General features: G+C 44.2%; 6 protein-coding genes across 18 annotated transcripts; 3 read left to right on the top strand and 3 right to left on the bottom strand.

Moving 5' to 3' along the window:
• Positions 1–10,116: 10,116 nt before the first annotated feature.
• Positions 10,117–46,691, bottom strand: TULP3 (TUB like protein 3). 2 transcript variants are annotated; one of them, XM_053257702.1, is made up of 11 exons: positions 46,536–46,691; positions 41,523–41,574; positions 34,867–35,029; positions 29,066–29,242; positions 25,588–25,724; positions 23,393–23,593; positions 22,049–22,161; positions 20,975–21,089; positions 19,522–19,620; positions 17,841–18,012; positions 10,117–13,572 (listed from the first exon to the last, which is right to left on the bottom strand). In XM_053257702.1, exons 1-11 carry the CDS (start codon positions 46,577–46,579, stop codon positions 13,439–13,441), a joined length of 1,407 nt encoding a protein of 468 aa, XP_053113677.1. In that variant the 5' UTR covers positions 46,580–46,691; the 3' UTR covers positions 10,117–13,438. The 2 variants fall into 2 exon arrangements, with proteins under 2 accessions (XP_053113677.1, XP_053113678.1); XM_053257703.1 differs by having other exon boundaries at positions 23,393–23,590.
• A 2,907-nt stretch (positions 46,692–49,598) lies between these two features.
• Positions 49,599–58,429, bottom strand: RHNO1 (RAD9-HUS1-RAD1 interacting nuclear orphan 1). 4 transcript variants are annotated; one of them, XM_053256641.1, is made up of 3 exons: positions 58,158–58,429; positions 55,021–55,234; positions 49,599–50,907 (listed from the first exon to the last, which is right to left on the bottom strand). In XM_053256641.1, exons 2-3 carry the CDS (start codon positions 55,183–55,185, stop codon positions 50,272–50,274), a joined length of 801 nt encoding a protein of 266 aa, XP_053112616.1. In that variant the 5' UTR covers positions 55,186–55,234; positions 58,158–58,429; the 3' UTR covers positions 49,599–50,271. The 4 variants fall into 4 exon arrangements, with proteins under 4 accessions (XP_053112616.1, XP_053112613.1, XP_053112614.1 ...); XM_053256638.1 differs by having other exon boundaries at positions 55,021–55,278; positions 58,158–58,425; XM_053256639.1 differs by lacking the exon at positions 58,158–58,429 and adding an exon at positions 57,990–58,146 and having other exon boundaries at positions 55,021–55,278.
• On the top strand, positions 58,309–102,393 carry FOXM1 (forkhead box M1). Of its 6 annotated transcripts, XM_053256634.1 has the most exons (10): positions 58,309–58,551; positions 61,663–61,696; positions 69,793–70,375; positions 73,698–73,840; positions 76,350–76,550; positions 78,342–78,470; positions 82,939–82,983; positions 88,125–88,203; positions 97,439–97,608; positions 99,519–102,393. In XM_053256634.1, exons 3-10 carry the CDS (start codon positions 69,838–69,840, stop codon positions 100,587–100,589), a joined length of 2,376 nt encoding a protein of 791 aa, XP_053112609.1. In that variant the 5' UTR covers positions 58,309–58,551; positions 61,663–61,696; positions 69,793–69,837; the 3' UTR covers positions 100,590–102,393. The 6 variants fall into 6 exon arrangements, with proteins under 6 accessions (XP_053112609.1, XP_053112610.1, XP_053112606.1 ...); XM_053256635.1 differs by lacking the exon at positions 61,663–61,696; XM_053256631.1 differs by lacking the exons at positions 58,309–58,551; positions 61,663–61,696 and adding an exon at positions 65,876–65,906.
• LOC128327619 (uncharacterized) lies at positions 82,163–86,731 on the bottom strand. Of its 2 annotated transcripts, none has more exons than XM_053256642.1 (2): positions 85,648–86,731; positions 82,163–83,040 (listed from the first exon to the last, which is right to left on the bottom strand). In XM_053256642.1, the coding sequence occupies exons 1-2, from the start codon at positions 86,066–86,068 to the stop codon at positions 82,829–82,831; spliced, it is 633 nt and encodes a 210-aa protein (XP_053112617.1). In that variant the 5' UTR covers positions 86,069–86,731; the 3' UTR covers positions 82,163–82,828. The 2 variants fall into 2 exon arrangements, with proteins under 2 accessions (XP_053112617.1, XP_053112619.1); XM_053256644.1 differs by lacking the exon at positions 85,648–86,731 and adding an exon at positions 84,446–84,963.
• A 1,160-nt stretch (positions 102,394–103,553) lies between the features above and the next one.
• Positions 103,554–112,498, top strand: TEX52 (testis expressed 52). Its single transcript, XM_053256588.1, has 3 exons — positions 103,554–104,187; positions 108,780–109,321; positions 110,762–112,498. Exons 2-3 carry the CDS (start codon positions 108,804–108,806, stop codon positions 110,991–110,993), a joined length of 750 nt encoding a protein of 249 aa, XP_053112563.1. The 5' UTR covers positions 103,554–104,187; positions 108,780–108,803; the 3' UTR covers positions 110,994–112,498.
• A 2,276-nt stretch (positions 112,499–114,774) lies between these two features.
• On the top strand, positions 114,775–140,387 carry NRIP2 (nuclear receptor interacting protein 2). Of its 3 annotated transcripts, XM_053254648.1 has the most exons (6): positions 114,782–115,614; positions 120,857–121,036; positions 132,562–132,644; positions 134,283–134,407; positions 135,834–135,886; positions 137,888–140,387. In XM_053254648.1, exons 1-6 carry the CDS (start codon positions 115,384–115,386, stop codon positions 137,978–137,980), a joined length of 765 nt encoding a protein of 254 aa, XP_053110623.1. In that variant the 5' UTR covers positions 114,782–115,383; the 3' UTR covers positions 137,981–140,387. The 3 variants fall into 3 exon arrangements, with proteins under 3 accessions (XP_053110625.1, XP_053110623.1, XP_053110624.1); XM_053254650.1 differs by lacking the exon at positions 120,857–121,036 and having other exon boundaries at positions 114,775–115,614; XM_053254649.1 differs by lacking the exons at positions 114,782–115,614; positions 120,857–121,036 and adding an exon at positions 123,918–124,835.
• Positions 140,388–142,054: the final 1,667 nt, after the last annotated feature.

Below are 142,054 nucleotides of genomic sequence, written 5' to 3'. Positions count from 1 at the left end.
AGTTGTGATGTTGTGCAATGTCAGCAATTGTGCTGCCTGGCAACTCACCCTCCATGCACTCACACTCCTCCTTGGTCTTGGAGGCCCAACTGAAGATGAGGAAGTTGGAGATGCTGGCCCCAGCCATGATGCCACACGGTGTCCATGTGGGTGCATCCAGGCAAGAATCCACAAGGCGAGGTGTTGCCAACCTGTGAGACTCCAGAATGCAACTGCAGACTGCAAGTGAACTGAAACTCCCATCATCCCCAGCCACAATCAACTGAAGCTGGGGGTGATGGGAGTTGTAGTCTAGCAACATCTGGAGTCCCTCAGGTTGGGAACCCCTGCACTAGGCACCTGCTGGGTCAGCCTTTGAGCTTCATTGCAGGATGAAGGTTCCCCACCTCTCTCTTTCTCAACTGACTTAATGAAATGGGAAAGAAAGTTTACTCAGAATACTGAGTCCCATTAGCTCTGCCCAGCTGGTTGCCTGTAAGCTGCCCTTTGAGTCTATGAACATTCCACTCCATGGAGTTACATTGGGGCAGTTTGGGGTGAATTGCCCCATTTGGATTTTTTTCCTTCAGACGTTTGTGAAACCAACTGATCTGCTGGTAATTCTGAGTCCACCTTGCCCACAGGTGTTGTGTTACACCTCCATAAGGCACATTCCATCTCTTTCAGAAATAGATATGAGATGCAGCTACTGAAATGATATTTCTGTGCCCCAGAGGGCTAATCAAAGCTTGAGGGGCAATTTTAGATCAAGAAAAGGGCACTAGGGAAAAGATCCAAGAGTCATTGCCTTAGAGGCAAAGTGTGTTGTCAAGTCGGTGTTGACTCCTGGTGCCCACAGGGCCCTGTGGTTGTCTTTGGTAGAAAACAGGAGGAGTTTACCATTGCCTCCTCCCATGCAGTATGAGATTATGCCTTTCAACACCTTCCTATATCGCTGCTGCCCGATATAGATACCAGTGGGGATTCGAACCGGCAACCTCATGCTTGCTAGGCAAGTCATTTCCCATTAAGAAAGGGAAACTGCTGCCAGCCAGAGCTGAGTGATGCTGGGCGAGACAGAATGTTGGTGTGTCTGCCAATCTACTCTCTAGTTTGAAATCCCAATTGGGGGTGGAGTATAGATATAATTTGCTTAAACTGATTGTAAATAGGTGACTTTTCCTTCTGTTTTGGCACACATAGCACATGTGATGCTTCCATTGGAGGTCTCAATATGGCTAATACTCCACATAAAAAAGTATATGGCATGTGCACAGATGTGTCTTTTCTCATGCCACTGATAGCCTGCCCTTCCTTCAGAATGGCATACATGGTTCTGCCTCTCCACTTTTATTCCAACTTCAGTCCTGTGAGGTGGGTGAGGATGAGAGAGAGAGAGTATCTGGCCGAAGGTCACCCAGGGAGCGTTAAGGCCGAGTCGAGAAGGATTTGAACCTAGGTCTCCCCAGGTCTCATCCAATACTTGAACTACTCCACTGCTCGGACTCTCAGTTGTGTGAGGTATTGGCTGCAGGAGAACAAGGAGATGGAAATCCTGCTTTTCAGCAGGGAAACGGAGTCGTGGGTTGGCTACACATTCTCAAGATTGGCTGGCATAAACTTTTTTAAAAGTTGAATCTTGCTTCATCATAGGGGCCCCTGAAAACTGCTCTCACCTAAGTCCCAGCAAAAGCTAGAGAAGGAGGCCCCACTCGCTCCGGTTTGCCCTCAGCCCCACCCTGCGCCCGGGACGGCTCTGCTGCAAGCTCTGCACTGCTTTTCAGGGCTTCTCAAGGTCACCGTTGGGACCTTTTCTAGGTAGAGATGGCAGACTTCGTCCCTGCTGGGTCCCTGGATTCAAAGGCGGGAAGAAAGGCGTGAGGAGGAGGACCTCTGTTGCGCTCTGGCTCTCAAGGAAGACAGAGGCTGGGGAGCCAACCTCCTCCCCACTTTCAAGAGCTCCAGGACCTCTCTGGGGCCTGCCTTTGAGAGCCATGACTGCACAAACCCTTATAGGGTGTCCAAAGGGACACTAGTGAACAAAAAAGAGCCACCCCGCTCGCTAAAAACAGGAATCTATATTAATATAAATCCCAAATATAAATATATTGAGAGTCTGGAATCACAATCTATATAAGCCCTCTAAAAAAGATTGGTAATGCATGGTCATTAAAGTAATCCAAGTAAACAGTGTATACTGTAAATCCAAACAGGAGAGAGAGAGAGAGAGCGAGAGAGAGAGAGATATGAAAACCATTAACCAAGGACAGAGGCCACCACTGCCAGGACTCCTGCCGGAGCCAGAGGAGGAAGGGGGAGCCCACTGGGGCGAATCCTGGACTGCAAGAGATTCACGGGAGGTTGCCGCCACCACCCACTTTGGTTTGGAGTGGGGCAAACCCCTCTTTCCACAGAAGATTCCTGGGGGAGGTGAAAGGGTTTGGCACCAGCCTCCCCGCAAAGGCTGAGCAGTCCTAGGCCTCCAAAGGCAGACCCAGAATGGAGAGAGCAGCACATTCCAGTGACAAGGACTTGTTATGATCCGCGTTAAAGGAAAAGGCATGCAAGAAGAAGAACCATGGGCAGAGAGGGATCTGCCCTGAAGTTAGGCAACAACCCAGATCCCAGCAATGCAGAAGAGAAAAGTGCAAGTCCCTTGACGCCTCTAGCTGAACTGCTGCTCCCAACTGGCTGCCCCCTGGCTGCAGCCTTCCCATCTGCCCAGCAGCTCCCAGCCTGGGGCTTCCTCAGGGCCCTCCTAGGAGGGACAGACCGACCCAGCCCAGCAGGCTTCCTTCTCCAGGACTAGGTGGCTGAGCCCTTGTTCCCTTGGCGATGAACTCCCCAGGCTTTTTCCCTTTAGAGGAAAGGCGCACCCTCCCAGCAGTGGCTCTAGTGAGGTCTGGTCCTCCCCAGAAGCCTGACTCTCACTACAGTCACAAATACAGAGAGAAAGAGCTGGATGCATATAAAATAGGTGGGAAAGGGATGCTGAAACGGGAGCCCTCCTGAGCATCAAAAGAGATAGCAACTGTCTATATCAGACGAATGAAGGATTCTGTATCCCACGTAGATGTGGCGCAGCGCAAGGAGGCGCTCTGGCAATCCAGCGTCCTGGGCCAGATACATTTCGACCGACACCGTCTTCGTCAACTGGCGTTAAATCATGTGGTAAATCATGAGCCTTGTCTTCCCATTTCAAGATTCAGCTTTGAGTCTACTTCAAAACAGACCTAGGGCTGTGAAAATCCTCTCTCTCAGCCTGGAGGTGGCATATAGCCATCAAGGCCAGGCTAGGTCCATCTCCAACTTCCCTTGGGTGGGCAAGATAACTGAGAGGGTGGTGGGGAAGATACCGATTATCTAGATCCATTTCAAACTGGCTTTAGAACAGGCTGCAGGGTGGAGACAACCTTGGTCGGCCTGATGGATGATCTCGACCAGGCAATGGACAGAGGGCGTGTGACTCTGTTGGTTCTTTTGGACTTTCTTTTGGCAGCATTCGATACTATCAGCCAGGGTATCCTTCTGGATGGTCTGGGGGATTTGGGAATAAGTGGCACTGCTTTGCAGGGGTTCCGTTCCGATCTCTCCAGTAGATTCCAGATGGTGTCTCTTGGAGATAGATGCTCTCTGAAATGAGATCTATTATAGGGTGTCCCTCAGGGCTCCATCCTATCCCCAATGCTTTTTAACATCTATATGAGATCGCTGGTTGAGATCATCAGGAGATTTGGAGCAGAGTGTTATCAATATGCTGATGACACCCAAATCTATTTCTCCATGACATTATCATCAGGAAATGGCATACCCGCACTAAATGCCTGCCTACAGGCAGTAATGGACTGCATGAGGGATAATAAATTGAAGTTGAATCCAAGCAAGATGGAGGTACTCATGGTAAGGGATCCTACTTTGAGAGACATGATAGATCTTCCTGTTCTGGATGGGGTTACACGCCCCCTGAAGGATCAGGCACATAGCTTGAGAGTCCTTCATGAGCCAGGCCTCACTCTGGTTTCTCAGGTTGAGGCTATGGTGAACACTTTCTATCAATTTTGGTTGATATGACAGCTGCATCCATTCTTTAAAGATAGTGATCACAGAAATCTGGCACACTCTCTAGTAACCTCTAGGCTTGATTACTGCAATGCGCTCTGCATGGGGCTGCATTGTTATGTCGTTCAGAAATTTATTTTGGTTCAAAATGCAGTGGCTAGATTGGTCTCTGGGGTGGCTTGGAGAGAATATATTATGCCTGCTTTCAAGTAATGGCATTGGTCACCAATAGATTTCTGGGCCAAATTCAAAGTGATGGTGATTACCTTTCAAGCCCTAAATGGCTTATTACCGGGTTACCTAGGAGAGCGCCTTCTTCTGCATGACCCCCCACTGCAAATTGAGATCATCAAGCGAGGTCCATCTCCATATACCACCGGCTCGTCTGGGGGTGACTTGGGAGTAGACCTTCTCTGTAGTGGCTCCTAGGCTGTGGAATGTGCTCCCTACAGACATTTGTGGTTTAACATCTTTGCTAGCTTTAAAAAAAGCCCTTAAGACACATTTTTCCAGCCATGCTTTGAGTATATAGCACACACAGGGAGGCTTTTTCAAGACTTGGGCTATGGCAAAGTGTAAGGAGGCCTGATCAAAACTGGGACTATGGCAAAGTGTTATTTTTACATTTATAGCCTGCTCTTTCTCTGAAGACCTCAGAATGGTGTACATCAGGGATTCTCAACGTTGGGTCCCCAGATGTTATTGGACTTCAGCTCCCATAATCCCCAGCCCCAGTGGCCTTTGGTTGGGGATTATGGGAGTTGAAGTTCAATAATATCTGGGGACCCAACGTTGAGAATCCCTGGTGTACATCATGTTTCTCCTCACAACCATCCTGTGAAATAGGTTAGGCTGCAAGACTGAGTCAAAGTCACCCAGTGAGTTTCATGACTGAATGAAGATTTGAATTTAGGTCTCCCTCATTATAGTCCAGCACTCTATACACTTTGCCCCTGTCGTCATCCTAATTCAGATTAGCCTCCCCCATCTATTATTTACTTTGGGGGGCAAGTTCCCATCAATGCCATTATAAGCTCCCTGCCCAGGTAAATAGGACATGTGAGGTGATCTGGATTGGATCCACAGTGGGGACAAAGAACCCTCTGTCATAGTTCCAATCTGGGTCAAGACACACCCACCCACCATTGCAGAGTACATAAGAAAACTGAGACATGAAGGCTCACACCACTCCTTAAAATAACAGTAGTTGGAGGCTAAGTGAAGAAGCAATGAATTGGCCAGAAATATAGGCACTTCTTAGGAACAATCATGGTTTATATCCTAAGCTGTTTCATAAGCTTCTGTTTGTACCAAGTATAGTGAGTCTTTCTTGTGGATACCCTCTTCCCTCTGCAGTCCCATTATCCCCTAAAAATCTACTCCTAAGAGGGACCCTCCAGAACAGAATGACATGCAGCACACAAGGGACTGCAACAGGGAGAAGACTGATGAAAACCTGCCCTCTTCTGCCAACAGAAGTGTGCTTCATTTGCAGATCAGAAATCTGTGACCACTGTGCCCCCTGTGTGTTCTGTTTATCCTGAGTGTGATCTGAACATCCTGTGCAGCCCTCACGGAAAGATTCCTGGAGGGAGGAAAAACTGAACCCTTTCCAGTCTGTTTCAATCTCTGCAGGGCTACCTCCGCATCTATATCCCTGTGGAGAATGTTGACCAGTAAACCTTACTCAACTGATTACTCAAATGTGCATGCATAAAACAATGGTTCAGAAGGGGAAAGTGTATTTTGTTAGATGGAACATAGGAAACTGCCATATACTGAGTCAGACCATTGGTCTATCTAGTTCAGTATTGTCTTCACAGACTGGCAACGGCTTCTCCAAGGTTGCAGGCAAGAATCTCTCTCAGCCCTATCTTGGAAAAGTCAGGGAGGGGACTTGAAACCTTTTGCTCTTCCCAGTGCAGCTCCATCCCCTGTGGGAAATATCTTACAGTGCTCACACTTCTAGTCTCCCATTCAGATGCAACCAGGACAGAGCCTGCTTAGCTATGGGGACAAGTCATGCTTGCTACCACAAGACCAGTTCTCCTCTGATGATGTAAGCATGTATTATGACAGACCATGGCTGACATGGTAGAGCGAGCGAGCAGTAGGCCAGTGTAAGAAGAGCTGTAGGTCCTGTGTCCCTGTGGTGACAGTGCGCTGTGCAGCCAAGTGGGCACAGAGGAGTGAGGTTTCTCTCCCCTCTCCAAAAGCCCTCTACACTTTCATGAATATGTTCCTGAAGCTCACAGTCTTTTCCTGAAAGTCAACACAGGAAAGGGCTTTGAGGAAGGGGAGGTAAGTTGAAGTCACTGCCCTCTGTCCCTCCAAGTCCAATTGGCTGTGCAACTAGCTGTTGTCAAAGGGATGCTTAGAGGCACAGCCCTTCTTAAGCCAACCTACTGCTGCACATCATTTATTATTTTGCATTTTATATCTCACCCTCCAAGAAGCCCAGAGCGGTGTACTACATACTTAGGTTTCTCCTCACAACAACCCTGTGACGTAGGTTAGGCTGAGAGAGAAGTGACTGGCCCAGAGTCACCCAGCAAGTCTCATGGCTGAATGGGGATTTGAACTTGAGTCTCCCTGGCCCTAGTCTAGCACTCCAGCCACTACACCACGCTGGCTCCCATAATCTCATGTCAACCATAATCTCAGAAGACACATTTCTGCTTGTATGAGAGAGAAAGAATGTCACTTAAAACTATTGTGGTTTATGGCCAAAGCTTACTTACGTAACATTTAAGATGATGCTTGCCATCTTCATTTTTTGTAGTACTTGTTTTAATAAAATAATAAAATAAAAATCTGCAGCCTGGTTAGGCCTAATTTTTTTTTAGTAAAACCAAACTATATTAAATCAATTAATCAAATTAAATATTGCTGCTTTAGTTGTAAGCAAAGGGATTTTTATTATTGCAGGAGAGATTTTTGTGTTTAAACAACGGTGCTTCATCTATGTATCTTTGTGAAGATGGCAGTGTCGAGATTAGATATTAAAGAAAAAAGAGGTTTCTGATCTGTTATTATTTCAGTTTGCTCAGTTTCTGAGAACACTTCTTTGCATTTTTTAAACTATGTAGGTGTAATGAATGCCTTTGGTCACAGTGTGTTCCTGTTCACCCAAATAAAATGTAAGAGCAGCTGTCCTGTACAATGTAAAATTAGTACCATCTGAGCTGATTAATGTGTAACTCTTCCACCTTAGTTCCGGTTGTTTACTGCTGCATGAACTCAAACCACAATATAATTGTAAATGTATGACCAAGGGAAGAGCTACATATTCTTTTATTGCATTAGTGGTGGGCAGGTGAGCAGGGTGAATGCTGCAAAAAAGATCTACCACTATTTACAGAGAGCTTTACATTTTGTAGTAATTGTTTGAAGTCTATTAGTTGGGGTTGTTGTTGTTTTTGTAATATGAATCCATGGAGATCTAGAAGACAACATGAAAACCAGATTCCATTTTAGAAGCTTTCAAGAGGTTTCCACAATACTGATCACTCCATGTATTTTAGCCTACAAAGGACTTGGCAATTCCAATTTGTTGCAGTCCAAAAAACCAACAAAACTTGAGTTGATTGAACATCTGATGGCTGTCATACCTGGTTGGTGGGCAATATTTGATTTGGTGGGTCACTAGTTATGGAGAACTGTTTTTGAATAGCTGCTCACACATTACATTTTTAGGTGTCTGTCTAAAAAAGCAAATTCAATTTGGCAAGTATGTATTTGAAAACACGTGTATCATACTGGTTATAGATCTAGGACTGGATGCAGCTCTTCATTGAAGACAGGAAATCATCAGACTTAAGACACCATCAGTTCCTGGAAACTGTGGCTGACATCCTGGCTAATGAAGGAGGCAAACTTTGATGGAGTGCAGGGATACACTGGGAAGGAACCCATGCATAACTGCCCCTGTCCTCCTGCATGCACACTGTTACAGCAGAGCCCTTCACGTTTGGAGCACTCCCCACCCTCTGGAAGGGCTCTGCAAGATCAGAAATACATTGCTAACCCTCAATGGTAACATTTCCAATCTTGCAGAACCCTTCTGGAGCACAAGGAGAGCTCTGGCACAAGAGCATGCATGCAGGGGGGCTGAAGGAGTTGCACAAGGGCTCCCAGCACATCCCCACTTTGTGTCAAAGCATTAGTCAGGATGTCAGTCTGTGTCTTAAGTCACATCTTAATTTGGAACCTATTTTTACCATTAAAAACAATGTTAGCAATGGTGACAACCCTACACCCCCCCACCTCTGGTGTGTCAGTCATAGACATGCAGCAAAGGAAGAAGTTTACCGTGCTTAATGGCAAATTAATGAATCCATGCAACACAGAGATACAAAATCGTGTTTCCATCAGCTCTTGGATACTTTGCAGAGCACCATTATTGTCTGTACACTGCAATCTTTTATCCATTCATGCTCATAATATTGCAAGGTAGATGGGCACACTGCTAACAGAAGCCTCAACAAGGCCTTTTCTTTGCACACTAAATGGCAGTTGGTGTGGACCGTGAGACTGGATAATGCAGCTAAGCTGTCTTCTATTTAGCATAATGAACATATGACTTTTTTGATGGTCAGGTGTTTTTATTGGCCAAGGATGCTTTCACTTCTTCTTACTTCACAAGTTGCATAGGAATTTGTGAAGGAAGAGGAGTCTGTGATGCAGTCATATGGCCCCGCTTCTCTACAGGAGCCTCCCATGACTCAATCAACTGACCTACAGAAGCATCATGTAAGTAGTGGTTTGGATGGGATCTGGGAGCAGGGCAGGAGAAGAGCTATCGAAGGGGGGATTTCTGTATGACAACCATCTTGGGCTAGGGAGGAGTTCCAGTCCTGGGCTGGCAGCTGTTAAGACTTAATGAGGTAATCAGGCTCCATTATGAGCTCCCCTTTCTGGCAAACCAGGAGGTGGGGCTCGTAGCCAACTGAAGGGGTAAGCATTACAGGTAGTACATGTAGTACATAATCACAGTACAAAACAAGCCATGACAGAGCAAACATTCAAAATAAGAAAACTTCTGGGTGCCACTTTTAAAATATATAAATTTTATTGGGATACAAAAGATATAAATAAATGCCAAACAATATTGAACCAAGTATAGTGCAGGTCTCTGCAGCACAAACAGAAGCTTCCAAAGCAGCAAGAGAATTCCAGCCACTGGTCCGGGCTGATTTCACAGAGCAGCGCTTAAAGGCAAAAGCTGGTAGAGGAGGCATGAAAGTGCAACATGATACTATAGATTACAACAGCAGCCAAAGAGAAAGTGCTTATCCTGTGCATTGCTACTGCCAATTCAAATGGAAGTGTAAAATTCCACAGCAAGTTTGAAACCTGGCTGGCCAGCCCCAACATGCAAGGATTTATAGCAGTTTCCCCAACAGGTTAATTCAGACATTTTTTTTGTTTAAAGTCACATAAAGTCATGATTGTAGCCTAAATCCGTAGGCAATCTGCAGCATGATATACAGTAATGGCAAATCAATCTCTCTCATGCACACAAACACAGTCTGTCCACATCAATGGCCAGCCCAATCTACTTGCTGGTACAAACAGGGCTATTGGGCTCAACCCTCTATCTGAAAATTCTTCAAAAGTGACAATGAACATTACAAACTTGAATCAGTTTTATAACAGTTCATCTTTCAAGATGCCACCCCCCCCCGCACCGCCCCAGAATAATGAGAATTAGGGATGTGCACGAACCGGTTTGGAGGCCCTTTTTACGTGTCTCCGAACCAGTTCAAACCCTGGCCGCTCGAAGGTTTGATGGCCGGGGGGGGGATGGCTTTAAGGGCTGGGGTGGGTGTACTTACCCCACCCCCGCAGCGTTTCCCCTGCTGGCATGCGAGTCCCTAAAAGCCCGTCGGGGAAGCAGCGTACCTCTCTGCCACCCCGTGCCGATGTTTACCAGATGTAACCAGAAGTAGGAGCTGCGACTGCATGCGTTGCACACACGCACGCATCCAACGTGTGCATGCGACGCATACAGTCATAGCTCCTACTTCTGGTTACATCTGGTAAACACTGGCATGTGGCAGCAGGGAGGTACACTGCCACCCCGATGGGCTTTTAGGGACTCGCACACCGGCAGGGGAAATACAGTGGGAAGGGGGGTTAAGTGACCCCCCCCGCCTTAAAGCTACCCCCGCCACCGTCAAACCAGCCCCCACCAGTTCTGTGCACATCCCTAATGAGAATTACAGTTTGGCAAGGGTGTGGAGAATTGTTCCTGGCTCCACCTTCAGAACTACAGTTCCCAGAGTTTGCTGGAGAAAGAAAATGACTGTTAAACCATTTTAAGTGTAGATATGCCAAAGATTCAACTGGCTGAAAGCAAGTAGGAAGATCATTTATCTTTGAGACAGAAGACATTTCAGGTAACCCAAGAACCTTGTCAAGCTATATGCGAAATCAATTATCATATTCCAAAGTTGTTGATATTCTGTTAGGGACAGGGCCAAAAAAATACCAAACTCAAAATAAGAATAAGGTTCTTTGATGGCTGGCACAGCTGGAGAGAGAAGTGAAGGAAGTCTGTCCTCCATGAAAACAAAAATATCCTTCTGAACTAGCAAGAAGTGTTTTTGTTTTTAACTCTGTAGACCCTGGTTACACATTTTATAGACCAAAGAGGCACAGGGCAGTCAGCAAGGAATACAGCCAATGCAGCTCTGCCAAGTTTTCAGCTTTCGAGGATAAACCAAATATACATGAAGACACAAGGCAGGACCATAGTCCAGTGAGACAGTGAGAGGGAGGAACACACATATCCGTTCATCTTAGTTCCACACAAGCACACAATGGGAACATCTCATTGAAGGCAATTACAGCTCAACAGGCAGCATTTTCTGAGTGAGAAAACAGTCATTTAAAGCAAAATACAGGAATTATTTTTTATAATGAAGGAGGACATTTTTTATTTTGCCCATTAGAAGACATTGATAAAATTGCATTGCTTTGGAAAGAAATGGCAGGTGAATATTTGCTACTAGTGCTCAGGGATTTTGATTGCATTAAGAATCTTAACCAAACAGGTCTTGGATCTCAGTGGCTCTGTGGGCTGAGCATCTGCTTTGCTACAGTTCATTCTTCGGTGCACACCTTGTACAACTCCTCCTGGAGCATTCCCAGATGGAGCTTTTAGCTCGCATCTCCATCGGAATGGAGGGTGTGTGCATGCACGTATCGGCCAGATTTATCCGTAAGTCAGCACAACATATCAAAGGCCACTCCATACACAATTCAGGTTTTCCCCTGTGTATTGCAGCCTAGCCAGATTTATGTCTGGGGTAAAAAAAATCCACTTTTGTGTTGGAGTATCCGATATGCCCCAAACTTGCAGTAAACCCACAGTAATGCCTGCTGTCTGGAAAGGCTCCTGTAGATTACTATCAAGTGTTGAGGTCTGTGTTTCCAAAGATCATCAGCAGCTTAATAACTTTTGCTATCTTGAACTGCTCTTCTTCTGTTCCCAATTCTGAACTTTCATTGCTATCCAGGCATGATGGCATATTAATAGAAGTCCAGAATTTGGGCAGGGCGGGGTGGGGGAGAGCAGCTCCAGATAGCAAAAGTTATTCAGCTGTTTATGTCCTTTGAAAACACAGACCACAACACCTCACGGCAATCTACAGGAGGAGTTGTACAAGGGGCTCACTGAAGAGTGAACTGTAACTAAGCAGTTATTCAGCTCATGGAGTCACCGAGATGCAGAAAAGACCCCTTGGGTCAAGAAACCCCATTTCTTATTGGAACAGCTCATTTGCAGGCAGCCATGGACAACAAAGAATTAGTTTGCTTTAGTACTGGTATCAACTTCCTTTGCCAAACAAACATGCACTTTTTCTTCCATTTTTATTTTATTTTTCAAACAAAAAGCAGTATTAAAATTATTTCAAACCAGTACCTATCCCAAATACTTTTTGATGTCACATCAGCCACTGTGTTATGCATGATGTAAGAAGCAAGAAAGTGTCTTCCTTTTTGGAGCAAGTTCAAAAGAAACATTCATAGAGTCAGAACTGCAGAGCTGGAAGGGAACATGGAGGTCCTCCATTCCAGCCCCCTGCTCAGTGTAGCAATCTGCTACAGCATCCCTGACAGATGGCTGTCCAGCTTCCCTTATACATCTTCCATTCAAGACATAAGTCATAGGAACACAGGAAGCTGCCATATACTGAGTCAGACTATTGGTCCATCTAGCTCAGTATTGTCTTCACAGACTGGCAGCAGGTTCTCCAAGGTAGCAGGGAGGAATCTTTCTCAGCCCCATCTTGGAGAAGCCAAGGAGGGAACTTGAAACCTTCTGCTCTTCCCAGAGCAGCTCCATCCCCTAAGGGGAATATCTTACAGTGCTCACACTTCTAGTCTCCCATTCATATGCAACCAGAGCAGACCCTGCTTAGCTTTGGGGACACGCCATGCTTGCTACCACAAGACCAGCTCTTCTCTCCAAACCTTCCAAGTCCAAGAAGGTTGCATTTCACACAAGCAAAAATGGGCCAGGAACTGTTATTTTAAAAAATCTCTCAAAAGGAACACACATATTCAAAATTTTAGAAGAAAGAAGTTGTTCACTGAATGAAACAGAGAATCTTTTGTATGGCTTTTCAAAGTAGCATGGCAAGTCAGGGATCTCCCCTAACCCAGCCACATTCCAGTCACCTCTTTAATTTCCATGACTGCAGGAGGAGATGCACTGGCAGAGGTCACACATTAGATTTTCAAGCAGAGGAGACACACTGGTAAGGGTCACACTTAGAACTGTGTCCTCTTCAACCAGTGAAATTCTACTTCTCATTGGAGAACATAATCCTATAGTTAATACCTTTATCAGATACAGAGCAACAAGCAAGAACAGACACCCACCAACCTTGCTGAAAAATTGGACCAGAGTTGCAAGACATCTGAGACTTCTCTTGTCACAGAGGCACAGATTATCAGCAGAGCAAGTATCAAGGATGCAGCCAGCCAGACATCCGAGGCAAATGGGTAGAAAAGCTCCATTAATGTGAGCCCAGCAGCAGGGATTCTTAGTCACAGTGTTGTTCAGCTGCTCTGGGAGTAAGAACACTTGAGCCTTCTCTCCTAGACAGCCTCGCTCTCAGGATTCTTTGCATTTACAGTGATGAAATTGGCATCACATTCTTCCTTGTTCTCTTCCTGGAATGCACAGAGTTCTCCACCTTGGAATACAGCATTCTCTGTGGTCTCCTATATTGCCTTCAGGTCAATAACACCCTTCTGGGTAAGCACACAAATGTTTTAACTGCTAGTTTCTCATTCATATTTTGCTCTCTGGATTATCCTATACATTTTTTCCTCAGATGATAGCACAGGGGGAGGAACAGGCGGAGGTCTCGGAGCACCCTGTCTGTCATTCACATGCCAGTTTGCTATCAAAGCTGGAGAGCCCAATGGCAAAGGCCTGAAGCGCACACAGGGGGTAATTAAAGTCCAAAGTGAATACATCTTCTGCTACACGGCCAAACTGCATCACAATGTAGTCAGCTACAAAGAAGGAGAGGGGAAAAGAATCTAGCTGCATTATATAGACACAGTTAAGAATGGAAACACCAAAAACTAGAACCATCCAATTTATCCATGGCATGTATGTTAATCTATCACCTGTTGTCCTTTGCACACATCTTAGTTGGGATAGCAATTCTGTGTTGTTTTTTCTTGTTTACATTTTTCAGTCTCCATACACCCAGACCCTGAGGCCTCTTCCAACCAAAGGCCATTCTCTTGCATCTTCAGCGGCAGGCAGGCCCCATATTTCACTCTTTCCAAATCACTATTCCTAAATTGTTCAAGACCCAAAAGGTCGAGTGGGAGCTCAGTGGGAGCTCACCCCCCACCCCACCCGCCACCATTTAGTTCAGGGCTTTCAAGCATAAAACTGAACAATCTGATCAAGTCAGCAATACTCCATACAAATGACTAAAACATCTTAAAGGGCTAGGAAGCTGGTGGCCCACACTCTAAACCGCCCTGAGCCATTTCGGAAGGGCGGTATAAAAATCAATCAATCAATCAATCAATCAATCAAATAAATATAAATATAAAAATATAAAAATATAAAAATATAAAAATATAAAAATATAAAAATATAAAAATATAAAAATAAATATATATATATATATATATATATATATATATATATATTCTTAACAGGGCAAAGGGACTAGCATACCAAAGGCTGATACTACATGCCTTAGTGTGGCACAGCGCATGGAGACCTCATTGGATCTACTACCAACTCTGAAAAATCTGGGACGGAAGAGAAGGAATCACCATCCCTCCCCACTCCATTGTGGAAAGCTGACTCTGTCTGGCATGGATGGTCTACTCCACCTTCTCCTCATATGGTATTGAGAGTGCCAACTGCTGATGGATGTGCTGAAGGCCCTGCTGATGGATGTTGCTGTCCCCCTCCAAATTTAGGGGACCTGCCCATGTGGCCACCTGTGTGAGATCAAGAGTCTTATTGCCCAGTTAAGAAAGGGGAAGATGCCAGGGGAGAACTTTATCCCTCCAGAGCTTATAAACAACAACTTAGAGTGGTGGGCCACAGTCCTGGCCTCGCTCTTTATCTTTATTGATTCACATGGTCGTATCCCCAAGGATTGACAATCATAGTCCCAATATTCAAAAAGGGTATAAAAGATGACCCTGCTAGTTATAGGCCCATCAGTTCAACACAATCAGCAAGCTTTATGCAAGACATCTGCACTGGAAACTCAGGCACAGGCTAGGACAAAAAATCTTATCGCAGGAGCAAACCGGCTTTAGGGAGGGCAGATCAACGATCTGCCAATGCCTGGTTCTTCAGCACCTTATTGAAAAATATTCTACTAATAATACTACTTCTCTCTATGCAGCTTTCATAGACTTCAAGGCTGCATTTGACTCCATCTCCCGAATCAAATTATGGGGAAAGTTGGAATCCTCCCCAATCAACCACCGCTATCTGATTCGTATCCTTCATGCTGATATGACCCTCAAGGTAAGGTGCAACCCCCAAGGGCACCTTATGAACCCAGTCCCAACTCAGAAGAGTGTCAAACAGGGCTATATTCTGGACCCACTCCTTTTCAACTTTTACATCAATGACATGGTGAGCCAGCTAATCAACCCAGACTTTCATTCCCCCAAGCTGGCAGAAAGATGCATCTCCATTCTGCTGTATGCAGATGACAATACAATCCTATCCAGGACTCCCATAGGTCTTAGTAGAGCTCTGGCGGCTCTAGTGCAATACTGCAAGAATGACCTGCTTGAAATTACCAAAAAATGAAAGTTATGGCCTTTGCCAGAAGACCCAAGTCCCGCTCTTGGAGTATAGATAGTCATAACATCAAACAGGTCATATGCTTCAAATACTTGGGGGTGGTTTTACATGCCTCTGGCTCAAGAAAGGCCAACAGCAGCCACGTCACCCATTCTGCACAGAGGAGCTCCTCTGTCATTCTAAAATTTCTTTTGACTAAAGGTGGCCAATATATCCCTTCAGCGCTTAAACATTTTAAAGTCAAATCATTGGTCCAATTCCTCTATGGAACCCACTCACCACCACCACCCACCCAATTTTGCCCCACTGGAACAGGTGCAGTCCAGATTTCTAAGAGCGGCTCTCCAAGTGCTTCATTGTGTTTCAAACCTTGCAGCTGGAAACAAACATAAAGGTGGAGGCCAGAGCATGGATGCCCATCCTTAGTCTTTGGCTCAATTTATCCCTCAGCCCTTGGGGCCTGGCCCCAATGACCCTGGACAAATTACAATCCTCCTGGAAATGGGCCATCCGGACAGAAATGTCAGCCTTGGACTTCTCCCCCTTTTCTGCTTGCTATGGACTGTGACCAGGCAAAAACAGTTATTAAACAGAGGATAATGGACATAGGGCGCTAAACTGGTCAAGGCAGGGCCCCAAACTTCCTTTCCTCAGAAAGCCTAAAATACTCTGCCTCCCCTGATGCACATCTAGCACAGCTCAAAGTTCCAAACCACAGGAGGGCCTTCTTCCTCACCCAATGTTATGTCCTTCCCTCCACTGTTTTAGAAGGCAGAGGAGAGGTGGTCTTGTGGTAGCAAGCATGCCCCTGCTTAGCTAAGCAGGGTCTGCCCTAGTTGCAGTTGAATGGGAGACCACATGTGAGCACTGTAAGATATTCCCCTCAGGGGATGGAGCCGCTCTGGGAAGAGCAGAAGGTTTCATGTCCCCTCCCTGGCTTCTCCAAGATAGGGCTGAGAGAGATTCCTGCCTGCAACCTTGGAGAAGTCGCTGCCAGTCTGTGTAGACAATACTGAGCTAGACAGACCAATGGTCTGACTCGGCATATGGCAGCTTCCTATGTTCCTATAGACGGACTACAGTTGCAGAGAGGCTATGCCCCTGTGACACTGGAAAGATAGAAACCACAGAGCACGTTCTCCTCTACTGCCCCTTCTATAGAGAGAGTTGAACAAAGTTCATTCTACCACTTTGGTACTAAGGGTACTGAAGTACTAAGTACCCTAACCATCCAAGCCATTCCTACATCTTGATGCTGCTATTGGATAAAGATCTGACCCTCAGGTATAATGCTGCCAAGTTCTGCGTGACAGTGTGTAGTATATGCCAGACACTGACAGCCACCAGGCCTTGCCCTGAGGGCAGATCGTAGCTAGAGCCTCCATCATAGCTATGCACAAATTTCTAAAGAGGCAATGGCCTCAGCCTGATCTCAGCTCCATGTTTTTAGTCAATTTCTGCTTTTACCTCGTATTTTATAACATAGCAAATCTATGCATTTAATACTAATATTGCCTTTTATAACCAGCCTTCATTAACAGATTCTTTTCAGATTTCACTTATACCTTGCACTGGCAGACGTTTACAATTTTATGCAGTGTGTTGGTTTGATAGGTTTATAACTTGCTATTGCTTTAATAATATCCCTGGTTGCTTTGGTTTTATGCGGGCCTGTGACTGTAATAAAGATGATGGATTGCTTGACTGACTGAGTATTCCTAGACTTGGCAGGTAAAAGATCTGACAACATGGTTTGCTGGAAGTCTCCAGGGAGCAGGAGCTTGTCTAAGTCAAGAACCTTGGGGCTAGTCCCTTTACCATTCAGCCCCTGAGAGGGGATAGCAGTATGAGATACGAAAATGCTATTCTGAGGGCACAGTGAAATGTCAGTGAAAAAGGATCTCCTCAGCTTTATTTCTGTTAACCCTTGCACTGATCACTATTACTTGTCATAAGGCACCTTTCATGCCCCCTCTTTTCTTTTTGTAAAACCAGAGGTTTCATCCTGTACCTGGGGTCGTCAAGGATCACTGCCACCCAAAGAGAAGGCAGGTGGGACCTGAATGTGGCCTTTCCTACACTAAGTCACCCAGGTTGGGCCCCTTGGCTCCACCCACCCACCCTGAGCCTGAGGAACCGGCTGTCCTTGCCCTGTAACACCCAATATCAATCCCTCCCCAGCTCATAAAAATTAGTAGCGTGGAGAGTGGAAATTGCAAGCAAAATACAAGTTAGGCGGGGCCTAGGGATTCAGCAATTTAGGGTGGGTAGTGCTCGTGAAAAGATTTGGAAGCAAGATGTAGAAAGGTAGCTTATTGGAACGGAATGGCAACAGTGTTTTTATGAAGTTATCCACAGGTGCTGATAACTTCAGCAACTGGCCTCTTCCCTTTTAAAAACTGCATTTTTGGAGGTGCAAGCTCCATTCTCCAACCCATCCCAGCATTTGCTGGATAGAAAATTTAGTCCTACAACCCTCATTTACCGTCATTTTCATGGACAATCTGGAAATTCTTCACCGAGGCTTGAGTGACTCTCCCATGGAAGTTCAAAACGTACGACTGCGTATCATCATTCCATACTGGAGCCTTGTTGTGCAACTCAATCAGGTTCTCCAGGTTTTTATTTTGCCATGTTGACAGCAAACTCTCGTGCTCCTGTGCAACAGAATAAGCAGGAAGAAAAGAACGTCTTTTTTCTTTGTGGTGGTAATTCCAGCTCTCTCTAAATTACATCACTGTATCTCTGCAGCAAAACAAACAAAATTAACCCCACAGAGCTTCCAGTCGAGTGTGGTGGGGGTGATGAAATGGCTTGTCAAACTTTGTTTCCTCTCCTTTCTGACTTTAAGTACTTCAAAAAAAGAACAAACAAACAAACTTCTGCCCCCTCCACACTTCCCAGAAGCTTGCAAAACCCCCCAAAAACGTTAAAAAGAAGCTTGTTCTTGCAGAAAAAAAAGAACTTAAAAGGTATAAGGTGAAGGCACACACTTGCACTTCTTCATCACAACACCCCCTCCTAAATGTTGCAATGAAAATATTAATTGTTTTTAAAGCTAACACACATTCAGTAATGATGCGCAAGAATCAAAAGCAGGGATGCTGTTGTATAAAGTATATTGTGTACAACATTGTATGAGCGGTAATGCACTATGCAAAATCCTCTGCCATTATTACTAATATTAATAGTGCAATTAATTAATACTAATACTGTATTTAGTTTTTAGAGTTTTTTTAGTGGGTTTTTAGTGAGTTGATGGGAGGGGGGCGTATGGGTATATGTTTAGATTATTCTTGTTAGGTCCTGTAGTAGTGGTTGTAGATTCTTTTCAATCTCGTTGTTCTGCACAGGACAATGACAATAAAAATTTATCTATCTATCTATCTATTTATATACCACTTTTCAACAAAAGTTTCCAAAGTGGTTTACACAGAAAGACAAATTAATAACAAATAAGATGATTCCCTGTCCCCAAAAGCTTCATAATCTAAAAAGAAACATAAGGTAGACAACAACAGCCACTAGAGGGATACTGTGCTGGGCTTGAAGACAGCCAGTTGCTCTCTCCCTGCTACATATATGAGAATCACCACTTTGAAAGGCGCCTCTTTGCTTAGTTAGCAGGAGTTATCAATAGAGGAGAGCAAAGTGGAGTAAGGAATGGTTGGAGTATCAGAATGAAAACAGAGTGGAATTGAGGGAATCCACACATCCCTACAAGAGAAGGAGTTTAAATTTTAAAAGCATACTTATTAAACATTGACATAACATTGACCCAATTTCAGTATAGACCAATGGAAAGTGGTGGTGCAGGGAAGCCAAGTTGTAAGCAAGCACCATATGCAAAAACTGCAGAACATGCACCAAAAAGAGTAATCATGCTTACTGCCTATAGGGTGCAAATTTTAGGGTGGGCACCTTTTCAATGCCTTTTTAATTCATGCATGCATTTGTAACTGCACTAGTTATTCTCTTCGATTTAAGTTTTTTTTTTATCCTGCAATATATTCTACACATACACCTACACCCATTGCACTGGAATTTAGACTCTCTGAAACATAGTGTGAAAGACAGCATCACATTTACTTTGAAGCACTACTCAGATTATCACATCCCTTTTGATCTCTCACACCACTCCACATGTAACCTGATTTGAAACTTACATTTCGTGGCCTGATCGGAATTCGCTGGTGATTTACATCCATTCCTGGAATAACAACTGACATTTTCCTGGGTCCCTTGAATCCTAGCACATTGGTTTCCTTTTGAAAAAAGAAGCAGAAGTTGAAGAGAATAAGATTAACATTAAATATAGTACATTTACTGGATCAGAATGATACCTTACAAATGCTTTGGCCATTTTTTTAATGAAAAAGGTGTATCAACTCCAAAATTCTCACTAGAATGATTGAGGAAGACAAAACTTGTCAGACCTGTGGAGGTGAAGAAGCAGGCCTAGTCTCCAATGTAATGATGTGCCCAAATGCAACTCTTTACTTTCTCCTATATAGGTGTAAATGTACCTTAGCAAATCAAGCTGAACTTATGAGGAATGTTGAGTTTTTTGCAGACTTGATAATGGTAGAATGCTAAACATCAGAATGTGGCTGTGGCTGCATAATTTGGCTATCATCCAAATCAAGGAAGCAGGATAATACCATAACTTCATAGGATAACCCTATCATCACAAGTCCAAGACTTTGTATATTTTAATCTCTATGAATGATTAAAAACATCTACTTTGAGTAAGAACACACTTATTTTTAAGTGCAAGATTTTACTTAATTGCAAATATTTTGCTTCTCCTTGGGTAAAAAAGACATGGGGGAGTTATGTGTGTGTGGCAAGTTTGTGTGTATTCACTCTTTACCAATCTTAAGTGGGGGGGGGCGGGGGCGGGGAGTGCAAATACCTTTATACTACTACTTTTAGCCTGCATTGTGAATATGGCAAGATCCAATGGTTTGAAATTACAAAGAAGCAGATTCAGGCTAGATATAAGGTGGAATTTTCTAACTGTAAGATGTTGTTGCAGTTTTCTGCTCTAAGTAAGGGGTTGAACTAGAAGACTTCCTAGGAGCCTTCCAACACTAAATTCTATTATTCTATGACTAAGAAGAATCCCTATGGTAAAATGTAACTGGGCAGAATATAAGAAATCAGATTAAACCTGTCACTTGCCCATAATAAAAATAATCCTAAAACTGGACATCAGACATGGTATAAATGAATTCTAGGCTGGCAGGAACTGTAGCTCAATGTCAAAGCACCTACTTTTCTATACATTAAAGGTAAAGGGGGAGTGGGCTCTCTCTGCACTGAAATGAGGTCATCTAAGCAAGACTAAAACAGAGGCCGATTTAGGCTAGCCTCTATACATAAATACAAATGTTTACCAATAGCAGGAAGAACATTTTTCTCAGATCATCTATAGTATAAAGTTCATTTTACCAAGCCCATGTTTAAAGTCCAGTCAAGATCATTGCCCAAGGTAGCTGAGGTTATAAGAACTCTCACATATCCGAAGGCTCTCTGTTTTTCCTTCCTACAGTATGGATTGGCATGATATAAACATTTTCTATCCCATCCTTCTTCCCCCAACAGCAAGTCACTTACGTAACAAATAGCAGCCAGCTCCTGCCTGGTGTGGGCCTTTTCCACCAGTCCCTGTGCCTTGATTGGACTAACCCCATGATCGTAGACGGTAAATTTAGTTCCCATAAGATTTGATCTAGGATTAGGGAACACAAGTCACTTAAAAGGTTTCCTGTCTTGGAAACTCAGCTGAAAGAAACATTATTAACCCCATCACCCAAAACACCTGTTAGTATTTTGGCACCCTGGGCAACATAAATCCATGCCATGCCCCACCCCTTGTCCTCTTGCTGGATCCTGAGGTCCTTGGGTCTGAATACCTTTCTTCATCCACATGAACATATGGAATCAGGCAACTGATCCAGTTAGCACAAGAAGCAGATTAGGATTCCCCTAATCTGCTAATTTCATCACAGGAAAAAACTATAATAAATTCTACATCGCACAGGAAAAGCAAGAAGTATACAGCTCAAGAGAGTATGTGCTGAACTATGTAGTCATATGTTTAATATATTTAAAAGAAAAACAAAGATAAATTAATCTTAAAAAAAAGTGCCTGTATGTTTTTATTGTTATGCCCAACGCATTTCAGAAGACTCTTTCTTTGGGGCTATCTGGATGGTTCAGAAACTCTGCTGGAATCTTATGGCTATATTCTTAAGCATTCTATAATGTGTCTATGATGAAGGAGTCTTCTGAAGCATATTAGGCAAAACAAAAAATACACAGAGGCACTTGAATAAAGTATATTATTTTGGTTTTCCTTCTCCCATTATGTGCCCTGCTCCTGTTTGCTAGTGGTGTGGAAGCAAGACAAGAAACCTACCATGGCAGGCTCCCAGCTCTTCTTATTTAAGGGCAAGTACATCACTGAATACATGGGGAGAAGCCATAGCTCAGAGGATCTCTTTTGCACAGAGAAGTTCCCAGGTTCAATCCCCAGCCTCTTCAGTCAAAAAAGATCTTATATAGCAGGATGGGGAAGGCCTCTGCCTCAGACTGTAAAGCACAACTGCCAGTGGGAATAGATGGTACTGGGCTAGATGGTCTCGCTCAGTATAAGGCAGCTTCATATGTTCACTATGCAGGTCTCACCTGAGTTTTCCAACAAAACTTTCTCCTTCCCTAGATAAATCTGTTGGATCAACTGAAATCAGATAATTTGATGTTTTGCTCTTTTTCCTTTTTCTCCCTGCAAGAAGGAATACCTAGAAGCACAAACATTTAATCGAGATCTTAAAAAAAATAAAAATCAGTACCCACTGTTAATTATCCAGATTATATAACGTCCATTATTGCTAATCATTTATTTACTCCCTTCATAACTACAAATTATTTATCACCATTTTTCCAAATTAATTTATTACAGCCATTCAAAATACTGATACTTATTGAGGGCATGCACACAATCAGCCCTACATGTGCTTGCACAGCCCTACCCGGGTAGGGCTGCTTGTGTGCGGCACTGGGATCAGACCCAAGCTTACCGCTGCCCCACTGGGTAGCCCGAGTATTTTACCCGGGCTATAACCGAGGCAGACGGGCGTGAGCGCACTCTTCTATCTCAGTTCCTGGTTATGTGCATGCGCGGGCTGCATGCATGCTTGAGAAAGCCGGGTGAAGAAAGCCGGGTGGCAAGAGCACCCAGCAGTGGGGGAATCCCCCACCACTCCTGGCATGGTGCATTGTGGGATGCCGGAGGACTTTCTCTGGCTCCCAGCTCTGCTGCTCACCAATCATGTGTCATGTGAAAAGTAGAAAGGCGGCAGGCAGGGAGCCCCCAGCTTCAGAGGCAAGAGGCCTCTAAATACCAGCCACAGGAGAGTAACAGCAGGAGAGAGAGCAAGCCCTCACCTCTTGCCTGTGGGCTGCCCAGAAACATCTGCTGGGCCACTGTGTGAAACAGGATGCTAGACTAAATAGGCCTTGGGCCTGATCCAGCAAGGCTTTTCTTATGTTCTTATGAGATGGTATGCAAAGAGACAGGCAGGAGCCTGCCTCCCCACCCTCCTTCCCTAACAAGATAGTGAGAATGACCTCATCCAGTTCATTCTGTTCCTTTTTTTTTTTTTTTTTAGAAAAAACCCTCCAACAAATTTGGTCCAGTTACCCTATGATACTTACTTTTAGCCTCCTTCTCCAATTTTAGTTTTTCCTGGGCACTCTCTTGTCTAAATCAGACATAAATTGATTGGGCAAGTATTTCATGTGTTTTGTACAGCAACTACAATTTTTCTTTTAAAAAAAACATTTTCATAAATAATAATATTACTACTACTAATCCGTCTCCATTCATATAAATACATTGTTTATGTAAGTCCCATTGCACTTTGGCTTTTTTTCTTTTTCTGAGAACTTCTTTTTTTTAATTGTCCACTGTAACTTCCACATTACACCTCATTCGTCTAGGATTATGCATTGTCTCATTGTTTAAAGTACCTTTCTGTTGTCATCACGTTCCAGATGCATGTAGTAAGTAGGAAAGAGACCTCGGTCCATGCCCTTCTTATCTCTTGTGATCCGACACTTCACTGTAATGCCACGAGGTGCAGGGCGTAACACAAACTCCTGCAGATTCTCCACTTCTCCAAGCTGTGCATCTGTCTCAGACAATACAGCACCAGAAGCACCCATTTCCTGCTGGAGAAAGGATTTCTCTGCAAAACCAAGTCAGGACAGAGAGCCCTCGCCACAAATACATCCCTCCCTCCCTCTCTTATTTTTTTAAGAGAACTCCTTCTTCGCCATGAGCCCCACTGCCTGTTAAGATCATCTGGAGGGGTTCATCTGCAGTTGCAGCCAACTTGTCTGGCAGCTACTCAGGAACAGGCCTTCTCCGTTGCTGCCCCTGGACTTTGGAATGCACTCCCTGTTGAAAGAAGAGCCTCCCCATCCCTGGCAACTTTTAAAAAGGCACTGAAGACACATTTATTAACCCAGGCTTTTAATTAGATTTATAGTTTTAAATGGTTAATATTGGGTTTTAAATGTTTTGTTTTACATTATTTTAATTGTTAATTGATTTAATGTGTTAAATTATTTTAATTGTAAACCACCAGAGATGCAAGTTTTGGGTGGTATAGAAATATTTTAAATAAAATAATAAATAATAATAGATATATTTATCTCAAGAGGAACATTCATAGCGGGGAAGGGGAAGCTGAAAAAGGAAAAGACTGATTGCTCATCTATAAGTGATGTTCTTTGGTGATCATCTGTACAGCTAAGCATTTAGGATGCTTAGGCAGAACACCATTGCAGAATTTTAAGAGCTGAAAAGTAGGAAAAGATGGGGGACATGGCCTTCCCTTGATTCCATGGACAGTGCTGCACAGGTGCAGAATCCATGTGTGTATGAAAAAAATGATCATAAATAACTTTACAGTGCAAAAGGAAAGCATCATTACTGAGAATAAGGTAGGCCACAATACCCTTCCCCATCCAGTCTACTTTATCCACTATTGTGTCCATTAAATATATAAACTAAAAGCAAAAAACCCCTCCACTTAGAATATGGAGAAGATGCTAAATTAGAGCTCTCCCAAAAGAATAAAAAGGCACTGGAGAAAGGGGGCGCTGTTGTACTGAAGAAGAAAATTGTTCCCTTTGAGCACTAAATAAATAATAAAGCTAAAGACAGGCAACACAGTTGAAAGCAGTTTGAGTATTTTGTCCCACTACTGCCTCTGGTTAAACAGGTTTTGAAACAATGAAAAAAACCTGCCAAATCTACTTGCCACAAGTTAGGTGAGTATACACATCAAAGTGAGCCTTCTTTCAAACCACATTCTACTCCTTGAAAAAGCTATTGTCTGTCTGCAGCCAGGAAAGCACAACAACTATGTTTACAATGATAATAATACCTAATAACTATGTAAAAGAAATAGTGATGTGCAATAATAAAGTGCAGCAAATTACAAGCAGAAGTTTTAGTTGATGGGGGTCATTTGACACAGCAAATTTTAAACTGGTGGAATTGTGAGTTAAGGGCATGCTTGATATTTTTTTTTTAGGCTTTCCCCCCTCTTCCTGTGCATTAATGAAGTAGCACATGAAAGAAAAAAGTATTAAGAATTGCTTCTTCTTTATATAATCTATAATATGTTAGGAAACTAAGTTCTCACACTTGATTCCTCAATATCTCAAAAAGATACCTACCTATAATGAGACTTTGGTAAGATACAAACTTAAATTTAACCAATCAGTTAAAATGCAGCTGATTACTCAACTAAACATTCTTTAATTGACTACCCTATAATAGGGTAATTGTGTATTTGAGTGTTGCAGTCGGTTTATTTTCTTAACCAATGGAGTGACTATGAAAAGACACAGCTGCAAAAAGGACTAATTAATCTTCACATATGTAAAACTATTTCTGTTTTATCAGAATATCATATATATTCGGAAATGCAAGCTCTACAATAAAAAGCCAAGAGTACCACAACACCAATAACAACAATGGCATCTAAGATGAAGAATGATGTCAAGAGATCAAACTAGTAGGAAGTCCCCACTGAAATCCCTTCTTAAAATCTGGAGAGGCACCAGATGCTGAATCTCATAGGAAACATGTGGAGAAAGGAACTAGAAAGCACAGGCTTATTTTTTGCTGAAAGAAGAATCTTTGTGCTCACTGTAGCAGATTTCTGGCTGTTTGCAGAAGTAGGCCTCGGAGGTTCCAAGCAAGGTGAACAAGAACCTGACTGCTTCCCAGCTTCATCTTCTTCATCGTCAGTCTCCTCTTCATCAAAATTCATACTCCCAGAAATACCTGCCAAAAAGGCAGATCAACTCAACTTGAGAATTTCATGTTTACAAAGGAGTCATAAGATCTATCAATATATAGATATTCCTCCCACTATTGTTGAAACACTTAATTCCAGGGAACTTAAGAGAGCACCTTCTTTGTCATGCATCCTGTCACCAATTAAGATTATCTGGAGAGGTCAGGTTATGGTTGCCACCGTCTCATTTGGTGGCAACTCAGGACTGGACCGGGCCTTCTCTGTGGCTGCCCCAGAGCTTTGGAATATGCTCCTTGTCAAAATAAGAACATCTCTATCCCTGATTGATTTTAGGAAGACCCTCAAGACATACCTGTTTTCTCAGGCTTCTAACTGAAATTGATTTTAAATGGTTTGTTTTCATCCCATGAAACTGTTAACTTTTTTATTCTGTGAAATTGTTTTTACTCTGTTTTATATTTGTTGTTTTTTAAATTGTGTACATAGCCTAGAGATACACATATCAGGCGGTATATAAATAACATAAATAAATAATGCAACCATAGTTACTTGTATTATCGGATACAACTGAGATCAGCTAATGCTACCCCTCCTCATCCAACCAGAGCTCTGTTATGCAACCAGGTCTGCCCTTTAATCCAAGAAAGCTATTTTCCTATGGAGCAGCTTGGCATTTAGCATCTGTGGCTTCTGACTTGACAGCACATTGACATGGCCACCAGGGTATCCATGGGTAGGAGAGTACTGGGAGAGGGGAATACCTGCAAATATCTAACCACTCTCCCCCTGCCTAGAGTGGCCATGGGGGGGGGGGGAAATCACCCCACTGGAAATGGTTGCCAGACACCCACCAAGCAATGGATGTCACTATCCTTGCAAGGTGGGGCTTCTCCTAGGCCAAAATGCCCTAGTGAAGTATGCTCCTTCTGAACTGTGGCAGAAGAAGATGAAGCAACTGGGAGATATTAATGAAGAGAGCCCTCTCCCCAGTCCTGCTGTTGTTCAAGGTGTCACTATTGTTGCTGCTATTATACCTAGAGTTATAAGTACATAGAGGAGAGATAGACTAGTTTGCAAAATGGGACAGAAGGGAGGCTCCCCATCCCCTTTAACACACCCAGCCTCAATCCAATACATTGTAGTCACAGGCCCTTCACTAATGGACCAATGGCAATCAGATTTTTTTAATCTCTTGCTTTATTGAAACAGGCACCTCTTTTCCTTGCCTCCCCTTTCATTGGCATAATAAGATGAGGTGGGCTAGGAAGGGATGTACAATCAATGGGTTTGTTTGTCTCATGCAAAATTCATTTTTAATCAAAACAATAAAAATTACAAATGGAAAAGAGAAGGGCTTAAAGTACTCCCGATAAATCATCCTCTGACTAAATAGTCAGAAATAATACATGTAGTTGACAATTCAGTCATGCAAAATACATGATTTGTAAGAACTCACTCATATTGTGTAACTACCACACTACCATGCAAAGCTACCATGAAATCTGCACATAACTACAGGATAAATTGGTAATGACCATTGAGCTTTTGCCAGTATGCGATCTGGAAAATATCTTCTACTTTTAATGCACAGAAAACCTAGGCATACCCATATAATATAATGATCAAGGAGATATAAACTTTCTAATTGCGATGCTAATCCTATAAACTGAAAGAATTCTGATTTAGATCTCTGTGAAGCATCCATCCAGAAGTCCTCAAAGAACTCAAATGTGAAATTGCCGACCTCCTTGCTGAAATATATAACTTATCCCTGCAATCAATCTCTGTGCTGAAGGACTGGTAGCAAATGTAACACCAATTTTCAAAAAGAGGATCCAGGGGTGATCTGAGAAATTACAGGCCAGTTAGCTTAACGTCCATTCCAGGCAAATTGATGGAAAGCATCCTCAAGGATAAAATTGTAAAGCACATAGAGCAACAGGCCCTGCTGGGAGAGAACCAGCATGGCTTCTGCAAAGGTAAATCTTGCCTCACAAACCTTCTGGAGTTCTTTGAGAGTGTCAGCAAATAAGTGGATAAAGGTGATCCAGTTGACATAGTATACTTGGACTTCCAAAAAGCTTTCAACAAAGTTCCTCATCAAAGACTCCTGAGAAAACTTAGCAGTCATGGGATAAGGGGACAAGTACATGTGTGGATTGCAAAGTGGGTAAAGGAAGGGAAACAGAGGGTAGGTACAAAAGAAGAGTTTCACAATGGAAGTAAGAAAGAAGTGGGGTCCCCCAGGGATCTGTACTGGGACCGGTGCTTTTTAATTTATTCATAAATGATCTAGAAGTTGGGGTAAGCAGCAAGGTGGCCAGATTTGCAGACGTTACTAAACTCTTTCGGGTAGTGAAATCCATAACGGATTGTGACGAGCTCCAAAAGGATTGCTCCAAACTGGGTGAGTAGGCAACAAAATGGCAAATACGGTTCAATGTTGGAAAGTGTTAAGTGATGCACATTGGGATGAAAAACCCCAACTTCAAGTATACATTGATGGGATCTGAGCTGTCGGTGACTGACCAGGAGAGGGATCTTGGGGTCGTGGCGGACAGCTCGTTGAAAGTGTTGACTCAATGTGCGGCAGCAGTGAAAAAGGCCAATTCCATGCTAGGAATCATTAGGAAGGGGATTAAAAATAAAACTGCTAATATTATAATGCCCTTATACAAAACTATGGTGTAACCACACCTGGAGTACTGCATACAATTCTGGTCACCACATCTAAAAAAGGACATTGTAGAACTGGAAAAGGTGCAGAAGAGGGCAACCAAGATGATCAGGGGCCTAGAACACCTTTCTTATGAGGCAAGGCTACAACACCTGGGGCTTTTTAGTTTAGAAAAAAGATTACTACGGGGAGACATGACAGAGGTCTATAAAATCATGCATGGTGTGGAGAAAGTGGATAGAGAGGAATTCTTCTCCCTCTCACATAACACTAGAACCAGAAGTCATCCCATGAAATTGATTGCCAGGAAATTTAGAACCAACAAACGGAAGTACTTTTTCACACAACGCATAATCCACTTGTGGAATTCTCTGCCACAAAATGTGGTGACAGCCAACAACCTGGATGGCTTTAAGCAGGGTTTTATAACTTCATGGAGGAGAGGCCTATCAACAGCTACTAGTTGGAGGGCTATAGGCCACCTCCAGCCTCAAAAGCAGGATGCCTCTGAGTACCAATTGCAGGGGCGTAACAGCAGGACAGAGGGCATACCCTCAACTCTTGCCTGTAGGCTTCCAGTGGCATCTGGTGGGCCACTGTGTGAAACAGGATGCTGGACTAGATGGGCCTTGGGCCTGATCCAGCTGGGCTGTTCTTATGAAGCCAGAGATCTTTATATCCAGTTCTCACCTCGTTTCTGTAGGATGTCTTGTAGATCCATCTTGGAAGCTGTATCCACTGAAGTCTCCTCATCTTTTTCTCCCTCAATGTCATCTTCTGTTGTGGAAGATCCAACTGAAATTATTTGCAGCTTTGCCCCCAGTTCTTGTATCTCTGGTTTCAAAATAACAGCTGGACCACAAATGCCTGTAAGCCAAAGAGAAACAGATTGTTGAAGGATGTGGTGCACAGCGATTTTCCACAATTCAGAAAAATCTAGAGGTTGTTGTGGAAGCATCCTTCCTGGGGGGAGCAGGAAAGCTGCATTTCCATTGGTGCTTTACTGAACAGTCTTAAAAGCAAATGAATTTTTATCGGAAGTTCCAGCATCCCAGAGAAACTGGTGTTAAAGCGGAGCGCTTCTGAGATTCAGAACCACCACTTCCTAAGAAGAGAGAGTTGGGTAAAGTGTCAAATATAGCATTCTCCATATTCTCCTATTCTCTGTAATAAAGCAAGGGATAAGAAAAGGGAAACTACTGCATGTGTGCAGTGTATGTGTGTGAGAGCTGTACTGCTACCACATAAATGTGTGTGAAGGAATTGGAGGGAGGGAAGCAGAGGAGTTTCCATTTGCAAGTGAACACGTGTGTGTGAGAGAGATGTGCTACTTCTGTGTGTGAGACAAAGAGGCGGTACTTCTGTGCATATATGTTTGCAAGTGTGATATTTGTTGCACACACAATGTGCAAATTAAAGCAGGCACCATAACTTACAACTTCCATGTTTTTGGGCACATGAGTGAATAGCCTTATTTCTCCATATTTTCAGATTTATACCTTGCTCATTTCAATATTTTAAGAGGATATCCTCTAACTTTAAAGCTATTCACCTCTCTTAGAAAACCCTGCACATTGCTTCAGTTCCACTATTATCTCAACATCTGAGAATATGGTAGTTTCCTTTAGAATGTATTGAGAGGGTAACTCATGTTGTAGAAATTGAAAACCATTGCCTTTGTATAGACATCTCTCATCTCTCCCTCAGATGTAGATGGCTCTTTGTTAACATCATTGTTCCTAAACAGCCTCCTGAGTCCTGTGACCCAGGTGACAAACCAGAAGATTGCCATTACAAATGTCATAATTCCCTTCAAAATAAGATGAGCAACTTCACTAAAACCTGCCAGTCAAAATCAGAAGCATGCTTTACATACCAAGGCCTTAACAAGCCACAGTATCATTCCATGCCTTCACTAATAGTGCCCTGAAATCTTCTAAAGGACACCTAGGAATGCATAGTTTCCTAATGCAAACTCTAGTTGATGCTGTCCAGAAATAGCTACAACACACACAACCCTGGCTATCCAAAAGAACACCTGCCATATCTTGGCCACAGATAGTTGAGATGCCATGAGTAGATAAGTGCTATGTATATGCTTTGCCATATAAATATAATCCAAAACATTTTTCACTAGCCTTCTAACTTCTACCTTAATCTGTAGTGCAGACAACTTGTCTACATATATCTTACCTGACTACACTCTTAACCCTGTGCCCAGTATGATGTCGATGGGACACGCTGGCATGATCTACTATGTTTCTTTACCCTCTTCTGTTTGCCTTGTCTGTCAACAGAGAAACATTATCTATAACATCTAAGTAGTAAGATTTAAATAAACTAATCTTTATTTGCTGTTATTACCTCCTACACTTTGATGACGAATGTAATCAATTTTGCCTTTGCTCTGTGGAAAGAAAGAATAGCAAAGGACAACTTTGGCATTTCTTGAAATAAACTAAGAAGTTATGAATTCAGCCATGTGGTTTCAGGGTCTAATTTTGACAAGAGCAGCACATTAGAACAGTAATCTACTGCTTGTAGTGTTTATGCCACTGGAATTTCTGGCTCACAGACAGACTAAGTTGCTCATGAGTAGTCCCACTGAAATTAATGGGACACTTATTCATTCATTCATTCAATTTATATACCACCCTTCCTAAAGTGGCTCAGGGTAGTTTACGTTAAAATAACACACACATAATAAAACAATTAAAATAAAAAACAATTAAGCCAGATTAAAATTAAATCATTAAAAGTCAGGCTAAAAAGTCAGGGTCTTTAAGGGTCTCCTGGAGGCCTTCAAGGAAGATAATCCTTTTATATCCATGGGGATTGTGTTCCACAACCTAGGGGCGACAGGAGAAGGCCTGATCCCAGGTTGCCACCAGATGAACTGGTGGCACCCGAAGACAGACCCCTCCTGATTATCTTAATGAGCAATGGGGATCTTGTAAAGAAAAGTGCTCTCTCAGGTAACCTGGACCTAAGCCCTTCAGGGCTTTAAAGGTAATAACCAGCACTTTGTATTTTGTCCAGAATCATATCAGCAGCCCGTGCAATTGCTTTAACAGGCATAATGTGGTCTCTCCAGGAAACCCCAAATTCCTCAGGCAATCAAGGAGGATACCATGGTTGGCTGTATCGAAAGCAGAGAGATCCAAATGAACCAGCAGAGTCACACTCCCTCTGTCAATTCCCTGGCGAAGGTAATCTATCAGGCCGACCAAGGCTGTCTCAACCCTATAGCACACTCTAAAGTCTGTTTGAAATGGGTCTAGATGAGTGGTTCCCAAATTGGGAGCCTCCAGATGTTACTGAACTACAACTCCCATCAGTCCCAGCTACATTGTGGATGGGGCTGATGGGAGCTGTAGTTCAGCAACTTCTAGAGGCTCCCAGTTTGGGAACCACTCATCTAGATAATCAGTTTCCTCCAAGATCACTTGGAACTGGTCAGCCACCACCCTCTCAATCATCTTACCCAACTATGGGAGATTGGAGACTGGCCTATAAATTATCCATCACCAAGGGATCCAGAGTGCACTTCTTAAGAAGAGGTCTAATCACTGCCCCCTTCAAATGTGGCATCCTGCCCTCCCTCAGTGAGATATTAATGATATCAACTAGGCTAGCTCCAACAACCTCCCTCCAAGATGAAATCAGCCATGCTGGGCAAGAATCCAATGAACAGGTGGAAGGCCAAACCACTCCAAGCAGCTTGTCCACATCCTCAGGAGTCACAAATTGAAACTGATCCAATCTAATCTTGCAAGAGGGACACCTCCCTAATTGGCCCTGCAGAAATACTGGGAGTCCAACCAGGCTGAAAGCATAGGACTTTATCTGCAAAAAACTCATTGAATGCATCACAATGAGACACTGTTTCCGGAAACAGATTTGAGACAGAAGGGGCTTGAGTTAAACCCCTAACAATCCAGAACCACTCTGCTGGACGAGAACTTGCAGATACAATATGCGCAGAATAAAATCACTTCCTTGCTGCACATATTGCCACAGCATAGGCCTTCAAATAGGCTCTATGCTGTGTCTTATCGAATTCAAGATTAGTCCTCCATTTGTGCTCCAGTCATCTATCTTGCTGCTTCAGATCCCTTAGCTCTTCCGTATACCATGTAGCTAATTTTGAAGTGGGTCGTAGAGGACACTTAGGAGCAATTGTATCTATTGCCCTGGCAAGTTCTCTGTTCCAGGTATCCACCAGGGCATCAATAAAATCACCAGCAGAACCAAATCCAAAACCCTCCAAGGCCCTTCGGAATCCTATTCAGATTCAGCCTTCTCAGGCAGACCATTCTAATAGGTCCACGACCCCTACAAGGGTCAGATGTGACTGTCAGGCCAACCTTAACCAGGAAGTGGTCTATCCATAATGGGGAAACTACAGGAGACCCCACTCACAGAACACCCCCCAACCTGAGCAAAAGACAAAATCTGACACATAACCAGCAACATGCATTGGTTGTCATGCCAATAGTTGTCATGGCTACTATGAACTCTTGAGCAGCACCAAAGTCTGTCCCAAACTGGACATTTAAATCACCCAACACCAAAAGCCTGGGCAACTTCACCAGCTGAGCAACCAGCTCCGTCAGCTCGATTAGGGAGTCTGTTAGGCAGCAGAGTGGAGGGTACACCAACAGAATCTCCAATTAATCCCGAGTCCCCAACCTAAGGCACACACACTCAATATAAGTCAGTTCTCTCACAGGGAGCCTGTTAAAGGAGATGTTATTCTTATTGACCCCAGCCACTCCACCATTACCCCTGCCTACCTGCTCAGCAACAGAGTAGCCTGGGGAAAGAAACTGGGCACACACAGGATCAGTAGCCTCCCTCCACCAGGTCTCAATTATACAAGCCGGGTTGGCTCCTTCATCCATGATCAAATCAAGGAAATTAACTTCTCTCATTAATTTCAGGGGGACTATTCATGAGTAGTTTAGTCTGCACAGTCAGCCACTCACCCATTCCTTACTTTTTCAGCTTCTAAGTTGTGCTTTCTGTGTAGGCTTCTAAAACATCATCTGGAGTCATGATTTTTTTATGCATGAGTAGAACTTTCTACTCCCAAGTAGACCCATTGGTTACACTGGATGCCTCCCAACTTTTTCAGGCCATGGAACCCACAATAATTTAACATTTCACTCCAGCGAAGTGTAGCAGTGACTCCAACCGGCTCTACTAGCAGGCTTTCAGTTCCATTAAGTCACAGTGCTTCCATCAGAACATAGGAAGCTGCTGCCTACTGACTCAGACCTTTGGGCTATCTACAGTAGCACTATCTACTCTGACTGGCAGTGGCATTCCAGGAGTTCAGGCAGTATTTGGATTCCTCCCTCTGTGTTCATGATAGCCCCCACCCCTCTCTCTCAATCTCAGATTGAAGGGGAGGGAGTTGCTTCACTCACTGCCTCCTCCTGCTGGACTAAAGTTTTCTTGGTCTGGCCTCTCACTGGAGGAGGTCACAGACCCCACGACACGACTGTGCAGTGGGCATAGACCACTGTTGATTGGTTGTAGACTGCCATTTCTGCTTTGTCATGTAACCCATTATCATGGTACCTTCACTGGCAGGCGAATAAGGTTTAGCAGACTGTTCAGTGCCACACATCCCACTTCTACAGTACATCATCTTGCACTCTCCACCTGGAACCAAGCTCCAACCCCCACCCCTTCTGGGCTGTATCTCACTAGAAGAAATGGGAACAGACCAGAAATGTACTGTGGATAGTTGATCCATTGATGCCAGGCCTACTGAAGCTGACAGGTTGTGGCTGCTGCTGGCTAAAATCCCAGCTTCTACTATGTCAGATGGTTCTGAATGCTTTACTTGTTCCAAACACTCTGATATTGTGGGAGGGGCTGGTTTCATCTGCCCTAACTCAGGAGCAGTGCCCCAGGCTGGTTTTGAGACCCTATCATCATCAGGGGAAACAAAAGTGAAGTTTCCAAAGAGAAACAGGGTGTTGTCCCCCATCCCAAATGGCTTAAGTACCCCACCATAGAAAGCCGATTCATTTCTGGGGTGGTTTTCCTCCAATTTCCTTATAATTGGAATAAAAACCACTTCACCAAAGGGAGCCCATTCATTTTGGGGTAGTTTTCTACCCTTTGTCATATTTTTATTAATAACCTAAATATCATAAGTGGCAAGGGACCACACTTGTGGGTACAGTATATGGTGTACCAGAATCCAGGTAAGAGTTTGACAACAAGAGCATAGCTGAGGTGCAGTAGTTTGCTTATTTCCGCACCTTTATGCAACTGGGAGTGGAAATCCACCCTAAAATCCGGATGCGGGTTAATGAGGGTTTAACATGTGCCCTTTTCAATCTTGACAAAGAGTTAACTGTGTACTTTGCTACATGTGGATCACAACACCCAAGAATACTCAGAGTGCTAGACAGCTGACTTCTCATTTATTTGGAGGAGTAAGGTGTTTTTATCAATAAAACATCCATACTCACCATGGAGGACAATATCAGAGTGAGGAGGGGCATGGGGCTCCACTAAGGGGGCCTGGTCCTCACATCCTTTGGGTTTTGGTTTGCGTAATTTTGCTTCTGGATTTGGCTGCACCATCAAGGGTTCAAGACGTTTCTTCCTCTGTTTCTTTTCCAGAAGAGCTCTCTGACAAAGAAGAGAATTATTGATTGATTTCACCCCAAAGGCAATAGATCTATACCTTAGCAACTAGATTTCAGTTCTTTCTAATTCCTCCTAGCTATTCCTATTTTCCTCCCATAGCAAAATTTATCATATTTTAATACCACCTGATATGTGCCTTTCTAGGCAGTGTACACAATTTAAAACACAACAAATATAAAACAGAGTAAAATCAATTAAAACAATTTTCACAGAATAAAGAGTTAAAACAATCTCATAGGATAAAAACAATTAAACAGTTTAAAATTATTTTCAGTTAAAAGCCTGAGAAAACAGGTATGTCTTGCGGGTCTTCCTAAAAGTAAACAGAGAAGATGTTCTTATTTTGACAGGGAACATATTCCAAAGCCCTGGGGCAGCCACAGAAAAGGCCCTGTCCTAAGCTGCCACCAAAAGAGCTGGTGGCAACAGTAACTGGACCTCTCCAGAGGCAAAAGAGTTCATGGTTGAGAAGGCACTCTCTTAAGTACCTTGGACCCAAGCTGTTGAGGGCTTTATAGGTAATAATCAGCACTTTGTATTTTGCTCATAAACATAACAACAGCCAGTCCAGTTTTTTAAAATGTGTGCTATATTGTCCCTTTGGGTTATTGCAGAGACCAGACTGGCTGTCACATTCTGTGCCGATTGTAGTTTCCAGACCACATACAAGAGCAGTCCCATGTAGAGTGCATTACAGTAGTCAAGCCTGGAGGTTACCAGCATTTGCACCACTGTTTTAAGCTCATTTGCCTCCAGAAATGGCCGTAGATGACGTATCAGCCGAAGCTGATAAAAAGCATTCCTGGCCACTGCCTCAATCTGAGAGACCAGAGAACAAGCATCTAGCACCTTCCAAACCAGTCCAGCCTTTCCCCCATTCATCGGATCATTCAGTCCTAGCAAAAGAGTCCTCATAGTTTAGCAAGAATATTTCAGACTAATCCATAGCAAAACAAATTGTACATAATACTCCATTGATTAGGCAATCAGGAAGCAAAACTCTGATGTTAAGTAAAAACAGGTTATTGACAGCTTGAATATTTCACATTTCAAAGTTCCAACAATATTTCCAAACAGCACAGTAAATCTGAGGACCCAAAATATTCTTGACAAAAAGTTAGCTATATACTTTGCTACATGTGGACCTCTACACTCAAGAATACTAAACTAGTACCCAAAATAATGTCCCACATTGTGGTGTAATACCCTCTTTAGTCACCTAAGATGCACACTGAAGTCCATCTCAATGCCCATGCGGTATTTCTGAGATACACCAAATGCTCTGAGTAATCTGAGAAACACTAACATAAATATATCAGTGGGATTATGTTAGTGTTTCTCAAATTGCCCAGAGCATCTGGTATATCTCAGTAGTACCGCACAGTCTTCGAGATGGACTTCAGTGTACATTTCAAGTGACCAGAAAAGGTGTGTCTTACACCACAATGGCTATCAATTGATAGCCAACACCAGTATCTAAGATCTAATTAAAGAACAAGAATGTGGTGAAGCCAATCCTGGCAAAATCATTAGGACGGCTTGAGTCAATTCTCTGTTCCATCCAAATAACCATTTATGCAGATCGGCCAGGCAACACACATCTTTGCTGTAGAAACAGTTATGGAAAGTATTTCTACAACAGATGTTTTGATCGACCAGAATGACTAATTTACTTCAACAGGAAGGAACCACTGAGAAATGAGAAAACTCTCCTTATATACAGGTTGAAATGAAATCAAAGGGAACTGTTTCCTCTTTCCTTTGATAAACCCTGTTTATAGTCAAAGTGTTATATATCAAGTTGCCTTTTGTTCATACTATACTTCCTATTCCAGAGAAATGCAAAATCCAAATCCCTAATCATATATCCTATGTAGAATAGTTCTAGAACTTCACTTCAGTAAAGGTTATTCATGCCAAGTTAGAAAATTACCTAATGGTTGGACAAGGTCATGGAGGGGATGGTGGCCTCTCAGTTCCAGATAGTCCTGGAGGAAACTGATTATTTAGACCAGGGATTCTCAATGCTGGGTCCCCAGATGTTATTGGACTTCAACTCCCATAATCCCCAACTAAAGGCTCCTGGGGCTGGGGATTATGGGAGTTGAAGTCCAATAACATCTGGGGACCCAACGTTGAGAATCCCTGATCTAGACACATTTCAAACTGTTTTTCAAGGGGCCTATGGGGTTGAGACTGCCTTGGTTGGCCTGATGGATGATCTCTAATTTGGTATTGACAGAGGGAGTGTGACTATGCTAATACGTTTTGATCTCTCAGAGGCTTTTGATACCATCAATCATGGTATCCTTCTGGATCACCTGAAGGAGGTGGGATTAGTGGCACTATTCTACAGTGGTTAAATACAGATGGTGTCACTTGCAGACTGTTGCTCAACGAAGTGAGAGTTACTGCATGGAGTTCCATAAGGCTCCATACTGTCTCCAATGCTCTTTAACATCTACATGAAACTGCTGGGAGAGATCATCAGGAGGTTTGGTGCAGGATGTTTTCAATATGCTGATGACACACAAATCTTCTTAGAGATGCATCTCTAGCACAGATGCTAGAAATGGTGATACATAAATATGATAAATAAATAATATAATGTTCATTGTTCATTTCATATGAATGCAGCCTAAATTTTTGGCAAGTAAATAATGTTGTCAGGTTCCTATTTGTGGCTGTTGTGATGCAACTCACTTAGCTTGCACTGGGTGGCACCAGTGTTCCACCAAGTGTTTCTAACCTTTATATAAAATATTCTGTTTAAATGCTATGTACAAATCCAGTCAGTTTGTTTCCTTTTAGCTGCTACCCAACTTGCTACTCCATTCATGCACTATAATGAAGATTAACATATTTCCCAAATAAAAACAGAAAAGCAAAATGACCTTAGCACCTCTGACTGGCTAGTGAAAGGGAAGTTACAGTAGCGTGATGGTTTCTGTATTTTGTGAACATTAGGCATGTTAGAAGTTTTAGTGCATTTCCCAGTGCATATAATTTGGGTCTTCTTGGTGGTAGTTGTTGAGTTTTTTTACTTTCCCAGTAATGAAGAACATATTTGCATTTATTGAGATCCATGAGGTGACCAATGTCAGCAGCTATCTCTTGCTTCTTCAAATTTGCACAGTCTCTAAATTTACTAGCCTCTTCTGACTCAAAATCAGCCACTCGGGTCATTTTATTTTACTGTTTTGTTTTTTTTAAAAATGTTTGTGCTGCCTTTTCATCTATACAAAAAAAAAAAATCAAAGTAAGTTAAAAGAATTTCAGTTAAAACCTTCAAAACACTGAGCCAGCCAGACAACATTAGGTATCCTTCTGAAACAAGGTGGCCCTCAGGTACCATCTGAACAGTAGCAATGAAGGGTCCAAACTGTCCAACTGGCTGGGTCCTGTTGCTGCAGACACTTGCATGTTAAGTGGCCTGACCCTAGCAGCAGAGCATATGGTGCTCTCTGCTCTGCTGACAGAAGGAAGAAGCCAGAACAGACCAGCAAGATGAGAAAGCTTGACAAGCAGCCCTACTATGACAGATGCACCAGTAAATGAGATGGAGAAGAGATGGCACAAGGACTTTCCACTCGTTCTTTACACCAATACTGTGCAGGGGAATAGAACTCCCCAGAAAATAAGAGGAGTCCAAGGAGATATCTAAGAAGGGGTTCAATAAAACTCTTGCCCAGTGCAGAGGGAAGACGAGTCTCCTGAGGAAGACATGCTTCTTGGGAGATCCATTCTCCACCTTCAGTAGCTATTCCCCTGCGAATGCTAACAAGAGCACTCTCGAAGAATTCCATCCCATCTCAGGAATCTCTACCATCTTCTATCTGAATGAGTTGTAAGCAGAGTTCATATTTCTCTACAGTCCTGTCAGTATTCCCCACCCCATTGCATGTTTTCTGTCCATTGTGAGTTTAGAAACCTGGGACAAATATCAGAACTGCGAGGTTACAAGGTATACACTGCATGCAGTCAGCAGTCCACCATGCTGTTTGCCAACTGGGACTTTTACACACATGGCTTTTAGCTCACATCTCTGGAATGGAGGGTGCGAGTTCACATATCAGCTGGATTTACCCTGTAGTCGTAGCAGGCTATCAGGAACCAGTTCACACACGATTCTGGCTTTCCATGAATTAGCACTGCGCATTCTAGCTTAGCCCAAATTATGTCCATGGTAAAAAAAAATCCTCTATTTGCAGCAGCATTTTCTGAAAAAAAATGAGGTTTCAGGTTTGCCTCGATGCTTCTCCGCGATGTGTGGAGGGACCATTGCCAACAAATCGGCTTTTTTCAAAATTCACGTTTTATGTTAAGTTTTAAAATATATATATTTGCTGGGTGGATTTGTGGAACTCCAAGAGTCTACAGAGGGGACTGCTTGGCAAGTTGTCTCGCCAGTCTTCCACAAGGAAGGGGAGTTTGCCAGCTGTGTTCCTTATTGTCTGCTTTCCCGACTGTGGCTAACTTTGCTTGGGAAGAATCCAAGCTGTTATTGAAATGGGCTAAATGGGGAGCCGGTGTCCCTTTGGAATCTGTAATAAGAGAAATATAGCGAAGGGCTTTGGACACTGGAAGTACTGCTTGCTGTGTACTTCTTCAAGGCTGCCTTCCTTCCCCCTCCCCATAGCCTGCCTTTTCCCAGCAAGCCAGCTGGAAACCGAAGGCTGGAGGGGAGAGAAACTACCTGTGGTCACTCTGCACATGCTCAAAGTGGCTTTTTTTCATGCTTCACATAGTTTGAAATGGTTCTAGGTAGGCCCTAGTACTAATTAAGCCCTGCTGAAATGTGAAATGATAATTTTTAAGAAATCAGCTCAGGCTAGCGTCTCTCCAACTTCTCATTCATTTTTGCAAGTCAAGAAAGGAAACTTTGGGATAATTCATGTGTGTGGTGGTGAAAGAATTGCTGAAAAATAGAGCCTATTGATTTTATTCACACAAATAAATTATCCTAGAGGATCCCTCAGTTGTTATGCTTGCTGTAAGGATAAAAATGACACCCCAAAATTGGGAGTGGTTTCTACGAACATCCAAGCAGATACATTTGCTGAGGTAATGGTTCGGGTTAAACTAGTCAATCTTGTGGAATGCTGACTGTCAAACAAACAAACAAACAAACAAACAAACAAACAAACAGGTCTCTGTCCTCCTCCTTTGGGATGTGATTGGTTGGAGAAAAAGCCCAGAGCAAGCTGTGGGAATGAACATAGGAAAAAGATTTGCAGGGAATGCAAAAAGGAGCCAACCCTTTGTGAACTGTCCATTTAATCCCCCAAATTAAACAGCTGTGAATCTGCTGCAAAGCAGATTCGCTCTTCAGATACCCCACCCCCCATGAAGCCATGTCTGGATAACTCCCTGGTGAGGACGTTATCACCTTCTGGGAGGCATGATGAGAAGAATGGCAGTTTGCTTTCCAGCCTGGAGTTGGGGGAGGGGATGGAGGTCCTCCACACAGCCGAATTTTCAGACTGTGCAATGAATACAACAAATATTTATATGCCACTTTTCAAAAAGAGTTCCCAAAGAAGTCTCCATAGATATAAATAAATAAATAAAAATGGCTCCCTCCACAAAGGGCTCACAATCTAAAAAAAGAAATAGAGGTAGCTAAGATAGACACCAGCAACAGTCACTGGAGGGATGCTGTGCTGGGGATGGATAGGGCCAGTTGCTCTCCCCTTACTAAATAAAGAGAATCCCCACTTTTAAAAAGTGCCTCTTTGCTCAGTTAGCAGGGGACTAACTGAGCAGTCATATGTAGAAACCTCATAACAGCAAGGAAACCAACAACAGTAGTAGTAGTATGGGTGTGTGGGGGAATTGCAAAAGCCTGAGACTCTAACTACAGAACAGCTTTCACAGCTCTAAAATGCACAGCATTCATTCCCATTGTCCTAAAATTCTGTCTCACTTAATTGACCTAGGAGTACATTCTAGGACACAGTTGAAAAGGAACTAAACTTGCCCCTCAGCCCAACACTCAGGTACAGAGATCGTTTAGCCTCTACCCCAGTGGTATCCCAGAGCATACCCCTTTACTTTTGCCTACACAAATGAATGGTTTGCCATTCACTTCTATAGCAACCAATAAAACATAGCACTTCAACACTGTTGTAATGAAGGCAAAGGTTACCCTGCACTTCTGACCCTGGGAAGTCTGGTCCTCAGTGACAAAGTTTCCACACAGTTGCACTATGCCCCTCTATAGAGAGCACAGAGAGATTTTGTATCTCCAGAAGAGTCTTAAAATACACAATCCATTCCCACACACTCACTCAATCCATCTTAATTACATGCACTTAGCTAGTACTGTTTATTCTTGACAAGTTATCTATAAAGAATAAAGGATGTGTAACAAGATTATCTAACACAATAGTTGCAAGATCTTAAATTGTCAGATGAGTTTGAGCAATTACCCCTTTCCTGAATTACTTAGGCTCTGTCTTGTGAATTTAATTACCTGGTTCTCCAGTTTTAGCTGCCGCAGTTTCAAAGTTTCATCCTCAAAGCCACTGGGAAAGAAGAGTATGAAGAATTAGCATTTCCAGTAAAAATAACTCCTATCATGGAATAACATTCATATAGTGAACAGATGAGAACACACTTCAGAATAATCTCGAAGGCGTACCCATGGATAATCCCGTGTGTGGCAGCTCTCGCAAGAGTTCGCAAGCAGAAGCACCTGATTGGGAAGTGGGGATTCCATATGCGAGAGGGAGGAGGAGCCTGTGGCGCCATGGTAATTGGGCAGTGGGGATTCCATATGCATAGTGGGCAGAGGTCTGCAAAGTGAGGGAGGAAAGAGCCCCTTCAGGAGAAGGAGGCTGCCACTGTGTGAATTAGATGAGGAAACAAGATGAACAAGATCTATTAACTCAGGAAAGAAGAGAGAGAAAGAAGGGAGGGAAAGAAAGACAGAGGGGAAGAGCAAGTGGAGGAGAGAGAAATAGAGAAAAAGAACGGAGGGGAAGAGAGAAAGAAGAAAGGGCGAGGGATGGGCCCGAGCCAGTCAGCGTCCTGAGGGGAATGAGTGGCCATGGCAGCAGTGGTGACAGCAAGGAAGACCTCAATCAACCACTGCTGCTGTTTGGGGCTACCAAAGCCATTGGTGGAGGAAGGCGGCAGGTGGGCAAGGGATGGGCCCAAGCCTGTCAGCGGCCTAAGGGGAACAAGCAGCCACAGTGGTGGCGGCAGCAAGGAAGGGTCTGGTCAACCGCTGCTGCTCCTTTGGGGAGGAGTAGGAGCGGGGCTCAGGTGGAGACGTCTCTGGGGACAGGGGGCTGCAGCTTGGCCAATAGGCACCAGCAGCACTGCAGCCACAACCAAGAGGGATGAGGGGGATAGAATAAAGGGATGGAGGAGTGACCAAGAGGGGTGAGGGGGATGGAAGCAACTGGATGGAGAAGGAGGAGCAGGAGTGCAGCTCAGGTGAGGGGAGCAATCAAGTACTAGTGCGCAGATGCTCTGCGCAGGTTAAGCTAGTATATATAATTTCTTTTTAAAAAATATGTTGGGCCTAATTTTTGTGCCTCTCAAGTTGACTAAAACCACTCTGAAGACATGATGTACCTCTAAAGAGCACAGGCTCTTTATATCTTTTGCACAGAACATAACTGGCTTGTGGAATTCACTACCAAAAAATTTACTGGTGGCCACTAGCTTAGATGACTTTTAAAGGAGTGTAGACAGAGGTGCACCTAGGTAATTCTGGAGCTCAGACCTAAAGGCCTTTGGCACACACACACCCCACCCATAGCCACCTAATGGCGCAGCGGAGAAGTAACCTGCCTAGGGACCAGTGTTCTCACTAATTTTTTTCATCTGTGCATGGAAAGAGTTTTGTTCTGAGTAGCAGTATCGAATCCCCGCTGGTATGTTTCCAGAATATGGGAAACACCTATATCGGGCAACAGCGATATAGGAAGGTGCTGAAAGGCATCATCTCATACTGCGCAGGAGATGGCAATGGTAAACCCCTCCTGTATTCTACAAAGAAAACCACATGGCTCTGTGGTCACCAGGAGTTGATACCGACTTGATGGCACAACTTTACTTTACACACACACACAGTATTTTAAATACATCTTTAATGAGACCACACCATCCGGGACAGATTAAACAGGATTTGGGGGCCCCTAGGGGGTGTGGAGGCCCTGGACTTCGGTCCAGAAATCCAGGGGTAAGAGCGCCTCCAGACATATTCATGAAGGATAGGTCTATCCACAGTTTTTAGCCACTATAACGAAATGGAACATTCATATTTAGAGGCAAAATGCTTGTAAATATCAAATGCTGTGGGAAAACAAGAGAGGACATCCTGAAATCTGCACCTTCAGTCACATAACTAAAATGCAGCCTTATCCTATACATGTTTCAGTAGGAAGTAAGTTCTACTCAGTTTAGTGATACAATCTCGGTAGCTGCGTTTAGAATTACAGCCATAATCATTTAATTGTTAATAGGCTCATAAATAACAGAACAGAGTGCTTAGGAGGACTGTTGGCAAAAACAGCAAAGCAGAGCCAAATGGAACAATATGCCACACTTACTGAACTATTTTTTCACTTGCCCCGAATCAGAACTAGAGAACAATGAATACCACCAATTCATATTCCACCCATTGCATCTCCTATATTTATTATTTTTCTTTCTTACATTTGTATACCGCCCCATACAAAGATGTCCCTGGGCGGATCACTATCTAAAAAATCATTAAAACACTGACACAATTAAAACAATTTAAATAACAGATAAACCTAACCCAAAACCTGAAGCTTTAAAACTATAAACTAAAAGCCTGGCTCAACAGGTATGTTTTCAGGTCCTCCTTAAAAACATTCAGAGAAAAGGAAACTAATTTCATTAGGAAGCACATTCCAGTTAAGCGTGTTCCATGGCGTTAATACTTGCTACCCTTTCCCCTGTTTTAGATTTCTGTATGCCACCTTAAGTGGCACAGCAGGGAAATGCCTGACTAACAAACAGAAAGTTGCCAGTTCGAATCCCTGCTGCTACTATATCGGGCAGCAGCAATATAGGAAGATGCTGAAAGGCATCATCTCATACTGCGCAGAAGGAGGGAATGGTAAACCCCTCCTGGACTCTACCAAAAAAACCCACAGGGCTCTGTGGGCGCCAGGAGTCAAAATCCACTTGATGGCATACTTTACTTTATCTATATTTCTCATATATGTTGCCAACATCATACTTAGTTAATAAAAGTATATGCACTTGCTGTAACAAAGTATATTTGATGTTCAGGTGAGTTTATTTACAAAATGAGACTATACATGCTGTTGCTATGAGCCTTTGAAGAGTAGAATGGATGTTTGTGCTATTGCTATAATGAGGTTTGGAGGTGTGTGTTTGTACTTGTTAATCCTTCTTTGCCCATCAGCTGTGATGTTCCCACACAAAAATTTGCAAAAGCTACATAATGGGATACTCCCTTCAACTAGTGAACATGTGGAATCATACCAAAAAAATTATCAATAACTAGTAAAACACCCATCACATAAACCATATACATATATAGTGGTATATATGAAGGGAGAGCTTGTATATTACAACGGCAAAGAAGACTGCACATCTCCAGGTAGGGCTGGAAAAGACAGACTCTGGAGAGTTTCCAGTCAGCACAGTCAATACCGTCTACTCTGGGCTGGGTGCAGACCATCTGTGCCTCTAGTTTGCCACAGCCTCCGTTTTCTTCCCCCACCTGTTGGCCACTGGCCACCTGCCTGTCCCTGTCTCCCGCCCCCTGCTGCTGGCCGCCCGCCCACCCCCATTACCATTTCCTCCCCTGCCCGCCCACCCCATCGCCAGTCTCCCCCCAGCTGACATTTCCTTCCTGCCTGCTGCCGCTCCCCCCCCCATGGCTGGGCACCCTCCCGCCCCCTTCTCCTCCTGCCCACCCCCACTGCCACCCCGCCCACACACATCACTAGTTTCTCATCTCCCCCGCCCACCTGCCCCTGTTGCCAGTTTCTCCCTCCAGCCAACCCATTTGTCTCTGTCGCTATCCAGCTAGTGAACTCTCGGAAGAGCTGCCACACATGGGATTAATGACGGATATGTTTAAGAGAATTATATAGAGCTATTATACAAACAGAGCGATAGAAGATAGATAAGTACCAAAGGTCTGATTGAGGATAAGGCACCTTCCTACAACTCTGGGCAATGAAGGTCAGGCCATCCAACGTCACATGTGGAAGATACTGATATCTAGGTCTGCAAGCATCTAAAGAGGGCCAGCGTGGTGTAGTGGTTAGAGTGCTGGACTAGGACCAGGGAGACCTCAGTTCAAATCCCCATTCAGCCATGAGACTTGCTGGGTGACTCTGGACCAGTCACTTCTCTCTCAGCCTAACCTACTTTACAGGGTTGTTGTGAGGAAAAACTTAAGTATGTAGTACACCGCTCTGGGCTCCTTGGAGGAATAGCGGGATATAAATGTAAATAATAATAATAAAGCTTTAGCTGAGCAATCGGTTGCTGTTGCTGGTATCTGCCTTATGTTTCTTTTTAGATTGGGAGCTGTTTGAGGACAGGGGACCATCTTATTTATGTATTACTGTATTTATTTTTCTACATAACCCATTTGAGAATTTTTGTTGAAGATTGGTATATAAATATTCATAGTAGTAGTATCACACGTTTGGTTTTTAAGTTTCACTGTAACAGCAATGTAAATATTCTTCAAAATGCTTATAGAAAATACCTTAATTGGGTTTTTGGTAGCATGCACTTTTTACTTAAATTAAATCAATAAACCAACCAGCTAAAAGGCAATTGAGAATCAATGCAGGAAAATAATCTGACAAGACAGAGAGGAGAGCTGGTCTTGTGGTAGCAAGTATGACTTGTCCCCTTAGCTAAGCAGGATCCACCCTTATTGCATATGAATGGGAGACTAGAAGTGTAAGCACTGTAAGATATTCCCCTTAGGGGATGGAACCGCTCTGGGAAGAGCATCTAGGTTTCATGTTCCCTCTCTGGCTTCTTCAAGTCAAGATAGGGCTGAGAGAGATTCCTGCCTGCATCCTTGAAGAAGCCACTGCCAGTCTGTGAAGACAATACTGAGCTCAGATAGACTGAGTCAATGGTCTGACTGAGTATATGGCAGTTTCCTATGTTCCTAAGTCTAGGGTCCTACAGCCCACTCCTATGTATAATTAGGAAGTGGTCTCACTGACTTGAGCGAAGCTTACTCCCAAGAATGCGTGCACAGGATTGCCTCCATATACGAGTAAAAGCAAAGAACAGAGTGCCTCTGGCTATTTGCAGAGCACCTCGCTCCCACCTCCTGCAAGCTGGTTCGAGCCCGCCAGGTCCCTCTCAGCCCTGAGGCGCGCCAAAGAGGAGCTATAGCACAGCAGCCCGGCGAGGAAGGGAGGGAAGCTAACTGGGCCGCCTTAATAGGCTTCCCCCCCCCCCAAAGAGCGCTTCTTCATCCACTTTCCAACGACCTTACCTGGCCCCCACACTGGGATAAGTCAGGCCGCTCGCGTTCGCCATCCTGCCGTTGCTATGGAAACCCCGCGGCGGGAGGTGCCATCACCAGCTCTCAGCCTAGCAACCGTCCTCCTTCTTCCTTGGTAACCAGCCCGGCACTCAAGCTTTTCGCCATAGGGCGGAACCTCTCAACACCGCGCCTTTTCATTGGATACAGTGAAAGTGAGGGGGCGGGAGTGAAACCAAGGGGTCGCCGGCGCCGCTTAGTTTTAGTCATAAACTTGCAATTGCTAGACAGACACACACAGCCTGTTTCCTAAGACTATTTCCGGGGCGGAGGAGAGCCGCCTATTGAATCAATGGAGAACTCCAGGAGTTTACTGCAAAATGCCGTCTTCCTCCTCCCGCCTCACCAACAGCAGCAATGGGAATTCCTGCTCTTATTTAGCTTGAAGAATGCAATTATTCAGAGTTTTTGAACATTTAAAAGTGCAATGCCTGCATAGAAGCCCATAAAGCACATGTTTTGTGTATGCAGTCAAGTGTGGGATTTGGGTTAAAAGGGAACTTAAGGCAGACAATTGAGCTAGATTGACTTTTGTTGGAACCTGAGCGATATTGTCTGTCCATTTGGGACTAGGTAGGAATCCAAGCCTGCCTCAGCCCTACCTGTAGCCTGCAACATTAGCATTAGGCTTCATTGCAGGATACTTACATACTACCCCAATGATCTACATTCGTTTTGCAGTTGCATCGGCAAGCCTATTTTTAAGATGTCTAAACACTCAAGTACCTAAATTTTTCTAATACCTAAAGTATGCCTCCATAAGAAAGAGTAGCAACATGCTGATGCCGACTTATAGCAACCTACATCAAAATCCTGGATTTCTCCATTGATTTATGTGGAATGTGCTGCTGCTTATTTTTAAAGCCCTACATTGCATGGGGTCATCTGGCTGCCCATACACAATACTAATCATTATGGGAGGCCCCCCTCCAGATGGCCCCATCTGAAGTAACAAGTGCTGGCTGGAGACTAGCCCTTTCCAGTATCATTTGTACACTATCCCTGGAGAAACTCACCTGGTACTAACCCATCAGGGAGTGTGCATGCATAATAGATATCATCTCAGGTCTTTTAATCTTTTGTGTAATAAGAGTAATGTTGTACTCGCTGGATCATATGCTGTTTTTAAGACTGTATTAGTAGTTTGACTTTATTATTGTTTTCTTATTGTGATACCCCCTCAGACACCTGTTGAAGAGTGGGATACAAATTATTAAATTAGTAAGACTGTTGCTACTACTACAAATATTTATATACTGCTTTCCAACAAAAGTTTAATGGGGGGGAGGAAAAATAAAGAACAACTAACTAAGATGGTTCCTTGTCCCCAAAGGGTTTACAATCTAAAAAGAAGCATATGGTAGACACCAGCAACAACTACTGGAGGGATGCTGTGCTGGGGTTGAATAGGGACAGTTGCTCTCTCCTGCTAAATATAAGAGAATCACCCCTTCAAAAGCTGTTTCTTTGCTCAGTTAGCATCTGTGGAGATTGGATTTAGAATATTTATATACTTACTTTCAACTGAAAAAAAAGTTCTTAAAATGGCTTACATAGACAAATAGAGCCTAATTCCTTTTCCTGTCACAGGTCTTCTAACTTAAGAATCAATCCCAAGGCAACACTAGGGTGATTCACCGATATTTTCAATATCGCGTGCACAAAATCCCCATAGTATGTTATGTAACTAATAGCTATGTTAATACATTTGAAGTACTTATTTTGCTCAACTCCTGCACTTCCATTCCCCTCACACTATAGGGGTATATTATTCTGGAGGCAACAAAAACATTATTCAATTTCCTCTTCATCTTCACAATCCAGACATTGTTGACCAATAGCTAATCTGCTCTATCTTCCAAAAGGAAGTGTTGATGATCTCTACCAACAGAGATCTCAAGATTAAGCCTTCAGTTACTCAGATCACATGGGGATGGGTAGACAAAAAGGTACCACCCAATCTCATCTTCAGTCTCAACTCTCTCAGTTCATTCTAAACCCTATAGCATCCACCTGGCTGGAAACAGCCATTATTATTTTTACATTTATATCCCGCTCTTCCTCCAAGGAGCCCAGAGCGGTGTACTACATACTTGAGTTTATCTTTCACAACAACCCTGTGAAGTAGGTTAGGCTGAGAAAGAGGTGACTGGCCCAGAGTCACCCAGCTAGTTTCATGGCTGAATGGGGATTTGAACTCGGGTCTCCCCGGTCCTAGTCCAGCACTCTAACCACTATACCACGCTGGCTCTCTGGCTCATTACTTTGGCTTGCTCACTCTCTTCATGAGCAATTGCTGCCTGCTCCTCTTGTGCCCATCATTCCTCTTCTCTGCCTGCTACCTGGCCACAGTTTCCAGCTGCGTGGAAGGAGAGTGTGAAGCAGCTGTGGTAAGCCCAGTTCATCTGCAGGTCCTTGGGGAGATGAAGGCTGGAAGGTTGGCCTATCTCCCCACCTACCTCCTCCCCCACACTCACAGACTTTCTCTTCTGTCTCCTAGAGATAAGACTGTACTGTGTTGAGGGAATTCTGTTCATACTACCCAAACAAATCATGCTTTTTGCCTCACAGTGAGAAGGCCGTGCTGCTACAAATCAGTATTATGCCATATTAACGTCCCCCCAACCTCGCCACCTCATTTTCTGTCAGTGTTAAGCAGGCAAAGCTGTGAGTCATCAATCCCACCCCGCCACACACACACACTTTTTTCCACATGCTAAGCAGATGCCTGATTAGATTAAGGGAGAGTATCTGGGATATAAAAGAGTGTGGATTTTAAACAATGAGATATGGAACACTGAAGTTGATGTCTGTACGTTGAAACATCTTCTTTATTTGAAGTTTTTAATTTTCTTTTAATCTATGCAATAAAAAGGTTTGGAGAGAAGAGTTTCATGTTAACTATGACAAAGGATGGAGTATTCAGATGGCAACTGTGGAGTCTTTGTGGAAGAAATCTGCATGAAAAGTGTCCTGTCACAGCATACACAAAGAATGAGATACTGCAACATACAATGTTTTTTGACTGGTTTAATTCATTACGTATTTAAAAATACATTCTTTTTTCTTGCCCTCCTTCCTTGCAAGCCCCAGCAAGTCACACATATTTGAACAATCCTTTCCATTCCTGTTCTAGAATATTCTAAATCAGGGCAATCAAGATTCAGTGTGAAGGGTAACACTGCATTGCATGATGTATCCACCTATCATTAATGCAGAGTTTTAGCAGTGGAGATGGATAGACTGCAACAACAATTGCATTTGTGCCTCTGCTAATTTTAATCAGGAAAGCTTTTTCCAGCAGAATCAGGTCTTCTTTGCACTAAGCTTTTATGAAATGGTTCTTGGATTCATCTTGCAAATATATCCCTTTCTCAAATTGTTTAGGCAGTTACTAGACAGAGAAATTGTTAACTCCGATTTTTCATCTAAGGCTGAAGGCAGTAATTTCTAAGACAGTTTTAAAAGGTTTTGAGATAGGCATTACTTTCCATGGTTTATTTTGTCCAATTGTTCCTTCTAGACAAACAAGTTTTACAGGTTTTTGAAACAGTGCAAAAACTTGCAAACCTCTGTTTACCAGCTGCAAGAGCAGGATGAACATACACACCACAAGCAGAGACTTCTCTTTCACTTTCAACTCCAAGAACTATCATCACTGATCTCCAGCTGCAATAGGGACAATACTTTATGTTTTCACTAAAATATCACTGGTGCTCAGCACCCCCTTTTCCCTCAGGTATTTCATTAAGAGAAAACGTCTCCGCCAGGTTACCTTTACTCCATATTCATGCTCAGGCGTGTCCTTGACTAGCACTGATGCAGCCCCTCCATCACTAGAGGTATCCCCACTGACAAATCTACTACACGGACCTGGAGTGAAGCTGTCCATCTGGGGCAGACATCCATTACAGACACTGATGGAGAGCAGGTCCGGAGTGCATATATCTGGTGGACTGAAGGCAACTGGATCAGCATACTGGGGCATGGGAGAGTGACAGACATTTTCCATACAGGCCCCAGAACTTGTTGTAGGCCTGATGGATGCTACAGCAGAAGTGCCATTGGGCTGGTTATGGCATGGCTCCTCAAAGCTTCCTGTTTGACCGCAGCAGTTAGAGGGGCATCCTGAAGCCCCAACAGCACAATAACTTGTTCTCACATTCTCAAACACCAGTGGTACAAACTTGCAGGTTCTGGGTCTCAAATGCCGTCTTGTCACCTGAGGGAAAGCATGGCTGGCATCCTTGTTCTGGAGGTTTTGGGCCTTATGGCGCCACCTCTGGAAGTCCTTTGATGTGACACTGTCAAACTGCGGAATCATCTGAGAAATATAAATAATAATACTAAGCATTTCATGTTCAAAGCTCTTTGCATAAATTATCTCAATCTTTAAAAATAGCCCTGCAAAGTAGCCCAGTATTAGCCCTTATTACCGATGGAGGTGGGATTGATCATGGGAAAGAATGGCTTGCCTTAAGGCCACCTACTGAGTTTGTAGCTGAAACAAGGTTTGAATTGGAGTCTCCTATTTACAGCTCACTCTCTTAACTATGTTACAGTGGTTATCACACCAAAAGAGTTTATTTCCCCCCCAGAAGATAGGTTGCTTTATAATTGGGTTCTTTCTAAACAGAAGAAAGACCAAAATTAAGAAAATCTCAGTAGTGTAAAAAGAAACTAAGGCTGTACTCTTACATGCACAACTTGAAAGCAAGCGGGGTTTATCTATTATGTATTTTGAAGGGTTTGTTTTTATGTTTGTGCAAAATAAACTTCTTGAAGACCTACGGATACCAAAATATGTATGAATCCTGCCACTTAAATTAACTTAATTCACTACTTTTTACACTGGAATGTGCTGGGGGGACGGTTTAAATGTGTGTTTTTTTAAGCAGAAATTCTGAAGATAATCATATTTTAACTGAAGATTTTCAAAAGATTTTTAACTCAGTTATCAGTTCAATAGTTCCAAAATGACATCATGCCCAAGAGAATCAGATCTTTCTCAGATTCAAACTTACTGTGATTCAAACTTACCATACCTGGTAATTATTCAATAAAATGAATTATTCAATAAAACTGAAGTTGAAATCCTACAGATTTCAACTTTGTACAAATCCTAAGCACATTGATGTTCTTAATTCTTTGTAGAATGAATTCTACAAATCCTAAGCACATTAATAAAGCACTAGCTGACCAGGCGCATAGCATCTGTGCCCCTAGTTCTCCCTGACTATTCCCCCCACTTCAGCCCCTTCTCCTATAAACCATGTGTCAGCTGAGAACTGTGGAGAGTGGCTATTTAAATTTTAAACCTCCCATTTATCAGTTGATGCACAGGGAGGTTTAAAGTTTCAATAGCCACTCTCCCCTTGCAGGCTGCTCCATCCACTTTTGCCTCAAGAGTGGACTGTTTAGCTAAGGAACCTAACCCCACCTTTGGGGTTAGGTCAAGCACTTCAATACTGCAGTTTCCACAAACATTACACCCGCAGTATTAAAGGGACTCTTGGACTTTTCTTGCAGCGTAACCTATGCAAAATGACTTTGACCGGTCAACAACAGGCTTCATTTACTAGTTTACAAATAAAAATGCACAGGACTGGCTTAAAGGTTGATACAAGTCAGAAAGTTTTTAACATTTTAAAAATGTTTCCTCAATTTCCTAATATGGAGAGACCATATTACTCCTGTACTGAAGGAGTTACACTGGCTGCCGATATGTTTCCAGGCAAAACAAAAGGTGTTAGTTATAACCTATAAAGCCCTAAAAGGCTTGGGCTCTGGCTATTTAAGAGAACGTCTTCTTTGTTATGAACCCCACCACCCATTGAGATAATCAGGAGAGGTCCGTCTGCATTTGCCAACAGCTTGACTGGTGGCTACTCAGGGACAAGCCTTCTCTGTTGCTGCCCTGAGGCTTTGGAATGCACTCCCTAGTGAAATAAGAGCCTCCCCATCTCTGACAACTTTTTAAAAGTCTTTAAAGATGCATCTGTTCACTTAGGCTTTTAACTGATACTGTTTTGATTGTTTTTAATGTTGTTTTAGAATATTGTTTTAAATTTTTTAAATTTCTTGTTTTTGTTTTTAACAAATGTTTTATTTTTGTTTTTATCTTGTTGTAAACCGCCCAGAGATGTGGGTATTGGGCAGTATAAACATATGTAAAATAAATAAATTAATTAATTTGCAGGCTTCGCTCTGAATGCAACATGAGTGTTTGAACATTTTCTAGGCAAAGAAAAGTGAAGGACAGTAGTGGTATACAAGCAAGAAAACAGTTAATTGGCCTTGCAACGCACAGAAAGATTGGGCAAATGGAAAAACTAAAGGGAAGGGATACTAGGATAACCCAAACTGTGGAGGCAGAGGACAACATTAAGCCATGGAGTGCACTGAAGGCCATGGCTAGTAAAAGCTCTGTTTAGCTCAGCTTCCAAGACTTCACTTGACACAGTCCACATACAGTCATACTTTCACTCCACTGCTAGAACAACCTTTTGTAAAAAACTGAAGTGAATAGCAGTTTAACAGATATGGAAATATTTTTAAACCAATAAAATAGAATCTTAAAGAGTGTATAATCTGCCCTAAATGCCAAATTATGCATCTAAATACTTTGCCAAAAAAATAGCAAAATATGCACAATCTCAATAATGTTTAGCTCTACAGCCTCACAGATACTGCAGCCAACACATTTTCCAATATAAGCACATCATTAGAACATAGGAAGCTGCCATATATTATTATTATTATTATTATTATTTCATTTTCTATACTGCCATTCTGAAAATGGCTCAGGGCGGTTTACACAGAGAAATAAATAAATAAATAAGATGGATCCCTGTCCCACAGGGCTCACAATCTAAAAAGAAACACAAGATGGACACCAGCAACAGTCACTGGAGTTACTGTGCTGGGGGTGGATAGGGCCAATTACTCTCCCCCTGCTAAATAAAGAGAATCACCACATTAAAATGTGCCTCTTTGCCAAGTTAGCAGGGGTCAGACCATTGGTCTAACTAACTCAGTATTGTCTTCACAGACTGGCAGCAGCTTCTCCAAGGCTGAAGGCAGGAATCTCTCTCAGCCTTATCTTGCAGAAGCCAGGGAGGAAACTTGAAACCTTCTGCTTTTCCCAGAGCGGCTCCATCCCCTGAGGGGAATATCATACGGTGCTCACACTTCATATGCAACCAGTGCAGACCCTGCTTAGCTAAGGGGACAAGTCATGCTTGCTACCAGAAGACCAGCTCTCCTCTTCTAATTTAGATGCAGACTAAAGGCACCCCCCCCAACCCCAGAGAAAAATTCAGGCATCTCTACATTATCAACTGTTCATAAAAATGGCTGAACTATCATAACATTGCCCAGAAGTATTCTGGGAATGATAATTGAGAATAATATGGATAATTGTTTGAAATTAAGCCCCTTCACAGAAAACAGTTCACAACTTCCAGAGTTCTTTCTTCAGACAGCCACACACTTAAAATAGGAAACTAAGAATCACGAGCAAGAATAAGCAAGTATTTCTAAAAGCACAGTAATGGATGTCAGAAGACAGACTCGCCCTCATCTTGGCAATGAATCTGCACAATTTTAGAAGATATGCAGTTGCAAGTCTGGGACACTTTTATCTAAGCTTCCTTAGAAATGCTTTATGAACAGAGTTGCAGTGAAACAACTCTAATGCTCCCAAACTGGCAGAAAATTGTGTGCATGACTGCAACTTTCCTCCCTGGGGCAGGAAATGGCATAAGGAATTTTTTTTAGGAAACAAGCCACCTAATGTGATTGTTGTGTTAAACATTCCAGTGGGCTTAGGCACGTCTAACTCTCCACAGGATAAAGCTATAAGAAGGCAACCTGCCTGTAACCAGACAAACAGATGGGAAGACTGACTGGTGGATTTGTCTTCTCCTTTTATGACAAGTGGTGTGTGGGCAGGCACACTAGTAAGAACTTGTAAGCTAGTAGCGTTTGTGAACTTATTTGCAACACTAGTACAGATAGAGAAAACAGCTTTTGAGACACAGAAGGCAAGACTGTACATAGGGTTAGAACACTAAGCAAGTTTCTGAACCAGTGCTGTAAAATAGATATTAATGGTTTGTATCTTATTAATCATAATTTTACCCTTGTTTTATCTTGTTTTACAGTCACCCCACAATTCTTAGTGTTGTATTTCATAATCATAATTTTATAATCTATTAATTTGCAGCAATTTAGTTGTACCTAAGATAATCTGGTTTATAATAATAATTTTAATGTAATTAATGTAATTGCCACATGATCTTTTATTTCTTTGTATGTTTACTATATCTGTGCTGGTCTTTGACCGTAATAAAGATGATTGATTAATTGATAGTAATGGCATGTTTGCACAATAAGAAGCAGGAAGAGAAAGACCAGGAAAAGGTTTTGCACATACCCAAGATGCATCACTTTGGTTTATTCGCTTGGTGGGTACACATCTTGGATTGTCAGCTGAACGAAGTGGAGATCCATAGTGATACACAGGTCCATTTTGTGGGGGTTCAGTGAACAAGAGCTCTCCTTTCCGATTCTTGTGGACACATCTTTTCTTTGGAGGCATCAACAACTTGGCGTAAAATAGGAAACTTCATGATCTCTCCTGAAGCCAACTGGAGAAAATGGAATGACACTCCAAGAAAATGCCAAAGTGCTTCTGGATTTGTAAAGAGAAATAACATTCATGCAACACATATATATATTGGTACATGGAACGATTGCCATTTTAATCTTGGAGAGTTTTATCTTACTGTTTTAGGGCTAGGATACTTTTGGACAAATACCTATTTAAATACTGCATTATGAATGTCCTAATGGGAGGTGGCAATCTATGTAACACAGTAGTTTTCAGAATCAGGGAACTATTGCTACATTAACTTGCCTTGGAACCCTTACTTGTTACAAAGCATTCTAATGCAGCAATAGTCAGACTCCAGGCTTGTAGGAATTGTTTTTTTTTTTTTTTTAAACTATAGTTCCAAGATCTACCAATCAGAGCCAGGTGCAAGATGGTGGCTCAGGGAGTAGAGCCAAATACCCACTGCTCCAATGGGCCATGCACTTGGTCTGACATGTCAGGGTTTTTTAAACTTGCAATTTTAAGGAAGATCTGAGCCCTATGTTGTACGAGCGTACAGATGTCTGTACACTCATGTTTTTGGGTGCATGATTGTACCTGCATTTGTTTTAAAGCTGAACCTGGGTACAGGCATGCTGCAGACAGGAAGTGTACTACTGTACCTCTGCTCAACATAATGTGGGAATAACTATATCTGTGTACAAATTTGTACCTGTGTGCACTGTACATTTGTTCTTCAGATGTTGAACATAATGTATGAATAGGGCTTAAGTTGTATCAGCACTCTTAAGCACAAAGTCTCATTTTACAATTGGGGAACACTGAGGCTCAGAGATCTACAACTTCTGGATAAAGCAATTCCATAAGAAATGAATTAGAGTGACCATAGGACTGTGCTCTCCAAGCTGTGTGCCACGAGACATTAAAAAGGATTCTGTGGACACCAAGTAACCAAACACATGGGAGACTACCTTCCATGTCTCCACATTATTCACAGCTCTGGTCCTGCCCCTTCAAATCACCCTTGGAGGGTGGAGGGATTCCAGTTCTGACGCCTCTGCATTGGGTGTGATCAGATGGTTCTGTAATTCCTGATAAAGAGATGCATCAAAATGAACCCCTCCCCAAGGCCGCCCATTGCATCTCTGCACAATTCAGTGTTGTGGTCCTGGGAGGCACATCCAGCTCAGTGTCCTAAACAGAAACAGCTCCTCTGGGGGTAGGCAATTCTTATTGTTTCTCAAAGGAAGCCTCTGAGGTGTCTCTCTCTCTAGGGTGGTTCACTCATTGAGGAGTCCCAAAATGCCACCAGTGTTCCCTCTAACAGGGATTCCAAGATGTTTACTACAACTCCCAGAACCCCCAGCTGCAATGGCTTTTGCTTGGGGATTCTGGGAGTTGTAGTCAACAACATCTGGGAATCCTTGTTAGAGGGAACTGCATGCTATCTGGCCCTTCTTACCAACTTCACCGCCTGAGTGCACCTGACACTGACACAGCCCATCCTGCTCCAGCAGCCAGGAATTATGGAAGTTGTAGGCCAACATCTGCAGGGAGGCCTCTTGACAGACAAACTGTGGTAGGGACAAACTTGGAGGAAGAAGCATATAGATGCAAAAGTTATGACATTCCCTCATAATATCAACTAGTGGTGAAAGAAGCTTGGTGGCCCTTTATCTGGGTTTAGGCTCCAAGCCTATACTTACTTACCTAGAAATAAACCCCATTTAATGCAGTGGAACTTATTGTTGAGTAAACATGTACAGGATGACACATTTAACCATAAAGTGGTAGGGAAACAAGCAGGAGAAAATACATCCCCCCAATAAAGGTTGTTTAGTTAAATCAGCAACTGAGATATTCATAACAAAAGCCATGCTTTTATCTATATGCAGCTTAGAACATCCAGTCATGAATTTCTATAGTCAGAGATGATGGGGCACCAGCCTACCAAGAAGTCATGCTTTATTCTATGAACATTATCAATACTAATCCTCAGTACACATCTGTGTACAGTAGAAAGTGGAAGCACTTAAGAGCATTCTGCAGATGCTCAAATGCATTCTCCCCTGAACAAGACATTACACAGGACGCTAGTTCCTGTACACCCCCGCACCCGCAGCAGTCTTTTTCGGACGTTGGAAGTATATTAATTCTCCTCTGTTCGTCTTTCCCTCATTTAAACGTTTCTCTTCCACCGAGAACACATAGCTAGCACACAGAATATTATCAGGTAAAGTTTTTGCAGGAAAAAGTTATGCCAGGAAAAGTTCCGTTTCTAACGTTGCGCGTGCAAAGCCGTTGTCAAAAGTCAGGCCAGGTAGAAAAGACAGCAGCTTTTCACGACACGCTCAGGACCGAAGCAGGACGTTGGGGACAGATTCTAGGGCTGTGTCAGAAACCTGGGAAAATTAGGAAGGATGTCCACTACTCCTAGAAGGAAGGAATCACAAACTGGAAATAGCGCATAGACGAACAAGATTGAAGAATGTCCCGCGATAAGACATAGAAAGAAGCAGATACAAGGTACTCTTTGGAACCATTTTCCATACAGCAACATTCCACCATGCAAAGCCAAAAAACTTTTCATTTAATGAAATAGCCATCAGGAAGGAGTGATCGCTTCTATAAGGAACCGCCACGTGAAATGAGTAATCAATCAATCTGTGAACGCGTACGTTCCCACCATATTAAACGGAACAAATCCAGATGTGGTGTAAAGCCACCGCCAAAGCACTACTTCCCAACAGACCAGAAGCATAGTTAGCGGAGAGAGGGCCCATGCTCACCCCTCTCTCTGGCAGCCCCTTGGAGTGAGGGAGATAATGAAGAAAATAGGGAGGAGTGACGCTGGGGGCCCCTCAGGAGCCGGGTTCTTTGAACCCCTTTGTTCAATAATGGCTGCGCCCCTGCCAAAGACTCTCAATCCACCAGAAACCCTCCCACCCGCAACGTACCCCACACTCTTCTTTCTTCTCACGCTGGTCTTTATGTTACACATCTTCTCTTTGAAACGCCACCCCCAAGTTCTTTCATCTTCCATTGGCGACCGCTGATTGGCCAGATCCTTTCAAGGCATGGAACATTCGGTTCCTCTGTCCAACCCGATTGGGTCCTGAGCAGCCATGTGACGTTGGATAGCACTGCCGGGCGCCAAATTCAAACAACGGGGAGGAAGGAAGAGGAAACCGATCAAAGGGAGGATCGTGGCTGATTCGGGGTCCAGAACAACCTTTCTCCCTCCCCACCCGCGGAGAGGGCGTGGCCCGTGGGGGGACCCCTCCCCTCCCCCCGAGCTCCACCGGGAACCGTGCATCGCCGGGTCTTCGCCGCTGCAAGCAGCAGGAAGCGGTGAGAGAGGCGGGAAGGGGGCGCTCAAGGGTATGGAGCGGAGGAGCAGCCTCCAAGGGTGGCAGCAGGGGACCTGTATGTGTGAGTGAGTGAAGTGGGGTGGGGGTGAGGGTCTAGTAAAGAGACACTATTTTCGAAGAGACCAGTCCGTATAGCTATGTTTACTTCTAAGTAAGCACATTAATTTCAAGGGCATTGATTTGCACACTTATTCACGGCTCGGAGCAAGTCAATGTTCTTAGGTTATGGTGTTGTATGCATTGCTTCAGATCACAGCTGTGCAGCCCGGTCGGATGCACGTTCTACTGAGTTCAAAGGGCCTGTGCGGGTTGTCTTTTTGGTATTGAGAAGAGACCATTTGACTAATGCTGCTTTGCACACGTGGAAATATGCTGAGGTATTCCAAAACGGAATATCTCATTATGGAATTTTGGATGACCCATATCATAAGCAAAACTAAATAAATAATGCTAATTATCAAGGCCATTAGGAAACCAGTTCTGGAAAGCCTGCTCGGCTCTGAAAGGAAAAACCTACCGGAATATATGATGGATGGTGAATTAGCACTGTTATTAATGTTGACTCATTGCAGTGTAGATTTCTAAACAAACCAGATTATCTTGACAATGTTTGTGATGCTTAAAAGAATACATATACTCTGCAAAGCAAGGCATAGATGCTGCCTACCGACTTGTATTTACAAAGGCAAGAAATGATAGCAATTTGCAGTTGATGGCAACTGTAGAGACTATATATGTCTTAAACTGGGCAAAACAATTTGTATCACTGGTTTAAATGGAGTGCATCTGTAATAAATATTTCAGATTCCTTCTGGTTGCTGAACACTTGCTAAAGAGTATGCCCCATTACACTCAGTGGGACTTTTGAGTATATATGCTGCATGAGTGTTCAAAGTGCTTCACATGCACTATTTTAGTAAGTCTTACAGCCCTGTGACATAGACCAGGGGTTCCAAGCCTGTGGGACTCCAGATGTTATTGTTATTGTTATTATTACATTTATATAACACCTAGAGTACCACAGGTTGGGAACCACTGAGACATACCAATAGTATTCCCAGATGAAAGAACTGGTGCTGAGAAAACTGTGGCTTGTCTAAAGCCACTAATGAGCTCATAGCTGAGGGAGGATTTGAACTGGCAACATCTCAACTCAAATGTTCAGCCACTATAATACCAAGGAACAAGAAGTTACACCCTGTGTCCTAAATGTCTTTGCGCTTAATAGTTGATGTTTAGGTGCTGGCTGTGGTCACTTAAGACTGAGGGAAGTTCTTTATGCTTGCTAGGAACACCTTGTTATCATTCATGCCCTACAGGGCGAGGTCCTGGTACTTAGAACAGATGCTGAGACCATGCCCAGTGGCAGAAATTTCTAACTGCTCCTCAGCTTTTAAAGTAGGCCTGCTCAACTTTGACTCTTCTGCAGATGTTGGCCTACAACTCCCATAATAATAATAATAATAATAATAATAATAATTATTATTATTATTATTATTATTATTATTATTATTATTATATCCCGCTCTTCCTCCAGGGAGCCCAGAGCAGTGTACTACATACTTAAGTTTCTCCTCACAACTACCCTGTGAAGCTGAGAGAGAAATGACTGGCCCAGAGTCACCCAGCAAGTATTATGGCTGAATGGGGATTTGAATTCAAGTCTCCCCGGTCCTAGTCCGGCACTCTAACCATTACACCATGCTGGCTCCTTAATGCCTGGCTATTGGCCATTGTGGCTGGGGATTATGAGAGTTGTAGTCCAAAAACAGCTGGGGGCCCTAAGTTGAGCAGGCCTGTTTTAAAGTAATGGTTCCAAATGATTAAGGCACACAAAAGTCGGGTATCACCATTAATATGGAACCTAGCACCAATGTTCCCTCTAACAGGGATTCCCAGACAAGACAAGTCTTTATTTCGTTCTATGACCAGCATAACAGCAAAATAGACAAGAAACAATCAAGATAATCTACTCCTACAAGGTAATAGGGGATCTCTATAAAATTACCTAAAACAATACAGTGAATCAAATAAGCTAAAAATTAAGACTATGAACAAAAACTATATAAAATTAATCAGCACTAGAGTCAGAGTGATACTGAGTATAAAGGTGGCAAGATATCAAAATTTTGTGCCTGATACAGAACAGTGTTAAATCTCATACCATTTTGTGTTCTATGCTGTGTATGACAAAATCATATCCAACCAGTGGACACAAGCAACATATATATAGGTGTTAAAATGTTTAGTTCTTATTATATTCTAAATGAATTTTGCTAGCTATTAGGCAAAACTCAACCACATTATAAGATCTAAAGTCATTCTGATCTGTCAAAAGGAAGTTAAAATAAAAAGAATCAGTACAGCCTGGATATGAGCTAATATACGGAGAGATAAGCTTGTGCTGAATGTTACGGTAGTACTGATAGTACAAAAGTACACGAGCTGTTGTTTCAATCTCACTGGAGCCACAGGGGCAGATTTGCTCTCCATATGGAATTTTCAGATATCTTCCTTCCATCACAGCTGTACACAAGGCATTGCATCTTGCCAATGTCAGTGTCCTGGAGTACTTTGGGACTGTTAATTGGTTTAAATAATTGGCAGAGATAAAGCTCAGAACTTGATTGTCCCAAAAGACACCGGCTGGGATGGAGCCCTGATCAGTTTGTTGCTCCATATCATAAACTCTTTCCCTTATTTTGACTCTGGTGCTTTCATAACCCAAGTTTAGCAATGCAGTGGAAGAAAAACCATAATAATATAGCGTCTCCTCTACCTCTCTTTCCCAGCTTGAGTGAAAGATGTCCTTTAGCACTAAAGGAGCTAAACCAATGGGATGTAAAACTAGCTTAAGCCAGAATTCAAAAATAATAATCCAAGCTCTAGCCTCCACTTTTAGCAACTCTGCTTCCCACCGTAAGACAGCCCTAGGCATGCAGCTGGGAATTTGAAAAATATTATTTAGGAAATTAGATTGAACTGCTTCTAGTCTGGAAAAATTAGAATATATGCACAATTGCACTCTTAATAAGATTGAATTGCCTGTACGCTCTTATTTGCATTCTGCTTAAATATTCTCTCTGTGCAGATCTACAGCCAGAAGCCTGAAATACTACACCAAGGTACTTAAATCATTTTACTTGTTCTAACTTAAACCCATTTATTGTCCAATTGTAAACTTCTGGCCTCTTCGCAAACACTAAAATCTTGGTTTTCTTATAATTAATTTCCAGTGAGTGCTCCTTTCAGGAGGAAGCAAAAGAGCACAATGCTCTTCTTAAGCCTATCGGAGTTTGCAATATAAATCGCAAACAGAGTTTGCGGAGTTTGCAAATAACGGCGTCATCTGCATACAAGATGATAGCAAGATGCTTATCCACTAATCTGGGGGGTTGATGGTCCAAATTATTTAAATATGAAACAAGGTTGTTAATATAAAAGTTAAACAACAGTGGAGCCAAACTGCATCCTTGTCTAACTCCCCTGAATGTTAGAATTTCCTTGGTGAGGTACCCCCATGCACTGCAGAGCACCCTTATATGGGAGTTTTCAAGTAGCTTAATTATCAAACATAGTAGATGGTGATCTATTGATAAATTTAGCAGCTTATTCCGAAGTTTCTCCCTGGGGATCAAATTTAGAAAAACCTGCATAGAGAGCAGAAATCAACAAAACCTGCATACAGAGCAGAACTAGAGTTAGAGGAGTATTTTCCTACTATATGCTGCAAAATTTCGACCAGCATGAAAGCCAAACTGCTCCTTAGCCAAAATGTTTTCTGTTTTGAACCAGTCAAGCAGTCTCTCATACAGAGTTCTCTCTAATTTTTTTTCATCTGTGTGCAGAATGAGTTTTGTTCTGGGAGGGCGTATCAAGGCAATGTGTGTGTACATGCATTGAGAGTGAGGCCTTCCTGATTCAACCTGAGTGGAATCTAAAACTGACTGAGCGGACAACAAAAAACTTGTGAGCACAGGCATGTGCGAATGCCCTAGAGGGGACACTGCTCTCATGCGTACAGCTTACCACACTGAGCAGACTAATAGGTCTGCAGTTCTCAGGGAGCTTCCTATCACTTTTCTTATAAATTGGAATAATTACTGCCACACCCCAGTCCTTCGGAACATGAGCTGTCCTATCTATGTATGAAAATAATGAGGCCAGGACCAGGGCCCACCATGCCAGATTATGTCTAATGACCTCTGCTGAGATATGGTCATATCCCGGAGCCTTGCCAGGTTTTAACTGTCCTGCCAGGGCTTCTATTTCAGAGCAAGACACAGGAGGCCACTCTGGCAGCTGGCCCACATCCAATATTGGGGTTTCTTCATCTCTTTTATACAGTTTACGAAAGAGTTCCTCTCAAACCAAAGCGGGGAATCGCACAATTTGGGTGGGCTATCCCACGAGATGGATGTAGGGCAATCATAAGCCAAAACAGTGAAGGATTTTTAGATTTTGTAGCTGCTATCAATTGTTGCCAGGCTACACTCGTGGCATCTCTCTTTTTATTTTTCAGCAACTGCTTATATTGTTTTTCCTGAAGTATGGTGCTCTGGAGGGAAGCAAGGGAAGGGCAATCCCTGTATGCTTGATAAGCATTAATAAGATATCTTTTAGCATTACTGCAGTCTTTATCAAACCAGCTCTTAGAATAAACTGTGGTCTTGTTGGTCTTTGGGGGTCTGGAGCAGGTCAATACAGGCTGAAGTGCCTGAACAATCTTATTATAATGTCTAAAACACCATCATCTGTCTCATTTGTCAATACCGAGTGGAGAGAGGTAAGACTTTCAGATCCCAGCATTAACCCAACCTGTTCCTCCAGATTATCAGACCATCTAACCGAGGAGAAACACACCTCCAAATCTAAATTTGAAAGATGGGCTGGTTCAGCAAATAGTAGGCTTCCAGAGAGATTCAGATTAATTCTCCAGGGAGGTGACTGCTCTCCGGGTGACTAACAATTTTAAATTTCTAAAAAAATTAAATTTAAAATTTTTAAATTTAAATAAATAAATATTTCTTTTAAAATATTTTAAATTTAAAATATATAAGTAATTCAGGAGATATCGCCATATAATCAGTTGTAGAAAACCTGGAACTGAGATTCCCAGATGTTGTTGACTACAACTCCCATAATTCCCAAGCAAATAACATTGCAGCTGAGGATTCTGGGATTTGTAGTCAGCAACATCTGGGAATCCCAGATGTTTCAGATGAATCCCAGGGTCTGGGTGGGCCAAAACAAGCTCGGACTTAATCCCTCCAAGACTGAGTTGCTTTTCCTTACTCCTCGATCTGGCTAGTTGCCGAGTCGGAGTCTCTCCCTGGATGCGGTTGCGCTGCCCTTGAAGGAGGTGGTCCACGACTTGGGGGTCCTCTTGGACTCGCGGCTCCTGCTCGAGCAGCAGGTGGAGGCTGTGTCCAGAAGTGCCTTTGCCTAGCTTTGGCTGGTTCACCATTTGCGGCCCTATCTTGACTGGCAGGCCCTGGCAACGGTAACTCATGCCCTTGTCATCTCTCGTCTAGATTACTGTAATGTGCTCTACCTGGGGTTGCCTTTGAAGATGACCCAGAAGCTTCAATTGGTCCAGAATATGGCGGCCCGCCTGCTTATGGGCGCTAGGAGATATTATAGTATGACACCTCTCTTGCGGTCGCTGCACTGGTTACTTATTTGCTGCCAGGTCCAATTCAAAGTCCCTGTTCTCACCTTTAAAAACCTTTAGGGCTTAGCACCTGCTTACCTGCAGGACCGCCTCTCCCGGCCAGTCCTGTCCTGTCCTGTGAGATCTTCTCAGGTTGCCCTTCTTTCGGTCCCTGGTCTCAGAGAGGTCCATAGTACTATGGCCCATGGAAGGGCTTTCTCTGTTGCTGCTCCTTCACTTTGGACTTCTCCCCCCACCCCAATTCTGTCTGCCTCAGCCTTTTCAGCCTTTAAAACCTTATTTCTTTTCCTCCAGGTGTTTGCCCATTTATTTATTTGTTTGTTTGTTTGTTTGTTTTAAATCTCAGGTGCTGTTCCTGTTTGTATACCGCCCTGAGTCGTGTGGATTGGGTGGTATATTAAATCTCTTAATAAATAAATAAATAAAATCCCTGTTAGAGGGAACACAGCCTGACACCCCTATTCTACACAGTTGGATGAAAAACCATTGATGTCAGTGGCTGCAGACTTGATACAACAAGATTTATTACTGCATGTATACGCATGGTCAGGGTTCCTAGATGCATGTACGCTACATTAGTGTTTAGACATGGATGTGTGGCCCTCAGTTTACATGTTTGCTGCTGTATCTGCAGTTGTGTTTACTCTGTAAGGTGTGGAATTGTTATTTAATTGTTAAGTAAGAATGTGTCCAGACAGCAACATCTCCTATGGTGGATTTAATAGCACTAAACTAGAAACGGAAGAAAAGGTGATATAAGGAAGAGTTATGAATTAGTACAGGATTTTGTGCTAAAGTTGTGCTACCTATGCTTATGATCTGCTTCTTGAACTAGCCAGTAGTGCTAAACTTACAGGTGACCAGTATCTTTACAGCTGAAAACACCATGGAAGCGATTTTAGCTTAAGAAAAAGTTCTTTGAAACTCTTTTGTGGCATTTTTGGTAAACCAAGTTAGGCTTATAGCCCAGAAAAATCCTATCCTGTCATTAAAAACCTGACCATGTTTGTGCTGTAGAAGTTATCTTTTCATTGGTCTGTGCAGCCATAAAAGCTAAAAACAGGCACGATGCAGAGGAAAGTTCTGCAAAGCCCTATACAAGGGAACAGAATAAAAATAGTGATCTTCTACTGGTCTCATCCATTTCAATGGGGCTTGTGCATGGAAACTTCCTACTGGAGTGTGACAATACTTCTTAAAAATAATTATTATGACCATCACAAATCTTTACATTTTAAACTTTTATATATCCTGAAAATCTACTATATTTCTAATTAAATAATGAACAGCCTGCTTAGAAAAGGTGCTAATTTGTAAACAAATGGAAAGATGGATTGGCAAGACAAATCCATATGGTCATTTCTACACACTACTCTTGCTTTATCACCAAGAGGCCAACGAGTACTCAACAGTAATCAGAGTTTACAAAGTTGCTGACTCCTCCCTAATACATTTCTGCAAATTGAAATGGTTATTTTAGCTATAATTTCTAAGGAGAAGAAAGTTGGCCATGTTTTGCAGGTTTTTTTCCATGTATTGCTGGGAAAAGCTGGCATAGGTCTGTGTGCTGTTGCAAGCCTGAGAGTAACTATAACCTCCATGGAATGTTGGGAATTCCTACTGGTTGGTCTCTGTAACGGCTACAGGGGAATCATGGCATGGTACGCTTGTCGCACAGGATCCCGATGAGGTGGTTGTTTTCTGTAAATGTGTATGTGGGTGCTTTGTGATGATCAAATGCTATTATTAATTACTCTATACTTGGCAATTTGCTGGGCTGATTCCCTTGGGAGGATATTCCTGAACCTTTGGCTTTATTTCTATCCGCAAGGGGAAGTCTAATGTATAAATGTTTCCAGTTAAATCTGATTAGTTACTTCTGTCTTCCCTGTTGATACCTTGCCATGGGAGCAAAGACTTTGTTGATTTCGAGAGAGTTGGATACCTCTTTGAAGAATATTGTATGCTTTCTCTTGTGCCTCGGACATTATTTATTGGATTCAGGAAGGTTTCCGATCTCTCTCTCTCTCTCTCTCTCTCTCTCTCTCTCTCTCTCTCCATATATGATTTCAAAATGGGATTTCCCCCCCCACCCCCACCCCACTGCTCTTCTGGATCAGTAGTTTTTAAACTGTGCTCTGGGAAACTCTGGATTTCTCAGTGCGAAGGTCTGTTATAAGGAACAAGCTTCCCTTGAAGACAATTTATCCATCACTTCTGGTCTTCCTCTACTATGCACAGTTGCAGGGAAGTTTTGGGTGAATTCTACAGTTGATATGAAGCAACTGCAAGGCATAACAAATCTGAGCAATGTTTTGCTATGGAGAGTGGACCAGAATATAATGCCCTATGTAACACACGGGGTCCTCTGGGTGAAGAACATTTAAAAACTGCTCTGCTGCATCAATGACTGCCACAGTTAAATATGAAAACTGAGCAGCAGGGAACTGAATCCAATATGATTTCCTTTGGGATAGCTTGTGAATAAATTTGGTCATAACTATCCAATGCCCTTCCTTCCTCATCAACAGGTACTCAAGATCAACAGGAGATTGGGAATAAAAATGCTAATATTATAATGCCCTTATACAAATTTATGGTGCAGTCACCGTATCTTAAGGATATTGTAGAACTGGAAAAGGTGCAGAAGAGGGCAACCAAAATGGTCAGGGGCCTGGAGCACCTTCCTTATGAGTCTAGGCTACAGCCTCTGGGGCTCATTACCTTGGAAAAGAGGTGACTAAGGGGAGACATGATTGAGGTGTATAAAATTATGCATAGAGTGGAGATGGTAGAGAGAAATTTTTCTCCCTCTCTCACCACACTAGAACCAGGGGTCACCTCGTGAAACTGAAGGTTGGGAAATTTAGGATCGACAAGAAGAAGTACTTTTTTACACAGACAGCACAGAATTAATCTATGGAATTCTTTGCCATGGGATGTGGTGATGGACACTGGCTTGGATGGCTTTAAAGGGGACATAGACAGATTCATGGTGGACAGGTCTATCCATGGTTACTAATCTGGTGGCTGTGGGCCATCTCCAGCCTCAGAGGCATGGTGCCTCTCAATACCAGTTGCAGGGGAGCAACAGCAGGAGAGAAGGCATGCACATACCTCTTGCCTGTGGGCTCCCCAGAGGCATCTGGTGGGCCACTGTGTGAAACAGGATGCTGGACTAGATGGGCCTTGTGCCTGATCCAGCAGGGCTGTTCTTATGTAAGGGCCAAGCATAGCTCTGGGATTCAGGCAAAATCCAAAGGGGATCTGATTTCAGGAGACCAGGATCTCACAGCCAAGAGTGCTGCACAGACCGGGCTAGGGAAAAGAGCTGGTGTAGAGGTGACAAGCGAGACAGGACCAAAAGTGCAGGCAAAGCAAAATGGAGGTGCCAATGCCAAGATGTGACGACACGCAGCTGGTGAATATGAGGAAGAGACACACTGATAGATTGTGTCTTGACTAGAACTAATCAGTAGTATGCCCTGAGGTAACGTGCTGACCACATCTTTCTGAAAAGGTGGACAAAAGGGACAGAACAAAGAATAAATCTTTGTCCTATTCAAATTTGCTGAGTGTATTTCCTTTCTGTACAAAGGGTGAATAGATCTGGGAGACCTGTGTGGGGCGAAACGTAATGGGCACATCAGGGCTTAGCGTGCGTGTGTGTGTGTTTTAGAATACCTTCGGAGTGACTAGGAATGTTAACAAGCTAACTTTGCATGCCCTGAGCCAGCCATTAACATGCTTGTTAGCCGAGAAGATGACCTGTTATCGCTCCTTCCTGAGGAGGTGATAGCTTGACCTGATCTGATGTGCCAATATAGGAATAATACTTGGCTAATTCTTGAAAAGGATAGCACTTGATTAACTCACATCTACTCTACCCTGAAAGCAATCAAGGGGGACAGCACTATACTATGCTTCTGTTAAAGCAAACAAAGCAAAAAAGGGCCTGTGTTTGAGAAAGTCTGCTCCAGCAGGTGGTAATTTAATTTTCAGAGTGAGCAGTGGCTAGAGACCAATTAACCCAATGCACAGGCATTTTAAGAGATTTCATCTCTGGCTATCTAATCTACCTAGATTTAAAGCCTGCCCCATCTCAGGGGCTTGAGATGGGTAAGTATTTTTAAAAATTATTTTCTACCCTGTCTTTCCCATTCCCTGGTCATCTATCGATCCTATCTGATAGACCTATCTGTCTGTCACTTCCAAATGTATTTGGCAAGTCTCCAGTGGAAGAGAATTCTAAAGTTAAGAGACAGCCACTGATGTTGACTGCCTGCATGCCCTTGCAGTCCTGACTTGACACGTAGAGGGTATTCTTGAGAGAGTGTTCAGTTATCTTAAACATCATGGTAGATCATAGAAGTGTAAGTTGTTGCTGAGGTCTGCTGGACCCAGGCCATTTGTAACTTTATAGATAATCTTCAGCACCTTGAATAGAGCCCATTGGGCAAGGGGAGGCATTGGGGTAATGTCCTCCTGATGACTCACCCACATCAGAAGAAGCATTTTGCACCCACTGGAGCTGGTAAAAAGCTCTCTTGGCCATCATTGTAACATAGTAATTTGACTCATTACCACAATCTTGTCTGGATTTAATTTCTGTTGGCTCACCCACATTCAGTTGCCTGCCATGGCCAGACTCTGTAATACTGAAGAATCTTTCAAAAAACGCATTGCATTAAGTTGCCTGAAACCCAAATACAACCAGAATATGCTTATAAATAGAGATTTTCAGTTACAGGGTCATACTAAAGAACAAAGTTCTGTGCGTATCACTGTCCCTCCCATGACCACCTCTGCTCATCAATCGTGGAGGCGCACCATGAGTGCAAGCAGTGGCTAACCTGAGAGCAAATTGTGAAAATGTGCTGGGCTGTCTGAGCAGTAGTTGTCCTTCGAGGATGAAGAGGAAAGTGCATTCTCTTGTTGAGCCTTATTCCAAGCTTTTAATTTCTTGCTTTCTTCCCATTTGCTTCCAAATAAACTTCACAATTTACTGGCCTGTCTGTCCATACTTAATCTGTTTTTCATTTGTGGCACATTAATGGACTGAAAGAAAACAAACAACTTTCAGTTAAGAGAAACTTCCTTGACTATTCATCTGGGGATGATTCTAACTCGCTGCCCAGTAGCTGGTTACATGACTGCATTTTCTTTCATCATACAGGAAACTGACCAGCTTACTCTAGAGAAGTTCCCTTGCAATACATCATGTGAGCTCATGCAAGGAAAGGAAAGGTTGTGCCATTGAGTCATTGTCGACTCCTGGCGACCACAAACCCATGTGGTTGTCTTTGGTAGAATACAGGAGGGGTTTACCATTGCCTTCTCCTGCGCAGTATGAGATGATGCTTTCAGCACCTTCCTGTATCACTGCTGCCCAATATAGTAGTTCCCCATATTCTGGGAAACATACCAGTGGGGATTCGAACCAACAGGCTCCTGCTCTCTAGGCAGGTTGCTTCCCCGCTGCGCCATTAGGTGGCTCATATGTGTGGTCATAGCTGTACTGAAATGCAGTTCTTTGTGTTTTGCAAGGTCCGTCCTTCTGTCCTCAATGGAGATCGACTGCACTGGTCAAGGATGAAGAGCAGCCCTCACAGGCCCCTGATTCTCAAGAGAAGGAAACTGTCTCTCCCAAATAATGATGCATCGAGCACCTTGGCACAAGATGAACCAGGTGAACAGAGTAATGGGTCCTCTAATCAGGAACACTCAAGAACAGATGAGCACAGCACAAACAGAGAGGACCCTGGAACCCAGGAAATCCCTACAGGAATTAAGATAATGAACCATCCCACCATGCCAAATACACAGGTGGTGGCTGTCCCTGCCAACACAGACATCAAAACTATCCTCGAGGCTCTGACAGCCAAAGGAAAAGAGTCTGGGTGCAATGGGCCTAACAAATTCATTCTCATCAGTAGTGGGAGCGGCTCCCTCAACATGGAAACAAGGGCATTTAAGAATCCGTTGAGATCTGAAGATGAGCAAAGTGTCACCAGTCAGAGGGCACAGGAAGAAGAAAAGGACAGTGGGCAAAACTCTGGGACAAGGGAAGAGTCAACTCCTTGGGCCTCCGAGTCACAATTTCTAGAAGAACAAGAACAGGAAGGAAACAGTATGTAGATCTTTTCCTTTTGGTATCTAGCAGTTTCTGCCCTAGGGAACAGTGGATAGTTGAACTGTAGGTGTATCTTTGGGTGCTAAAGCCTACGGTGATTAAAAGCTGAAGCTCTTCAACAGTCCATTGCAGTACTCTCATACATTTAGTAACGGGAATCAACTGTTAGAACACTAATGCCCAAACTGTCTGCCAAGGCACAGTAGCATGCTATAAGAGAACTGCTGGTGTGTGGTAAGGAATACCATAATTAAAGCCTCTCTGAGCCCAAAGTACCGCCCGCAGGCTGGCCCTTGTATCTCTGCATGATTCACTGTTCTGGGCTTGCCTCCTTGTACTGACTTTGGAGTACCAACTAATGGGAAAACAATAGTGAGAGGGGTAGTGGCTAACATTCTCTGCTTCTGGGCTTCTCAGAAGCATCTGGTTGACCACTTGGGAAACAAGATGTTGAACTAAATAAGTCTTTGACCTGATTCACCAAGGCCGCTCTTATATTCTTAATGTTTGATTATATGTGGATACCAAATGACCCAATTTATACTTCCTGCAATGCTGATTAAACAGACCCTAATTACAGGCTTTAAAGCATCCCATTACTCATGTTATCAGCCATTAATTAATTAATTAATTAATTTTTATTATTATGAAAATAATTCTTAATATCTTTCATTGACTCATGTATTGAAGTAATTAAACACCCATATCATTTCCCCCCTGTTCCAGATCACTATTCCAGCTCTTAAATGGGACATGATCTGAAGTGGGGGGCAGGGGGAGGACCCAGTAGTGCCAATTTCTGTAGTGATAACTTTATTTTATATACGGAAATGAAGGTAGACTTCCTCACAGTGCAGAGATGCTGCATGCAAAGCACTTTCACACCTTTTAGTAACCCAGAGTCCCACTGTGTAGATGGCGGGTGGCGGGGAGTGATTTTTGCTGATTGTTCCTTCACCTAGAACCATTTCTTAACATGAAAATATGTCCCTGAGGGCTGCACAACCCTTAGGGACACATTTATGGGTGTTAAAAAGCGCTCCCAGGGGAAGGAGAGATCAGCTTACTACTGTCAGCAGCTGGTCCATCCAGTGTTGAAGTATAGCTGGCAGCGTGCAAGCAGGGAATAGAGCAGGGAACGGCAGGAAAACAGGGTTCAAGGCAGGAAGCCAGTTTGGGTCGCAGAGGCCAAGACACACGTCTGAAAACTCCTCGGCTCAGGCTAGGGGCTGGTAGATACTTCACGAATGAAGTGTGTTGTTTCCCAGTGCCTGGTTGCAGACTTGATTTTATAGCTAGGCTCAATGGCTATCAGCTGGCATGGACTCAGGATCTGTCAACCCTATTAAGGAGACGTTTGCTCCTTCCGATAGTCTCCAGCTGGTGTTGGCGTCTTGTAACTCTCCTTTGTAGTGGAATCAGAGGGGGCTCCCTCTTTAACTCAGGTTCCTGCTCTCCACTCCCCATCTCCGGTGCTCTGACTGCTCTGCTTGTCCTGGAACTGCAACCGGTCCTGCTTCAGCTGTCTCTTGTGGACCAACAGCTGGGCTCTGCCCTTCAGGTACCCCTGCAATGGCTGGAGGACTGACAGATTCCTCCTCCCCTTCGCTGTCTGACGACACAGGGGCATGACAACTACTGTATTTAATGGAATACAAGACAACTCTGAATTTAAAATGAGCTCCTTTAAAAATAGGGATTAAATGCAGATTATGCGTATATTTAGGGGAAATAGTCTGAGATTCAGTATAAATACAGTAATTGCAGCAGAGGAGCTTTGTGCACAGCATCTCTGCACATTAAGTGAGGAAGTTGGCCACTGATATAAACAACACTGAAACAGGACCTGTGTCTATTTGCATAGTGTGTGTTCCCTTGAGCCCAAGTTAAAGAACTGCAAAGCATCTATTTTCCAGTCACCTAGCTATGTTTCTGATTTCTTGAGAATTTTATTAGTAAACTCCACCCCTCCCACAAACAGCCTCTTGACCATTTAGAAAGGGCTAACCGCCATATATAAATCTCCTGTCAGTAACAGTTCTGTATCCCTGAATTCCAATATATCTTCTAGTAAATACTGATAAAAGCTTAATAAGTTGCAATTAGGTCCATATAAACAAATCATAGTAATAAGAAGGGAATGTAATATTCCTTAACCATCATATATATCAGAGCTTTGAGAATTCCCAGGTGTCGGACTTGACAGCAGGGTTTGAAATTTAGTATAAATCGCAGGTTGGTTAGATTAATTATGTTTGTAAGGGTTTGAACTTATGTTTTGATTTATTATCATAGCAAGGGTAAATTTTATAGTTGTTGATTCACGAAGAAATGTGAGCGGGAAGTCCTCCCTTTTTGTGTGTATTTTTAATGAATGATAATATTGTTATTCTTAAAATCAATAAAAATTGAATTTGCAAAAAAAAAGAGAGAGAGAATTCCCAGGTGTCTGCTCGTCTTAGTGCCTGAAAATTTAAGTGTAGCACCTGGGCACCACACTTAACCAATGTGACCAGAAGGAATGAGTAAACAAAGTGGGGAAGTCGTCCCCCTCACTTCTGCTCACATCAGTCCATCGCCTGCCTGAGCCAGACAGACACAACCAGGAGAAGCAGTGAGCAAGCAAGGTGGGATGGGTTGCTCCTTCCTCTTCCTGGTCACATCTGTCTGCCTCTGGCACGTGATGGACCAACCCGCCTCCACTTTGCTTGCTCACTCCTCCTGGTCGTGCCTGTCCATTGCCTGCCTGAGCCAGACAGATGTGACTAGGAGGGGTGAGCAAGCAAGGAGGTGAGTCCACCCGCTCCCTATGGAGTGGAGTTCATTACTGGGGGTGAATGGTAATTCTCCCCACCACCGCCACACACCCACCCATGCAACGGAAGGCAGCCCAGCTCCTAAATTTTGGGATTGGCTCTAGAGCCAAGGAAAATTTGTTGAGGCCTTATCTCCCTTCTTTATCTGAGAATTGCCATATCCATAATGCAAGGGCTTTAGTTCTGAACTTCAGCTTTGCTTCTTCAGTGCCCCTGAAAAAAGATATCCACTCAAAATGCATGGGGCCTACATTGAACCGTATTTGAGTGCACCACTGAGGTTTTGTCTTTCGTTGTTTCCTTATTGGTAGCCTGAATAGATGACACCCAGGTTTTGAAACGACTCAGTTGATTTGACTCAAGTGGTGTGATCAAAACTCCATTGAGGGTCTCCAAGGTTCTGAGATACTTGATCTTTGAATTTAGCTTAACGAGCAGGCTTGAAGCCTCCTCTTGGGGATTTGGGATGGCATAATGACAACCATGAGTTTGTATCCATCCAGACAGTGGGGAAAGCTGTAGCCTGGGCAGCAGTCTGACTAACATCCAGTGGTTGGGCACAATGAGCTCCAGTGGACTGAACCCTTGCAATGAGAAAAAAGAAACAGAGAAGGAGAACTTGACTCCCAAGCAGAAAACAATCAAGGTAAGCAAGGTGCATAGTCAAACAAAGCCCAAGGATGTGGAAGCTAAAGCATGGGACATTCCTAGGGCCTCCCAGCTGCATGATACTTTACATCCATAGGTGCCTCAGGAGACAAAGCAGCAGAGACTTCTCCCATCCATTCCCCGGCTTCCATATTCTGGTCTGACCCCCTCTTCTGCCCACTATGGTGAGGAGGGCACCAGGTGAGGAAGGGAGGCAGACAAAACACCACAGGAAAAATGGGTGGGAGAAGCCGCCAATGCCTCTCCTCCTGAGTCAGTGGTGAATTTAAAAGTACAAGAGGGATCTCCAAGTTGCACCCTGGAAATCCTGTATAGCTAAGAAGACTTGCTGCAAGCCATTTTGACAAGTTGCATGCTGGTCAAATATCTGATCGATCGGTCAGATATTGTCATTTGATCACATGTCATCTGAACAAGCCCAGATATTGTCAGATATTTCATGCAGGCAAGAATGCTACTGTGTAGAGGGCAGCTTTCCTGTTTTTGTTTCATTCTGGTGTCAATTTTTAGGGCTGCTTGCCTACCAGCTGTGTTGCAGGCAAGGTGAACCTGTGCAGCAACAGTTGTTCTGATCACTTGCTGGTCCTGCAAACTTTAGAAATGATACCTACCATAGTTTAGTTATCATATTACATTTTTAAATAAACTTAATTTCTTGGTTTCACAGGAACAGTAACTCGTTTGTTTTTCTAAGCACCACAATTATCAAACCTGTTGAAGATTAACTTATTTTTTCTTTGTGTTGGTTTTATGAAATGTAATGCTTTAGAGCACAATCTTGTAATGTCTACTCAAAAGTAAGTCCTATTAAGTTTGATGGGACGTGTGTATAAGATTGCATCCTACAAACAATTTTTTGATTGGTCAATTGAACATATCTTTTGTGACAGTTCAAATGAACAACTCTGCTTTTGAATATAATGTACATAAATTTATATTTGTGTGATATTGTTTCAAATTATAACTGTTTATAACTGTTAAAGAAATGCTTGCAACTGTTAAAAGAAAAGATTGTGCCATCAAGTCGGTGTCGACTCCTGGCGACCACAGAGCCCTGTGGTTGTCTTTGGTAGAATACAGGAGGGGTTTACCATTGCCTCCTCCCATGCAGTATGAGATTATGCCTTTCAGCATCTTCCTATATCGCTGCTACCCGATATAGGTGTTTCGCATAGTCTGGAAAACATACCAGTGGGGATTCAAACCAGCAACCTCTTGCTTCCCCGCTACACCACTAGGCAGTTGTTAAAAGCAAATGCTTATTTTCTTGTTAAATTTTTTATCCCATTCCCTTCTTTCATTGAGCTTTGGGCACTGTACACTGTCTTTTTCTCTCACCACAACCCTGTGGGGTAGGTTTGGCTCAGAGGCAGCAACTTACCCAGGGCCACCCAATGAGCTTTTTGACTGAGCAGGAATTTAAACCTGATTCCGGTTAAGTACACCACACTATGAGGCTATTCTCATATGCACCCTAAACCAGGCTAGGGAAGCCCAGCCTGGGTTAGGCTGCACATGAGAACTGCTGGGATTGGGCCTGATCCCAGTGGGCAGTGCCACCTAGCCCCTCTTTTAAGCCCAGTCCTTAGCCAGGGTTAAGGGCTTGAGCAAGACCTTAACCCGGCCTCCAGGATTGTGTGTTCACTGGGACTATGTTTAGCCCCAGCGGACACAGATATGGGTGCCTAGAGCACCCATCTCTTGAGGGAATCCCCAATGCATTGTGCATGTCGCATGGTGCATTGTGGGATCTCCGGAAGCCAGGACACATTGTCCTGGCCTCTGGAACTCCACGCTGCGGCACACAGTATGGATCATCGTGGCGCGCAGTCCACACTCCCAGCAACTTGGCAGCAGTCGTCGGGGTGGGTGGGAGATGAGTTTAACCAGCTTTCCCACCTGCCACCCCCACCCGTCTGGTCATGTGAATGACCTCTATGTTTTCACATTTTTCATTGTTAGGTAACTTTTTTTTTTTCATTTTCACATTTTCACATTTTTCATTTTCACATTTTTTTAAATTTTCACATTTTTCATTGTTAGGTAACTTGGGCTTTCCTAAGCCTCACCATTCATTTGTTTATTAAGAATACTTATATACTGCTTTTCAACACAAAAAAGTTCTTAAAGCTTCCATAGCAAAGAAAAGAGATGATGGCTCCTTGTCCCAAAGGGCTCACAGTCTAAAAAAGAAACATAAAAGAGATATCAGCGCCACTGGGAGGGACGCTATGCTGGTGTGAATGGGGGCAGTTGATCCCCACTGCCAAAATATAGGAGAGCCACCACACTAAAAGGTGCCTCTTTGCCCAGTGAGCAGGGAATTTAACTTCAACTAAATTCACACTTTAAATATCTGGCAATATTTGATCAGTCAGTTAGCTATTCCTGTCCTACTGAGAGGTCCAGTTTGGTTCAGCGGGACCCAGAGGGCTTTCTGTGAAATCTGTGCCTTTCATATTGTCGTCGTCTTTTCTTCTCACCAGGCTGAGGAAGGTTCCACAGCTTCTTCCTGTACTACCTCATGGCATGAGTCCTTTTCTGAACGTCCGCCCTACTCCTATATGGCTATGATCCAGTTTGCCATCAACAGCACTGAGAAGAAGCGCATGATGCTGAAAGACATCTACACCTGGATTGAGGACCATTTCCCTTATTTCAAGCATGTAGCCAAACCAGGCTGGAAGGTAACCAAACATCTGGCCTTCACCCCTCTCCCTGGCAGCCCCTCGTAGGGAAGGATGGAGCCGGGGTCCCTCAGGAGCTGGGAGCCCGGGTTCTTTGAACCCATCCACTCAATTATAGCTACATCCCTGTACCCCTGTTCATGGTCCCTGCCTCCCCAGTCTCTGAAGGAGAGAGTGTACAATGTACAGACAGCTGCCGTCTGTGGAGAAACTGTCCTGGATTATTGCAAGAGTAGCTCTGTACAATTCACATCACCAAGGGCCATTTGTATTCACTGTTCCCTCTAAGGCGTGCGCATGTGCTCACAAGTTTTTGGAAGTCTGCTCATTCATTTTAGATCCCACTCAGGAAGGCCCCACTCTGAATGCAGGTGTGCGCACACTGCCTTGATACTGCCACCCAGAACAAAACTCGTTCCACACAGAGATGAAAAAAATTAGAGGGACTACTGTTTGTATATGCAGTGTCTTGCTGAATGACCTTCAGCATTTGAATGGTCCTAGTGGCGTGTGTGAATTGTCTCCATTGAAGAGGGTTGTGCTTGAGGTGACAGAACTTTCCTATCTGTAGTGTTTTGAAGTGTGATGGCTGCTTCACATATGCAGATAGCTGATATTACAGCCATGAAGTGATGAACATGTATATGTGAACTAGGCCTTGGTCCAGGTAAGTAAATTCAGATAGGGAGAGAACTGCATGGAATACATGAAACATGCGTGGCTGTTATTAAATAAGAAAGTGTTAGCAAAATCTTTGGTAATTATCTAACCATTTCTCCTTCATCTTGACATGTTCTAGATACTTCAGAGTGTTTGGGAAGATTGGTGATTATTATTTATATAAAGTATCATTCAGAGCCCATTCACTCAATCAAAGGACATGCTGGGGAGATGTCAGAACATCTGTGGAAGACATCCTGATAAGTGCACTTTGGGTGCCCGCCCCAACCCCCTGTTTCTTCACATGTGCTGGGCCAGTATCATTTGAAGCGGCCAATTGACACAAAAGAGACAACAGAGGAAGGGGAGAGAAACTGAAGTAGCGATATACAGGAGAAGAATATGGGATTTTTTCATGTATAGGGATTTAAGCTTAGTTACTGTGGGGAATGGTGATTAAGCGGTTGTTCCAAACACCTCACAAAAAAGGCAGGTTTTAAAAAGTAAACGGAGAGGCATCAGGCAAGGATGCAGTTCCAAGCGTAAGGGCCAACAAGGGAGAAAACACAGAGACATCTGAGGAAACAGGAGACCTGTGGATGGTTGAGAGTCATGGACCTGGAGTGGCTAAGGTCATGGGAAGAAGTATAATTGAATAGGGGATGGAGGAGGGAAGGAAAGGAGGAAGGGGCAAGGCCATGGAGAACTTTGAAGGTAAGTACAAAAAGCTTGTGGTGGTAACTAGAATGAATGGTAAATGAAGAATACAGCCTGCTTCATTCATGCATGGTCATTACTAGATAACTCCAACATCATGAAGGTTTGCATATGTGAATTAGCCATCACACATCAATCACTAACAGAACTCTCCAGTCACCAAATGTCCCCTCAAATACAACTCCTTTCATTAGATCACACATTCAGCTACCTATAATCATTCATTCTCTTTCTCTCTCTCTCATGTGTTAGAGGCCAGGAACAATTTCACTTTCGCCATCTGCTAATCATGTTAATTAGGCCATAGATGTACGTACAAAAGGATGAAAATCAAAGCGTTTCAGGGTTTCCAGGACTTCACCTGAATAATTCACCTTTGTTCAGTAACTGAAAAATTTTTCCTCTCCCATCCAGAATTCCATACGACACAATCTTTCCCTTCATGATATGTTTGTTCGGGAGACATCTGCCAATGGCAAAATCTCCTTCTGGACTATTCACCCTGAAGCTAACCGCTATCTGACACTGGACCAGGTGTTCAAGGTGAGTACCTTCTAAGACAGAAAATATGTTTGCTCCCCAATTCCTGGACTCTGAAAGGCCTAAGCCGTGTTTTTATGTTATCAAAACTGAGGACGCTCACATGCAGCATCCCTTTGAGTGCACTAGCAACTGCGCCCCTGAGTTTAAGCGGTCTGAAGCACCCCGCCCCACACTGTTCATAGTTATAGTGTTTGTCTGCAACGACCAGATAATTGTGGTTCATCCTTTCAAAATGCAGCAACCACAGAAATTGGCCCCTTTTAAAGTATGGCTATTAAACAACACTAAACCATGGTTTAGGATAATGAGCACACATTTCAGGCTTGTACACTCTCTCCTTCCCTTTTCCTTTCCTCCTTCCTTGCTTGTGGCAATAAGAAGGTTCTGCATCTAGTTTAATGGCTGATCATGGTTTGCCATTTTGTCCAAGCCAGATCAACTATTATTTGTACCAACCATGGTTTTCCTGCAAAGCAGGATCAGAGTCTGGTTTGCTGCTGAACCAGCCATGGAAGTACTTATTGACTCTGTGATTCCCTCACAGAGGGAGCATGTGAGCCGGAGGCAATACTGCATCAATGTATATTTTGCAAGCCCAGAATTAGTGCTTAATTGGGATTCTAATTGAACATAATGAAGATCTGAGCTTTAATGTAAAGGGGTATAGTCCTTATGGGTAGGCTTGAATGTGTGTGATCATTGTTTGGTGAAATTTAAAGTGTGTCATCAAGTCAATTTCGACTCCTGGCGCCCACAGAGTCCTGTGGTTTTCTTTGGTAGAATACAGGAGGGGTTTACCATTGCCTCCTTCCTTGCAGTTTGAGATGATGCCTTTCAGCATCTTCCTGTATCGCTGCTGCCCAATATAGTACCAGTGGGGATTCAAACCGGCAACCTTCTGCTTGTTAGTCAAGCATTTCCCCACTGCGCCACCTTAGGTGAGGTTAATCGCTTCTGGCCTTTAGGAAGAGCTGTAAAAGAGCCTTTGGTCAGTAAAGGGATGCTGTACATCTGGGCAATATAAGCTGCTGGCTGCAATATATTGTGTTGTTTCTTTTTTAGAGAATTGAGTTTATTTTTATTGGTGAGTGTGTAAGGAAACACAAAACCAAGAAAAACTCGTTATTAAGCTCCTAACTTTGCACTCTCAGCCTGGTTCATACTGAAAATTCTCACCAAAAATGGCAGTTATTACTTGCGATCATCCCAAATGAGCCATTCTACTTTTCTTTTAGACCTCTAGGCATTTGGAAGTGGCTTACCTCCTCATATAAAACCAAACTATTTGACTCCTGTACTACAGTAATATATAGTGCAGAAGAGTGATTCAGCTCATAGGTACGCACAATGGTTCAAATTCATAGGCCTCTTAATACAGTTCATACAAATATTATTTATTATGATTATTTATTATGATTATTTATTATTATTACAGATTGAGGTAAAGGGTGTCCACCCAGCCATAGTGTCATGGACCAGTCAATGAAGCTATTCTCACACTCAGCCTAACCCAGGCTAGGGAAGCCCAGGCTGCGCATGAGAACTGCCAGGATCAAGCCTGGCGGTGCGGTGCTGTCAAACCCGGGGCTTTCTGCCCTGGCTTTTAACCAGGGCTTAAGAGTGCACCCTTAACCCTGGCTAACTGCTCGTGTGGTCACCTGGGCTGTTTGCAGCCCATGCAGGCACAGAGACAGGTGCCTAGAGCACCCAGGGGATTCCGTTAATGCACTGTGTTCATTGTGCATTGCATTGTGGGATACCCGATGCCACACAGCTCCTGAGACTGCAGGTGTGTGTGTTAACACCCGGACCATGCAGCTAGGGTAAGCCAGCAATCGTCTGGTGTGGGCGGGGGGAGGTCAATTCAGCACAGCCTTCCCCCTGCCCTCCCCACCTCTGGTCATGTGATTAGCCTTAATGACTTACATGTAACAGTGCAAGAGGCAGGGCCTGTTAACAGCCAATTGCGAAAGCTTATTCTAAGATGAGGTTTCAAGCACACTAGATATGGAATCATTATTTGTCTTATTTCATTTAGCCATCTTTTCTTTAACCATTTGCCTGGTGGTCACCACTGGATTCCACTACTGGTGGAATTGTTTGGGGGGTGAGTGGCACTGGAAGAAATTATGTATTTTTAAAAAACTGTTTGTTGTCATGTCTCTGTAGGTAGTGTCTGTTTCAGCAATGCTTAATAATATTGCTAGCAGCCGACTTGTCCCAGCCATAATTTATCCTAGCAAATGACCCCACAGTGTGATGCAGAGTCATTTCCTGGCACATTCTAGAGAGGGGGGAAATGGTGACCAACATAAGCTGGCCACTGGGAATGTTATTAGCACTTCAGGGCTGTTGAAGCAGCCTCTGCCCACAGAGGCATGGTAGCCTGCCATTTACATACAGTGTTGCCAGGTTTTGTGTGGTGGCAATTGTCAGAGGTTGACGGGCTGTGAGCCCTTTTAGCCCCAGTCTGAATTCCGGTGACTTTGGATAGACTTTGTATTTGCTCGTGTCTCCCTTTTCTTTGATTTTATTGTTCTTAATGCCTTTTATAATTCTTGCTTTTATTGCTTTTTGCAATTTTTAAATGGGTTTGCTTGGTTGTATTAATATTTTATGCCCCCCTATTGATCATTTTCTCAGTTTTTAAAATCTTTTATAATAGAAATAGTATTAGTTAGTTTATTATCCTTTTTAAAAGCTTTTTTAGTATTAACGTGTTATTAACATGTGATTATTTTATCTATTTTATAAACATAATCATTCTTAGTTTTTGAACTTTTTGTGAATTTTATGATTTGCAATCCATAATTACTATCAATCCCTTTAACACTTAATCTGTATATGATATTTTATGCTGGTCTCTGACCGTAATAAAGGTTGAATTCACAGAGGCGTGGTGAAAAACAGTTTTAAACATATTTAACCTCTCTAATGCCCTCAGATCCTGCAAGTAAAAAATGTGTGGGTGTATACATTTGGAAGGCTTGATTACAAGGTTGGCATTGAGTATTCTGCCTCTTTTCCATGATGGAGCTAAAGGTGATATAAGTGGGGTTTACAGATCATCTCAGATCTAGGCACTAACCATAGATTCAGAAAGACTGGGCCTTCAAAGCATGCCCTGGAAGTGATTAGTGATTATGACTTCAAAGTGTGTCCTGACAGTTATTAATTAAGATCAGGAAGGACAGAATTTCTATTTTACACTTCCCTGAGGTAGTCTGACAAGAATGAGGAAATTCCTCTAGAGCATTTACATCACCTATAGTTGATGGAACAACAATAAAGTAGGCCAGCGGGAGTAGAGAACCAAGATTTGTTGCTTTGGTGGCAGGTAACAAAAGCCATATAACCCTTAGGGCTGACTGTTTGCTGGCTGCCAAAACAGAGTTTGGCCCTTTTAAAATGGAGCCAACAATGTCAAACAGATCAAAGCCAGGTTCATCATGCGGAGTTTGGTTTTATGGTTTTTATTTTATTTTTTTGCAGTTATGTCATTTCTGATGATAGTTGTGAGCAATCTCAAGCTTGTAGAGACACAAATATATTAAATAAATAACCTTTTTAAATGTATGTCCTTCCACAAAGCTCCATTGAGCCCTCAGGATAGGCTTAGAATGTTTGTAATAATACAAATGAGAGTATCTCCCAGTTAAACAAAATCCAGTCAATTCATCACATGGGTTTTAATCTTTTAATTATTAGATTGAGTCTGCATATGGAGGATGTAATCATTCTGGAGAAAAAAGCATTATTGCTTCATTTTTAGATTATGCATGCATTAGCGCAGAAGAGGCATTCCCTCCTGTGTAAGAGAGAGGAGGAATACCAAGATGGCATGTGCTCCCCACCCCAACATTTTTGGTTATTTTTAATATATGTCCTTATTGGGAAGCAACATTTAAAATAAATGTTAATCAGGAACATCTTTTAGACCAATCTGACTAATCCACTAAATGAGCTGGGCAACGTTGCAGCTATAATAAAAGCACATGGCAACAATAAAATCAAATGAAATAGAGCAATTTTAGAAATGGCTAAAATCAAAACAAAAGCAACTAAGAAAATCACCCCTTCTCAGGTTAAAAATCAATAACCAAATTCAAAGTTCAGCCACTGCCGCTCAAAGCATATCACAACAATGTTATCCTCTGAAACATATAACAGAATAGGTTAAAGGTATTCTTTTGGGAGGGAGTTCTAAAAATGGGTGTTTAGAAGGCCCTATTTCTTTGTCGGGTAATGTGAATAAGTATGCTGTGTGCTCAGCAATCTCTCCTCAGACAAGGATGCTCTTCAGATCACAGGTAGTTCTGAATTAGTTTGCTAGTGAGCGGAGCACTCAGCATATTTTCTTACTGAGAACAGGCAGGTAGTTCTGTAGTTGTCTTTTCTGCCTGAGTTTGTTCTCCCACTTGATTGATAACTTCCTTTTTATTCCTTTTGTATGCTTGGCCTCCACCAGCCATTGGATGCAGGGTCCTCGGCATCACTCGAGCACTTGGAATCAGTAAGACCTTCCCTCCTGGCTGGGGGCTTGGGCTTCTTTCTTCCATGTTGTTGGTTGCTGCAGATGCATAGAGGATGCTTTACCTGTGGGGACTGTTCCCATCCTGCTGCTTCCCCTTCTTCCTCTCTCTCTCTCTCTCTCTCTCTCTCTCTCTCTCTCGTGCTCAGTATTGGGGGAAATGCCTATGACAGTGATCCTCACTATTTTTCAAGCAGAGGCCACTTTGGCAAAGCCACACTTCAAATTGAGAGCCATTTCTCACTGTATTGCGTTGGGAAGGGCTTCATTTTCTAGCACTCCGTGCACACCTTCCAAAATAATTGAGGGGCTCCAAAGGGCTGTTTCCCTTAAAGAAGCCCCACTGAAGCTGGGCAACATACAGAACTGCACTGCGAAAATGGTAGCCTCTGCATGGTGCCAGGGGGACTATGCAGAGTATTCAGCTTTGGCCAAAGCTTCTCACAGGTCCAATAAACCATTCGTCAGGGAGCCACACTTAGAACTGTCGAGGGCTGCCACTGGCTCTCAGACCTTGCAGTGAAGAACAGTGGCCTACGAGATATACTAACTGGATTGATGGATAGATATTTGTAAATGTATTCATGCCATATTATCTGGGGAACCCATGTCTTAGGTACAAGCAAGCATATTTTTAGGATTTCTATTGTTACTGTTATTCCAATTGGCTTAAAGTACAAAGCAAGGTGAAATTACCACTCATCCTGGCAAAAATATCGGTGTATCTTTCTGGGGTGCTTTCAGAGACAGAGAGAAGCAGGAGGCATGTACTATACATAAACTCTTTCTTAGGGATGTGCACGAAACAAATTTTGCATTTTGTTTTGAGCTCAAAATGAACCGCAGATGGCCAAAAACTTTTGAATTTGTTCCGTCAAAACAGCCAGCCTTGACAGAACAAACATGGAATGTTTTTAGTGTTCTGGCCATAGGGAACAATGGGGTACTCTAAACACCCCATTGTTCCCTATGGTTAACTCCTAGAGACACCAAAGTGAATGGTGTGGTAGGGCATGATGGGTACTATCTACCACCCAACCCAGAAAAGAAATGGGCAAGCGGGCAATAAAAAAAAAACCCCTAACCTTTCCCCCAAACCCCCATAGGAACCTATGGGGAGTTTGGGAAAAGATTACAAATTAGTTTAAAATCATCTGCTTGCCCATTTCGCTTGTGGGGAATCTGTCCCTCGCAACACAGAACACATATTTCAAAGTCAGGCCAAAAAAGAATCACTGATCCAGAATCCACTGCTAGCCACAGTGCCTGCGCTGCAGTAACATCACTGGCAGATCTTTTCCCTTCACCCTTGGGTCACAGAGGCAGGACAAAATATGCACTGCTGAATCACCCAAGGGTGTCTTGAGCTGATCCATCATTCCAGTCCTCAGCCAACCTGCCAAGGTGATTGCTTCCCCAGTGTTCAGTGTGGACTGGAGCTTACCCATTGTCTTCTCTAGGAGAACAGCGGCGGGCAAAGCCTGGCGCAGCGTTGCTGCCTCGGTGCACAAGCTGTTTGTGGCAACAAAGAACAGCTCTCGAGTGCTCAGAAATAAGGGCTCAGTCCCGGGTGGATAGGCTGCACACTTCCAAGCCACGCCTCCTTGCCAGGCCGTGGATGGCCAGCTCTTGCTCCCGCAGGTGCTGAGAACAAGAGAAAGTTGGAGTTCCACCGGGTCGGAACATCCTGACAGATCAGGTGCAGTTTGGCCGAGCACAAGCTGCCTTTCCTTGAGCATCTACCTACCCTTCTTGCTCCAGCGGAAGTAAGCTGCTATCCTGCGGCACCTGTCCACAAGAGCAGCCATGGCAGCAGCAGACTGGCACTCAGTAAGAATGTCTTGCCTGGCCTTAGCCCCAGAAAGGCCAAGCGCATCCCACCTGAACAGGTTCAGAGTGTGTGCCACACAAGGGATAGACACAAAATGAAGCTGCTCAGATTCCTTCACTATGTTCAGAGCATTGTTGGTCACCATAAACCCCTGGTGAAGATTTGACTGCCTGGACAGCCATCCCTCCACCTGGCAATCCATGGCCACCACCAACCCATGTGCCATGTGGTTAGTGTCTTCCATCTCCACATGCAGCTGAGCCTACCTGTGCTTTGCTACATGGGAGGGGATGCCTCCTTGCTCTCCTGCCCCCACTAGTGCACCATGAGGGACAGGAAAGAAGCATGCAGCCCACTGCTGCTGGTCTGCAGATCGGCAGTGAAGTGCATGCTTGTGTCAGGTGCTGCTGCGTGCAGCAGTCCTGACATGGCCTCCCTGCACTCCAGTACAGGGAGGGCACCACCCACCTGCTGAAGGTGGTGCATGAGGGGATCTTGTCGCATGAGGGCAAGCAGTTGGAGCAGCTGGTGGAAGCCGGTGTTCTCCACCACCTGGAATGGCTGGTTGTCCAAAGTGATTGTCTTGGCAATGGTCCAGGTGATGAGATGAGGCTCTGGGCCACCAGACCGCTTGCCCACTGACTGCACCCACCACACAGGCAACTTCCCCTGCTTGGGAGCTGGAGCAGGTGCCTTACCATGAGTCGAGGGCACACCAGGCCTATTGTTGCCGACAGGGACCCCTGGGTGATGCCGTTGCAGATGCTTCAGCATCCCTGACATCCCAAGATGCTTAGGGTCCTTCCCCTGCTTACCTGTGCCCTGCGGTAGGGTTGGGTCACCATGGGTTGGTTCTGCATGGCGGAGCTCAAAGTTGTCCCATACCACCCTGCCATTGGAGCCGGTCCAGCCCTGTTTCGGTAATGGTGGTACTGGTGCTGCTGGTTCCTTCTGGGGGCTGCCGCCACCAGTCTGTGACTGACAAGATCCAGGAACTGGAATGACTTCCTCTAGCTCCTCCTCAGTCTCAGACCGTGGGATTGCACTGCCAAGGAGGTTTGGGGAGGATGGTGGGACTGTGTCATTTGGGCTAGCAGCCAACACAATCTCTTCCGCTGCCACAAGAAAAGCCTCTTCCCTAACAGGGGAGGACCTCCCCTCTAATTCTAGCCCTCCTCCCAAAAGGAGAGCCCGCACAAAATGGGGACGACTTGAGGAGTAGGCCTCTCTGGCCATTGCCCACCACAACCAACATTACCCCTCCCCCTTCCTGTCACTCTGTTCCTGGCTCTGCCTCACACCCACACAGACATGGTTATTTTTAAAAGGGATGTGGGGTCAGGAGTGGTCTATTTGTGTTGTGTGCACCACACACAGTGCTAGCTATAGCGCTGTAGTGAATAGTACACACACAGAAGCTAGAAAAATTAAATCCCCCCCCCCCAAAGAAGCAGGCGTTATTTCTCGGGGGGGCTTTTGGGGGTGATGAACAACAAAGGGATAAGGGGAAGGAGATTACTGTGGCCTCTCCTAATATAATCCACCCCTCCTGTCCTACGGTCCTATGTACCTAGTACCTCATCCCTTCCACAAACTAGGCCCTATTTAAAGAACTCTAACCTGACCAGGGGTGGGTGGGGTTGTTTACCTTCCGGTATCTTCCACTGGAGTCTAGCCAAGTGCTGCTCTCCAAGGCACCCAGGCCGAGCAGACGCTGAGACACAACAGCTGGGGGTAGGGCAGTCAAGCACCAGGTGAACACCCACCCACCCAAAAAGAAAAGGGTGGGGGGAGGAAACAGAGAAATCCTGGCAGGCTGCTCACCAGACAGAAGTCACAGCCTACAAAAATAAAAAATGAATTCCAACCCAGGCAAACGGCAGCAGCAAAGGTGCAACTTGGAGCTGCAAAAGGAAAGGGGGCGGGCAGTCTGCACAGCACCCCAGCTATTAAAGGCACTGGGGGCTGGTTACAAGGAGAAGAAGAAAAATCCACAGAAGAAAAAACAATCCGCAGCAGCACCCAGTTAAAGCCACTGGGACTGCTGGTATAATAACAAAAAACAGGGTGGAAAGTGGTGGGGGAAGGAGAGAGACAGATTAGCTAGCAGGCACTCTCTGTCTCTCTCCCCATTGGGTCAGGCAGGCGCCAAACTGTCACCAACACCACCCTCAGTATGTGCTGCTGCAGTCTCTCTGATCCTTCTTCCTCTGCTGAGAGGTACACCATAAGTGCACTCTGGCCTCCCAGTCCCTTAAATACATTTTTAAAATCCCCCCCCCCCAGCCAATGGGGGCACAGTTGCCCACGACAACACTTGATTTGTATGATAGCAAGCCAGCTAAGAAGGAAGGAGATCAGAAGCCAGTGCCAGGAAACCAATCACAAGGAGAAAGCAGCCTCCAAATGGCGCTCAGAACATTGAAATGTTCTGATCGAAACAGGGTGGTTCTGTTCCGAGCTTGAAACAGGCCCTTTATTTGAAAGGTGTTCTGTTTTGAGCTCAAAACACTCGGAACGGCCTGTTTCAAATTGAAACGTTCCAATCACGAAACGTTCTGCACATCCCTGCTTTCTTTCTGCATCCTGACAGCTAATGCTGAAGACCTGCAAGTAGTAAACTAGCTTGACTCCGTCTGCTTAGTCCTTTCTACCGATAGCTTTCTCTCTCCTTGCTTCTCTCAGCACTTCCTCTCCCTTAGTTCCTGCTGCTGGACTTAAGCATGTGAAACTTGACTGCCCCAGGACGCTCTGCACTGTTACAACAAAGAGTCTTGTGGCCTCATAAAGGCCAAGACATTTGTTGTAGCGTATACTTTCATGGAGTGGAGCTAGCGGGTTCTATTCTAAGAGAGCTTATGCTACAATAAATAGGTTGGTGTTTACAACGGAACAAGACTTCCCTGTTGTTTTTCTGTAACAGACTAACATGGTTGCCCCTGTGGAATTCTGCACCATTAATCTTTTATATTTCTCCTTTCCTCAGGCAGCGAGAATAACCAAAACCAGCTCTCTTTTTTCTCCTCTGCAGAAGAGCTCCCAGTTGCTGAAGGGATTTTGTTGTGCTGCCTCTGGCTCTGGTGGGCGCTTGGGTAGCAGCCAGCAAAGGTGATGTCTGCTAACAGCAGAAGGTGATGCCGCAGTAGAGAACCATATGGTGTTGCATATCCGCTCCGTTGCTTGTACAGCCCTCTGGATCCACACTTCTGAGCAAAGCGACTGGACAGTAGCAGTTGCTCCTCTAACTTTTTCTTTTCTTCTCTCCCTCTCCCTCTCCCGAAAACAACTATAGCAGCAAAAACGGCACACTCCAGATCTGCAGAAGAATCTGGGAGGCACTAGTGGCAGCAAAACTGAGCCACAGCCTGCACGTGAGTGTGTGTCCTGTACCTTTGCCATGTCCAGAGTAAAGGCTCTCTTTCTAAGGAGCAATTGACGAAATGGGGAGTATGCCATTGAAAGTTTCAGCACATGTTGGTGATATTCAGGCAATGTGTGTGCAAGGGCAAATGGCAAAGCAAGCCAGGAGATGGAGACAAACTCCGCAGGTTCCAGCTGGCTACAAAGGGATAAAAGGCAGACTTGCTTGCAAGGGTCAGGCTGAGGGTTCTCTGCCCGGGGGAGGTTTCTGGGGGAGTCTACATTCCCACAGGACAGCTTCAAGGACTTAGCACTGCCCAAGAGCACATATTTTATGTGCAGAAGGTCTCAGGTCCAATCCCTGGCACCGCCAGTTGAAAGATAATTAGATCTCTCCCTGAGATCCTAAAGAGCTGCTGCCAGGACTGGGATCGATGGATCCCTGGTCTCATCCAGCAAAAGGCAGTCGCATGTGCTCCAGATCTCTTCACATTCTGACAGCAGCTTCTATGTGGGGATGTTATAAATCTCTTTAGGAGGATGACAAGAGCTTCACGTGGATCTGGAGAGGCTCCAAAATCCCTTGGCTTGAAATCAATGAGTTTGCTCACAGATCTTTAAACTGCATTGTTGGTGTTGTGCTTCCCCTGCCACAAGACATCCATACAATATTCATTGTAGTTAGTCCAATGCTACCATTTTCCTTTGGAGGAGGAAGAGGACACTCTATGGACTCCTAACAGTCTATAGAGGCAGGCCTTAGCTGAACGTTCTGTCTCCACCTTTGTAGGAGGCCCCTCCCAGTTTTCATCTGCCTTTGATGGGAGAGCAGGGTTTTTTCTTGACTCTGTACCTAAGCCAGTGGCTTTTAGGACTCTTGTCTTTTGGGCTTTCTCCTTCTCTCAGAGTTAGTAGCAAAGAATGTCTGAATACAGAGAAATAAAGAGAGGCTGCACAGTCGCACCTTGCAAAACTCCCCCTCAGGAGGAGGAAGATGGCACAGCCCTGAAATACTCAAGGGGCTACCTTGTGATCTGCCTCATCCCTATGGGAGCTTGAAGCCTTTTCTCCCATGGGGAAACCAAGAGGGAGCTTGCCCCACTGTCTCATTGGTCCTGTTCCAGGAATGCAGGCTGCCCATTCTCTGACCTCTCATCAGATCAGGAGAGCGGCAAGAGGAGAAACCCAGATGCCAAGTGCAACAGGAAAAGCAGAGGCACTGTCCCCACCCATCCACATTGGCTTTGGATGACATGCTCTTAATCTATGCTGGGGAAAGGCACATGTAGAGGGGTGATAAGCCTCAAGAACCCTAGCCTGCAGGATCTTTCTCCTTTCCATCTCTGATAATTGATGGGGATAAGTTCCATTCTGAGCTCTTGGACCTGCAAGGTGATGGTTGTGTGGGAACGTTATGCCACGGTGACCTCTAGCCAGGGCCAAATGAAGGTCCTGGCTGCTTCCAAGGAATATTACTGCTTCCCTTCTTCCTGCCTACCATGCTCCAGCTCATCCAACAGAGAGCATTGAAGCACACAGTCATGTCAGCTGAAGATTGTGCCCTGCTCATAATTGCCTCTAGCACTGCTAGAACCAAGCCCATACCTCCAGTTCCCATTGCCTAAGAGTCTTCAGGAGACTGCAACCAAGGTGAGAAGCTAGTTCCCCACCCAGCCCAACCTGTCCCCAGCTCAGATGAGGACAACATTTCCCTGGTGGTCTCTGGTTCATCACCACCTTCAGAAAAGACAGGGAACGGGGCTGGGGGAGCCATGCCTATTCTGTCCAGACTGTTCACCCCAAAGATTTCCAGCCTGTTTTATGAAAGGCACTCAGTGCTAGAACTTGAGGAAGGTGCAAGATCCCTGACCAAGGAAGTACTATTTCAAATGACGGAGCAGAGCAATGAGCTGAAAAAAACACAAATGCTTGTCACCATTTTTAGCCTACTTTCCATTAGGCTTATGAGATCACCCTGCTGTGTGTGTGTGTGTGTGTGTGTGTGTGTGTGTGTGTGTGTGTGTGTGTCTCCGTCCATCCGTGTATTCACTCGCATCAACTTTGTAACGCCTGGACCAATATTAAACAAATCAGGTACAGTTGCAGGGACACCTCAATGGCGTAGTAGCAGTGAGTGACACACAGGGACACCTCAATGGCATAGCCTGTGATGATGTCATCCACCCTGATTCAAGATGGAGGATGCATAAACCTTTGAGGCGCAAGTGGGCTAAATTGTGAACCACTTAACCGATTTGAACCATATTTGCTACAGCTGTAGGGGCACTTGGGGAAACCTCAGTGACATAGTTTGTGATGGTGTCAACCACCCTGATCCAAGATGGCAGATGTGTGAATTTTTGAGGCACAAATGCACTAACTTGAGGACTGTCTAACCGATTTGGACCAGATTTGGTAGCGTTGAAGTGAGTGACACACAGGATCACCTCAATGGTGTAATTTGTAATGATGTCATCCATCCCGATACAAGATGGCAGATGCATGAACATTTGCAGTGCCAGAGATCTAGCTTGTAGACCTCAATTTGAACCAAATTTAGTCCAGTTGTAGAGACAAAGAAAGGAAGGTTGGCTGAATAGTTCTTACTAGAACAACTTGTTATTGTATTGCTGTTTACTCAGAATCAAATATAATGTTCACAAAAGTACAAATCACAGTTGTGACAGGCAGCAGAACTTCCAGAAATACACCATATCGAAAATGTTCTGTGGACTCCATTACAGAAGAAGACAGACTTTAAGTGTGTCATTGTGGAAACAAGTTTTCATATTCAAAGAATATAAATAGTTTCATGCTCAAAGAAATATTGAAAATATTTTAAAATATCTGAACTGTAATATAGCAAATACAAGAATCATATGTGAAGAATAGAGTACACTATAAAATAATGAACTATGTTAACATTTCCCAGCACTTTGTTGAAACAAATAACCAGTTAATTAATCTGCTGTTGTTTTTATCTCTGTTGTCTAACTCCCGGTATAGTATGACACAGAGAATCTGAACACCCACACAGTTCATTATATTCTATGCTGTTTGTTAGAAATTAGGATTGCTTCTGGTGCAGGTAGGTTGGTGTGCATTACCGGAACAAATTTACTGTTAGATTCAATAGACCAATCATGTTGATCAGGCACAGGAAGTTGGGAGTGGCTCACAGTAGACCAGATTAGCAGGCTTGTAGCCTACTGAGCTCTTTGAGTCATGGTTAATAATGAGCCCAATGTAGGAGGAAGTTGTTCAACTTGCATTTCTTAGTTTGCATGCAAGAACCGGTACAGTTATATATACTAGGGATGTGCACGGAAATGGGCAGGGGTGGCTCAAAGCGGTGGGGGGTAGGACTTTAAGTGCAGGGGAGGGTGCACTTAGCCCTCCCTCCACTTCCCCTGCCCCCCGGCACTGGAGTATGTGTGAATTACTGTATGCGTTATTCACTTACCCATTCTTTCCCTATTAACAGTGACACGTCTGGATATAGTGGAATCATCAACAGTAGTAAATCTGTATCTGGGGACTGAATAATAGTCACAGCATCCCTGTCAACTGTGCTTACTTGAAATTTTTGTGTCAGTTTCTTCATGCTTGTATGCAAAGAACATGAAACAATAGTGTTCTTCCTAGTAGTTGTTACCATGCATGCCTTCAGGTTCTTGTAGTATCTTGCCAGCTACCTATTCAGTCAGTTCTGCTTTGTTGTTAATATGCACAAACAATTATTTTAAGGAAATGTGATAATTTAAGATTTTTAACCCTTTCCCTCCAGTTTTTCATCTACATCTTCATGGAATGTTCAGGATACCAAACAAACACCAGCCTAACTTCATCATAAGGCTGTGCTGTTTTGTGTCTTTGGGCAAAAACAAAATTAACTTGTTGGACATTTTTGATATGGTGTGCATCATGGCCATGCCATCACTGTTTATTACTTTTCATGTTGGTTTAGTGCTGTTGCATTGCATTGCATTGCCTTTCAAAGCACACATCCATTTTACTGTCGTCATACCTACTAGTATTACTTGTGACATGTTTGCCTTCAGCTTCTAGTTTAAGGAGCAGTTCAGCTGTGTCATGTGGTAGCAAGAGTGATCAATCTGGCGCCGACAAGATTAAAGAATGAAGCCAAATTTATACTTCCAAATGCACTTTTTCAGGTCAAGTTCTGGATGCATTCTGGCTGCAATGATACATTTCTCTAAAACACCTCCTTTATGTTGATGGCCTTATCACCCACAGATGTTGCCTTAGAAGTGTTTGCTGATTTGAAGGTCTTCAGCTTCACTTTTGGCATAGGAAGCTGCCTTCTACCGAGTCAGACCATTGGTCCATCTAGTTCAATATTTTCTACACAGACTGGCAGTGGCTTCTCCAAGGTTGAAGGCAGGAGAGTCTCTCAGTCCCATCTTGGAGATGCCAGGGAAGGAACTTGTACCCTTCTGCATGCAAGCAGGCAGGTGCTCTTTCCAGAGTGGTCCCATCCCCTGAGGGGAATATCATCTTTTAATTTTGAAGCAATGGACATGGGGTCTCCCCCCACCCCAAATTCATTAACTAAGTAGGATACTTCTGGCGCAGTTGTTAAGAGCTTTGTCATTCTCTGTCCCGCAATCCCTCAAACTACCTTCAGTTTCCAGTTGTCAAGTTCAGTGCTATGATCAGGTGACCATGTTTTGAAATGCTAATGACAGCAAAATTTTCTATCAAGAATGACATTCTTGCCAGATTTCAGACTGGTTTTTCCCCCAGGTCCTGCACTGAAGCGAAGTACAATTAGAGAGAAGTGAAATTTCTGTGTTGATAGAGTACATGATAGAGTACAGATTAGAGAGGTAAAAACATTATCATCATTTTTTAGCATTGGACAGTGTCTATAAAAGCCAAGATGACATCTGCTATCCTTGCTGTATAATCCATATACTGTATATCTGTAACTACAAATTACTGGCTGGAAGAACAGTACATGAGGCAAAGGGCATTTTGTATAGTTTGCTTTGAGGTCTCTTGAGTATTCATCTCACTTAACTGTAGAAAATAACATGAAGTATTTCTCTGTGTGTGGTCCTCAAACTTACTCATGTTAATACACAGCCTGGTTCAGTCCACTGAAATGTAACAATTAACTTGTACTATAGGCCCTCTATGCCAACAATGATTTAAAAAACAGTTGCTGCCTACTTAATGACCATAGATATTCTCCAAACTACTCTGATTCTGTGGCCACAGTGGTGCCCAAAGATAGAGAGGGGTCTTGAAAGATGCAAGTAATAAGAAGATGGAATTACATAAGAGAAAATCCATCTTATCGCTTGTATCTATCAGGGACCCCTCTTCATCTCTGTTGTTCATCTATTTGGAGAGGAGAGCTGGTCTTGTGGTGGCAAGTATGACGTCCCCTTAGCTAAGCAGGGTCTACCCTGGTTGCATATGAATGGGAGACTAGAAGTGTGAGCACTGTAAGATATTCCCCTGAAAGTTGGCTTTCAGAGGAAGAAGGGACTCTTGGCATAGACCACTGCAGCAGTTAAACAGATCTACTACTTTTCCATTCCTGCTTCTGTACCTAGAACTTTCTCTGTAAATTAGGTAGGTAGTAATTAGTTAGGAGAGGAGAGCTGGTCTTGTGGTAGCAAGCATGACTTGTCCCCATAGCTAAGCAGGGTCTGCCCTGGTTGCATCTGAATGGGAGACTTGATGTGTGAGCACTGTAAGATATTCCCCTCAGGGGATGAGGCCGCTCTGGGAAGAGCAGAAGGTTTCAAGTTCCCTCCCAGGCTTCTCCAAGATAGGGCTGAGAGAGATTCCTGCCTGCAACCTTGGAGAAGCCGCTGCCAGTCTGTGAAGCCAATACTGAGCTAGATACACCAATGATCTGACTCAGTATATGGCAGCTTCCTATGTTCCATCTTTGGGCATTCATGCAACAACTGCCTCTCCATCAGAGATGTGGCAGGGTCCTTCACTTTTTGCCAGAGTGCTAGTGCTTTGATTGTGCAAGCTTTGATGAGCTTTGATCATACAACTGATTCCCGCCGCCCCTCCAGAGAACAAGCAGTTCAGAGCAGGCATTAATGAATTAGCCAGAAGCTACCGCCTTTATAGCAAATGCTTGTCTGGATGGTATGAGATTCATGGCAGCCATTATGATAATCAGACATACCTTTAGCTTAAGAACTTGGCAATGAAAACTCAAAATTCCATCTGGCCATTTCTTCCTTGACGTATGCAGGCTGTTTGGAGAATCCCATTGGAATTTCCTGTGGGGACAAAAAGGCATGAGGTCATTCACAAAATCAAAAATCGTGTTCTACCCGGGTTTGGGAGCTGTGTGCACTCCCAGTCTTTGGTTGTGTGGAAGTAAGATAAGAGGAAAGCCTAGGTAGCTTTTCCTCCTGCCTTGCTTCCATACTATCACTTCTACCCAAGTTTTCCTCTTGCCTTGCTTCCACACAACCAAAAATTGGGAGCACACAAAGCTCTCAAACCCGAGTAGAACACAGGCTGCTCATGTGTAATGCCAGGATCCGCATGGATCCTGCTTTTCCCACCTAGCCCAACCCCGCTCCTAAGCCCAGCTCTTAGTTGAGCTTAAGGGAACAAGCACTCCCTTAACCTGGCCACTGGGATTTATGCTCATCTAGAGCACCTGTCTGACGTAGGATCCTGTTGATGCACGGTGCTTGTGGTGCAGTGCATTGTGGGATAACCAGAGCTGGGACGCATCCTCTCAGCCTCTGGAGCTCAGAACTGCACAGATTGTCTGGGGAGAAGGTGAGTTTGAGCAGGCTTCCCCCCGAACACACATTCATTGTGTGAATGACCTCCATGTCTTCTCCTCAGAAGCATCCATCACCTCAGAGAGTTCGGTTGATCCTCCTGGCCAAAGCAGAGGGATTTCAGTAGAGGAAATAACCCACAGTCCACCATTAACCAGGTCTCTGAGGTGTGCAAAGGGTCCCCCAGGTGACAACAACACACCATAACTGACAGCAGGCAGCTCTCTACCTGCGTGCAGGGCAGCTACAAAGTGTGAGCAGACTTCTGAGTGAGGAAAACAGTCTGCAGAGGTTGCTCACTTGTTTTTCTCACAGTGTATTTGTCCAGCTGACAAGATCCAAGCCTCCAGAGAAACACCTTTGTACTCTAGTAGTTCATCTAATAGAGATAGGACAACAGAGGATGTACCATCACAGGAGCAGTTCTTGGACATCTACTCAATATAATTTACGGTGCTGAAAGAAAAGAAACTGGAAGACCACCCTGGACCATGAGTTTTTAAACATCTAAAACAGGCAGCTCCAGATGGAGGCACTGATGTTCATAGCAGAAGCCCTCAAATCAAAGGTCTTCCTGCTATCCCCGGATTTCACATAGGCATGTCTATAGTTTCCTAGTTTACCAATGCACTGCAGATTTCTTCATTTCACCTATCAGAAGAAGCATCATCAACTCAAGCTTCTACTGTATGGCCTTGCTTGTGCATTGAAGATGTTCTCCAAACTTGTAGTGGTTTAGTAGCCTGTCTCAGACTACAGGAAATTAAACCTGTAGTCAACCTGAAAGCTATCCCTATCTGGAGTATCTAATCAGATCTCCTTCATGCCACAAAGGACTTGAGGATGTTCAAACTTCTTGTCCCTACCATCTCAAGCGTCTGCAACTGTGGCTATGAGATGCAAACTTCACAGCTGGAAATGTCCCCTCGCCAGATCCACATGAACCCCCCCAATGAAAGTCTCTACAGCTGGGGAGCACATTGTCAGGGTGGTTCTTACTGGGAACTGCAAATTGTTCATCTCTGGCTCTGGAGGAGAGACTGCTGTCTTTTCAGGCTCAGGAATTGTTTTTCCTGTTTTTGATACTGTTTCCTCTTGGGTTGTTCATGTGTTCTGTTATGGACAGTCTGTATTTTAGCAGTATGTCTTGAACTGGGAGGGGACTCCCCCACAATGAGAGACAGAGAGTTCAGCTAAACCTTGCCTCTGTAGACCAATGGGAGGAGTCACATTTTACAGGATGTCCTCTTATCTCCAAAGAGATAAGTGTTCACTCATGGTAAGTCCAATGTCCTGTTGCCAGAAAAGCAGTGGGAGATTATTGCATGTTGGTTGCCTACGCAGTTCCTGCCCAATAGTATAGGGACCAAAAGGTACATTGATGCAGCAGAAAAGGAAACAGATTGGTGCTCAGGAAGTGCAGGCATGCTGAGTTCTCTTAGGAGCTGCATCCCTGGACCATGGATTAAGAGGTACATAATGGCATTTATTTTGCTAGATTCCTTGGCTTGCATATTAAGCTGAAGACCTTTATCCTAATTCTGTGCACTGTTAGTACATAATTAGCTATTGGGTTTTCTGAAGATGAGTATGAGAAGAGATCAAAGCATCAGCTTGCCAGAAGCTGATGCTCGAGGGGAGACATGATCGAGGTGTTTAAAATTATGCATGGAGTGGACAGAGAACTTTCTCACACAACACTAGAACCAGGAGTAATCCCATGAAACTTAGGACCGGCAAGAGGAAGTACTCTTTCACACAGTGCATAATTTATGAAATTATTTTCCACAGGATGTGATGATGGCCATCAGCCTGGATGCTTTAAAAGGGGCTTAGACAAATTCATGGAGGGCAGGTCTATCAATGGCTACTAGTCTGGTGGTTGTGGGCCACCTCCAGTCTCAGAGACATAGTGCCTCCCAATACCAGTTGCAGGGGAGCAACAGCAGGATTCCTAATCAGATCTTCCATGCCACAAAGGACTTGAGGATGTTCAAACTTCTTGTCTCTACCATGTCAAGCATCTGCAACTGTGAATATGGGATGCAAGCTTCACAGATGGAATTGACCCCTCACCAGATCCACATGAACCAAAGAAATCAGGAGAGAGGGCATGCCCTCACCTCTTGCCTGTGGGCTCCCTAGTAGCATCTGGTGTGCCACTCTGTGAAACAGGATGCTGGACTAGATTAGGGATATGCACAAAAGGGTTTGTGCACTCCCAGGAGGTGTGGGGGGATTACCTTTAAGGAGCAGGGAGGGTGTCCATCCACAACCCCCCACCAGCGCTGTCTCAAAAAATGTTGGCGCAGGGCTGCTGTGTACCTCCTTGCCACCCCAGTCAGCGTCATACTGGAAGTGGCCAGTGCGCACGTTATGGTCCCATAAAAGGACTGCCAAACCGGTTCTTGCAAGTTTAGATGCAAAGCTGATACCTCTGCTTCCTTTCTAGGCAGAAAAATGAAGCCCTTGCTCCCACGTGTCAATTCCTATTTGGTTCCAATCCAGTTCCCCATGAGCCAGTCCCTCATCCTTCAGCCTTCCTCAAAGATGCCTCTGCCTGTAGCCCAGGGTGCCTCTGAGACCGTGCAGAGCAGCAAGCCAGTGCACATTGCTCCGAAGGTCAGTCTTCCCAGCAGAAGTGTAGACATGCTGAATAACTCTTGTCCCGTTAAGATTTCTTAGGACATGTTTTCTCCCTTAATGCATTCCCTTATAGTGCTACGCTTCCATGTTTGTGTTTGAGAACTAGAAATGCCTCCCAGTTTGGCTGTCCAAGCCTGGCATTTCCCACATCCAGTGTCCACCACCCAGTGGTCTGTACTTGTGCCTTGACTTGAAACTGCTGCTTTGTAAAGGACTTTGTATTCGCTACAAACCACAACGAGGCAAAGATGGTGCCACATTTGGGCATCTTTTCCATTATTAATATTTATAAAGAACAAGACATAAGAGCAATGAGATACACATTTCCACAGTTCAAAGCTTTTTCCAATGACCTTCTTTAATGAGCAATTGAAAGTTTTAAAACATTCAAAAGTTTAAAAACTTAAAAACTAAACCACAGATGTGACAAGCAAACGTTTCGATGTAAAACATCATCCTCAGTGGCTTACAAAATGAATGCATTTAAAACAATGAAAAATTGTAGTAATTTTTTAAGAACGCTTAATAAAGGAGCAGCGTTGTAAAAATAAGACATTTCTAAAAGCCAGAGGATCTTAGACTGTTAAAAACTTGAGTGAACAGGACAGATTTATCCTGAAGGATAACAAATATGGTGCCAGGCAAACATGTCTAGGGAGAGAGTTCAGCAATTTGCGTGCAACCACAGGGAAGGCTGCTCTTTCCTCAGGAGCCACCCACCTAACCTCTAAAGGCAGGAGCACCTGGAGAAGGGCTTCTGGAAATTATCTTAGTAATTAGGCAAGTTCGTATGGAGAGAGGTGGTCCTCTAGCTAAAATGGCTGTTAAGGCAAAAACAGAACTTAAGTCTGGAAACAAACTGGAAGACAGTGGAAATATTTGAACCCTGGGATAATATGACCACAGAGGTCATAAATAGTTAACAATCTGACTACCATGTTTTGCACCAGTTGAAACTTCTAAACGGATGCTACTAGAACATGGATAGCTGTGACAAGGTCATTTCTGTTGTGGTTGGCAGTCCCTCTTGACTCATCCCCATTCCTCTGGATGATGAAGTGGGGTGGGATGTATCAGCCGCTAACTGTTGTGCTATAACATTGGGCTGGCTTGTGCTGTAACAATGGGCTGGGTTGTGCTGTAACATTGTCAGAACACGTGCTGCCCCCTGAACTGCACAAAGTGAGAGGCTGCTTCCTTAGGAGGAATGCAAGCCTATTTCCCACACTTTCCATGTGCTTCTAAAGGAGGATATGAGGTCAGAGATTGATCCTACTGCCCAAAGGACAGGATTGTTCACTCCTCATTCTCCCCCACAATCAGATGCAGTGAGAACCTCACAAACTGGGAGGTGCTTGGAAGAGGAAAGAGAGGCTCTCATTGCATCTGAGTATGGGCCAGCCCAGCACAAAGTGAATGATGAACTATCCTGACTCTTCTCTGAAGGAAAGGATTAGCCTCTCACATTGTGTTGGACTGGGAAATACGTGGAAGTGGTAAGAATCCAAGCTGACACAAGGTAAGAGACTAACTCCCTCTCATCACTCCAAGGCCTCTGCATCCTACCTAGAGGACCAGGGGGTAGGAGTGGGGAGCAGATCTGTCACTCCTGTCCAGATGAGCAGAAAGCAGGAGACGGCTCTCTGCCTCTGTCATTAGGAAGAGATTCCTCCAGCAAGCTGGCACACACTTGTGGAAGTTTGCTACAAACATGTTTTAAAATGAAATCAAATAGAACACATTGCCGGTACAAAAAGGGTCATCTTTCAGTTACATGTAATGATGCTCTTTAACCGTTCTTGGGTATTTCCTGACAATTGAGTTTGATACCAATCTCTTTTTCTCAACTGTATTGTATCCTATTGCTTTCTATGTTCCTGGCCTAGGTATTGCCACCCAGTGAAGAGCCAGCCCTGTTCCCTGCTGCAATCCCCATAAAGGAAGAGACTTATCATAGTGAAGAGTCATCTCCATTTGCCCCCCACCAATCCACAAAGGAGAATGCCTGTCAGATCGGCAGAGAATCATTCCCTGCAGCCCTGCATATAAAAGAGGAGAATGACAGCTTCCATGCCAGTGAATGGGTCTCCTCCTCATTTCTCCCAGCAGTGCCTATAAAGGAGGAGCTGCCACAGCCTGGTGAAGAATCAGACTTATTCCTCCCAGCATCGCCTGCAAAGCAAAAGAGACAGTTTACAGCTCTCAAGTCACCATCCTGGAGCATGTTGGACATGCTGGTTATAAAGAGGCGAGAACGGCATGAAACAGGCAGATCCAGAAGGAAGCAGCACTTAGCCCTGCCTTGTTCAGAAGAGCCGGTCCTGGTCCTTTCACCCAGCAGTGGTTCCAATTCATTCACGCTGGGACAGGACATTTCCTTTGGGCAGGAGACTACTCTGGGTGAAGAGTCTCACCTTAGCTGCTCTCAGGGGGACAGTGGCCCTTTTAAAACCCCAATTAAAGAGATGTTATGCAAGTTGCCAATTTCCTCTACCCCAAGCAAAATACCATCAAACACCACACAATCCCTGTCAGCCATGGATTCCTGGAGACTGGCACCCGTTGTCAAGGAAACTACCAACCTCGATTTCAGCCCCGCGAGGACCCCTCCAATACCATTACTGTCCCTCCAGGAGAAATTAGATCTGCTGGAATTTAGCAGCTCTCCCCTGAGACAATCCCTGTTTGATTCCCCGCAGCCACCACTTCTAAATACAGAAACTAACGATATGGTCTCTGGGCCTCTGACAAGCTCTCCTGTATCTAGCAAGCAGTCCTCCCCAGAACTTCAGGCTTCTCTCTTCCCCGAAAACCATTCGCTCCTGGAAGGTCTTGTCCTGGATACCATGAATGACAGTTTGAGCAAAATCTTGCTAGATGTTAGTTTCCCTGGCCTGGAGGATGACAACCTGGGAACTGATCTCAGCTGGTCACAGTTCATTCCTGAGCTGAAATGACCAAAGGTGGCTAATTGAGTCTGAAAATGGCTGAGAGTAAATAGACAAGGGATACTGGCTGTGTTTCATTCTACTAAGCAGTGATACACACTAGAAGGACCCTGTCAAATGGCTGGCCATAGTATGGTCCACAGGCTGCTTGAAGTTCCACTGGATATTGCTCTTGGTTATACAGAGGGCCAATACACTGGTATGAACAATCAGGAAAACTTGAGTCAATTCCTTCCGAAATGTCATTGGGAAAATTGCCATCTCCTTTCCATGGTTTTCCAGTCCACTACAGCATCTTGTTTGTAGATTTTGGTCTTTGTAAATAGCTGTACATTTTTAAATGCCTTTAAAATATAAAGAGGGTGATCGAATACAAAGGAGGCCTGGCTCTTGTACCTTTGATAGTTGCAGAGAGAGGTTCAGCTTGTTCTGGTAAGTGTTACTTCTGGTGCAAGTTTCCTCAGTTACTCAAGTATTAAAAGTACAAGAGCTCTGACATCTTAGTTGGCTTCCAGTCATTTTATTTTAGGGGGAGCTAATGGTGAGGGGTTTTGTTTGTAGTTTTCCCAGTTTGCTCCCGCCCCCCCCCCAAATGCACTGATATGCATAGTTCAGAATTAGGGTTGACACTTTTTTACTCACACCTTGCTCTTGTGCCTTTGACAGGAGCCTAACATGAAGACATTTAGCAACTGAAATTTCCCCCATCATTGGACAGGTTCACACATAACATAGCAAGTACGGCTGTTGTGAACCATCCCCATGAGCACACTCCTAGCATGGGCCGCTATTCCAATGCCAGTCATGTCTAGACTTGGAAATGTCAGTTTATCCTGCAGCACTTGCTTCTAGCAACCCAGCATCTGCAACACAACATTAAAGTTGGTTAATTGCCATGCTATGTGTGAACCTGTCCACCATTTGTCCTTAAGCTGCTTAATTATTCAGATCAGCCTCCTGTTAAAGGCATAGGAGCAGAGCCAAAATAACTGATAGTAAAGTTGCCCAAAATTCATATATTAGCAGCCTGAAGTGTCTCATCTACTAACAGGAGAGGCATTTAATGGCCTTTCATCTAACTAAGGCCTAGATGGGATTTGCCTGTTCTCGGAGCTCTTGCCTTCACAATCTACGTATGTTGATGTTTCATCCCCTGAAACCCCTGGCACTTAAATGTCCAGCACAACAGTGGATCAGTTCAGATACCCCCAAACCCTCTCAATGGAGTGTTGCCAGGGAGAAAGCCATGTGATAAAAGTAACATCTGACCAAATGCAGACATGCTGACAAGTACTACTACCATGAAAGCATGAATGTGAGGTTAGCAAAATGAGCTATTGCACTCTCAAATTTCCACCAAGAAGCAGCACCTGTCAACATGGTTAAGTCGGGTCAGATGCTACTTCCTGCTACTGGGACACATCATTGGGGTTTTCAGAGTATCCAAATGAGCCACTTAGTTAACAGATTTTAGCACTTCAAGTAATTTTCATAGTACCCAGGAATTAGAGCAGTGAAGCAGGGAGCTTGAAAAACGGTTCCTCAATATTTAAAGGTATAAGAGTGATCTATGCGGAGGATCTGACACGTTTCTTCATCATTTAAGTATGTGCTAGTACAAGTTGTTCTCCTTGGTATCATATGTTTAAAAAGGAGGGGAACTGTGTGAAGGGTACTTTTGTCTTAAGAACTGCCTAGAACTGGTCTGGTCTTAAAGGGTGGGGCGGGGGGGGAGCAACATAGAGGTAGTTCAGTCACACTCTTCTGTCTGTGTGTTTCTTGTGACAACCTATGCAATAAAGCCAGAGTAGAAGCGCAAGTTTGAGTTGTGTGTTTCCTTAGAATCTTTCACTGGTCTCCCTCCATGAGTCAGTTCAAACAATACTGGCCCAGCACACATGAATAAAGATGAGGCATGCCAAGAGCGTGCCCATCGCGGACATCCAGGCACATCCCTTGATCCTGTGTGGGGGCTGCTCATCATGTTTAAACAAGTATTTGTAGTGATTGTTTAGGGGGCATTTGCAATCAAGGGATGAGCCATCACAGTATCTCTCTTTATTTCACACATACTGGGGCCAGTATTGTTTGAACCAGCCCCCATGATGTTTATCTGCAAGCAAAAGGTAAATTTAAATCAAGTGGGCAGTTAAGGGTACTATCTTGTGCACGTTTACCCATGAGTTAGCCCCACTGAAAACAGTGGAATGTACTTCCAGGTAAAAATATACTGGATTAAAAGTAAAGTGTGCCATCGAGTCGGTGTTGACTCCTGGCAACCACAGAGCCCTGTGGTTGTCTTTGGTAGAATACAGGAGGGGTTTGCCATTGCCATCTCCCGCACAATATGAGATGATGCCTTTCAGCATTTTCCTGTATCGCTGCTGCCTGATATAGGTGTTTCCCATAGTCTGGGAAACATACCAGTGGGGATTCAAACCAGCAGCATCTGGCTTGCTAGTCAAGTCATTTCCCGCTGCGCCATAGCACATAATTTCACATACTAAGTTCAAAAAACACCCATGTCTTGGAAGAAGGGAAAACAAACTGGGCTACTTTCATTTCTGAGCTATGAGGGGAAGAAGTAGACACCCAGTCATGCTCATCTAGGGTAAATGACTCTTTGAAACTAATGTGTGCCTTGAGCCTGTGTGCCTCTATTTGTGTACATGCAGGGGGTGCAGTCTGATCCAGATTGGAGCCAAGGGGGAGGCGGAATGTGACCCCGTGCTGGGCAAAGAAAGAGGAAACGCAAGGCTCTGGGGAAAGGATCCTGGGAAGAGGACCTATGGGAGGAATTACTGGCTTCCATGAGGACCAAGTAGAAACCTTGGGGGATGGAAAGGCAAAAGCAGGGATCTCTCTGCAGAGGAGAATTGCTCAGCAACTGACTAGCCAGGGCATATTGGCAGCAGTCTGCTCTCCAGGGTGGTAAACCTTGAAGGCCCAACTCAGAAGCCATGTCAAGAATGAGCCTGTGGAAATGGGCAAGTCAGCTTACCTATAAGTGAACAAACAGTTACATTATCGCATTTGATCTTGTCTCCCAAGTAGACCTATGCAGGTCCCTGGTCTCTGCGATATGGAACTGCCCTTGGGTAGTTGAGGCATCACAGGAAACCAATGGATGCTTTCCTCCCAAAGCTCATAGGAGCTTCAGGAGGCCATTTTCGCTGGGATTGCAGCACAAAGGGAAAATATTACATGGTCTCAGTCATGATCCAGAAGAAATATTAAACATGTCTTTCAAATCTTCCAGTTAACTGCACTGTAACTATTCATGGCTCTTGTCGTGCTTCTAACAAACTGCACAAGCCATTACAACTGGGAGACAAATCAGAATCCAAGGAGTGCTTAATTCCACCCACACCCACACTCCCACTTCTGCCTATGTGCCTATGAAGATTCCTGAGATTCCACAATTTTTCTTCAAACCTTGGCTGAAGTCATAGTTCCTGGTACATGACATCACAACAAGTTGCTGTGGAAATTGATCATTAGGCACAGGTGAGGAAAGTAGCTTTAAAACCTCAAAGCATGTAAGGAAATATGAGAGAAGGTGCAGGAAGAAGAGAAAGAAGGAGAAGTGAAGCCTACAGATGAAAAGGCAAGTAGTTCTCTCAGTGTTTTCTCCATGGAGCAATGTAATTTCCCCCTTTTTATGACACAGAGCATAGTTCTGTCTTCTCAAAGTATGCTCAAAAGGCCTGCTCATTCTTTGTCGGGAATAAATTTCTGAAGAAAGTAACTCATCTCGCATATATCAACACAACAGATTTAAACTGGTTCAATAGTCATTCCCTCTGCAGGGAATTCTGGGAACCTTAGCTCTGAAGGAGAACTACCCTCACTAAATGATAATTCCCAGAATTCTTTGAGGCAAGCTATAAGGACAAGAACAACCCTGCCAGACCCCCAAGGCCTGTCTGCTCCAGCATCCTGTTTCACACAGTGGCCCACCAGATGCCTCTGGGAAGTCCACAGGCAAGAGCTGAGGGCATGGCCTCTCTCCTACAGCTACTCCCCCACAACTGGTATTTAGAGGCATCTTGCTTTGGAGGCTGGAGATGGCCTATAGCCCTCAGACTAGTAGCCATTGATAGACCTGTCCTCCATGAATTTATCTAAACCCCTCTTAAAGCCACCTAGGCTGTTGGCTGACACCACATCTTGTGGCAGAGCATTCCATAGATTATGTGTTGTGTGGAAGAGTACTTCCTTTCGTCGGTCCTAAATTTCTTGGCAATCAATTTCATGGGATGACCCCTGGTTCTAGTGTTATGCGAGAGGGAGAAAGATTTATCTCTCTTCACTCTCCACACCATGCATAATTTGATAAACCTCTATCACGTCGCCCCTCAGTCATCTTTTTTCTAAACTAAAAAGCCCCAAGTATTGTAGCCTTATCTTATAAGGAAGGTGCTCTGGGCCCCTGATTATCTTGGTTGCCCTTTCTTGCACTTTCTTCAGTTCTATAATGTCCTTTTTGAGGTATAGTGACCAGAACTGTACACAGTACTCGAAATGTGGCCACACCATAGATTTGTATAAGAACATTATGATATTATTTTCAATCCCCTTCCTACTGATTCCAAGCATGCAGTTGGCCTTTTTCACAGCTGCTGCACACTTCCAACAAGCTGTCTTTCACCACAACCCCAAGAACTCTCTCCTGGTCAGTCACTGAAAGCTCAGACCCCATCAGCATAGATGTGAAGTTGGGTTCCCCCGCCCCACCCAATATGCATTACTTTACAACTGCTAACATGGAACCACACCTACCATTTTGTTGTCCACTCCCCCAGATAACAGCAACATCTCTTTCATACAGACATGCACACAGCCCCCCACCCCTCTCTCTCACACACACTTTCTCTCTAATCTAAGAAGAGTGGCAGCCTTTTACATAGAAATACACACATACAGGCTTCCCACATCTCTTACTTCTGAAAACCTGTTCAATTCAGTAATGGCCATTTTGCTTAAGAACATAAGAACAGCCCTGCTGGATCAGGACCACGGTCTATCCAGTCCAGCATCCTGTTTCACACAGTGGCCCACCAGATGGCTCTGGGGAACCCACAGGCAAGAGGTATGTGAATGCCCTCTCTCCTGCTGTTGCTCCCCTGCAATTGGTATTGAGAGGCATTGTGCCTCTGAGGCTGGAGATGGCCCACAGCCACCAGATTAGTAGCCACTGATAGACCTGTCCACTATGAATCTGTCTAAGCCCCTTTTAAAGACATGCAAGCCAGTGTCCTTCACCACATTCCATGGCAAAGAATTCCATAGATTAATTCTGCGTTATGTGAAAAAGTACTTCCTCTTTTTGGTCCTAGATTTCCCAGCCTTCAGTTTCATGGGGTGACGCCTGGTTCTAGTGTTGTGAGAGGGAGAAAAATTTCTCTCTCACCTTCTCCACCCCATGCATAATTTTATGCACTTCGATCATGTCTCCCCTTAGTCGCCTCTTTTCCAAGGTAATGAGTCCCAAATGCTATAGCCTAGCCTTATAAGGAAGGTGCTCCAGGCCCCTGATCATTTTGGTTGCCCTCTTTTGCACCTTTTCCAGTTCTACAATACCCTTCTTAAGATACGGTGACCAAAGCTGTACACAATACTCCAGATGTGGCTGCACCATAGATTTGTATAAGGGCATTATAATATTAGCATTTTTATTTCCAGTCCCCTTCCTAATGATTCCTAGCATGGAATTAGCCTTTTTCACAGCTGCCGCACACAGCTGCTGCACCTTGCTGGATCAGGACCATAGCCTATCTAGTCCAGCATCCTGTTTCACACAGTGGCTCACCAGATCCCTCTGTGGAGCCCACAAGCAAAAGGTGAGGATATGCCCTCTCTCCTGCTATTGTTCCCCTGAGGAAGCAGGGCTCAACCCTGGAGGATTTAATCTGCCAATCAGAAATATGATTCCCAACATGCATTGCCATGACTTTCGCCTTCCATTTGTGTCCTCAAAATGATTATTTGGTAGCTATTATACAACATGCCTTGAGATCACTTCCCATTTAAATGAGAGCTGTGAAACGTCATAACTTTAGAATATACCAACAGATTTTTGCCAGACCAGCAAAAGGAAGACCCCCATATATCCTTGAGTGTTTGACAAAATCTAAACTGACAACAGCAGAGATTTAAGGTGTGTTTTGGGAGAGCTAAAAAATAGAAAAAGGACCCTTTCACCTCAACACAAAATTTAAAAACTTCTATAATACAATCATTCTTCATTGGATCTTCCTAAACTTTGGCCAGATTATGTCCCTGACTTGGTAAGACAAAAGTATCTTGATTAACTATCATTAAGTATTCATGATAAAACCAAGATATTGATCAGAGGGCTGGTTTGGATGATACTTTGTATGCCCAACCCACTACATGCACTCCGTGAGCACACACATGCTTACTTCCCCCTTCCCAGAATGCCTTTCCCTTTCCCAACACAGCATGGAAGAGGCGGTTCAGACAAACAATCCATACATGTGCTAGAAGTACTAGTTTAAGCTAGTATTTCTAGCAGATGTAGAGCAGTGGCTTGGATGAATTGTCACTGCCCCATACAATTAGGGAAAGGTACTCCAGTGTGCTAGGAGAGGGGAAGGTCATGTGCACTCACAGTACATGCATGCCCTTATTGTACGTGATAGTCCAGGCAGATGAAATATCATCTGAACTAGCCCAGTATGAAATGTAGTATGCAAGTGAGCCATATGTTGGCCAAAATGCAGGCAAATCCAGTGAAGAAGAATGGTATAAACGTTTTAAAATTTTGCACTGAGGTGTAAGAATCCCATTTGTGACCATTTTTCTATTCATCCAAAACATACCTTAAATACCTCCTTAAGCAGCTTAGATTATGAATTAAGGCTTTTTAACAAAAAATAATAATAATATGTTACTTTAACTGTATACTGTAAATACTGTAGCTGGAAACAGGTTTAAACTTTATTTTACCTTTCTCAACAAGTCTTCTAATGATTTGTCTCTTAACTACACTGCCTTTTTAACATCAGAAGATTCCGAGATTGTTCTGAAATAGCTAGCCAAATAGCAGCTGTGGGCAGTTTAATCCAGATCACAGCTGCGGCATGTTGGGAACAGAGCTTTAAGCTTTCTCCTTGGCCATAGGTTCTGGTTTGGATCCCCCTCCTCCACAGCTGCTGTTTGGTTGTGCCGTCGAGTCGGTATCAACTCCTGGTGACCACAGAGCCTTCCTATATCGCTGCTGCCCAATATAGGAGTTCCCCATATTCTGGGAGAGACACCAGCAGGGATTCGAACCAACAGCCTCCTGTTCTCTAGGCAGGTTACTTCCCTGCTGTGCCATTAGGTGGCCATAGCTGCTGTTTAGGGAGGATAAAAGACACACAGTTAGAGAGCACACATTAAATGTCTAGGCTGGCCATCTGCCAAACCTTCAGGTTTCTAATTCACCTGCTAAATACCACAGACTTCATTTGCTCTAATACTTGATCTGTGTACTGTAAATGCTCATACCCAGGTCTGAGTACAAGTTCAGTAGATAGAATAGTCAGCCAGGAGTAGCCTGGCTTTCCAACAGGAACAAAAGTGGGGGGAAATCACCTCCTTGCTCCAAGGGGCTTATAGTCTGAATGTATAGAATCATGGAAACAAGAAGGGTATGAGTAGAAAGGGAGAAGAAAGGGCAAGAAGGGACCCCAAAGCCTGGGCATCCCCTTGACTAGGAAATGTCATGTAATATGGTTGTGAAGGACTAAAGGGCATTGACAGATGTGTGAGGAAAACACAAGACTGGAACAAACAGGAAGTGCTGTAAGGCAGTGAGAGAGTCCTGGTAGAAGCTTGGACACTACTTAAAGTAAATTTGTCATGGCTGATGTCCCTCAACAAACCAGCGTGGTGCAGTAGTTAGAGTGCTGGACTAGGACTGGGGAGACCCGAGTTCAAATCCCCATTCAGCCATGAAACTAGCTGGGTGACTCTGGGCCAGTCACTTCTCTCTCAGCCTAACCTACTTCACAGGGTCATTGTGAAAGAGAAACTCAGGTATGTAGTACACCACTCTGGGCTCCTTGGAGGAAGAGCGGGATATAAAGGTAATAATAATAATAATAATAAATAATAGCATTAGAGGCAATGGATTGCAAACCAGTACTGGGGCAAATGGTATCTCTGAACCCCCTTCTTTTCCCTATCTAGGATTTCTCTGAATTCCTTTTCAAGATGACCACATGGAAAGAGAGGCACTTTCTGTGTAAGGACAAATATGTTTCATGGCCAGGGTTTTCTCCAAGACCCTACCATAAGCTAGCAGTTGAGAAACCCCCCCACACAGATGCCAAAATCCAGGTTTGCCAGAAAATGCGCTGCCCAGTGGAAGAGAGTAGTAATTGGCATGTCTGGGGATACCATACATGGCTGGACATAGGGAGATTGCCGCCAATCTATCGCCCAAGACCTGACAAGATTTTTGACAGCAATACGTGGCGATGGATCACAGCTCCCAGGAAAGACGCCATGGCTGATCCACCAGTCCCTCCTCCCTCCTGCTTGGATGGGAACACCTACGTTAAGTTCATTGAAGGGGATGCCTTATTCCTGGACCAAAGACATAGAAAAAGAGTTATGACCCGAACACAGAAAGAACTGAAGCGATGTGAACAACTCAAATTGAGGAGTGAGTGCCGAGCTCCTCCTCTCAATAAGGAGGGGAATATTATGCCTCCGGAGAGGTTCAAGAGGTAAGATATTCTTCACTCCCAGCACTCTCTACAACCAGCTAGGGGCCCTTTTGATGTATCCCTAGCCATGTGGGAGCTGCTTTTCTGTGAGTGAATCCAACATGGCTGGGGCCTGCATCTTAATCATGTAACCATATAGCCAAGCCAAGGTCAATTACACGGGTCTTTCCCTCATAATCAGCAGCCTTGGGAAATGATAGGAATGCTTTTTCAAGTCACATGATGGCAGCTCAACCATTACACAGAGCGAGGTATCCCATCTCAGGCGGCAGGTTTTGGAATACCATTAAAGGGCAGTGAATTTTAAATTGTTGAATTTATTATTATTATTTTTAGCAACTGATGAGTGCTTTTTGGCTTTTCTATCTCAGACACCACACTGGATGGGCTTTCAAATTAAGCTGCCTTGGTTTAGGGAACTGGGATATTTTAACTATACTTTCCATCCCCTTGACTTGTATGCTCTAGGAATCTTCCTCCTGGACTATTACTACTTTATTTTCTCTTGTGTTTCCTTGTCATGCCTTGCTCTTAGCTCAGTTCAGAATCTGCTGACAAAACCATTCACCTTTCTCATTGTTCAGTGCATGTGGCATCCCTATTCAAAATCCCTACACAAGCCTCCCAGCTTCCAAATCTAGCACAATCTCCTTGTCCCTTACCTGTAAGGCTTTTTATAGCCTCACCCTCCTTATGTCTCTGCCTTCATATCCCAGTGAACTTCAATTTTCCAACTGTACCACCCATAGCCACCTAAAGGTCTCCTGCTCTCTTAACTCCGCCTACTGTATTTACCTGAATCCAAGACTAGTTTTCACACCTTCAGTTATTTTATTTTAGAAATGGTGGGTTTGTCTTAAATGCAGAATCTTTTGCCTCTGGGGTAAATATAAGTATACCCTGTATTTAATCTGTATTTTTAAGGGGGTCATCTTAAATTCAGAGTCATCTTCTATTCAGGTAAATACGGTATTGCTGCCAGGTGCTCCATCCCAGAACACCTCTAGGTCCATGGTGCCATCTCTTTTCTTTGCTCTTTTTCTCTCCCTGCCTTTAAAGTAACCCTCCAGTCCTCTATCCCAACTAAGTAGCAGTCTGGCAGTCTATTCATTTGTAAGCAAATGAGCTAGGCCAGCATTTGTCAATAAAGTTTCTCGTTTTGAAGAAATAACAAAAGTATTATTTTTGTGTAGCAGTTTAGAATGTGACCCAACAAGACCAAATCTCACCTCAGTCACAAATATACTAAGTGGCCTTTGGCATGCCACATGATTCTTTTAGCCTCAGTTCTCATCGGCAATACAGAGATAACAACTGACTTACCTTACAAGCCCATGTAAGGATTACTGAGATAATATACGTGACATACTTTGAGCTCTTAAGATCCACTACAGAAATGCTAAGAGTTATTGTTACTGTGGTTATCTTTCTTTTGGACAGATATAAGCATCAGAACATCCCAACATCACTTAGTGTCCAGCTGCAGCCTGTCTCACCCCCTTCCAGACAATGCTGGGATTATCCTTGTCCAAGCCTCCAACCCCATTACCAGAATGCAGCTGTCAAGTTTGCCCTGAAGAACAGTAGTCCAATATATGAGGAGATAGTGGAGAAATATCAGCAACTGTCCCTTTCTGGGAATAAAATAAGGCCTTGCACACCTAACTACTAAATAAACAAAGGCAGATGAGCCTGACATTGATGGCATTACTATGTTGAACTTCAGACCTTTATCAGTCAAACTGTCATTCTAAATGCAGGCAAAGCTATCATTGGAGAATTATTAATAGCAGCAAAAACATCGAGCAGCACATCCAAAGAGCACTTAAGCAGACATTCTGGGCATATCTGCACCACAGATTTTTTAAAATGGTGTTACAGGCAATTCACTCTCCCAAAGAAAGTTACAGAGAATTATCAGCACCCCAACACAGCTACAAATCCCAGAATTCTTTGGTGGAAGCTACGGGAGTTAAACTGGCACAAAAACAGTCCTAACAGTAGCACAGTCCTAATTTAGTCCTTACTGGCAGTTCTGGCATGAAATTGAATTGGTTACCAGCCTATCATCCCAAGGCGTATTGGGCTTTCACCATAGAGATGGAGGGCCAGAGTGATAACACTTTCTGTGGCCGTAGAGATGAATGGCCTATCTGGGCCAATGGTGCCTTTCAGTTTAGTATTGGAAGTTCAGATTATGTGTGATTCTAACCTTCCTGCCTCCATGGTATAAAACCATCCTCGCTCATTGCTAGCTCTTTGGTGTTAGTAAGACTCCACTCCCCACAAGGTCTCAAACCTTTATAGATAGGCTGGTGAGTGGGTAATGTTTTGTTCAAATCAGGAGTTTCTAATGACATGACGAATACCACATCTGCACCGTTAGAAAAATGTGTGGCATGCACTGCAACAAAGCTTCTGTAATGTTCCTTTCATTCCAGATGCTTTTTCTCTTACTGAGTGGATTTCTACCCCCTGCAGCCAACTCATTAATTGTGAACGGGAAATAGTTGTTTATTCTCTGTTGCAGTAAAGCCAGCATAAAAAAGAATGATGACCCCCTCCCAGGTGCCACCCCCGCAAAAAAAAATCTGGTAGCAGTCATATCTCCCAATCCAAAGTGAGTCAATGGGCCAGTTTGGAGAATACTTTCCCCAAGCAAACTAGCCCATGCAATTAAAAAGGGGGATGTGCCAAGCACATCCCAACATCTGTCACTATGTTCTCCCAGTGTATTCATTTATCAGATGGGGGGGCCATTCATCTGCACGCCATCCAAATATTAGTTTAAATAGTTATATTTTAACTTCTAATCACCTTGCTATTGCATCTCAATATCACGGATAGTCCTCTGCCCTGCTCTGAATGCTCCTGCCAAACAAGATGAGGTGGGTGGCTACTAGGAAGAGGGCCTTTTCGGTGGTTGCACCCTGTTTCTGGAATAGCCTCCCCAGTGAGTGAGGTTTACCTGGCATAATCACTTTGTTCTTTTAGATGCCCAGTAAAGATCTTTCTGTTCACTCAGACAATTTAAATCTGATATTAAAAACTGACTTTTAAAACATGCTAAAATTGTTTTGTACTATATTTTGTATGTGTGTGGTTGTGATTTATGTGTGTTTGTTTGATGTTTCAATGCAGTGTTGTGAGCCGCCCAGAGAACTATTTGTTATGGGGCAACTAACAAATAAAGTTCTGTATATTATTAATATGCTGCACATGATGACACATTATTGTATGATATTCTTCATAGTCTCCACCTTAATGCCTCAGTTTTTTTTATTGTCACTGAAATACCATCAAACCAAGACTGTGACTTTTTTCTCCATGGACTATACAGCGAGTGAGTCCTCACAAACAGCTTGCAAGTCTGTGTAGAAGAACCTCTCAGTGGATCCACTGATGATGATCACTAAGCCATGCAGTTTGTTTGCAAAAGCAGGCAACAGCAGGGCAACACCCTGACATGGCAGGCAACAACAAATGGCAGTGGGTATATAAAAACGAGCTAAAGCAACTCCATTTTGAGCAAACTGATTATCCTCTAGCAGATATCTCATATGAAAATAATTAGATTAGAGCTACTTCTCTAATGAGTTTTGGTCATGTGCACGGGCTTGTTTTCTTGAAAATTATAGCAGCCACAGCACCTGTTATTGACTAAAGGCCAAACTAGTGATACATTATGCACCTGCTTGTTTTTACTTTCTAAATAAAAGCTGGGGGTGAGTTTAACACACACCCTGATCCTGATCTGAATTGAGCCCTTCTACAGCTATTTGCCCTGGGAGGAAAGCTCCTATTGGCTTCGCTCCCAGGGCAAATAATATCTGGGGGGCGGGCAGAATCTGGATTAGAACCTTGGTGAGGTCCAGGGTTAAAGCTTCCATCCTCGTATGCTGTGGTCCCAACCTGGATCTCCTCCCCATTGCTGCTAGTTAGAGAGGAAAAATAAGCTTAACAGCTTCAAGCTTGTGCTTAGTAACATATAAAGGCTATGCACATGAGCAGCCCTACCCAGGTTAGGGAAGCCACACCTGGGTAGGGCTGCTCATGTGCAGTGCCGGGATCAAGCCTGATCCCGGTGCTGCCTTCCTCACAAGACCGGTTTTTGTACCTGGGCTTATCCCTAGGTTAAAGGGTGTAAGCGTGCCCTTTACTTCGGGTACAAGGTCATGGGTGTGCTCGGGCCACATGCAGCACGAGCATACACAGAGACAAGCACGTAGAGCACCTGTCTCATGGAGATATCCCCTAAAGCACCACGCTCATTGCATGGTGCATTGTGGGATTCCTGGAGGCCAGGACAATAAGTTCTGGCTTCCAGTGAGCAAGTGGAGTGTGTGGCTGCACGACAGCACTCTCAGAAAGACCCTGCAGAACATCTGGGGGGAGGGGAATGCAGGTGGAACCCTTCCTTCTCTCCTGCCTGCCCCAGTTGTGAGCATAGGCTCAACTTTTGTAATGGATGCAGTTATTGATTATAGATGGTGGATGCCAGTATAGGACTGACACTGAAATCTGAGATTTAGGAGCAATCCCTATTATAAGGCAAATAAGGAAAGGGAGGGAGATACAAAAGGGAAGGGGCTAGAGGAGAGACATAGGATGGAGAACGTATGCATAGGATTTTCCATTTTTATCCCTTTTCTGTTTCAGTTGTTTTTCTTTGGAATTCTCTCTTTTCTGACACTCAGAGGAAAGGAGAGGTATTCAAATATTGGATGGGAGAGAATTCCTGAAGAAGGAAGATGAAAGGGGGCAAATGTTGTAAACAGAAAAAGAAACTTTAGGGTTGGAAAGTAACAAGGGCCTAGCAGGAGGAAGCAAAGGAACAGGGTGAAAAAAGAGATGAAAGATAAACCGGTACAATAAAATGTAAACCAAAAGAATAAGCTTAAATTGAAGCATACTATGGAAACAGAAGCCAGTGGTAAGAATAGTTATGATCAAACAGAACAGAGTAAAGAAAGAAAGAAAAAGAACTGTTTTTGTTGAAAGGTGGTGTATTAATATTATTATTATTAATAATAATAATAGTGTGTGTCAGCAGTGTTGTTATGGACACTGGGAGTGTCTGTTATATCTGACATGTACAACAATGTCCTTATTAATATCTACAGAAAAAGAAACACTGTCTAAAATGCCCCTGGGGGCGGGGGGGAAGAAATATCTTTGATCTTATTTGAAAAGAAAGAAAAAGGAAATAACTAGTAAAGTCCAAAATTCACACTCTGCTGGGAAGTTCTCCCGTGCAAGCTGCACTGAAGTGAATAGGAGCTGTGTTAGAGCACAGTGGGCCTTTCCCATTTGCCTCCATGGGCCTTGTGCAAGGGAACTTCCCAGCGAGCCGGGGGCCTGAAGAGCAGGTCTTGCCAACTGCCCCATGTGTGAGGCTGCTGGGCACGCTTGCCAGTCTCCGAGCTCCAAGCTCTCTGTGGTGCACAAAGGCACTGCAGCAGCTCTTTGAGTCAGGCGCAGTCTGCTCAAATTGAGAATTCAGGAGATGCGTCAAATACCCCAGCAGAGAGAGAGAAAGAGAGCGAAAGAGGAAAGAAAAGACCCTGAAATACTCTGCTGCTGAAGAGAATCACAGTCTCTGCCTGTTTATCAGGAGGGGACAGTGCTGCGTATACATAACACTCGCTCACTCGCGCAGGCACAGCTGGAAGAAGCAGAGTCCAGCCGGGAACGGCAGGGACATCCTTCGGCTCTGACTCAGTGGGGATTTTTGTCCCCAGAGTATCTTGCTGTTACTGCTAGATTATTTATTTGTTATATTATTTTTGCAACCGAAGGGACGTGTTAGCTGGAGGCAGCAGAGCGAGTACACTAAGCAGGAGGATTTCAAGGCTTTGAGGATAGGAAGAAACATGAAGGGAATGGGGAGAGAACGAGAAAGGGCGCCTGGGTGCTAGAATTATTTCTTGCAAACCAGGAGAAACCAAGAGTTTGATCAGGGAAAGGGTACAGAAGAATTCCAAAGTGAATCATTGCAGGGAAATCAGGCAAAACGATAACAATAAAATTAAAATTAAAAAGCTCTTGTTAGACTTGATACCATGAGCACAAGAAAAACCTGCCCCATTCGAGGGGGAGCAAAAGATGGGGACCAAAAGCAAAGAGAAGACATCCAGGACCCAGACAAGGTGAAGCTGGAGGCAGAGCTGTGGAGTAAAACCATGCTGCAGCAGAACAGGCATCTGAAGCAGGCCACCCAGTTTGTCCACAAGGACTCCGCTGATCTCCTACCCCTGGATGGGCTGAAAAGGCTGGGCACCTCCAAGGATTTGGTAAGTCCAAATGAGTTCCAGATTGGCTCTGGGACCCATTTCCTGTCTTTCTTTCTCCATCTGTTTTTTGAAACCACATCCGAAGAAAACTTTGGGTGGGATGGGACTCATGACTCTTTCCCTAATAGTTCATAAGTCTGCAGGATTCAATACGTAGCCTGGGAGAAGAGAGACACAGACAGTCAGAAAGAGATCACCTTTTACAGTAAAGTTGCAGCAGACATAGAAGGTATCTGCATGTTACCTATAGATCTGAGATGTCCATGGCACCTGCATTTGGTAGCAGAAGACATCTGCAGACATGGAGCAGTCTGTTAGGGACCACACAGCTCTTCCCCAGGAAGAATGTCTGCGTTACCTGATGATCGCAGCGTTGTCTAATTACCTCTGTTATGGGTTGGGTCTCTTCCCCTCCACCATGCCCTAGAACTCTTAATATCAGCCTTTGTCTCCATCACTATAATGAAATGGACAGGTGGAAATAGGCCTGGAGAAGTGACCCCACCTAACTCTTTAGCCTCTACTCCTTAATCTGCATAGCCTCACCTTGGTGCTTGGTTATACTAGAACATAATAAAGTGACCAAGTAGTGGTATATACATGAAATAATAATTCTTTTAGGCTAGATGATTTGTCTGTTCTTTTCCTCCATAATGTGGCATGGTTTCCAGCCTCTTCCTCTGAGAGGGAGGGAGGGAGCAAAGGGGGCTGCAGGACTCAGGGGCTGGATAATAGTATAGATGCCAACCCACAGAAGAAGCCCTTTTGTCCTTTTGCCTGTGGCTCTCTGGAACAACATGGGTTAATCAGGAAGGAGCTGATAGATGGGGACCCCATCTCATGGGGTATCCCACCTTAAGCTAGGAAGATGGACTTAAGATGGCTTCTGGGTTCTTTTTGATACTATGACTTTAAGATTATGTAAATATGTTTGCGTGAAGTTTTTTTGTTGATGTTTACATGGTCTTTTAGTTATACATGTCCTCAGAACAAAGTGATTATTTCAACTCTCTCTCTGTGGTTTCCTATCTGGAGTTTATTTCCCTTAATAGACAGTTTGATTTAGCTGGGCAGAGGCTGTTAGTTTGCAGAGAAAATGGCAAATGCTTAATTTACAGGAAAAGGGATGGATTTCTAGAAAAAGGGATGCAGAAGCTCAAGTCTGTCTGGAAACAGATGTGAAGACCCTTTCTCCAGTTCCCGATATACAGGCTCCCTCTGTAATTACACAGTAGTGAGGAAATGCACTTTGCACCTGCTCAGGGACACCTTTGTTCTTCATCTGTTCCAGTGTTGAGCTCTGGCTGGGGTTGCCAGCTTTACTGATCAAAATTTCTGCATACCTATAATATATGAAGTGCTTCCAACATAGGAAGAAAGCTTCCACCCTGCTTCAAAGAAAGCAATATGTTTAGTCTTATCCCTAAGCATATGCAGATTGCCTTTCATTTATTTATTTTTTTATAAAAGGCTGTTGTATTCTCTCTAGTACCTAGGAACATAGGAAGCTGCCATATACTGAGTCAGACCATAGGTTCATCTTGCTCAGTATTGTCTACACAGACTGGCAGCGGCTTCTCCAAGGTTGCAGGCAGGAATCTCTCTCAGCCCTATCTTGGAGATGCCAGAGAAGGAACTTGGAGCCTAGATGCTCTTCCCAGAGCAGCTCCATCCCCTAAGGGGAATATCTTACAGCACTCACACTTCTAGTCTCCCTTTCGTATGCAACCAGGGTGGATCCTGCTTAGCTTAAGGGAAAAAGTCATGCTTGCTGCCACAAGACCAGCTCTCTTCCTATGCAGCCCCCGCGTCTGACATCAGATGTGTGTGTGTGGGTGTGGGTGTCGGGGCCATGAGGCGCGGCCCCTGATTGGGCGCGGCCTGGGTTCTTTGAACCTGTTGGCCCAATGGTAGCTCCGCCCCTGCCTATGTGTGTTTATGGCAAGGGTGTATGTGTGATGTGAAGGATTTTTTATATCTCTGGATGTTATGTGAAGCGTGTGTGTATGTTTGTGGTGTCTGTAAGAGATTAGGCCAGACCTGTCTTGATGGCGAAGTATGGAACAGAACGTGGTCTACATCAAATGCGGCACATTAGACATTTATGAGTTAATCAAGGAAAGCTGCTATGCAGGAGATGAAAAACATAATTATAAGTACTATTTGTGGCTCTTGTTAATGTTTTCTCTGCTCCTCAATATACAAAAGTGTTTTGACTTTTTTAAAATAAATGAGTTATATCCAAAGAAAATTAGTAATGACTAGTTACCATTGAATGTAATGGGACTTAACTTTGTCATGACTCATTTGACTCAGTTTCCCCCCACAGTGCTGAGTAACTTTCTTTGAATACAACCCAGTTTTATCGGCATGGTTTGTGACATAAATTAAAATTAGGATCAAAACACATGTTCGTGGGGAAGCATGCTGCACGGGGGCGGTTCCCAGCTGGGGTTGTGGCACATGGGAAGATGAACTCTTTCCCCTCACACCATTTACCCACTGAACCTCACCCCAATTCAATGGCAATTTGCCTCAAAGCAAAATAGCTTTTTAGGAGGGGATGGTTCTCAGCAGAAAAGCCTTGTGAAGGGAATGAGTTCATCTCCTGCTTCCTGTGTCCTGACCAGGATGCCCTGTCTGATAGGATGATGGTTCTTTAGCACATGTCCCCCCCAATGTATATTCTGGATCTTTGAGGTAGACTTTTCTCCAATGCCAGCAGGGATGACCCCAAGGGGTAGTGAGCACACTCCCTCCAAAATATATCCCATTCCCCCTTTCGCTCCCTCATCTCACCAGGCTGGAACTTTACAGCAAATTATCAGACAATACAGTCATAGTAGATTATGGTCCTATTGCTTGAATTAATTATTTTTAAATGCCTCCATTCAGGGGTGTAGCTATAATTGAGTGGATGGGTTCAAAGAACCCAGGCTGCCAGCTCCTGAGGAGCCTTTCCAGATCCACTCCTCCCGATTTTCTTCATTATCTCCCTCACTCTGAGGGGCTGCCGGGGAGAGGGATGAACACGGGCCCCCTCTCCCCTAGCTACGCCTCTGAGCCAGGCCAACCTGTAGTTTCCTTCCTGGTCAGGATGAATTGGGGCAGGTGAGACCATGTGCGCAGGGCCATCTCTGTTTCAGGTTTCACCGGGCTTGGTACTAACCTCTTGGAAATGAAGAGAAAACTAGCTTGGAAAGAGGACTGTAAGGTTTGGCCTAATCCAAAAAGACAATAAGGTTGTTCACGTGACCATTGTTTAGCTTGAAAGGGAAGGTGAGGAGAAGGCAGGGTTTAACCTCTCTTCCCTGCAGATGATGCAGGCCGGCCCAAGCAGCACTGTGCCGCTGCACACATGATTGCTGCAGAGGCGACAGGCGCAGCATTCCGGAGGCCAGGGAAATGCTCCCCGGCCTCCGGGAATCTCACAATGTACCGCACGCTGAGCGTGGTGCATTGGGGGATTCTTAGTTGCCTGTCCCTGTGTCTCCTTTGGCTGTGTGAAGCCTGAGGAGATACACGATCCCGGCAGCCAGATTAAGGGCACACTTGCACCCTTAACCTCGGTGAAGGGCTGGGCTTAACAGTAAGGTTGAGCTGGGCGGGAGGGCAAGGATTTTGTGGATCCTGGTGCTGCACACTAGCAGCCTAACCCAGGCTGGCTGCCCTCGCCTAGGTTAGGCTGCTTGATTACAGCCTTAATATTTTCTAAAAGGAATCTAGCCCATTTTCTCAACAGGTTTGAAAATGTCAAGGAAGCTTCATTAATAAGGTGAATAAGCCAAACACATTAATTACCTTACCTCTATAAATATTTAATGTATGACAAACTCCTCTCATCCCTAATGTTCTTTGCTACCCCTTTGCTCTCCCAAACGAGTTGTTCTAGAGTCATTCCTGAACGCCAGCCAGAAACATGCATGGCTAAGCATGGAGCTGAACTTGAATCTGCTATGCCTGAATTCAGAGTCCTGTCAACACACTGGTGGATTTACTGATTAGTTATTATAGAGCAGGGTTTCTTAACCATGATCCCCAGATGTCGTTGCACTACAACTCCCATCATCCCCAGCCACAAAGGCCATGGCTAGGAATTATGGGAGTTGTAGTGCCACAACATCTGGGGACCCAAGGTTAAGAAACCTTGTTATCAAGCAATGGTGACACTAGTTCTCCCCCTTTTCTTCTTCCAAAGAAATCTTGTGAAATTAAGTGAATTTTCAAAAAATGGAACCCCATGATTAAAAGTCTTCAATAACACCTTCCCTGCTTAAAACAGCAACAACATAGAACGAGGGGGAGGAGGATCACAGAATATAGGAGGTGCCAGGGAGGGAATGTGGAACCAAGAGCGGCCTCATTCCCTAAGGCAGGGCTGCTCAACTTTGGCCCTCCTGCAGATGTTGGCCTACAACTCCCATAATCCCTGGGAACTGGCCATTATGGCTGGGGATTATAGGAGCTGTAGTCCAAAAACAGCACGGGTGGTGGGTGGGCTGAGCAGGCCTGTCTCAAAGGGAATATCTCACAGTGCTCACACACGTAGTCTCCCATTCAAGTGGGTGGATCCTGCTCAGCAAAGGGGACAATTCATACTTGTTACCACTAGACAAGCTCTCCTCCTTTTTTAATACAAAGGGTGGGCGTGGAGTGGCATTGGGTACCCTGCCTCAGGTGCACGGAGGTCATGAGCTGGCACTGATTCTCCATCTATCAACCATGACCCCCAACATAGCTGGTTGCTAATCATGTAAGCAGGGGCATCTCTAGGGGAGAGGGGGCCTGTGCTCACTGCTCTCCCTGGCAGCCCCTCAAAGTGAGGGAGATATTGAAGAAAATTGGAGGTGTGGACCTGGAGGGGCCCCTCAGGAGCTGGGGGCCTGGATTCTTTGAGCCCATCTGCTCAGTTGTAGCGACACCTGTGAAGGTATGCTATTGTGTCATTCACACCTGACATTTCAAAATCTTAGTTGCAGGCCCACCTCTAAAGGAGGAGCTAAAGCATAAGATTGGACAATTCTGAAGCTGGCACTGCAAGAAAGAACCCTGGGGATGGATCCTTGGGTTGAACGAATGTCCCTGGTTGTTGCTGAGAATCCAGGTTTGGCCTGCAGTGACTGACAAAGCTGCTTTTGGTGTCCACCTATTGCTTATTGCCAGGCAGGCTGGTAGACTGCAGGGATCTCTCCGCCAATACTTTGCTGAACTGTCTTTTCTTTTTATGGGGCGGGGGGGACAGCAACCACACAGTGTGGTACAACGACGTCTTCTGGAGGAGAACCTAAGCAAGCTGCGGGGAGAGGCCAAAAATTGTACTACTATAGAGGAGAAATCTCCGGTGACAGAGAAGGAGGATGTGACGGACAAGGATGTAAAAAAATGGTGGAAAGCCCCCCCATCTTTGCTTGTGCACTGCAAGGTAATGAACAACAGTGGTTATGTTAATGATGGTAAATCCCATTAGGTGAAGCCTGGACAATTGTAGTGTCTATTATATTCAGTTTAATCACTAATTTTCTTTCCAGACAAGGAGTAAATTATGTATGTTGTGAAGCTTTGAACATCTTTCCTTATGCTGAATCTAGAGATTCTATTTTTACTTCTGATAGAGGTTCTGTGCCTGTGACAAGTTGCATGAGAAATAGACATTCAACAGGTGCTGTTACCCCTCCATTGCAATATGAACCACATTCGGCTATGGCATACAATACTTTCTTCTTACAAACTGTTTCAACACTGTATTGAAATATGTCTTTTTGGTGTTACACTCCTGTCCTTTTAAAAATGCACCACTTGTAGCCACCACATAAACATATTGGCATGAATCAGATAAGATTACCCCTTTCCATTCTGAACTGGCTGGGTCAATGACCCAGGTTCTCACCTGGGCCAGTGGCTGACATTAAGAACAATGGTTTAATGTACTGAGAATGTATAGGTGAACATTTCCCCAGTATCTTATAGTGTTGGGATACAATGACAAGAGAGAGGATATCTCTCTCTTGAAACTGCTCTCACAGCAGCATGAAATATTACAAGCTCTTGTTGAAAGAGTTACAATTCCAATTACACCACTGTTACAATCAATGATTAGAGGATGGGTCTAGATTAAAAAGCCTGAATTCAGATTTTAAGCTTGACTGATGTCTCTCAAATGTCAAAATGCATATTAATATGAATGGGTGGGAGAGAGTCTCTTGACTAGACAGCAACTGCTTCCTGATTGGTTCATTGCAACATTAATCTATACTAAAAAACCAAAACAAAAAAAAAACCCAACCTCTGGCATGCTATAATTTACCTGTCATGATTTCCCCCAAAGGGTCCAGAAACTATAGTTCAAAGGTGGTGTGAGCTTTGATAGAAATCCCAAGCTCTCCTCACAGCACTCCAGTTTAGATTCCTTGTGGAGAGGGGATAACTACAGGAGGCTTTACAGACAGGGCTGTTACCCTGAATCTCCTTTGGAAGAGAGTGTGTGCATTCACACACCAGCAAAACATACCCTGAAGTCCCTTCGAGATCCTTGGAAGCACTCCACACATAAATCGGGCTTTGTCTTCTGAATTCTAGCTTATCTCGATGTATTTCTGGGTTTTTAAAATGCTGGTTTTAAGTTACTTTTTCTTAAAATGCCGCAGCAAATAGGGAGCGGCACTGATGTAGAATCATTAACATGATAGGAGGGAAACCCTCTTTAGGAATGCAGATATAGGCTTTAGAAATCTCTCTCTCTCTCTCCTCCCCACCCCCATTGGCTAGAAGGAAAACACGGAGGCATGCGATGTGAATCTGCACCGGAAAAACCCCCAAGCAGAGGGGAGGGACTGCTTCCCTCAGTGCCCCGAGTGTAATTCAAAGTGGCTTCGCTCAACATATAGCATGAAGCCATGTGTGAATAACTCCCTGGTGGCCCTTGTTAACTGTGGTTGGGCATTCATGGTTTTGCGTTTCTACAGTTTGGTAATGGAGACCCGACCTCATTATTTGCAGTTCTAAAAACAGGCAAATTTTGCCTATCTGTGGTTCCTGGGTGGCCAGAAAATGACCAGTCACCATTTTTGCTGGACGGAGCCATTTTGTGGCTTTTTATCCCCCCCCCCACCATGTTTTTTTTTGGAAGAAAACTGGAGGAATTGGGGGTTGGGGCATTGGTGGATAGCTGGAGACCTGGATAGCATGGTACGGTGCTTTATTTCATATATTTCTGCCTCTTTTAAAACCTTTATGCCCCATTTTAACCTTAAGGGACCTAACCCCCCAATTCCCATTGACTCAAGGTCTAATTATTTGTGGTTCCATTATTTTTATTATTTATTGTTTATTAAAACATTTTTATACCGTCCAAAACTTACGTCTCTGGGTGGTTTACAACAGAATAAAAACAAAGTAAAACATTCATTAAGGCAAAAATGAAAAAAACCACCACATTACAACAATTTAAAATTTTTAAAATAATATTTAAAACAGCATTGAAACCATTAAAACAAAAAAGCTTGGGTGAAGAGATGTGTTTTTAAAGACTTTTTAAAAGCTGTCAGAGATGGGGAGGCTCTTACTTCACTAGGGAGCACATTCCAAAGCCTTGGGGCAGCAGCGGAGAAGGCCCGTCCCTGAGTGGCCACCAGACGAGCCGGTGGCAGCTGCAGACAGACCTCTCCAGCAGATCTCAGTGGGCGGTGGGGTTCATGCTGAAGAAGGCGTTCTCTTAAATACCTAGGGCCCTGTTTAGGGCTCTATTATTCATGGTTGTAGGCCAGAACGGAACCCCCACAAATAACGAGGGCCACCTGTATTAAATCAGTTCGCCTCTCTGCAGTGTAGTTACAGGAATTATAGATACTGAGTAGAAGTCATCACAGGAGACAGGGTTTTTAATCCTTTAGCCGTTGCACAGAAGAGGAAATGTTGGCAGATGCAGCTTCTTATGCAGGGGAGAATAAAGTGGCACCAGCTGAAATTCTCCATCTAAGCAACCATTACAGATACAGGCCTGTCCTCCTTTGCATGTGGTTTTTCTTGAGACTAGAAATAACTGCTTTGAGGTTGGTTGTTTAATTTCATTTTTTCTACCATTGCCAGTCCATTCTGCACAGCATACACAACTTTGTGAATCCTTGTTGTATGCCCCTGAGTGCCATTCTCTTGCAGTCTGAAATTTGTTCAGATCCTGCATTTTGATGCAAAGACTGCCAGGGGAAAATATGGAATACAAAAATGTGGGAAGGAACACAATGGTTCAGTATAAGGGCCACAAGAGCCCTATTGTTGTCTTTAGTTTCTCGGCTGGTGTAGGAGGTCACCCAAGCTTGGGATTACATCCCCCCCACATGCTCCAAAAGGCAGGAAGTAGTCATACTTGAAGATCCTTAACCCAGTGCATGTGGGCGGATCTCCTCAGTTCTACTTCCTGCCTTTGCTCCAGAAGGCTCGCATTACAGCTCGCAGGCTTTGGCCTAGTTAACTAGGCCTCTTCTTTTCTTCTGCTTATATTCCTATTGTTTTTGACTATTTCCAATCTATTCTTCACCTGGTATTCTACTACTATTAGTTCTCTCTAGTTACTAAAGGAAAAAAAAATAATAATTTTAAATTTAAAAAAAAAAAATCATATCTGTTCTTCTACTGTCCTTTCTGTTATTCGTTACCTCTCCTCACCTCTTGCCGACCTTTTGGCCGATGTCCGCTAAAAAGACCTTCGGACTCCTGGCTATTAGGGAGAGATCCGCCCATCAGCGCCTGTTCCCGCCAAAAACTCGGGACTACGCAAATCCTGTAAGGAAAATGGCAGATGTATCAGATGACCTTGCTGGCGCCTGTAGGCCACAGCGGTCCTCTCTGTTGCCAGATACCAGTGAGGAGACTGGGCGCAATTCATGCCACCAGCAATCCACCGAAGCAGGACGCAGGTGGCGGCACCAGAATCGGAGGCTTTCCTACAAGGAGGCCCCGTTGGTGGCCAGATACCGGTGAGGAGACTGGGCGCAATCCATGCCACCAGCAATCCACCGAAGCAGGACGAAGGTGGCGGCACCAGAATCGGAGGCTTCCTGACAAGGAGGCCCCGTTGGTGGCCAGATACCGGTGAGGAGACTGGGCGCAATTCATGCCACCAGCAATCCACCGTAGCAGGACACAAGTGGTGGCACCAGAATCGGAGGCTTCCCTACAAGGAGGCCCCGTTGGTGAGAGAGCTTTCGCCCGGCAGCGCGAGCAAGGTAAGCCTGTGATGTTTGGCCTCGCCCCCCCCCCCAACTCCTTTCCCTAGCAGTTGGGCGTGCAGGAGGAGGACTGCCTCAGCGAGTATTGGGGCCACGCTGAAAGGAACGTCAGCAGGATTGGCCGCCCCAGAGCCTGTCGGAATCAGACGGGGAAGACGTGCAGGATGATGAGGCAGGCGGTGCTGAGCCCGTGGATGGGGCGTCGGAGCACCCAGAAGGCCATGAACAGCTCCCCCCGGTAAGATCGGGACTTGCTCGGGGGGGGAGGAGGTGAGTGCAGATGCCCCCTATGTGGCCCCTCCCTCAGGGCCTACTCCTACAGGGAATGTGGGGGTTCCCCCTGATGCTGCCACTGCAAAGGGCTGGATTCAGGAGGCCGTTCAGGTCTCACTGGCAGCGGCGCTTAAAGCGCGGAAGCCTGCAAGGCATTGCAAGGCAGGCTGTGATCCATGTGTCGCCCTCAGACTCTCAGGAGGAGATGGTGCCCGCTAAGCAGCCCAGGGTGGCTATACGCCAGGACTCTGTGCCCTTGTGTAGAGGGAGGTCTTCAGATGAGTCTGGAGAGGACTCCCCAGATCTATTGTGACCCAGGGTCAGTGGGTCAGAGACATTGCTGGGCAACCCAGACAAGGGGCCCTCCTCCTCGGAAGAGGGGGAGATGATTGAGGACTCTGCTGCAAACTTACACAGTCAGAGGCTCTCTCTTATGGTGGATTTTCAGCCACTAATTAACCAGGCTATTGCTGCGCTTGATCTGTAGCCAGTTACAGAGGAACAGATCTCTCCTGTGTCCAAGGGCTCCTTGGTGCTGCCTAAGGCTAAGGTACCGCAGATTAAATCAGTGATACCTGAGGGCTTTACTAAGACCATCAAGGAGGAATGGGCAGCTATTGCGACTCCCAAAGCGTATGTTGACATTGGCTAGCAAATTGTACAACTTTGAGGAGGAGACTCTGGACTTGCTGAAGGTGCCACTTACGGTTGCTCACTTCGGGGCCCTACTTAGTAGCACAGTGGTACCCAAGGATGGGGATTCCTCTTCTAAGGAGCCAGAAAACAGAAAAGCAGAATCTGCACTGCGCAGGGCCCACGAGGCTTGAGCAGTGGCCATCAGAGCTGACACCACTGTGTCCTTGGTGTCTAGAGCATCAGTCTTGTGGGTTGGCGAGTTACCCAATGACCCTCCCACTAATCAGTCTAAGATGTGGCATAAGCTACTTCGTCTGCAGAGGGCGGCTGCCTTTTCAGCGGATGCTACTCTGGACAGTGTTCAGTTCTCGGCACGTGCGGTCAGTGCAGGTGTCCTGGCAAGACGCAACATATGGCTAAAATTTTGGAAGTTGATAATACGTCTAGGGCTAAATTAGCTGCTGTTCCCTATGCTGGGGGGAAAGCTAATTGGGAATGAGGCCCTGAAAGAGGTCCTCATTGAAACTAAGGATAACCGCAGGGCTCTGCCATCAGCTCCTAGGAAGAAGGACAAGAGTTTTAATCATAGACCGATGCAAACCTTCAGGGCGTTTAGACCTCAGTTTGTCAGAGGGAGCCTTTTAGGCCTTTTTGATCGCAGTGGAACAGATCCAGAGGCCAAGGCAGGCAAGGGTGCACTCAGCAGAACCATCAGTCTCTCGGAAACCAGCAGCGGGGCCCCAAAGCAGCAGTTCTGACTCCCACTCAGGCAAAGTGGGGGTCTGCCATTTGGACTGTTTTGGAAAGAATCCATCGACAGGTGGGTTCTTTCCATTAGCCTACACGGGTACGAAGTGGAGCTGGCCAGCCCCCCAGGAAACAGATTCCTCCTTACCCCTAGATCTGGGAAACCGGAAAAGCACAAGGGGTTGTCCATGGCCATTCAGTATCTGGTGGCTATAGGGGCCATAGAGGAGGTCCCACCTCTTCAGAGAGGCAAGGGCATCTATTCTGTGATTTTACGGTGCCAAAAAAGGACGGATCGGCCAGGGCAGTTCTCAACCTACGCCCAGTCAACCGTTTTGTGATAAAAAGGAGGTTCAGGATGGAAACCCTTTGTACCATCTCAGAGGCATTGCAGATGGGGGACTACATGACTTCAATAGATCTCCAGGAGGCGTATTTACACATCCCCATTCATCCACGCAGTCGACATATACTCCACTTCTGCTACATGGGGAGGCATTATCAGTACAGAGCCCTTCCTTTTGGTCTCTCATCAGCCACCCAAGTTTTTATGAAGGTTCTAGTCTGCTAGTGGCCACTTTATGCACTGAGGGGGTCCACCTGTATTGTTACCTCGACAACTTGCTCAAGAAGGGGCAGTTCAGTCGGCTCTGTCCAGAACAATGTCTGTGTTACGTGCGCATGGGTTTCTGATAAATGTGGGCAAGAGTCACCTGATGCCCACACAGAGCCTTCGTCATTTGGGCATGGTAATGGACACCTCAGTAGGCAAACTGTTTCTGCCACAGGATCGGATGGAGGTCTTAACGTCACTGGCTCGTGTGATTGCTTCGAGACTGTGGGCCAGCCTTCTCAATCTAGCAAGTTTGTTGGGTCTCATGGTGGCGGCTATGGACTCGGTGCCTTGGGCGAGGTTTTCATCTACGCCAGTTACAGTGGGGTTTCCTCCTTTACCAGCACAGGATTGCCCTCAAACGTGACAAGAACATTCCTCTCTTCGCGAGTCGATTCATTGGACGGCCCGGGGAACCTAGACAAGGGCAAGCTGTTCATAGAACCCGAGAGAGTGATGGTCACGACGGACACCAGTCTATCGGGCTGGGGGGCTCACTGTTGGAACAGTTCTGCCCAGGGGCTTTGGTCGGTGGAAGAGTTGCTCCATAGCATAAACTGGCTCGAGCTGTGGGCTGTCTTTCTGGCCCTAAGAGCCTTCACGCCCTTGGTGAAGGGAAGGAATATCTTAATGTGTACAGAACAACTTAATATCCATTCTGGACCATCATGTAAACAGAATTTCCAATGTTCGGGCAGATTGGCTAAGACAGCAGGAGATCCAGCCGGCAGAATGGGGCCTGCACCCTCAAGTATTTAGGTGGCTGACAGAGCAGCTGGGATGTCCCCAGATAGACTTGTTTGCATATCCTCAGAATGCCAAGATTCAGAGGTTTTACTCACGTTGCCCGATGTTGGGGGCAGAAGAGACGGATACGCTATCGGTGCCATGGCGTCCGTGTCTGCTGAATGCATTTCCTCCAGTGCCGCTGCTCTCCCGTTGCCTCAGGAAGCTGCGGGGTTTCCGGGCATCCCTGATATTGATTGCGTCTTTTTGGCCCAGAGGGCCTTGGTTTTCTGAGATCGTCGACTTGACCGTAGGTCATCCACTCAGTTTGCCAGACCATCCAGTTCTGCTGTGTCAAGGTCCGATTTACCATCCTTGCATCTAGAAAGTGTTCAGCCAACAAGATTTACCAATCGACTTGGCGTAGTTTTCTGCGCTGGACAGCAAAGCTCTCCCTGCAGCTGGACAAGTGCAGGTCGAGGGGATTACTAGGTTTTTCTTCAGGATGGCCTTGCGCTTGGTCTGAAACCCAACATGCTTAAACACCAGGCGGCGTGCTTGATCCAGATGTTGTTTCCTCATCAGCGTTTGTTCAGGCGTGGCACCCTCTTCTACGCAAGTTCTTGAGGGGGGCAGCTTTGTTGTCTCCTCTGGTCTGCCATCGTTTTCCGTCATGGGATTTGCATATTGTGTTGTGGGGTCTGCAGTTTCCGCCATTTGAACCACTTTGATCTGTATCATTGCAGATGCTGTCCTGGAAGGTGGCCTTTTTAGTAGCTGTAACATCAGCCAGGAGGATTTCTGAATCGCAGGCTCTGTCAGTTCAGAGTAATTTGTGTAATTTCTCTAAGGACTCTGTGAGACTTATCCCGGATCCTTCGTTTATCCCTAAGGTAAAGTCTCAGTTTAATCGTGAGGCGGTCATTTAATTACCTTCTTTTTGTCCGGATGCTCGTCACCCTGCAGAGAAGGAGTGCAACCGGACGCAGGCTTTTCGTAAGTCAGATGCTCTTTTTGTGGCCTTTAAGGCTTCTAAGATGGGATGCAAGGTCTCTTCAGCCATTATTGCTCGATGGGTTCATTCATGCATTACGATGTTGTATGAAGCCCAGAAACTTTCGGTGCCTGGTCAGATTACGGCGCACTCAACTACATCGGCAGCCACTTCCACTGTGTTATCTTCACCGGTGTCCCATGAAGAGATTTGCAAGGCGGCTACTTGGTCGTTGCCTTTTACATTTTCAAGGCATTACAAGTTGGATGAACATGAAGCTGCCAGAGCAGCATTTGGTCGGAGGGTCCTGCAACAGGTCCTTCCGGGTCAGTAGCTCCAGCTTGGGTATTTTCCCTCCCGTGGTTGGTGCTGTGGTATGTCCCAAGCTTGGGTGACCTCCTACACCAGCCGAGAAAGGTACATTGGTACTCACCGTGAAGGTGTCTTCTGGCTGGTGTAGAAGAGGTCACCCAAGGCCCGCCCGGGTTGTGTTAGGCTGGAGCTGATGATCTGGTTGTAGGGGGACAGTTTTTCTGTCTTTCTCCGCATTATTGTTTGTATATTGTTGTATATTCTCTGTTGTGTTCTGTGGTTTTCATTCCGTAGCTTGAGCTGTTTTAAGCACTGAGGAGATCCGCCCACATGCACTGGGTTAAGGATCTTCAAGTATGACTACTTCCTGCCTTTTGGAGCATGTGGGGGGGATGTAATCCCAAGCTTGGGTGACCTCTTCTACACCAGCCAGAAGACACCTTCACGGTGAGTACCAATGTACCTTTCTCTTAGCAACACACTGCCCCCTCTGTCACATGGCTGGAAATATACAGTATAGTTTTTGCAGGACAACATCTTAGAAGGTCATTCTTAAGACTCAGAAAACTATGTGGCAGCTAATATTTTGTAACGTGACCTGCAACATGTTCACTGGACACATTACAAATTTTGTGCACCGTCCATATGAAACAATATCAGTCAGCTGAAGTAACAGCAGTGTGACTTTGAAATAGCCACATTTTCAGTATAAACTGCTTTTTAAAAAAAGAGCATACTTGCAGTCTTCACTATAATGTGAACTGAGGTTGGCAGATATCCTTAAATTTTGAGGTATTAAAATTATCTGCGGTTTCTAACCACTACAGATCCACAGAACTGAACGATGTTCTCTGGAGTTGCAATGACTAGAAATGTGGATAATGATAATCCTTATATAATTATAATGTGGAAATATGGCTAATTATAATCTTTCAAAACAATGGATATCTGCCAACCTTCATTCATACAAGGCTGTGAATAAGGGAATCCCTGATATCAGATCTTCAGTAACTCAGGCTCCTAGCCAGAAATTTTGTGGTGTTTCCTATGTGTACACTTAAGAAGGGTCTGGCAAAAGCCTAAATATAGGTAGCCTCATATGATTAAAGTTATTTAATTTTTAAGAGCTCAAATATTTGCCCATCATCCCAGTGCCTTTGCACTTGAAACACTAAAATCTAAAAGCAAGTTTCTCTCTTACTTGTAGAATGGGTAAAACTAGAAATCTCCAACCAAAAAAATTTGCTAGTTAATTCAAATAAATATTTGACAAGCCTCTCTGCCTCCCAGTTTCCCTTTCTTGTAGTACCTCTTCACAGCCTGCCCCACAATGCTATTCCTATTATTCACAGCCAAAATGAAAATTCACCCTTTGCTCACAAAAGCTGGAGAGGGATTTCAAACATTCTCTATTCTCAAGAGTTTGGAATGATGCTAAATATTCCATGTCATCGCACCAGTTCAGCCCTGTTGCTATCAGGGATTTCATTACTACAAGTGATGGCTGACATCCAGACTAATTTTCAGAATAGCACTATTCAGTTATTACTCTAAATGACTATTACATTCCAATAGGACTTCTAGGAAATTTAGCCACATGTCAGCCATTATGTACATGCTCTTCCTTACAGCTTCATATCTAAAAACATTAGACTTGTTCTTGTAGTGATCAGCCTCCCCTCCCTCTAAATAGTTAACTGGAAATGAACCCTTTCTTGACTGACAGGCTGGTGAACTCCAGGACAGCCAATCAGTACACCAGGTGGGTGGGACCTAGAGAGCGGTTGTTGGGAATTCTGGGAAGAAGGAGGGCAGTCTTTGTTGGAGAGAAGCGGGTGCAAAAAGGCTTAGTGAGGGGCAATGGAGTTTTGCTCCCTCATGGTTGAAGCCAGCATGGAGGTTTCTCTCATGAAATAACTCTGTAGATCTTGAAAGACAGGAATTGCAGGAAGCTTGTTTCATTTCAGGAATTGGGTGAGTTCAAGGAAAAGGGGATTCAGCATAGGGAACAGTTTGTTAGTCAGATTTTGCATTAGAAACATATTTCTTTTTGTGTGTGCTCTGCATATTCTGGATACTGTTCTATTATAGTTTACCTGCAATGCCATTGAAATAAGAAACAGTAGCCTACGCTCAATACACCTAGGGCGTTGCAAAAGCCTCTTTAAACATTTAAGCGTGCATTAAGACAACCTATTTTTGTAATCCTAATAAGTATTCTTAACTGTATCTAAAAGCTGAGAAAGCCTCAGACAGAAGCAGTGTATAGTAATTGAATAAAGCAGGTGCGGAGGGAAGCCAGCGGCGCCCCCCCGCCCCCTAGCCCCACCCCTTGCATCAGCATCTGTAAGGAGTGGTTAGCCACGCCCCCTGCACCCAATGTTAGACAGAGGGTGTGGTTTAGCTCCCAAATGGGGCCACACAGCCCCATTTGGGAGCTAAACCACACACCCACATCTGATGTTGGACACAGGGGGTGTACCAGGGGTGGAAGGCATGGCCCTGGGGGGTGTTGGCCTGGGTTCTTTGAACCCATTTGAGCAATGGTGGCTCTGCCTCTGGAATAAAGCTGGGGCTTTTTAAAATTTCTTTTCTTTTTACAAGCCTCTCTGAGTTGGTTTTTAACTCAGAAAAAAGTGGGGCTGAAGGGGGATTTCTCTGGTGCAAACACATCTTCAAATGTTCAGCAGCTATCAGTTTTCTCACCACATGTAGGCTTGCAGATGGCAGATTTTTTTGTACTTGTCCAAGAGACAAATTAAGAGAGGCTTTTTCTCCTGGGTTATCCCACCCCCTAGCCCAGATAGTTTCTGTAGACAAAGGGGGTGGCAGTGGCAGCATTTTGAACCTACCGATAATACAGAATAGTTTTAAGAGAAGCCTAGCCAGACAGCTCAGCAGGGATGATTCAGCATTTCTTTCCAGAGCAAGCGCATTAATCTTTAATCTGGCTTTAATCTGCTGCAGTTATTTTTTTCTTTTAATGAAAAAAAAATCTATACAAGGTTGGCCTGTCTATGGACAGATGCTTCTGGTGGGAGATTGTGGGTGGGGCTGGGGGCATCACTTGTCTCTGTCAACCTCCACTCCTTCTTTTGCACTTGCTAGATTTGAAAAGAGGGGAACAGAACAGAAGAATAGAGGAAAGGAACACTGCACTTCCTCTTTTGCTCCATGCCCCTCTTCCTTTGGTGCCCTGCCTTGGGTGCAGGCCAAGCCTGGGCCTGTAATATTCCTGAAGGGGTCTTAAGGATGCAAGGCAAAAGTAGTCATCTGCTTATGTTGCTGTGTTTAGCAGTTTGGCAGCATTTATGGGGGCTTCCCCCCCCCCCATATGATAACTCTTGAGAAAGTGAATACTTCATATTGTTGTTTACTGTGATGTACCATCATTCATCTTCTTCAATCTTTTTATGTTTCAGTGCCAAGGCCGGCTGCTAAAAGCTGTTGTCAACACAGGGTGCCAACACAATCTCATCTCTAGGAGCTGCTTGAAGCATCTGGGGTAAGAGTTGCTTGTGGCGGCCATGGTATTCACTCTTCCCTCTGTTCACAGGTGTCATTGTGCTTGAAGAACCTGCAGCATCTGGGTAGTAAGTCAGGGGCTTGGTCACATGAAGGTACACCAAGGAATAGGCAATGTTTTATTGTCAAGTACAACTTCTCTGTGACTTCTGATGAAGCTCGCTCTTGCTCAACTCCACCCCAAAACTTATAGGAATCCTCTGCTGTGTTCCCTGTAACTTAGATTCCTAGATGTTGCTGACTACAACTCCCATAATCCCCAGCCAAAGGACATTGCAGCTGGGAAAGATGGGAGTTGTAGTCAACAACATCTGGGAATCCCTGTTATACAGAAAATGGATCCCCTGTAAACTTCCTTCCCCTATTGTTCTTTCTTATCAGGCTATGACACTAACATACAAGAATAACTACAGTCTGTTGGAGCACAGACACGTGTACATAACATGAGAAACAATGTCTCTGGGACTCAAACTCTGTGATTGAGACAGACCTGCTTGTTTAAACTGGGGTCTGCTCTATTAATGTATAAGAGGGAGGTGGGGCTGGTTTTAAGTGTAAAGAGGGTGCATGGGTGAGGGGAGCTGGACCCTTCCTCCTGTCCAGGGGCGTAGCTATTATTGAGCGGATGGGTTCAAAGAAACCGGGTCTCCCAGCTCCACCCCTATTTTCTTCATTATCTCCCTCACTCAGAGAGGCTACCGGGGAGAGGGGTGAACACAGGCCCCCTCTCCTCTAGGAACGCCCCTGCGCCTGTCCTCGTGCAGTCCTTTCCCTGAGGCACTTTTCTAACTGCTGGGCTCTCTTTTAGAAATAGAGCCCAGGTGGGGGCGGGGGAATGCTGAAGCAAAGGAATGGAAGGTAAGGAACTGACTAGAGGTAGTGAGTAACTAGAGTAAGGGGAGGAGGGAGTAGAGTAATGGTGGGAAGGGTGCAGCCCTCCCTCTTCACCCTAAAATGTTGCAGGTACTTTCCAATATGGCAGAAATCTTTTCCTTCGTGGAGCACTCTATAGAATCTGGCTTCTGACATTTCAGTGTGTGAATAAATCTAAACTTTTTAAGCTGCCCAGTGGCCCAGGGACAAAGTTCCCCGGGGGGGGGGGAGCGGACAGGCTTCTCCCCACCCCCCACTACCAGCTGGCCCATAGCTTCTCTCAGGCCTGTGTAGTCCAATTATGGATAACGTTGCAAGTTGTGACTTGACACCTGACACTATCCATAATCGGAGTGTTCAGGCACACAGGCCCGAGAGAAGCTGTGGGTCAGCCGGGAGTGGGGGTGGAGAAGCCCACCCGCCGCCACCGCCACAGCAGCCCCCAGGTGGGCTGGCCTGCTCCCCCTGGCGGTCAAGATTATGGGCAGTATGAGCAGAGGGGCTGTGGTGGGATAGCGGCAGGTGCGGAGGGCAGCGGTGGGCAATGGGGCAGCGGCAGTCCTTGTGGGCCCCTGTCCAGGCCCAGGGACCTTTTCACCCCATTGTCCAATGGACGCTACACCCCTGTCTTTAAGATTCCTCACAAAATGAAATGCTAAGATCTGACTCATTACATGACTACATAAGCCACTCTGCTTTCTTGCTAGTCTCCTCCTTGCTGGCAGTAACAATTTATGTCCCACAGATTACAGGAAGTGCCCACCAGCTTCCAGAATGCCCATCCTTGTCCATCTCGTGTTGTTGGCCAAGTGGAGAGAGTTGAGGTCCAGTTTGGTCAGGAGATGGTGCAGTGCTCAGCACTTGTTGTGGGTGAGACATTAGCTTTCTGTTGCCTCTGATATGCCCAGTTATGCATGGAGCCCACTCATTGAAAAATGATGTTGCTAATATAGGAACACCCCCCCACACACACACGCTTCCCACACTTTCAGATTAGTATTAAGGTGTGGACAAACAATGGTGAAAGTGAGTGGATATGGTCAACATTGAGCAGTCCCAAGAAGATGTCTGGCCTGAAGATGCTGTCAAAGTTAACAGGGGCTGTGCTAAAGTTATAAAAAGAGATACCAGGGCGCAGGGCTAGATGGGAAGCAGCCATCTGCCTTGGAAGGAAGCCCTGTGCATCAGTTCTGTGTTTGTTGGAAATAGGTTGCAGATAGACATTTTATTTATTTTAGGAATGTGTTTGCCACCAAGAGTCGTATTTCCAGGCTTACAAAATTAAATAGAACAATAAACATAGCAGCAGCAATAAACTGGCAGAATAAAACAGCAAATAGAAGCACCATTAGAACAACTTCAGTTGCTCAGAGAGGATGGAAAGGCACTCAGTACATGCTCTATTACACATATCATACCTGTTTGTTTAAAGAAGGGACAGAACTAAAGATGGGAGGGGGTTGTGGTAAATGGATACTATATGGCTAAAAGGAATTGGTGTCATGGGCCTACATATTCATTGGCCCTTAGAGGCAGCCTACAGGAGGAGAGCCAAAGGTGCTTTGCCAGTGGGAGATAAAGAGGTTTACTCCAGGGGTTCTCAAACTTGGGTTCTCAGATGTTATTGTACTACAACTCCCATCATCCTCAACCATAGCCATTGTGGCTGGAGATGAAGGAGTTCTAGTCCAACAATGTGTGGAGACCAAAGTTGAGAACCCCTGGGTTTATTCTACATTTGAGAGGTAATCACGGGGAGATATTTCTCTTTTCCATATTTTTATAATTCTCGTCTTTTTAAATATGCAGATACGGATTAGAAGCTAGGCTAAAAGAAACACCATACTGAAAGGAAATTGGTCATTATCTATTATTCATGTAGCAGCACCATAAAGTATACTTGGCACTTTATATACCATTTAACAACAAAAGACCCCTGCCCAAGGAAGCAGTTTATAATCTAAATGTCAACAGTAGGAGAGATAACAAAGAGTGGGGGTGGGAAGTTATATATACTTTGGTTTAATTTCAGCTGTGGACTAAGATATTTAATTGGGTCATCAGCTTCAAAGAAAAGGTGTTCTTTGAGGAGATTTTAGGCACATGGAATCGGGCAGAGAGAAGGAGACTTCTGGGGGCCGAGAATGGTAGAACTGAAGGAGCAAAAGGCAGATGCTGACAAGGATATATTAGGAAATAAAGGCAGAAGAGAATTATATAAATGTAAAATAAGGTGTTTGTGACAGTTGGCAGGATATGTGGAATTATCTTAGTAGCCTTTTCTCTATTTCGCCAGATGACGAAATGTTGGACTTTTGCTTAGGTTTCCAGACTTTGCTCTCGCTGAAGGTAAGAAGATATTATTATGGTGCCTTGGTGGGGGGAAATGAGAATGATTGCATACGTGCATAGAAAAGGAATATGGGTTGCAGAATGTACATTGTGACTGGGAATGAGGACATATTTACGTTAGATGTATACTGATTTAACATATGCTCCAACTCTCCCTTTTTACCAGGGACAGTACCTATTTTCTCAGTTGTTCCTAGTCTCTATTTTGCCTTTTGTGGAGAAGTCCATTGAGTCCAGTGGAACAAAGTAAATGTGCACAAGACCGCAGCAGTAATTATCCTAAAATTATCCAAAAAAATTATCCTATTACTCCAGCAGTAATTATCCTAATTATCCTATTACTGCCTACAGGCAGTAATGGGCTGGATGAGGGATAACAGAGTGAAGCTGAATCCAAAAGATGGAGGTGCTAATTGTGGGGGCTCAGAATCTGAGGGGTGAGTTAGATCTTCCTGTGCTGGATGGGGTTACACTCCCCCGGAAGGAGCAGGTGCGCAGCTTGGGAGTACTCCTGGACCCAGGCTTCACCCTGGTATCTCAGGTGGAGGCCATGGCCAGGAGTGCTTTCTATCAGCTCCGGCTGATTCAACAGCTGCGCCCATTCCTTGAAGAGAATCTCAAAACAGTGGTGCATCAGGTGGTAACCTCCCGGCTTGACTATTGCAATGCGCTTTGCGTGGGGCTGCTTTTGTACATAGTTCAGAAACTTCAGTTAGTTCAGAATGTGGCAGCCAGATTGGTCTCTGGGGCAACCTGGAGAGACCATATTATGCCTGTTTTGAAACAGTTACGCTGGCTGCCAATATGTTTCCGGGCAAAATACAAAGTGCTGGTTATTACCTTTAAAGCCCTGAATGGCTTAGGTCTGAGTTATCTTAGAGAGCGCCTTCTTCTGCATGATCCCCACCGCACATTAAGGTCATCTGAGGAGCTCCATCTCCAGTTACTACCGGTTCATCTGGTGGAGACTCAGAAGTGGGACTTCTCTGTAGCTGCTCCTGGGCTGTGGAATGCACTCCCGGCAGAAGTCTGCAATTTGAATTCTTTACTGGCCTTCAGGAGAGCCCTTAAAACCTATCTGTTTGGCCTGGCCTTCTAGGGTTTTTAAATAGTTATAATTGGTTTTAATGTTGTAACCTGTTTTTTAGGGTTTTTTAATTGTTGTGATTAATTACTGTTTTATACTGTTTTATAATTTTTGTTTTAATTGTTAACTGATTTTAATCATTTTGTTTTTAAGTGTAAACCACCTTGAGCCATTTTGGAAAGGTGGTATAAAAATGGAATGAATGAATGAATGAATGAATGAATAAATGAGTGAGTGAGTGAGTGAGTGAGTGAAGAAGAGTTGACACCTTTTGTGAAACACCAGCTGCAATCCTTTGAACACTCACTGCTTTGGAAATATTATATTAAATTAATTAATTTGATTTATATACCACCCTTCCTAAAGTGGCTCAGGGCCACTTACACTAAAATAAAAAATACATACCAATCAAAATTAAAAAAAATTAAATTTAAAAGCAGATTAACATTAAAATTAAAACTAAATATTTAAATATTTAAAGGATCAGGCTAAAACATTGATCCCATTACACATTTTAAAGTTTAAAAAATTGTTCTAGTTAGTATATTAACACCCTATTTCTGAAACCAGTGCAAGACAGGCTGTTGCAAAATTAACATAACATACAGCAAGCAAAGTTCCTTTGAAGGGTAGGGGAAACTGATGTTGCAGTCTTCAATTTGAAGATAGGGGTATTACAAATAAACAAGTGTGTTCCTATTTTTGTGACATTTAGAGAGGTATGGCGTAACAATTATACCGCTGTTCACAGTAAACCCTGGGGATTAATTTTGCAGAGATCTTCAACAGAGAATTATTGGAACCTACACCAAAATACAATTCTTAGAATTATTTGGGGGAATGCCTCGCTGATGTAAGTTTTAGTTTAGAAAGGCTTATGGCAGAAGTCACCATTTTTTTGGTTCCAACAGACTTGCATTGACTTGGATGAAGGGGTCCTTCAGCTGAAAAGTCTAGGTCAAGAGCTGCCTTTCATCCATATCTCTGAGGAACAAGAGAAGTGACTGAACAAATTACATGGAACTGAGGGGAAAGAGATGACTGGTTATCTGAAAAACACTTGGGCTATCATTTTGCAATATTAACCTGAGGAGCAAGAAGAAAGTGAGAGCCAGCTGCTGTTCTAGAAGACTATTTGGAGTGGTGTTCTGTAGATAATTTACCCCATTCCTTTCTGTAGTCCCTTTGGCTTTCCCCTAAGTGGCATCTCGCCTCCTTTTCTATCACTTCTTGTCTCGTTGCTCTGAAGTCACTTTGTCCTTAAATGACTTGATTTTTGTTGTTCTTGTTAACTAATTAATCCGTTTATTAAAGCCATTAATTAATATAGCAGGAAACAGTTGTGAGCAGCAGCCTTGTGTGGTACTGTAAATGAAGAGGTCACAAACTTTGCAGGTTTTTATATACTCCCTTTGGGCTGCCCACCAGTAGGTCTTCCCCCATTTCCTAATTTAATCTCTTAAAATTCCAACAGGTGTTCTGCAGAGAGAGATGGATTTAATTCCCTCATGGTAGAATGAAAGTATTTTACTGAGGGTTACAACACAAAAGGCTGACCTGAGAGAGGCACTTTGACAACAATGCAGCATGTCTGTTGGGCCACTTGTTGACCAAGAATGCTTTTTCTGCTATATGGGCCTTAGCACAGAGGGTCCTCTCTCTGCTAGGCCCAGCTATGGGAATTAATATCCCATCTGCCAAGCATGTTTAAGCAACTCCAGCAGCATGTATGTTCTATACCCATCAGCCATACCTATATCAAAGTCAACATCAATCAACTTCAACGATTGGACTTACATCCATCGCTAATAGCTGGGTATCAGCCATCCATACTTAGGTGAAAGACAGTCCAAGCCTTTCTGAGCAGCTTAGAGTATTACCAAACTGATATATTATTAATTTCTAAATGATATCCTGTGCTTTACTGCTACTTAAGCCACTGCAACGCACAACTATATTTCTCTTCCTGCCATGGCTGGTGATTTGCCAAGTCTTCTCTCTGCAGTATTTCCATGATTTGTTGATATTGCTGCATGCTTCCATTGCCCTGACAAGACATTCCAGGACCAGTTCTACCAGTTTCTTTTCCTACATTCATTTACAAGTAGAGCATAAATGTAGCCAGACACTCCTATGAGGCAGGAATCCCCCCACCCCTGATCCCCAGTGAGGGGCTCTGGACCCTCACCTCAAGGCACCTTCAGGCCATTCTCATCTCGGTTCCCACACACATTTTCATACACAGACCACTGCCCCTCAGGTCACCTTCCCCCAAGAGGAGACCATGTTCTGACAATTAGCTTAGGCAGCAAACCGTTCTGGGCTATTAACCAGGAATCTAAGAGGTCTTGGCCGTTAACTGCCAAGAGTGCTAGACATCTTATCCCTTTTGTTCTCTCTGCTTTCTTCAGCTTGGCACAGAATTGGTAAATTAGTACATTTTATGGGGCCATGTTCAAATGTGTGGCAGGCTCTTGATAGACATATTGAAGTCCTATATGTTGGCCCTTGGTGTCAGGGATCAAGAAGGATGTTGCCAAGACAGAGAATAGGAGGACAAAGGATATATCATTTGGGGAAATGGCAAAGAGAATTGGTTACAGTTAGCCTAATAAAAAAGGAGATTAAGGATGAATAGGCTGATAATTCTAATCATGAGCCTTTTGGCAACGGAATAAGGTGCCTCATGAGGTTCTGAAATCACCTTTGCAATGTTTTTTAAATGATTCAGTCAAGTTTGGGTTGCTTTAGGTGCAAGATATCCTGTAATGGAGTAGGACAGGGTGGTATTTCCCAGCCAGCATGCTACACTGACTCACTCCCTTATTCACTGGGAGGGATGTGTCCTTCATGATGCATGATAGAGCAAATCAGCTCCAGGAGGGATGTGAGGGGCAGCTACAAAGAGGAGGAAGTGAAATGTGGTATGGTGATATTTCTGTTGGGGGACAGAATTTTTTTAGAAAATTAAGTTTGCCTCAGGATGAAAAGGGTTAGGAAATATTCAAATAGGGAGGATGAACTAAATGATCCTTTGTATCCTTTTCAACACTGTGATTTTATAGGATTTTTCAGGAATGGGTTTTTGAAAATTAACTTGTGGAACTGTTGGCCACAAAATGTGGCAATAGCCACTAAGTTAGTTATAAACAGAGAGGAAGACTTGCAGAGAATGGCTACTGCTGTGATAGCTAAATGGAACCTCCATGTACAAAGGTGGTATACTCCTAAATACCAGATACCAGGACAAACTGGGGAAGGCCTTCATGCTCTGCCTGTGTGTGCTGAGACTGGCTAATGTTGATAACAGGAGGCTGACCAAGATGAACCTTAGCCTGATCCAGTGAGGCTGTTATTTTTTCTTCAAAATGTGCAGCGACTTTAAATAAATTGCATCTTTTATTGAGCCAATTTCATCTGTGTTTCTTGATTTGTGGCTAGAGACATCCTGAACTTCAGTTTGACTGAGACTTAATCGATACTGATATGGGGAATAATGGCACTTCTTTCTTGCAACAATTCCACTTGCACAGTGCTTCTATGGCATGCATCTCTTAATCACAATTTTGCATTACTCTTACAGGTGAAACTCAAAAAATTAGAATATCGTGCAAAAGTTCATTAATTTCAGTAATGCAAATTAAAAGGTGAAACTGATATGAGATAGACGCATTACATGCAAAGCGAGATAAGTCAAGCCTTAATTTGTTATAATTGTGATGATCATGGCGTACAGCTCATGAGAACCCCAAATCCACAATCCCAGAAAATTAGAATATTGTGAAAAGGTTCAACAGTCTAGGCTCCAGGTGTCCCACTCCAATCAGCTAATCAATCCATAACACCTGCAAAGGGTTCCTGAGCCTTTAAATGGTCTCTCAGTCTGGTTCATTAGGAATCACAATCATGGGAAAGACTGCTGACTTGACAGTTGTGCAGAAAACCATCATTGACACCCTCCATAAGGAGGGAAAGCCTCAAAAGGTAATTGCAAAAGAAGTTGGATGTTCCCAAAGTGCTGTATCAAAGCACATTAATAGAAAGTTATGTGGAAGGGAAAAGTGTGGAAGAAAAAGGTGCACAAGCAGCAGGGATGACTGCAGCCTGGAGAGGATTGTCAGGAAAAGGCCATTCAAAAGTGCTGGGGACTTTCACAAGGAGTGGACTGAGGCTGGAGTTAGTGCATCAAGAGCCACCACACACAGACGGATCCTGGACATGGGCTTCAAATGTCGTATTCCTCTTGTCAAGCCGCTCCTGAACAACAAACAATGTCAGAAGCGACTTACCTGGGCTCAAGAAAAAAAGAACTGGTCTGTTGCTCAGTGGTCCAAAGTCCGCTTTTCTGATGAGAGCAACTTTTGCATCTTATTTGGAAACCAAGGACCCAGAGTCTGGAGGAAGAATGGAGAGGCACACAATGCAAGATGCTTGAAGTCCAGTGTGAAGTTTCCACAGTCTGTGATGATTTGGGGAGCCATGTCATCTGCTGGTGTTGGTCCACTGTGCTTCATTAAGTCCAGGGTCAACGCGGCCGTCTATCAGGAGATTTTGGAGCACTTCATGCTTCCTTCCGCAGACGAGCTGTATGGGGATGCTGACTTCATTTTCCAGCAGGACTTGGCACCTGCCCACACTGCCAAAAGTACCAAAACCTGGTTCAATGACCATGGGATTACTGTGCTTGATTGGCCAGCAAACTCGCCTGACCTGAACCCCATAGAGAATCTATGGGGCATTGCCAAGAGAAGGATGAGAGACATGAGACCAAACAATGCAGAAGAGCTGAAGGCCGCTATTAAAGCATCCTGGTCTTCCATAACACCTCAGCAGTGCCACAGGCTGATAGCATCCATGCCACGCCGCACTGAGGCAGTAATTGCTGCAAAAGGGGCCCAAACCAAGTACTGAATACATATGCATGCTTATACTTTTCAGAGGTCCGATATTGTTCTATTTACAATCCTTGTTTTATTGGTTTCATGTAATATTCTAATTTTCTGGGATTGTAGATTTGGGGTTCTCATGAGCTGTACGCCATGATCATCACAATTATTACAAATTAAGGCTTGACTTAT

This window comes from Hemicordylus capensis, chromosome 5, assembly GCF_027244095.1.
Source record: "Hemicordylus capensis ecotype Gifberg chromosome 5, rHemCap1.1.pri, whole genome shotgun sequence".
Lineage (NCBI taxonomy): Eukaryota > Metazoa > Chordata > Lepidosauria > Squamata > Cordylidae > Hemicordylus > Hemicordylus capensis.
The sequence above is the reverse complement of the archived record's forward strand: the minus strand, read 5'-3'. Positions and strand labels throughout refer to the sequence as shown.

What these genes read in the sequence shown, in the direction of transcription:
- NRIP2 (XM_053254648.1), top strand. Translation starts at nt 115,384, where the DNA reads ATGAGCACAAGAAAAACCTGCCCCATTCGAGGGGGAGCAAAAGATGGG. An exon ending in TGGGCACCTCCAAGGATTTG is followed by an intron (nt 115,615 to 120,856) that starts GTAAGTCCAAAT and finishes CGGGGGGGACAG; the next exon opens with CAACCACACAGTGTGGTACA. An exon ending in AGACTTTGCTCTCGCTGAAG is followed by an intron (nt 135,887 to 137,887) that starts GTAAGAAGATAT and finishes TGGTTCCAACAG; the next exon opens with ACTTGCATTGACTTGGATGA.
- FOXM1 (XM_053256631.1), top strand. An exon ending in CACTGGACCAGGTGTTCAAG is followed by an intron (nt 78,471 to 82,938) that starts GTGAGTACCTTC and finishes GGCCTCCACCAG; the next exon opens with CCATTGGATGCAGGGTCCTC. An exon ending in AACTGAGCCACAGCCTGCAC is followed by an intron (nt 88,204 to 97,438) that starts GTGAGTGTGTGT and finishes CTTCCTTTCTAG; the next exon opens with GCAGAAAAATGAAGCCCTTG.
- TEX52 (XM_053256588.1), top strand. Translation starts at nt 108,804, where the DNA reads ATGACCACATGGAAAGAGAGGCACTTTCTGTGTAAGGACAAATATGTT. An exon ending in CCTCCGGAGAGGTTCAAGAG is followed by an intron (nt 109,322 to 110,761) that starts GTAAGATATTCT and finishes TCTTTTGGACAG; the next exon opens with ATATAAGCATCAGAACATCC.
- LOC128327619 (XM_053256642.1), bottom strand. Translation starts at nt 86,068, where the DNA reads ATGGCCAGAGAGGCCTACTCCTCAAGTCGTCCCCATTTTGTGCGGGCT. An exon ending in AACCCTACCGCAGGGCACAG is followed by an intron (nt 83,041 to 85,647) that starts GTAAGCAGGGGA and finishes ATGCATCTGCAG; the next exon opens with CAACCAACAACATGGAAGAA.
- RHNO1 (XM_053256641.1), bottom strand. Translation starts at nt 55,185, where the DNA reads ATGCCTCCAAAGAAAAGATGTGTCCACAAGAATCGGAAAGGAGAGCTC. An exon ending in ACCAAAGTGATGCATCTTGG is followed by an intron (nt 50,908 to 55,020) that starts GTATGTGCAAAA and finishes TATATTTCTCAG; the next exon opens with ATGATTCCGCAGTTTGACAG.
- TULP3 (XM_053257702.1), bottom strand. Translation starts at nt 46,579, where the DNA reads ATGGCGAACGCGAGCGGCCTGACTTATCCCAGTGTGGGGGCCAG. An exon ending in ACAGCCAGAAATCTGCTACA is followed by an intron (nt 23,594 to 25,587) that starts GTGAGCACAAAG and finishes TCCTTTCTCCAG; the next exon opens with CAGGAAATGGGTGCTTCTGG. An exon ending in AGTTTTGTTGGAAAACTCAG is followed by an intron (nt 21,090 to 22,048) that starts GTGAGACCTGCA and finishes CCCTAATCCTAG; the next exon opens with ATCAAATCTTATGGGAACTA.